Here is a 144,179-nt window from a genome sequence, read left to right on the forward strand (position 1 = left end):
AATACTTTACTTTGTACTTTTCATTGAGCACACTAAGGCCTCGTTAGTACACTCTGAAGTGAAAGTGAAAGTGAAAATGAATTACTTTCACTAGCGAAAGTAACCCAAAAATTGTTAGTGTGCACCGTAAGTGGCGAGTGGCACTAATTCTTGAGAAAAAACGAGGGAAAGTGAAACCACTCCTCCCTAAGGCTAGTCAATTAGCTTTCACCAGCGCACTAACTCACTCTTTCACTCTTCGTATGCTCATTCTGCCCTCTCACTTTTGCATTTGAAAATAATAAAATTAAATATTTATTTAAGTAATTAATTATTAATTTAAACAAGTTGAAATTTATCTTACGTTATAGATAGAATAGTTAAATAAAATTATATTATAAAAATTAAATCTAACAGAGTAATGTTAATATTTTTTGAAATTATTTATTTATTTAAAACGAGTTAGTTGTTTTTATTAATTTATAACTACTTAAATTTTATTTTATTTTAGCCAAATTTAGCTATCTAAAATAAATTTTAAATATATTAGATGATTTTATAAAATAAAAAAATTTATTTATATAAAATCCTTATTTTTACATTATATTTAATGACTATTTTAAGAGTGAGAATTTAGATTTTGTAAGGTAACAATTTGATTAACATTTGGATAATATAAAACTAAGGGATTGTTTAATCATTTTATATATACTTAATTAAATAAATTGTCTTAATTTATTTTTGATTATTTAATACTTTAAAATAAATTATATATATTAGAGTTTATTTAAATAAAAAATATAATAAAATTAAATTTGTAAAATTATTTTTTAATAATAAAATACCATATTTTTTATTTACATAAATTTATAAATTTTAATTTATATTTAATTAATATTTCAAGAGTGAGAATTTAGATATTAAAAAGTAACAATTTGATTAAGCATTTGGATATCATAAAAGTAAAATTTGTTAAGTATTTTATTGATATATATATATAAAATTAAATAAATAAATAAAGTTTAATTTTATTATTATTGATGAATTAAGAAGAGTTAAAATCTATCCTAACTTATTAATAGAAAAGTTAGATAAAAAATATCCTATAAAATTAAAATATATTAGAGTATTTTATTAATAAATCTCTTATGTACTTTCCACTAAACTTTCCATTGTGCATACTAACATAAAAAAATAATTCACTTTCACTTTAACTTTGAAAATGCACTTACCCCCCCTTGAAGTTTCTAGGAATGATTTCTAGGGAACCTATTCGTACGAAAGTAATTTTTTCTTTTAAGATGTGCAAATATCTAAAAAAAGAAAATTCCATATTGCCTTGTGACAAGAAAGGTGTATGAAAGGACCTGAAAATGTAAATAGCTAAAGTCCATTAGGCTCAAGAAATAAGCACTGAAAGGGAGGACCTATCCCTTCCCAAAACTGGTGGAGGATATCGTTGGATTTGGATTTCTAGAATTTTTTGGGAAGGGCTTTGAGATGGCCTAGAGCATTATCTATATCATTTTTAGGAAGTTTTAATTTAACTTACTCAACAATTCCTTAGGTTGAATGGTACCAAGACGGTGGTTTGGTGGACAAGAAGAGAAGAATTCCTTTGGTGAGTATTAGGAGGAAGTTTTGAAGGTTTCTAATACTATTCACTTAAATTGCATTTCTCATTGTATCGAAGTTGGCATTTGGATGGAAAGGACTGAATGAGAAATGGTATATGTTTGATCACACAACTTCAGATTGGACGTTTTGATGGTTTCAAATTCTGGTCACATAAATTGTATCTTCTCACTATATGGAAGTTGGAATTTGGATGAAAAGGATTGAATGAGAAATGGAATATGTAGCGCAATATCCATAAAGAGCAAGAGGTGAAAAAAAAATGACAAAAAACACTAACAAGACAAGTGTGAATAATAAACCATTCTCTTGCTCCTAAAACATCATTCTAATATCCAAATTTCAATAAGTACTTCATCACACAATATAATAAAACTTATTATGATACATTAACCATCCTTTTAGAACATCTACGAATTACACTTCCACATTCAACCATCACAACACTCATTTTTGAATGCTCAAATCAATGGTGTCAGATAAAAGAACTTTTAATGAATATAGTTGGAACACCGTGTTACGATATGTTAAAATGTATATTAAATGTAATTTATGTTCATAATTGTTGTATAATTTGGGATATGTACATAGGGTTATTTGATTAGGCTTAATGGGGGGTATTGTCTTGGGCCCATGGGCCATTTTGTAACAGGAAAACCTAAAGGTTAAATGCCTAATGAAAGGGGGAAAATCCCCAATGAAAACATTTTGATTAATCTTTCGTCTGCTTCATTTCGCCGTGAAACCAGAGAGCTACGCTCTCTCTTGTGGGTGTTTGGACTGTTCCGCCAGTCCCTTGATTTTTATTTGCCATGGTATCAGTGCTCTGAAGATTAACCGTCTAACACATTTTTGTCCGACGACCTATGTTGTTCGACGAGTTTTTTTTTGTTTTCGGCATTGATTTCGGGCGTCGTTAGAAAAACTTGTCGGGTGGTTCCGTTGCCGAAAAAGCTTTGGGGGTTCCGTTGCCAGGAAGAGGGTTCTAGCCGGATGGGGAAACGAAAGAAAGAGGGTTCTCGCCGGAAGGGGAAACGAAAGGGGTGGTTTTTGGGGGTTGTCGGAAAGCATTGTCCGAACTCGGGAAAGTTGTGGTTTCGTCGGTGAAAAAGCTCCATCGGTGGTTTCGTTGCCGGAGAAGCTACAACGGGAAGGGGGTTCTCGTCGGGAAACTCGCCAGAAGGGGGAACGAAGGTACGATTTTTTTTTCTCCCGCGCTTTCGATTGATTATTTGGCATAAGGTCGTTATGCAATTTGCGAACCTTTGGGGGCCAATTTGAAATTTCTGAAAGTTTTGGGGGCCATTCTGGAATTTCTGAAGGTGTGAGGGCATTTTTCGAATTTCTAATAGTTTGGGGGTCTAATTTGAATTTCTATTAACCTGGGGCAAATCTTGGATTTCTGCAAGTGTAGGGGTCTATTTGAAATTTCTTATCTTGTGGGGGTGCATTAGGAATTTTTCTAGATTCGATCTTATCATGTCAGCAGACCAGTCCGATTTCGCTCCTATTCGGTTCACGGGCAAGAACTACAGTACTTGGGAATTTCGGTTCCGGTTATTTGTTCAGGAAAGAGGTTTATGGGGTCATATTGATGGGAGTGATCTGGCACCTGGAGATGATAACGCATTGTCAAAATGGATCATCATGGATGCTAGAGTCATGACTTGGATACTTGGATCTCTTGAGCCTCACTAGACCCAAATCTGAGGCCCTACAAAACTGCCGCAGATATGTGGAATTACCTCCACAAGGTTTATCGTCAAACCAGCACGGCCCGTCGATTTTAAGTTGAATATGAACTTGGATGGAAAGGACTGAATGAGAAATGGAATTTGTTTGCTCACACAACTTCAGATTGGATGTTTTGATGGTTTCAAATTCTGGTCACATAAATTGTATTTTCTCACTGTATGAAAGTTGGAATTTGGATGAAAAGGATTGAATGAGAAATGGAATCTAAAGAGCAATATCCATAAAGAGCAAGAGGTAAAAAAAAAGAAGACAAAAAAAATCTAACAAGACAAGTGTGAATAATAAACCATTCTTGTGCTCCTAAAACATCATTCTAATATTCAAATTTCAATAAGTACTTCATCACACAATGTAATAAAAGTTATTACGATACATTAACCATCCTTTTAGAACATCTAAGAATTACACTCCCACATTCAATCATCACAACACACATTTCTGAATGCTTAAACCAATGGTGTCAGATTAAAAAACTTGTAACGGGTTTAGTTGGAACACCGAGCCTGCAACAAACTTGAGTCATAATGATAAGACGGTTCCATGAATAGATGTGATGTCCGCAATATGAAAGTCTGACAGTTATGGGTGGTTTCAAACCAAGCCGGCTCGAGCTCGGCTCCATTCTGGCACGGTTTAATTCAGTATACCTGGATCTTGAGCCGATTTTGAGATCCGGGATCGGTTCGTTTAAATTAACGAGCCGAGCTCGACTGAATCAAGGTTTGGCTCGAAAACTCATGAGCCAGCTCGTTAATTTAACAAGCGGTGCGGGATTCGGGGGAGTCGGGACTAGGGAGCGAGTGGGAGAGAGGGGAGAGAGAGCAACGGGGGAAAATTCTTCCTCCCTCGTCACCGCTGAACCCCTCCCCCCTCCCATCCGTTGTTGTGGCCACCTTTGTCGCTGTCGACAATTGCCTCACCGGCCGCCTTCTGCCTTTTCGTCACCACTGATTTTGTGGCCACCACTATATTTCTTCCCCCTAGTCTGCCTTCACATTTGTTTCCGTTGTCACCGCTTCAGTCGTCACAACCGTTATCACCGAAAAAAGTTCCTTGCCGACGCCGCTGGAAGCTTTTCCCTCCGCGTTGTTCCTCATCCATGGTGGAAACTAGAGGACCTAAGTTAGAAGGAAAAAAATAATCCCCCCTAGCGAGAAGACAATTTCCTCATCAATAGACGCCGCCGGTACCCCCCCCCCCCCGGACACTCTCGATGTGGACCAGGCACACCTCCGCTTCTCTCGTGTCAGGTTACCCTCCGCCGCGAAAAATCTGACCCTATACACTACTTCCGTCGAGTACCATCGCAGCAAGCTTCCATTTTTTCCCCGCTTTCGGCCATCGAAACGGTGTGACTCCTCCGTCAAGATCGTCGCCATTGCACAAGTTACTGGTGGAGATTTCCGAAGAGAAAGTCCTTATAATAGATGGAATTTTGGTGGACGAGCCGCCTGGTGCCGCTCGTGCTCGGTCATCGGCGTCGGAAATAGGCTTTTTCTCTCTCACAAACCCCAATTCTTACAAGACAAGGGTATGCCGCTCGTGGGAGGACTTGGGCCCGTGCACATGTGCGTCAAAATGCCTGGTGCTTACCTCTCGTTTCCGACGTCGTTCTGTACTGTTCACGCAAATATTTAATTGCTATTTCTATTGAATGTCGATTCTCACTTTGAAAACGGAAAAGAGCAGCTGCCATCAGTACGTCAGTTTCAAACGCCCTTGTTGAATTTCATATTTACTTGCCTTCTTGTTTCATTTTCAGTTCCTTTCTTTGCTTCTCTACGTAAGATGCTCTTTGATTTTAAGCATTTTCAAATTTAATAATGAAAAGGCCTAATACTATCCAGGAAAGTAATTTTTCTGTGTGAGTGAGCTGCAATTTCTATTGGTTTATGTTATCTATCTCATATGTTTCTAGAATGGATGAAGAGATTGTGGTTTTGTTTTTGATTTAATGTTGCAGGGAAAGCTGATATTTTCCTAGTTATGATTGGTTGATTCGACATAATGTCCAGGATAGCTAACTTTAAAAAGGTAAAAGTAAAAGTGGTTTTTTGGCTACATTTCCATGCTACACAAGTAAGCCTTTTGTTAAATATGACCTTCTGTTAGAGCTAAGTTTATTTCCATTCCAGAATGTGGCTTTTTCATTGCTCTTGAAATGGCTATTTGGATAGATATCTCAGCATTTAGTTTTCATCTGGCATTGTTTCAAGTTTCTTGAGCTAGAGCTACCACTGATTTGTGGAGTGGAATTGACCTATCATTTGGTAGCTAGTTGTATTGCCCTAATAATGATCTGAAAGATTTTTTATTTTTTTATTCTTGTTGATACGGGAAAGACAACAAAAACAAAAACAACCAAAGCCAATGTGGGGAATGAGAACTGCAAATGGTCGGATCCTATCTATGAGACTGCAATACTATTCCAAGATGCTAAAACTAAAATGTTTGAGGAGAAGCTCTACAACCTTGTGGTTGCAATGGTATCTGTCGTTCTTTTGAACTTCTCTCTCTCTCACTCACTTGGACCCTGTATCTCATCTCTTTCTTTTCTTATAGAAGCCTATTATTTTGTTATTGTGTTAAACTAATTTTGAGTTCTTTATCTTCAGTAGACATTTAGAAGGGATATTCTTCTGTTTTGTCAAAGATCATCTCGTTCCAGCATACTTGGTGAGGCCACCATAAATCTGGCGGACTTGCAGACGCATCAAAACCTTTATCTACTGCACTTCCTCTTCGGGGGGTGGCAATTCTTGTGTTGGATTAGTTTCCTTTGTGTGTTGTTGATGATGATCGTTTTTTCATGCCTTGGTAACCAGCAACTTGCAAGTATCTTCTTCTTTTTCTTCCAAACTACTAACTGCACTCACAACTTCTTGAATTTTGGAAAGAAGAAAATCAGACCTGTAGGTGATCTGAAAAGAAAAAAAAATTCTATCTTTTGCTACTAATTGGGCCTGCTTAGATTCAACTTCATTAAGTGAATACTTCAAACTCATGTGTTTTGTACTTCTCATAGTGTTTGCCTTGTGTCATGCAAAAGGTATAAAAAATGGTAATGTTGTGAATTTTATCTATATGGCAGGTTATAATCCAACTTCTCACATCTAAAACTGGCTTCAGCTGTTGCTTTAGTGATCCTACAAATTTGCATTGACTTCATTATTAACACTATAGTTTGAGACGTTGGATAAGGGTATTGATTCATCTAAGTGAAGCATGTTTTCCCAGAGCTAAGTGATTTGATGTGGAGAGAAGTTTTGTTGCATCGATCTTTGGGGTTTTCCTATCATCTTCTTGTGGCTTCGTCTCGATTTTCTAGAAGTTTTGAGTTTTAATTATTTTTGAAATCGTTAGTTGGTCTAAATTTTCATTGGATTGTCATAGAGAGTTTGAACAACAATGAGATGTCAGAGAGAGGAGATTTTAGATGCCCACTGGTCCAAGCGTTCATGATAAATCTGCCAAAAAAGTGTCATCTTTTGCAGAGGCGGCAAATGATCAAATTGACAAGGTTTAGAATTGTCATTTCTTGCTAGAGTTTAAACGTACATTAAACAAACAATGAGAAACATATTTAGGAACTTACTGGAAATGGAATGAATTAAATTACTAACATGCATATATGCATATTGTTCATATACATTGTTATGAACTCAATAGCAGGCCGAGTAATGCAAAGGCACAATGGTTGAGTCTTTTATTATTAAGTTAATTATTTTTCTTTCTATTTACTTTTACTTCATTTTTATTTTAATTGATGAGTTAGTATGCCATAGGGGCATTATTGTAATTCTTTCTCTTGAACCCTTGTTAGCGTAAACCCTACTTAAGGGGTGAAAGGAATGAGAAAAGACAAGTCTGATTTTAGTATAACCAGGGTTTTGAGTTCTCCTAAAGGAGCTCAGGGGTGTGCGTTCACCTTAATGAACCTAGGGTTTTCAAGCTTCCTTTCGACTTGATTCTTCTCTTATCTTCTTCCCTATGAATCACTGTGTTAGATCCGGGACAATAACAACTGGGTATTAGAGCAGGGTAACATGGGGTATTCCAGCATTGACGAGTTAAGAGATTTGGTTGTTAGAGTGCAGAATGTATGGGTAAAAAATGAGGTGAGGTTTGCTTATATCAGACAGCTGATGGAACAAATCCCAACTCTTTGACTCCAAATCGACAGACTTGAAAAGGAGGTACGAAGGGCAGCAATGTAGGCATAAGCTGAGGCATGAATGAAAAGAATCAACCAGCAACTCGATAGACTCAAAATAGAAATGTGTATAGCAGCAATGCCTGATGATATACGTCTGTCTTCCATTGAAAAGTCTCCATTCTAGAAGAAGACGGGGCAACCTTTGTCTCGGCAAATAATTTTGGCTGTTCCGAAGTCGATCGACCTCAAATTTCTTCGGAACAACCCGATTTGGGTTCGTAAGTTTTTGTCGAGCTCCTCTATACTCGGCAACCTAAACTGAAGCCCAGCCTCTAGAAATCCGAAATCAAGGAGACTGGAAATTTCCGAGCCTAGAGGCTCAATGATAAAGTTTGGCCAGATACCTCCTTCGTCAACATAGTGGCTGTTGTTCGCCATCGATAAAAATTTCCTAAGGTCATTCTTCTCGGCAACGACGGCACGGGGAAGATCTCGTTGACAAATCAACAGGTCGTGCTCGCAGATGCGAACAAGAAAGACCAAAAACCCAAAATCTTTGATTTCACAGTGGAAATTGTTGCCTTGGCGGAAAAAGAGAATTCATGCAGTAAAATTAAACAATTGTCTCCCCTTATCTCAATTTGTTTCCCACATGTTGTTCGTTACAATGGTAAACACTAGCCAGAAAATGGGCTACCAGAGAAATGGCGTCACAGTGGATTCTGGTGTGCCGTCTCTGCCTTACTATCCTGGTTGTGGTCTTGTTTCTGTGTAGGCAGTGGCCAATCTTTGAAGGAACCTTCATTGAGAAGATCAACTACTTCATCACCGTTGGTGCTTACAACTAATTCTTGCGAACCTTCAGAGGTCGTTTGTGGAACAAATCCTTTGGTTCACATGTATTCAGCCTGAGAAGATGTAGTGTCCGCTCGAACACTGTTCTATGAAATTATTCCACCAGGTCTGGTTTCTTGGAATTATATGGTGTACCGTTATGCAAAGTGTGGGGCTATGGCGTCTACCAGGGAGCTATTCGACTTAATGCCGAAACAAGACGTTGTAGTTGGTGGACCGCCACCTAGCCTCTATATGTCATTAGTGGCCGTGGGGATGAAACCATAAAATCAAAGAGCCCATAAAATCAATGGCGCACCTGTATCTTCTTCCCTAAAAATGCCTGGAACACAGTGCATATACAGGAAAACTTTTGGGTGTTTCCATAATTAGAGAGACAGTGAATTTATGGCTGGTCAGCTTTGAGCATTCGGATATGTAATGCGTGATAATCCAGAGGAGGCAGATCCTTGGTTCACTAATACGTGTACTGTGAAATCTCCTAGTCCATCAGCCAAGGAAACTTTAAATTCAAAATGCAAAAAGGATGGTATGTCCCTTGTAGTGGCTGGATGTGTGTCTCAAGGAAGTAGATACTTGAAGGAGCTTGGAGGGATTAGTATAACTGAAGTGCATACACTGTTCTGGAAAGCTCTTGGTGCTTGCCAGATATATGTTGAAATGCTAAGAGGTATTAAGACAGGAGCTGGGAGCATGGTTGAAATCATGCAAATTGATAGGGGAGGTGCTGCGGCAATTTTGCACTCTATATCAATAGGAAGGCTTCCACTTGCCGAGGCAATGAATGCCAATTTATCAGCTGCTGCTACAGCAATTCGCCAGAGAGCAGTAATTGGTCTTCGTGAGTCATCTCAGAAGAATTATAGCGACGTTGTTGCTGTCAAATCAGACCTAAACTATATTGGTCAGCGGATAGAGAAAATACTTCAACTGAAGAATTATATTGTTGTTAGTGAGCACATAATCAGGTATAGAATCTTTGTTAAAAAATTTATTGAGTCACCCGACGTGATAAAAATGTGTGTTCGGAAGTGTGACCCAAATATGGCAATAAGCCTCATGAATGTGAATGGCCACCATTAGACCTATACAATGCATATCTACAAGCGAAAGAAAATATTACATGTCCTTGCTGATCAGGTGACATATACCATACTCCTAAATGTCTATTGTCTGGCTGGGAGTGTAGAGAGGGCACAAGATATTTACGAGAAAGTAAGACATATGGCATCAGTTGGGGCTTGCAGATTACATCTCACCACCTACAACACAATTATAAAGGTTTTTGTAGATGCCAAAATGTGGCAATTGGCATGGAAAATAACAAAAGAGATGGTCTCAAATGGTGTTAGTCCTAATGTTGTCACCTGGTCATCATTGATTAGTGCCTTTGCTAAAGCAGATCTAATGGAGCGTGCAATTCACACATTTGATGAAATGCTCCTCTTTGGCTATGAACCTTCATTGAAGCGGCAACTTCTAATCTCCACCATTTTTATGACTGTTTGGATTGCAATTGTCAGCTACATTGCTCTGCCATCCAACTTCACCCTCTATGACTTTGGAGTTGCGAAACCAGTTAAGAATTGGCACTTCTTCTGTGTTGCTATTGAATTGTGGGTTGGACTCATTATTGGATACACAATGGAGTATTACACTAGCAATGCTTGCAGTCCTGTGCAGGATGTTGTTGCTTCTTGCAGAACAGGGGCAACAAAAAATATGATTTGTGGCCTCATACTGGGTTACAAGTTTTTCATAATTCTACTTAGGTTTCTGTCTTGCTGCCATATATAGACTTTTTGTGGCAGTTTTGGGAATGTTTAGCACAATTACAACCAGGCTTGCGCTTGACACCTATGGACTCAGGGGGAGGAAGATCATGTAGCTTGCGTGGTTGACCTACTTGGCCACAGTGGGTACCCTGCAGCAGCAACCAAAGTGATAGAGGATTACACTGGCCAGACTGGGTGCTGTCCCAGCATATCATCCACGGTTTTTACTGTTGCCTACAAACCAGTGATGCACATACCATCAATTCTAGATCAATTTACTGTAGTGGGTTTACTCACAGCTAGCGCGAATCTGGGTGCATTACATCAAGGGAAACTCTTGTAGGCTTACATCAAGAGAGATTTTAACTGCCCCCATTCACACTATACAGAAGCTGAGGTTCTCATTGAAATTTGTGCACGGCTATTGGTGGCTTACTTGCATGAATATGCATGTGAGGCTTATGTTGCTGCTCTCTATTATGGGATAAACAATACAGGAAGTGGAAAATAGATGCAAATGTTTTCAGGCCAACTATTTTAAGTGCCAATTGAACCTGATCTGGGTCCAAGCCTTGGAGTTGCTCGTGTCCCAGGAATTGGACTTATTTACACAGAATTAGTCAGAGCCTTAACCAGTACTATTGCGGCTGCGTGTGGATTTCACAAGGATATGTAGAGTGATCCAAGGACAGTAGTTTATGCCAAAAAAAAGAGATGTTACATTGACAGAAATTGGGCAGACAACAAGTCAATACATTTTAGTTCCCTATTTTGTTAACTTTTCGCATTAGTGGGTTCATTCTCACATGGGTTTCCGAAGATTATGGTGGAACATCTTGTTGGCCAGTCATGGTCTTGCCAAATTGGAGCAGGTGATAGTTTAGACTATTGTTTGGTTGCTTGACCATGTGGTGGGTTGCTGCAGCGAGTAATGCTGGAAGTGTTGGATTCTCACCCAAAAAAACAATTTTCTGGAGGAACATTCTGTCAACGGGGGAAACTAGTGGTGGATTTTGGATACCGCAATCTCTCCGTTCGAGGTGTTACATTGGAGCGCTTACACGGCTTGTGTCGCCCAATGGGTTGACACAGATGCCACAAATGTTACATGGGAAGATGTGGAGACGTTTCGGCACGCATACCCTACCTTCAAGCTTGAGGAAGCTCTTTCTCTACGGGGGGAGTGATGGTATGAACTCAATAGCAGGCCGAGTCAGGCAGAGGCGTAGTGGCTGAGTCATCTAGTATTAAGTTAATTGTTTTTCTTTCTATTTACTTTTACTTCATTTTTATTTCAATAGATGAGTTAGTATGCCGTAGGGGTATTATTGTAATTCTTTATCTTGAACCCTTGTTAGCATAAACCCTACTTAAGGGGTGAAAGGAATTAGAAAAGGCAAGCCTGATTTTAGTGTAAATAGGGTTTTGAGTTCTCCTAAACGAACTTAGGGGTGTGCGTTCTCCTTGACGAACCTAGGGTTTCAAAGCTTCCCTTTGGCTTGATTCTTCTCTTATCATCTTCTTCCCTACGAATCACTGTGTTAGATCCGGGACCGCAACATACACACACACGAGCACCCATGCACACCACCGCCCCCCCCCCCCCCCCCCCCACACACACACACACACACACACATATATACACTTTAGTTGATGATTTAAATAATTAAATTCTATTTTACAGTAAATTAAAGGTATAATTGATGTGACTGAAATTTAACCAACTTATTTGGAAAGATTCTATAAGATTTTCATTTGAACCTTTTATTTCTGGCAATATACGAATTTATGTTTGTTTGTTTTTTAGACCATGAGAAGGTAGAATTCATTGAGATATCACCTGACAATAAGTGTTCCTCGAGGATCCCTAGCTACAACAATTCCATTAGCCATCTAGAAACATGCGACCATGATATAGCCAAGGATTTGCAAATGTCCCATTTAATTGAGTAAATGTTTACTGTAACTTTTGGAAGTGTATGTATTATCTATTACTGACTTGCACAATAAATTTTTTTTATTGAAACGTATCTGCTGTGTGCATGAAGTTTCGTAAAGATTTACTGTAAAATTTAGGAAAACTTAAAAAGATTTTAAAAATTTTGGAAAAATATTACTTTGTTTTGCAAATGAATATTCCTGAAAATATGTTGCCTACATGGAGAAAGATTTCAGGTAGCCATGGATGTCTTCTTGCTTGCTGCCTTTTCATAGTTTCAACGGGACGCCTGACCCTTCTGATTTACTTGCTCTATTCTTACAGAAAATAAAAGTTGAATAATACTTCATTATGTTGCTATATCCTGATGTTTGTCATTGTGGTTTCTATTAAGGTTGCATGTTGCATGTGTGTGAATTTATATCTTTCTCTATTATCAAGTACTCTGCTACTTGCATGGTCATTTCTTATTTTTCATTACTATGACACAGTTAACATTGTCTTTGAAACTGGTTTATAAAATTCACTTTCAGGTCAATGTTTTGATCCATCTAATAGGCTACTGGTGAAAATTCCATTGAAATGACACACTAAATTCTTCAGGTCTTACTGTTGGTTTTTGAAATTTTATTTCACTTCATTTTTTTCATATTTAATCTTTTTTGGGATGGTGTTTCATGCTTAGTTCACTTTTAAAGTAGGTAAATTCAATAGTAAGATTCAAATCAGACTCTACGGAGCTGATTAAATGCTTATTATCCTCAAATGTTGATGGTGCATTGACCCATCCAGAGGACATTCTAAAGTCTAGATTGCATCGTCAAAAGTTAGATGTAGTTGAACCAAAAGACAAACTTTGGAATGAAGAGCCTGTTAAAAAGCTAATCGGTAGATCATTCCCATCACATGAAGAACTCTTGGTGGAGCAGAAAGCTGAACATTCTGTGGTGTATGTACAAAATGTACATTTTGGGAGTGTCTTCAGATATTTTAGAAGGGGCTTTGGATGAAATCAATGGTAAGATTAAACTTCTGAAACAAAAGATATAGATAGCCTTGAGCAGCAGTTAAAGCATGAAGACGATTCTAGAGGATTTTTGATTCTTAAACTTCAATCTGCGTTGCATGAGATTGAGGTATTGAGGGACTCTGAAGTTGAGTGCATATCTAGATGCAATGATTTGAAGTCATTAAATCATGTTCTGGAAGCAAAATTACAGAGTACCACAGCTGAGAACTCTCTCCTCACTCATAAACTTGCTGAATGTGAAGAAGTTATCTCAGAACGCAGAAGTTACGAATTGTAAGTGCAGGGGAAAGTGAAAGTACTTTACCTAGTGAAAGTGACAGTTAATTACTTGTTTGTGGTAGTGTGCGCAATGAAAAATGCAATATAAAGTACTTGTTTGTGTTAGTGTGCACTATGTAAAGTGGAGTGTATAGTACTTGTTTGTGTTGGTATGCACAATGGAAAGTGCGGTGTAAAGTATAAAGAGATTATTTATTAATAAAATATTTTTATATATTTGACTTTTAGATAATTAAATTAATATTAGTTAATTAATTAAATATAATAATTAAACAAATGCTTACTTTTATACTATTAAAATTTTAATCAAGGAAGGCCCACTTATCCAAATGTGTTGGAAGATGGGTCCAAGCCCATAAGATATGGACTCACCATGATCACACGAGCTAGTGGGACCCACCATGATCACATGTGGCATGATAAGTCCTACACAATAATAAGTATTACAGTATTAGATTTATTATGGACACAAGTCTCGTAGAAGAGTTTTAGTTTAAAGTTATTTGAGTCATGTTAGTCTTATTTTTATATTGGGTTATTTAATTATGCTAAGACTTATCAAGTGTTAGAGTTTGGGTGTAATTGGGATAAAGGTAGTTTAATTATAAATGGACTCTACTACCTTCCTCTATTAGAGGTTTATGCACTCTATTACAACAAGTTAATAAAGTATTTTTTTTTCCATAAATTCAACATGCTCTCAGAGCAGGTTCTGTGTGTTGACTCGGTCAACCCACAGAGATAATGTGATCATTTTTCTGATCTATTATCTCAAGCAGTTTAGCTTCGTATTTCTCTTTTTATAGTCCCTATACCTATTATTTTATTTACATTTTCACATCTATGCTGAGATTTTTATATTTTATATTATATATTGATGGAAAGATATTCGAGTCTATTTTCCATAGAAAAATGACTTTTTGAAATCGGAGTTATCTACAAAGAGAAATCAATATTTGAAGCAGCAAAGGTCAGATTACAAAAGAGGTTCATGCAGCAGTAGAAAGCTTCAACTTCCGAGCTATTTTATGCTATCAAGAACGAGACTTTATATGGAGAAATATATAAAAAGAAATATATACAAGTCTATTTTCTTAATTATTCAACCAATTCTATATCTGACTTTTTTATATGGAGATATTGATCTTGGAAGAGTCAATGGTCATGCTAGAAAAAGGGGAAAAAATACTTAGTTCGGCATATACCCAAATCTACCAAATTATATATCTCACTAGAAGTATATTTTATGAAAATAAATTATACTTGGATGAAAGGTATTTAAGTCTAGTTTTAGAAGGAGAAAATTTTATGTCAATCTGATCTATATTTAAGGATATATTCGCATTGGAAGAATTAAAGGTCATACTGGCATCCTGTGACTTTAAAAAATCCAAATTTAAGCCAATTGTTTTGCATCACTTTTAGAGTTGTTGTTATTGATCAAGTGTATTAAAAAAAATATCTCACTTACCCCTTTTTTTTTTACTACATCTATGTTATTTAGTTCAAGATAGGAACATTACCATTACCTCCCAGCTTCAGGGAAAGAAATACAAGAAAGAGGTATTTTATTCCATATATTGTGGAAAGTTTCATGTGACCAATATATTCAAGAAATGGGGAGCACAAAAGATGAAACTTTTGCATCTAAGAAGAAATTTTTTGCAGCAAAGAAAATTAAAGATAAAAAATCTTGACTTGCAGTAATAATTGTGGTAATTATTGGAGATACTTGATTCAGCTGGACTCGATTCTATTTCTTTGGCTGAATTATTATTTTGAGGTATTCACAACATATTCCTTGGTCAACATATTATTTGGTGCAGGTAATCGTATCAAATTATTTCATGGGTTTTTACAAGGATTTTATTATTGTGGTCCATGTTATATGCGCTTGGGCACATTTTAGCTGCAGTTATTGTGTCTCTTTGGATGAGACATTATTATTGAAGAAGTGGTGGCCTCAGCATCCTATCTTCCCCTTTACCCATTACTTATTGGTTATTTGACAACCTTACTCCTACCATCCTTTATTTGACTCTTACATACTTCTTTGGGCCAACCTCTTGTGTGTTGCTTTGTTTGGGAGTTTAAGTCCATTGAGACTTTGTATATATATATATATATCGTGGGTCTTTTATCACCGTCATATGAATGACGGACATTACCCACTTATCAGGTCTTTTATTGTCGTCTTGTGAATAACAAGCATTTATCACGTATCACGTCTTTTATTGTCGTCTTGTGAATAACAAACATTTATCACATATCAATGTCGGGGTTGGGTCACCGCGATGGAGGAGATTATTACTACATATATGTTACCCCCCATAAGTGGTAGTTATTACTCCTGCCACTTGAAAGTCGTTGTCCTATGGAGGGACACGGTGATGGAGGAGTTTTTTCTGCACTTCTGAGCTCTACGTATAAACCCACTACCTGCAAAAGATAGGAGTGCCACTACCTGAGAATGATAGGAGTAGGCCTTATATCCAGCATGGGTTATGACTGGAGTATGGAGTGATGTCATACGGCTTGGAGTGATTTTACTCTCACTTATCTTATGCCAGTTGGGCCTCATGAAAGAGAACACCAGCGTGAGGGGGAGTATTGGATGATATGGAGGACTGCCATTTTATACGACAAGATCCTATACATCATTTGCAGCAAGCTAGGAGTTCATAATGCTCTCTCATCCCCAATTTGAGGGGAAGTGTTGGAAGATGGACCCAAACCCATAAGACAAGGACCCACCATGATCACACGAGCTGGTGGGACCTACCATGATAACGTGAGGTGGCATGATGAGTCCTACACAATAAGAAGTCTTACAGAACCAAAATTATTATGGAAGCAGGTCTCGTAGAAGAGTTCCAGTTTAAAGGTGTTTTAGTCATGTTAGTTTTCTTTTTATATTGAGTTATTTAATTATGTTAGGACTTATCTTTAAGTGTTAGAGTTTGGGTGTAATTGGGACAAAGGTATAGTTTAATTGTAATTGGACTCTACTACCTTCCTATATTATAAATAGAGGTTCATGTACTCTGATTACAACAAATCAATGAAGTATTTATCTTTTCCATAAATTCAACAGTTATATAAAAAGGATATTATAAAATATTTTTTAGCTCAATATCTATTAGTAATATCAAAATAATATTAATTTATTAACTTAATATATAAAAATTAAAATATTCACACAAATACTTACTTTTATAATATAAAAAAACTTAATGCCATTATTATATTAAAAGTGTTTAAATTCTCACACTTAAACTAACGTATATTCGCAGTTATATTTGTTTAAATTCATTACCCATTGTACTATGCAAACAACGTAATAATAAAAATAAAAAATAACATTGGTGATTTTCAAGACTCCATGAATTTATCTCATGGAGAAAAAGGAAAAGAAACCCATTGGGAGAAAACTGGAGGAAGAAGGGTTATGGAATTGATGATCCTAACCCTCCCCCTGAATCTCTATTTATAGATTTATGAACCTACTGTATTACAATAATACCCCTGAACTTAGGGTTTAGGGTTTTAACACTAGAACTTTAACTTAATTACAATAATGCCATCTCTATGAAATGACTATTTATTTACAACCTGCCATCATTGTATGTGGGCCTATGGGCCTTTTCCTTGATCTGTGGGCCTTAAGCCCGTCTTCTATATCTCTTGGTTGCATGTCTTCCTTGGTCTTATGGGCTTGGGCCTTCCTTGGTCGTGTGGGCTTGGGCCCTATCTTCCAACACTCCCCCTCAAGCTGGTGGTGAGAGAACAATATGAATTCCCAGCTTGCTGCAAATGATGTATAATATCTTTGTATAAAATGGCGCATTTTCCAATATGCCTTCATCTTCCAACACTCTCCCTCATGTTGGTGCTCTCGTTCATGAGGCCCAGTTGGCATAATATCAGTGAGAGTAAATCACTCCTAACCACGAAGACATTACTCCATACTTCAGTCATAACTCATGTTGGATGTAGGACACACTCCGTCTTTTGTAGGTAGTGTGTCTATCGGAATTGCTCTGAAGTGTTCACCTCCACCACCGTGTCCCTCCACAGGACAACGAGTCTCAAGTGGTAGAGTAATATAAATATAATTATAAGTTCCTCCATCATGGACTTCCAACTTTAAATATTTTTTATATTTTTTACGGGAATGAAGTTCCTATAAAACAGAGTAACCTCAACCCAGGAACATCGTAACAACAATCAAGAAGATAGCCAACGCAGAACTTTATTTTAATACAAAGCTGATTTCGTCCCACCACATGCTCTTAGAAGTGCTTCAATGGCTTCTGGACTTACAGAAGAAGAAACTAAAAATGAAAACAAACAGGGAATAGGTATTACTCTGGATGCGATTTGTTGCTGAAGAACACCTCTATTTATAGGTGATTTGTAGCACTGAATCGAGGAAGACAGCTGGGAGACAGCTACGGAAATAAGATAAAGGAAGCTTCCTTTCTCTTCCGGCGCCGATGGATGCCTCTGTACCCTCTGTCCACTGCAACGGTCAGTATAGAGTCACCTCTATTTTTCGCTCCTTCCATTAATTCCCGTTCACACTTGAGTCCTTTTAATTTTTCGTTCATGCTTGGGTCTCCCCGTACCCCGCCGCCAAGGGGGCCAACCCCCTTGGACCCCCGTCGGGGCTGTCTCCCCGAACCCTGCCTTCATTTTACAGTTTCTTCACAAATAACCATTGCGGTCACAATTTGACCTCATCAACGTCAAAGCCAGAACTGCTAACTAATTTACTCACTCTCGACATCGGCGCTCCTCATAATTGGGGGCCAGTGAATACATTAGATTAGCAATAACTCGTGAGAGGTGGGCATTGACACACTAACAATTCCTCCATCATGGACTTCCAACCACAAATATTTTTTATCCTCTGTCATGGACTCCCCAACCACAATTCCTTTTAATTTTTCGTTCATGCTTGGGTCTCCCCGGACCCCGCCGCCAAGGGGGGCAGCCCCCTTGGACCCCCGTCGGGGTTGTCGCCCCGAACCCTGCCTTCGTTTTACAGTTTCTTCACAAATAACCATTGCGGTCACAATTTGACCTCATCAGCGTCAAAGCCAGAACTGCTAACTAATTTACTCACTCTCGACATTGGCGCTCCTCATAATTGGGGGCCAGTGAATACATTAGATTAGCAATAACTCGTGAGAGGTGGGCATTGACACACTAACAATTCCTTCATCATGGACTTCCAACCACAAATATTTTTTATCCTCTGTCATGGACTCCCAACCACAAATAATTTTGGTATTTTTTATTGGGATGAGGTTCCTCCGTCATAGACTCCCAACCACAAATAATTTTGATATTTTTGACGAGGATATAGTTCCTCCGTCATGGACTCTCAATCACAAATATTTTTTACAGGAACAAATAAATAATGGTATGAGGCTATCTCTTCTTCAATAATAATGTCTCATCAAAAGAGACACAATAGCAGCAAGTGAAATGGGCTCAAGCCCATTTAACATGACCCAAAATAATCCTTGTAAAATGATCCATGAAATAATCCTTGTAAAATGATCCATGAAATAATCCAATGCACATATCTTTTCTAAATAATATGCTGACCAAGGAATAATTTGTCAATGCTTCAAAAATAATAATCCAGTTAGAGAAAAAATTTACCGAGTCACGCTGAAATATTTATAAAACTTGGGCATGAATACCGAGGCAGAAATAGGTGGCCCGAGTTAGGTTGACCTAGACCCAAGTTGACCCAGACTGAGTTGGTTGGAACAGAAGTCACGCTCGGTTGGAAAGCTATTGGGTTAACTCGCCGGTCCGGGTTGCGAGATAGCTCATGCACTGAACCGCTGCTCAGATAAAATTTCTTAACTTAGGAACCTTTAATTGGGAAACAGTGCCTTCTTCCCCGACCGAACAGAGCGGCAAAAAACTTTCTTCGTCCAGAACCGGCAACAGAAGGACAGTGATGGTAGAGCAATGGCTGGAGATCCTTATGAATAGAGCAAGATCGAATCAAGATCGGAAATAATCTTTCCGGAATAAAATAGCAGAGAAGATGGACACAGAGAGATTTCCTCGATGTCTCAGGCTGTTTCGGCGGCAAAGAAAATAATCTAGCGAAGAACTTGTATAATCAACAAGACATGCTCTTTTTGGAACTTTTTTGAGTTGCCTTAAAGCAGGTAAAATCAAATCAAGAGCTTCCCGAAATATATGATTGGTAAGATGACTGATTCGAGCTTACTAGTGCTTTCCGAAAAAATATTTCCAACAGAGAACATGTTGGTTGGAAGTTAATAAGCAACAACAAAATAATTCTGGATGGTGACTGTTGATTTCAAGAATGATATTACGGTTGTTGGAATGACAGTGGTGGAGATATCTAGCAAGATTTTTCCATCTCTCCACGAGAAATGGAACATGTTAATGATAGTTCCCACATACATTAGTGAGTATAAAAATCTTGCATTTATTAGTTGGCAGAAGAGGTTTCCTACGTGGCTAGTCATTTTGGGATAGGGACTTCAACCCAATTTGATATGGTATCAGAGCAAGGTTCTCATATGTGGTCATCCACCCAAATTATCCACGTGCTACCATGTGAGAGCCTCTACCTAAATTATCCACATCCTACCATGTGAGGGGGAGTGTTAAGAATAGTCCCACATACATTAGTGAGTATAAAAATCTTGCATTTATTAGTTGGCGAAAGAGGTTTCCTAAGTGGCTAGTCATTTTGGGATAGGGCCTTCGACCCAATTTGACAAAACCAAACTCGTGTTCTCCGGTGAAGGCAATAAACAAAGCGCATAGTCGGCGCTCAGGAAGCTTAGCAACGCCAGTAGAGTGTTGTCAATGAAGGAAAAGGCAGACGAAGACAATGCTAGCACAGACCGTCAAAGAGCAGCAGTAACATCCGACAACAGCAACACACGGAACTATGGGACAGAGAGAAGACAAGCCTCGTCGAAAAGATACCGTGAAGCTTCCTCTGGCTCTTGAGCTTGCCGCATGACGAAAAGAAGCTATCTTCTTTTATAATATTTCCAATGAGAACAATAATGTGGCTAGTGCAATACTGAAGCCAACTGGATCCCTGCCTCTGAGGGGTCACTGGAGTTATTTGTAGAAGGATACTTTCCTGGTTGAGAGACGGATCGGGTTGACAGGACCAAGTTGCATTCATGCTAAAAAGCAAAGAAGAAACCCATATACTCCTGCATTCGATCGATTGTCGTGTTGGGCTCACGCTGTAAAGACGAGTCAACTCGGCTCAACATAGATACGAAAAAAAAGTGCGCGAGACAGAGAGAGAGAGAGTTGTGGTTGCCTCGAGCATACAGGCATGGTGGATGATACAATTTAACCAAAAAAAAAAAAAAAACTGTCTAAGAATTAAAAGAGAGAAAAAAAATTTCTAATCCTATATGAAGGAGAATTAAACCTGAAAAACCATAGTAGGAATCCTGAAAATCATAGGTCTGATACCATGTTGATTTTCAGGACTCCATGAATTTAGCTCATGAAGAAAAAGGGAAAGAAACCCATTGGGAGAAAACTAGATGAAGAAATCTTATGGAATTGATGATCCTAACCCTCCCCCCTGAAGCTTTATTTATAGATTAATAAAACTACTGTATTACAATAATACGCCTGAACTTAGGGTTTAGGGTTTTAACCCTGGAACTTTAACTTAATTACATCAATGTCATCTCTATGAGATGACTCTTTATTTACCATCCTAACATCATTGTATGTGGGCCTATGGGCCTTCTCCTTGATTTGTGGCCTTGAGCCCGTCTTCTATATCTCTTGGTTGCATGGATCTTCCTTGGTCTTATGGGTTTGGGCCCATCTTCTAACACACTTGGATATGTGGGCCTTCCTAGGTCGTGTGGGCTTGGGCCCTATCTTCCAACAAACACATATAACTCAATCACGTATTTAATATAAAAAAGCTACAACTGTACATACAAAATACAACCAAAAAAAATATTTAATGCCATTAAAACATAATAGTCAATAATTTTTCCACATTTGAATTGCTAATACATCTAAAAAATATGATGCTCTTGTAGATTGTATTGCAGACTCCCTCTGAGTACTTATTTGAGTGTCCACATCGTCCTTAAAATCATCACCACTATCACTGTCTTCATTTTTAATTATATTGTTATCTTCACAATGTTCTTCACCAAAATCATCACTTGAATCATGTTCTTCATCTTTAAATAAATCCATGTAATCCTCCATGGGTATATAATTATGCAATATACAACAAACAATCATAATTTTTACCTGGACATCAAAATCAAAAGGAGGAGCATCTTTTAATATCTTGAAATGAGCTTTTAAAGCCCCAAATATATGCTCGATAGTATTCCGTTAAGATGAGTGTCTTTGATTAAATACTTCTCTTTCATATGTAGGAGTATTATCTCCAAATTCTTGCAAGTGATAACGAGTCCTTCAATAGGGTGCCAAAAACCCTAAGCCCTCTCAATGTCCTTCCCAAAAAATGCTAGAAATCCAAATCTAGCGATACCCTCCACTAGTTTTGGGAAGGGACAGGTCCTCCCTTTCAGTGCTTATTTCTTGAGCCTAATGGACTAGCTATTTACATTTTCGGGTCCTTTCATACACCTTTCTTGTCACAAGGCAATATGGAATTTTATTTTTCAAATATTTGCACATCTTAAAAGAAAAGATTACCTCAATATGATTTCCTAGAAATCATTCCAAGAAACTTCAAGGGGGGGGGTTAGTGCATTTTCAAAGTGAAAGTGAAAGTGAACTATTTTTTTGTGTTTGTATGCACAATGCAAAATATAGTGGAAAGTACAAAAGAAAATTATTAATAAAATATTCTAATAGATTTAAATTTTATTGGATATTTTTTATCAAAGTTTTCTATTAATAAGTTAGGATAGATTTTAACTCTTCTTACTTACTCAATAATAATAATAATTAAACTTTAATTAATTAAATAATTATATATATATAAAATAATTAAATTTTTTTACTTTTATGATATCCAAATGCTTAATCAAATTGTTACTTTTTAATATCTAAATTCTCAGTCTCGAAATATTAATTAAATATAATATTCAAATTTATAAACTTAATTAAATAAAAAAGATGGTATTTTATTATTCAAAATTACTTCTACAAATTTAATTTTATAAGATTTTTTATTTAAATAAACAAAAATATTTAATTTATTTTAATTTATTAAATAACTAAAAATAAATTAATATTATTTATTTAATTAAAAATATATAAAAGGATTAAACAAATCCATACTTTTATATTATTCAAATTGTTAATTTAAAAAATCTAAATTCTCACTCTTAAAAAAGTCACTAAATATAATGTTAAAAATAAGGATTTAATATAAATAAAAAGTTTATTGTGTTTTATAAAATTATCTAATATATTTACCTTTTACTTTAGATAACTATATTTAACTAAAATAAAATAATTTTATGTTGTTTTAAATTAATAAAAAATTAAAATTTAATTTTTTAAATTAATAAGTAATTTTAAAAAATATTAACATGTTTTAAATTAATAAATTATTTTTAAAAATAATTATTTATTTAATTAAATAGATTAAAAATGATCTAACAAGTACTTACTTTTATGATATCCAAATTCTTAATGAAATTGTTACTTGTGTAAAATCTAAATTCTCACTCTTAAATTAGAAATCAAATATAATATTAAAATCAAGAATTTATATAAATAAAAAATAAGGTATTTTATTATATAAAACTATTCAGTTAGATTTAACTTTTATAATATAATTTTATTTAACTATTTTTTAATAAAGTAAGATAAATTTCAACTTGTTTAAATTAATAAATTAATTAAGCTTTTTAATTTACTTAAATGTAGTTAATTTTATTATATCCAAATGCAAAAGTGAGAGGGCAGAATGAGCATAACAAGAGTGAGAGAGTGAGTGAGCAGGCGAGTGAGAATGAATTCACTAGCCTTAGGAGTGATTTAACTTTCTCTCGTTTTTCTCAAGAATAAGTGTCACTTGACACTTATGGTGCACACTAACAGGTTTTGGGTTATTTTCACTAGTGAAATTAGTTTTATTTTCACTTTCACTTTGTACTAATGGGGCTTTAGTGTGCTCAATGAAAAGTGCAACGTAAAGTACTTTCTTGTGTTAGTGTACACAATGGAAAATATAATGGAAAGTAGAAGATGAGTTTATTAATAAAATATTGTGATAGATTTAACCTAATTAATATAGTTTTATTTAGAATTTTCAATTAACAAAATAAGATAAGTAACTTAAAAATTAAAAATAAAACTAGGTGGAAGGCTTTCATGGCCTTCATTCAAGAGCCCATGGGATATTTTCAATTTTGCCAATTCTATGAACTTCTAGAACGCTATCACCACGATCGCCACCATCTACCCAATTTTGATGGTATCCTAATTTCTTCCACCTATTGACCTAGTTAATAATTTGTTGTTTCTGTTCATCTCGTTTCTAACACCAAAATTGGAAACTGGAAGAGAGGCCAAGATATGGAACTGTCCATTCGAAAGGGCGGGGAAGGATGCAAGGTTACCCAGAGGGAGCATTTGCACTACTGTTCCGATAGGGGTACTCCCGACAACGTATCAATTGGAAAAAATTAGGTATGAATTGAAAGACCAATCTGTTGCGTTGAACTTGTGAGCGACTGTGGAGAGCATTCTAGAATCCCATAGAGTTGGCAAAATTGATAATATCGTCGAACTGATACACCGTCGGGAATGCCTCTATCGGAACAGTAGTGCAAATGCTCTCTCTAGGTAACTTTGTATCCTTCTCCACCCTTTCGAATGCACAGTTCCATATCTTGGCCTCCTTCCAATTTACAATTTTGGTGTTAGTAACGAGACAAAGAGAAACAACAAATTATATATTAGGTCAATAGGTGGAAGAAATTAGGATACCATCAATTGTAGTAACCCAAAATTGGGTAGATGGTGGCGATCGTGGTGAGAGCATTCTAGAAGTCCATAGAGTTGAAAAAATTGATAATATCCCATGGGCTCTTGAAGCCCATGAAAACCTTCCTCCTAGTTTATTTTTAATTTTTAAGTTTCTTATCTTATTTTGTTAATTGAAAAATCTAAATAAAGCTATCTTAATAAGTTCAAATCTATCATAGTATTTTATTAATAAACCCATCTTCTACTTTCCATTATATTTTCCATTGTGTACACTAACACAATAAAGTACTTTACTTTGTACTTTTCATCGAGCACACTAAGGCCTCGTTAGTACACTCTAAAGTGAAAGTGAAAGTGAAAATGAATTACTTTCACTAGCGAAAATAGCCCAAAACATGTTAGTGTGCACCGTAAATGGCGAGTGGCACTCATTCTTGAGAAAAAACGAGGGAAAGTGAAACCACTCCTCCCTAAGGCTAGTGAATTAACTTTCACCCGCGTGCTCACTCACTCTTTCACTCTTCTTATGCTCATTCTGCCCTCTCACTTTTGCATTTGAAAATAATAAAATTAAATATTTATTTAAGTATTTTATTTATATATTTAATGAAATTAAAAAATATTAATTTAATTAATTAATTATTAATTTAAACAAGTTGAAATTTATCTTACGTTATAAATAGAATAGTTAAATAAAATTATATTATAAAAATTAAATCTAACAGAGTAATGTTAATATTTTTTGAAATTATTTATATATTTAAAACGAGTTAGTTGTTTTTATTAGTTTATAACTACTTAAAATTTATTTTATTTTAGCCAAATATAGCTATCTAAAATAAAAGTTAAATCTATTAGATGATTTTATAAAAAAAAATTATTTATATAAAATCCTTATTTTTATCATTATATTTAATGACTATTTTAAAAGTGAGAATTTAGATTTTGTAAAGTAACAATTTGATTAACATTTGGATAATATAAAAGTAAGGGTTTATTTAATCATTTTATATATACTTAATTAAATAAATTTTCTTAATTTATTTTTAATTATTTAATACTTTAAAATAAATTATATATATTAGAGTTTATTTAAATAAAAATATAATAAAATTAAATTTGTAAAAGTATTTTTGAATAATAAATTACCATATTTTTTATTTACATAAATTTATAAATTTTAATATTATATTTCAAGAGTGAGAATTTAGATATTAAAAAGTAACAATTTGATTAAGCATTTGGATATCATAAAAGTAAAATCTGTTAAGTATTTTATTTATTTATATATATATATATAATTAATTAAATTTATAAAGTTTAATTATTATTATTATTATTGATGAATTAAGAAGAGTTAAAATCTATCCTAACTTATTAATAGAAAAGTTAGATAAAAAATATCCTATAAAATTTAAATATATTAGAGTATTTTATTAATAAATCTCTTATGTACTTTCCACTAAATTTCCATTGTGCATACTAACATAAAAAAAATAATTCACTTTCACTTTAACTTTGAAAATACACTTACCCCCCCTTGAAGTTTCTAGGAATGATTTCTAGGGAAACTATTCGTACGAAAGTAATCTTTTCTTTTAAGATGTGCAAATATCTGAAAAAAGAAAATTCCATATTGCCTTGTGACAAGAAAGGTGTATGAAAGGACCTGAAAATGTAAATAGCTAAAGTCCATTAGGCTCAAGAAATAAGCACTAAAAGGGTGGACCTACCCTATTCCCAAAACTGGTGGAGGATATCGCTGGATTTGGATTTCTAGAATTTTTTGGGAAGGGCATTGAGATGGCCTAGATCGTTATCTATATCATTTTTAGAAAGTTTTAATTTAACTTACTCAACAATTCCTTAGGTTGAATGGTACCAAGACGGTGGTTTGGTGGACAAGAAGAGAAGAATTCCTTTGGTGAGTATTAGGAGGAAGTTTTGAAGGTTTCTAATACTATTCACTTAAATTGCATTTCTCATTGTATCGAAGTTGGCATTTGGATGGAAATGACTGAATGAGAAATGGAATATGTTTGATCACACAACTTCAGATTGGACGTTTTGATGGTTTCAAATTCTGGTCACATAAATTGTATCTTCTCACTGTATGGAAGTTGGAATTTGGATGAAAAGGATTGAATGAGAAATGGAATGTGTAGCGCAATATCCATAAAGAGCAAGAGGTGAAAAAAAATGGCAAAAACCAAGACAAGTGTGAATGATAAACCATTCTTGTGCTCCTAAAACATCATTCTAATATCCAAATTTCAATAAGTACTTCGTCACACAATATAATAAAACTTATTATGACACATTAACCATCCTTTTAGAACATCTACGAATTACACTTCCACATTCAACCATCACAACACACATTTCTGAATGCTCAAATCAATGGTGTCAGATAAAAGAACTTGTAATGGATATAGTTGGAACACCGTGTTACGATATGTTAAAATGTATATTAAATATAATTTATGTTCATAATTGTTGTATAATTTGGGATATGTACATAGGGTTATTTGATTAGGCTTAATGGGGGGGGTATTGTCTTGGGCCCATGGGCTATTTTGTAATAGGAAAACCTAAAGGTTAAATACCTAATGAAAGGGGGAAAATCCCCAACGGAAACATTTTGATTAATCTTTCGTCTGCTTCGTTTCGCCGTGAAACCAGAGAGCTACGCTCTCTCTTGTGGGTGTTTGGACTGTTCCGTCAGTCCCTTGATTTTGATTTGTCATGGTATCAGAGCTCTGAAGATTAACCGTTCGACGGATTTTTGTCCGATGACCTATGTTGTTTGACGAGTTTTTTTTTGTTTTCGGCATTGATTTCGGGCGTTGTTAGAAAAACTTGTCGGGTGGTTCCGTTGCCGGAAAAGCTACGGGGGTTCCGTTGCCAGGAAGAGGGTTCTAGCCGGAAGGGGAAACGAAAGGAAGAGGGTTCTCGCCGGAAGGGGAAACGAAAGGGGTGGTTTTCGGGGGTTGTCGGAAAGCATTGTCCGAGCTCGGGAAAGTTGTGGTTCCGTCGTCGGGAAAGCTCCATCGGTGGTTTCGTTGTCAGAGAAGCTACAACGGGAAGGGGGTTCTCGTCGGAAAACTCGCCGGAAGGGGGAACGAAGGTACGATTTTTTTTTGTCCCGCGCATTCGATTGATTATTTTGCATAAGGTCATTATGCAATTTGCAAACCTTTGGGGGCCGATTTGAAATTTCTGAAAGTTTTGGGGGCAATTCTGGAATTTCTGAAGGTGTTGAGTGTGTTTTTCGAATTTCTAATAGTTTGGGGGTCTAATTCGAATTTCTGTTAACCTGGGGGCAAATCTTGGATTGCTGCAAGTGTAGGGGTCTACTTGAAATTTCTGAAAAGTGGGGTATGTTTTAAATTTCTTATCCTACAGGGGTGCATTAGGAATTTTGCTAGATTCGATCTTATCATGCTAGCAGACAAGTCCGATTTCGCTACTATTTGATTCACGGGAAAGAACTACGATACTTGGGAATTTTAGTTCCGGTTATTTGTTCAGGGAAGAGGTTTATGGGGTCATATTGATGGGAGTGATTTGGCACCTGGCGATGATAACGCATTGTCAAAATGGATCATCATGGATGCTAGAGTCATGACTTGGATACTTGGATCTCTTGAGCCTCACTAGTCCCAAATCTGAGGCCCTACAAAACTGTCGTAGATATGTGGAATTACCTCCACAAGGTTTATCGTCAAACCAGCACGGCCCATCGATTTTAAGTTGAATATGAACTTGAAAATTTCACCCAAGGCAGTCGTTCGATTGAAGAATATTTTTCGGGCTTCCAAAATCTATGGGTTGATTACATTGACATTGTTTACGAGGATGTCCATGTTGCTGCTCTCTCTGTTGTGCAAGCTGAACATGACACCAGTAAACGGGATCAATTCTTGATGAAGCTTCGTCCCGAGTTTGAGATTGCTTAATCACATCTGATGAATCGTCATCCAGTGCCGTCCCTGGATACCTGTTTGAGTGAACTTCTTTGGGAGGAGCAGCGCTTTACTACTCAGGCTGGCATGGAACCTCGCGTTCAGGCTGATCTCTCTGCTCTTGTAGCTTAAGTAGCACAAGGAAGACCTAAGGGTCGGGATACCAGTTCTGTTCAGTGCTTCCACTGCAAGGCTTATGGTCACTTTGTTCGGAACTGCCCTCAGGCTGATCTCTCGGCTCCTTTAGCTTATGTAGCACAAGGAAGACCTAAGGGTCAGGACACCAGTTCTGTTCAGTGCTTCCACTACAAGGCTTATGGTCACTTTGTTCGGAACTGCCCCAAGAGGTCGGTTCTGTTCTATAGCTATTGTAAAAAGCCGGGTCATCACATCACCGTTTGCCCTACACGACCTGAAAGGAGGAAGCCAACAGCTTATCATGTATCCACCGATACATCTAGTTCTGCCGCATTGCCGCCTGCCACTTCAGTCCCTATCATTCCTGTTCCACCAGCACCTACCAGTTCCACCACTCTCACTCCTGAAAAGGTACAACAGATGATCATTTCTGCCTTTTCTACTTTTGGTATCTCGGGTAAACAGAACCTTTCTACTCAACCATGGTATTTTGATTTTGGTGTCTCTAACCACATGACCAACAATGTGGTATCTCTTTCAAATGTCAGAAAGTATGATGGCAATATGTACATCAACACTGCTGATGGTAGTACTCTGCCTATCAGTGTTGTTGGTGATCTCTCTCCATCTTTAGTTGATGTCTTTGCGTCTCCTGACCTGTCGACAAACCTTTTGTATGGTTGTCAATTGGTTGATAAAAACTGTAATGTTCAGTTTTCTCGCTTTGGCTGTGTTGTGCAGGATCAAGCGTCGGGGAAGGTGATCGCGAAGGGGCCTAAAGTGGGCAGGCTATTTCCACTTAAAGTCTTTCTATCCACTGTTATTCCCCGTTCTCCTGTAATTTCTTTTGCTTGTAATGTTGTTGGATCTGGCCCTAAGTTGTGGCATAGACGTCTAGGCCACCCAAACTTGTCTGTACTTCGTACATTATTTAAATTGGGTTTATTAGGCAATCAAGATTGTACTTCTCATGATACGTCTTTTGACTGTTCATCATGTAAACTTGGCAAAAGTAAAACTCTATCATTTCTGCATCATTCCTCTCATGCCTCCCACTGATTTGACCTTATTCATAATGATGTTTGGGGAATTGCTCCCGTTATCTCGCATGAACAAATTAAGTACTTTGTCACCTTTATCGATGACTTTAGTCGATTTACCTTAGTCTACTTCCTACGGGCTAAGTCTAAAGTTTTTGTCGTTTTTAAGAGGTTTCTTGCACTCATTGAAACACAGTTCTCCGCTCTGACTCTGGAGGCGAGTACATGTCAGCAAAATTCCAAGAATTTCTTCAAAGCAAAGGCATTATCTCTCAACATTCTTGTCCCTCGACACCCCAACAAAATGGTGTTGCTAAGCGCAAAAATCGTCACCTTCTTGATATGGTCTACACCCTTCTCATTGAATCATCTATTCCTCCTAGGTTTTGGTGTGAAGCTCTCTCTACCTTCGTCCATTTAATTAACCCCCTGCCTTCGCCTGTCTTGCATCATGTCTCTCCCTTTGTTAAATTATTCGGTTATTCTCCGTCCTACACAGATCTTTGGACGTTCGGTTGTGTTTGTTTCGTGCATTTACCTGATCATGAACGATATAAACTTACAACCCAATCTGTTATGTGTGCATTTCTTGGGTATGCCGGTTCTCAAAAGGGCTATGTTTGCTATGATCCTCAGGCGTGTCGAGTCCTTGTTTCTCGGAATGTGGTCTTCTTTGAAAACCAATATTTCTTTCCCTCTCAAGTTACACTTCCGTCTACCTCTTTTTCTAGTTTGTCGAGCTTTGATGAGCTTCAACCCACTGCCTCGCTGCCCTCTCCTCCTTCTGACCTAGCTCTTGCTCCTGATCCTCCCTCTGCTCCTGCTCCCCTCAATCTTCACAGATCCACACGTAGTTCTCACCCTCCTGACCGGTATGGTTTTCCCTCCCCTGTATCTCTGGTAGCTACTTTGTCTTCTATTTCCATTCCTTCTGGCCATAAACAGGCTATAGCACATGAGTGTTGGAAAAAGGCCATGCAAAACTGAACTACAAGCGCTAGAGGAGAATCACACCTGGGACATTGTGGCTTGCCCTCCTACTATTCAGCCTCTTGGAAGTAAGTGGGTCTTCTCTGTCAAGCTGCGTTCAGATGGATCGTTGGATCGGTACAAAGCCCGTCTTGTGGCCCTGGGGAACAAGTAGGAATATGGGATTGATTATGAGGAAACTTTTGCCCCAGTTGCCAAGATGACCACAGTTCGTACTATCTTAGCCAGTGCGGCCTCTCAATCTTGGCCATTGCATCAGATGGATGTGAAGAATGCCTTTCTCCACGGTGATCTGCAGGAAGACGTCTATATAAAGCGTCCCTCGGGTATGTCTACATCCTCTCCTGATCATGTCTACAAGCTACAATGTCCTTTGTATGGGCTTAAACAAGTCCCCCGAGCTTGGTTTGAGAAATTTCGCGGCATACTTATCCTCCACCAGTTTACCCAGAGTCAGTATGATTCATCTCTCTTTAATCATAAGTCTATTGCGGGCAAGGTCATTCTCTTGGTTTATGTGGATGACATCATCATTACTAGCACTGATTCTGGACTGATTACCAAGCTTCAGAAGGTATTGCATGCCACTTTTCATATGAAGGATCTTGGACGCCTCACTTACTTCTTAGGGTTGGAGGTCCATCACACACTCAAAGGTATTTTCTTAAACCAACATAAGTATATTCAAGATCTTATCACACTCGCTGGGTTGGAGGACACATCTTCGGTGGCTACCCCTATGGAGGTCAATGTCACATATCGGAAAGATGAAGGGACTCTCCTTGATGATCCGACTATCTATCGACGACTAGTCGGGAGTCTCATCTACTTGACTACTACTCACCCGGACATTTCCCATGTTGTTCATAAGGTCAGTCAGTTTATGGCATCTCCTCGACAGCTTCATCTTGCGGCAGTTCAGCGCATCATCTGCTATCTGCGCAGCTCCCCTACTCATGGTTTATTCTTTCTTACCGGCTCCGCGCTACAACTGGTTGCCTACGGTGATGCTGATTGGGCAGGGTGCCCCGATACCCGTTGCTCTACTACAGGCTGGTGTATGTTTTTAGGCGATGCACTGATTTCTTGGAAATGTAAGAAACAAGATCGAGTGTCCAAGTCATCTACCGAGGCCGAGTATCGTGCTATGTCTACTGCGTGTTCGGAAGTTATTTGGCTCCGTGGTCTTCTTGCTGAGCTCCAGTTTCCTCAGCCCTCATCTACACCGCTTCATGCAGATAATACAAGTACTATACAGATTGCAGCCAATCCGATTTTTCATGAGTGTACCGAGCATATTGAGGTTGACTGTCACTCCATCCGCGAAACTTTGGAGCGCCGGGTAATATCTCTTTTGTACATTTCTTCGGATCTTCAAGTGGCCGATGTCTTCACCAAAGCATCGTCTCAATCCCCACATAATTTTTTGGTTGGCAAATTGTTGTTGGTTGACTCACCATCATCAATTTGAGGGGGGATGTTACGATATGTTAAAATGTATATTAAATGTAATTTATGTTCATAATTGTTGTGTAATTTGGAATATGTGCATAGGGTTATTTCATTAGGCATAATGGGACGGGGGGGGGGGGGGGGGGTGTCGTCTTGGGCCCATGGGCCAATTTGTAACAAGAAAACCTAAAGGTTAAATACCTAATGAAAGGGGGAAAATCCCCAGATTAATCTTTCGTCTGCTTCGTTTCGCCGTGAAACCAGAGAGCTACGCTCTCTCTTGTGGGTGTTTGGACTGTTCCGTCAGTCCCTTGATTTTGATTTGTCACACCGAGCCTGCAACAAACTTGAGTCATAATGACAGGGAGGTTCCAGGAATAGATGCGATGTCCACAATATGAAGGCCTGATAGTAGTTACTTTACTTTCAATTGGTTTAATTCAAAGACTGAATTTGCTTCAACCGTGATTCATGTTTGGAGTGTTTGTTTGAGTCAGTTGGTAGAAGAGTTTGTAATGAAAGGGACGGAGAGACAACAGTAAGGATTCCCTGCAAGAACAACAATGAATAATTCATATTCAAACAAGAGAGAGAGAGAGAGAGAGAGAGAGAGAGAGAGAGAACTTTTTCCTAAATGCTTTTGTCAGTGTGGTGCTTGCAATCAATTGAAAGAGGGGTACTAAATTTTTATTTAAAAGGAACATTTCATGCTTAACCTTGTAGATAATTATTCTATTTGAAATTTTACTTAGATGCAATAAACGATGTTGTCATAGTGGTTCCGTCCACTCTTGTTAGAGTTTGTGGTCTGAGTTAGGTACTTGGCTTTCCGCACATTAAACGGCTAGTCTTTTCGGGTTGTATTGGCTAGGTATCTGACTCAGAACTCCGAAGTTAAGCGAACTTGGGCAAGACTAATTCTAGGATGGGTGACCTCCTGGGAAGCACTCTTGCCTAAGACTTTGACATGGTATCAGAGCTAGGCACGCCACGGCCCGCGTTCGTATCCCATGAGAAGTGGCTCCAGAATGGGTGGGGGTGGGTGTCAGAGTGGTTCCGTCCGGTATCTGACTCAGAACTCCGAAGTTAAGCGAACTTGGGCAAGACTAATTCTAGGATGGGTGACCTCCTGGGAAGCACTCTTGCCTAAGACTTTGACATGGTATCAGAGCTAGGCACGCCACGGCCTGCGTTCGTATCCCATGAGAAGTGGCTCCAGAATGGGTGGGGGTGGGTGTCAGAGTGGTTCCGTCCACTCTTGTTAGAGTTTGTAGTCTGAGTTAGGTACTTCGCTTTCTACACCTTAAACGGCTAATCTTTTCGGGTTGTATTGGCTAGGTATCTGACTCAGAACTTCAAAGTTAAGCGAGATTGGGCAAGAGTAATTCTAGGAAGTACTCTTGCCTAAGACATTGACAGTTACAACAATCTTGTGTGCAAGTGTATATTTTTTCGCTTGTGCTCGATGACTACATACTGCTTCCACTTGGAATTATGAATTTGGTGGTACGACAACATGCTAAAAAATGAGAAACATAGTCCATGGTACAAGATATATCTGCCATGAGCTATGAAAGGTTATAAGAGAAAAAAAAGAAAAACTCACTCAATTCATATAAATCAACCTTTCTCTCATATTATTGAATAAGCATTCACATTTAAATCTCATCACATAGTACATCCCATTTTATGATACACTATTCATCCATTTACATAAGATATCTCATACATCAATTACATATTTTGGCATGCACAACCCCTTGCTACCAACACGATCTTCAATAGTATTACTGGGTTGCTTGGAACCACCGGATAGTGACATAATGAGAAGCTAAGGCCATGCGTTAGATCACTAACAAATTGAAACTTCATCTTTCTATGCTTTGATCTGACAAATTATTACCGAAACAAACTAGAGTGATGTCCAATAACACATCAAAAAGAAGAAAAACATAAAATTTAATGCACATACTTATCCACCATAGGCTAATAAACAAATTATTCTTTTCTATACATTGTTCAAATATTCAAATTTCAATCTCAGTCTTATAATTTGATATACATATTTACTGATACATTGCATTTACCTTCTTTTATTGTCTTCTATGAATTACACATTTCAACTTGTTTCAAACATGGTTACTGTTTGGGTGATTGGAGAATGATACCACATGCAGGATTGCTTGGAACCACACATTGCTAAAAAAAATTGAACTTGTAAATACCAAATGTGATTAAAAATTGGTAAACCGTGAGTTGCGATGGCCACGAAAATGTGAATTTTTTGCGAAGGGCATTGAGATGGCCTAGAGCATTATCTATATCATTTTTAGGAAGTTTTAATTTAACTTACTCAACAATTCAATTAGGTTGAATGGTACCAAGACGGTGGTTTGGTGGACAAGAAGAGAAGAATTCCTTTGGTGAGTATTAGGAGGAATTTTTGAAGGTTTCTAATACTATTCACTTAAATTGCATTTCTCATTGTATCGAAGTTGGCATTTGGACGGAAATGACTAAATGAGAAATGGAATTTGTTTGCTCACACAACTTTAGATTGGACATTTTGATGGTTTCAAATTCCGGTCACATAAATTGTATCTTCGCACTGTATGGAAGTTGGAATTTGGATGAAAAGGATTGAATGAGAAATGGAATCTGTAGCGCAATATCCATAAAGAGCAAGAGGTGAAAAAAAGAAGACAAAAAACTCAAATAATACAAGTGTGAATAATAAACCATTCTTGTGCTCCTAAAACATCATTCTAATATTCAAATTTCAATAAGTACTTCATCACACAATATAATAAAAGTTGTTATGATACAGTAACCATCCTTTTAGAACATCTAAGAATTACACTTCTACATTCAACCATCACAACACACATTTTTGAATGCTCAAATCAATGGTGTTAGATAAAAGAATTTGTAATGGGTTTAGTTGGAACACCGAATCTACAACAAACTTGAGTAATAATGATAGGGCGGTTCCAAGAATAGATGTGATGTCCACAATATGAAGGCCTAACAATAGTTACTTTTCTTTCAACTGGTTTAATTCAAAGACTGAGTTTGCTTTAACCATGATTCATTTTGGAGTGTTTGTTGGAGTCAATTGGTAAAAGGGTTTGTAATGAATGGTAGGGAGAGAGAGAGACAACAATAAGGATTCCCTACTAGAACAACAATGAATAATTCATATTCAAACAAGAGAGAGAGAGAGAGAGAGAGAGAGAATTGTTTCCTAAATGCTTTTATCAGTGTGCTTGCAATCAATTGAAAGAAGGGTATTAAATTTTTATTTAAAAAGAACATTTCATGCTTAACCTTTTAGATAATTAATCTGTTTGAAATTTTGCTTAGATGCAATAAACGCTGCTTCAACAATCCTGTGTGCAAGTGTATATTTTTTCGCTTGTGCTCGACGACTACAAACTGCTTCCACTTGGAATTAAGAATTTGGTGGTCTGACAACATGCTAAAAAAAAATGAGAAACAAAGTCCATGGAGCAAGATTTATCTGCCATGAGTTGTGAAAGGTTAAAACAAAAAAGAAAGAAAAACTCATTCAATTTGTATAAATCAACCTTTCTCTCTTAATATTGAATAAGCATTTACATTTAAATCTCATCACATAGTACATCCCATTTTATGATACACTATTTATCCATTTACATAAGATATCTCATCTATCAGTTACATACTTTGGCATGCACAACCCCCTGCTACCAACACGATCTTCGATAGTATTACTGAGTAGTCGGGAACCACCGGATAGTGATATAACAAGAAGCTAAGGCCATACTTTAGATCACTAACAAATTGAAACTTCATCTTGCTTTACTTTGATTTGACAAATTGTTACCGGGTGATGTCCAATAACACATCAAAAAGAAAAAAAACATAAAATGTAATGCACAAACTTTATCCACCATAGGCTCAAAAAGCGAATAAACAAACTATTCTTTTCTATACATTGTTCAAATATTCTAATTTCAATCTCGTCTTATAATTTGATATACATATTTACTGATAATTTCCATTTACCTTCTTTTACTGCCTTCTATGAATTACACATTTCAATTTGTTAATACCACATGCAGGATTGCTTGGAACCACACATTGCTAAAAAAAATTGAACTTGTAAACACAAAATGTGATTAAAAACTAGTAAACCGTGAGTTGCGATGGCCACGAAAATGCAAATTTGCATTTGTCACATTCGGGATAAAGAGAAGAAAACTCTTTCAATTGGCAAAACAGGTTCCATTAACTTAGAAACTTGCAAACGGTTTAGCAAAAAGACAGCTCGCGTGAAACGTATTCAAATTAGGGGTGATACCCGTAGTAATAAAATGGAGAATGAGAGGTTGTAATGCAAGAGAGCTAGAGAGGAAGATAAAGAAAAACTAATGCTCACAGCGGGCCTTAAAACTGCCCAGGGGAGGGGAGGGACGGCCTACAACAGGTACAAAAACAAAAGAATAGCCTTGTCTACTCGCATCTCCTCCCCGCCCAAAAGAACAAAAAAAACACCAGTTTTATTGATATTTGTTTGACTGGCCCGCAAGCGCACCTGCTAAGGCACAACTGCCCTGAAGCTTATTACAATTTACAGTCTAGATGTCCCCGATCACTCCTCAACAATTTACACCATGCATACCCCCAATCTGAGACCTAAGTACAAGAACCCCTTACTGCTTACTCATTCATAAGACCTAGAAATCATTCACCGTAGACCTCCTCTCATTCTCCTTGTCATGTGATATCTTCACGCCAAGAAACAAACCCAATCCAATTTAGAAGTGCAAAACTGAAAATGGCAAATCACAACTTGAGTATATCATTGTGGAAAATAAAATGATGGAAGAATTCATATATTAAACAATCTCAAAGAAAGTTAATTCATAAAGTTATTTTAGAAAGAGTTAAACGCATAAGCAGGAATTCAAGTTTGCAGCTAGTGGGTAATCAGATTATTACCTGAGAGAGAACGAACACAACCAGAAGGATAATAGAACTGAACAGGAATGGCCATAGAGAGCCGGAATCCTTGCCTCTGCTTGCAGCCCAGAATGTGTGCACCGTGAGACTTACGACCATGACCGCTTCCTGTTTTGCAAAACATTCAACAGAAGAAGACCAGTTAATGTGATGGCAGAGAGCAGAAACTGCATCGCAGCTAGTATTTCCCTTGATAAGATTTCTATGCGTCATTTTTTTATACAATTAAAACAGCAATGCAGCTAATTCAGAGCATCAACCACAGCAAGGCAAGGCCACTTTCAACGCATAAGATGGAACATGGAAACAGAGTATAGGATCTTTACCACTAATGATGTCGATCGTCGCCATACTGAAGGACTCTCTGTAAGGAGGATGAAGTTGATAGTAGAGATACAGGGAACGTGGAACTGCAAAAATAGACAACAAAAAACTGGAATCAGAAACTGTTGTACTTGAGAAAAAACAGAGAGCCACGGAAACAAAACCCAGATGAAACAACAAAACAGACAAAAAAAACAGAGAGCCACGGAAACTGTATCTGAATACAGTAATCTGTTTCCCACTCATTTACCGGGCGGAGGAGTTTCCAAGAAAAATAACAGAAAATGAAATATAACGGCTGCAATACAAAATGGAGGGCAGGGATACCGACAAGGAATAACGAGAAGAGAAAGAATTTGCGTTAATGCCACAATGAATCGAAGAGAGAACTAAAACCATAAAAAAAATAAACTAAAAAAATAAAATCTCCTAATGAATATGCAATCGCGGAACCATTTTCTGATAAATACAAACAGACAAAGAAAATGAAAAATAAAAATAAAATCACAAAGACGTCCAAACATTAACAGAAAAATCAAGATTATCGCAACTGCAATATAAAATGGCACGACGCAGGGATACCGTCGAAGAAGAAAGAAGAAGAGAAAGAATTTGTGTTACCACTACAATGTATCGAAGAGATAATTAAAACCATAAATATTTCCTAATGAATAATCAAATCCCGGGAAAGAAATCAAAGAAGCCGAAGAAGGCAAACAGAGAAACAAGGTTAAGGTTAGAGGGAAAGAACTAACATATTGTTGTTCAATCCGCAGACCACCGTCGTTGCGGATGACAGCGAGCTCCGACGAAGAAAGCCCATTGCCACCGTATTTGTCTCCACCGGTCCGACGCGCGCTTGAAGACTTGGAAACTCAGACCACCCCTGCCGTCTCTTCTTCTACATCGCTTTCGCGTGCCTTGGCGCCAGAAGACACCGCCGGACCGCCGCTGCCTGACGAGGACACGACTTAACAAGAACAGAAAGAGAGGCGGGAAAGGCGATTTTGAGGGAAGATGTGATGTGAGACAGGTTTATATACTAATTCCTACTTGGGTGGACCATGAAATGTGGCCCTCACTAGTCTGATTATGGCCCGTGGACTCTGGATCTTCCGTCAGTAGGAAGAAATTAAACTGATAAGAGAAAATTATTTTAAATTTTCCAAGTAGAAAATGTGAATTCGATTTTATCAAAAGAATTTAACATTTGAGACTGCTTACAAAATAATTAAAAAACTAATCCCAACTTTTAACATTAATGCTACTAACTTACAACAAATATGAAAATAAATTATTGAAAAAATATAAACTAATTAATTATTTTTATTTAATATTTATTGGAAAATAAATTAATTTTTTTATTTAATATTTTCATGGTTAATAACAAAAAACAGCATTTTTATTCTTTAATGTCATTTTTCCTTAGATGCAACTTATATCAATTGATTGTGGTAATATTTACATTTTCCAAGAACGGACGTCAAATAAGAAAAAAAACTAAGAACCATCACCAAGCAAAAATAAATAAATAGCCGTTAAACAAGTATAAAACACACAAATAAAAAGAGAAGAAGACTTGGAGGAAAAGAGAAAATTGGCTCTCAAAAGTTGAACTTTGGAAAACAGTGTAAACGAACTTTCGTATAAACAAAACAAAAAATGAATAACTAAACTATAACAGAAAACCCAATTTGCTACAAAGATGAATCATCATCAATCAATGGATTTCATTAGGAGAGGAAGGAGTTCAACCATCCACACCCCTCCCCCACCCCCCCACCCCCCCCCCCCCCCCCCCCCCTCGCCACCACGCGTGAAGACGATTTCACACGTGCGAGATCATAAGCAAGTGAAAAAAAAATTCATAAACTCCGGTTGTCCCTTTGTTGTTGCTCTTGAAGAAATTGAAAAGTCATTTTAGTAGAAATACATTTCTAGGGACTATTAGTGGTTTTTTCAAACAATGTTAAAAATACATTTTTAATAGAAATACGTTTCTAGGACCGCTAGTGCCTCATATTTTTTGGAAGTATTTTTCTAATTGAAAATTATTATTAAAAAATCATATAATTTTCTAAGTTAGATTTTCCTGCCAAGATGGGCTAAAAAACCGTATAGAATTTTTTTGAATAAGTATTTGACAATTGATGTTGTAATAATTTTAGCACGAGGCAATCTTCATAGCAATTTTGTGTTTGACATTTTATTTGATTAAAATTTTATCAATAAGTATAGTAATATATTAGATTAATTATTAATTTTTATTTATTTTCCTTTAAGAGGCAATAAGAGGTCCATTTAACTTTCCTAAGAAAATTTGAAAATATTTCTTATAATTTTCTAGTAAGTCACTAATAGTAATAGGATTCTATTTAAAAGACTTTTTGGAAATATGTATCATAGGAAAAACATTTCTAGTTTTTACTAGAATATAAATTTTCAACCAGGCTTGAACATAGGCAGGTTGAGGCTCGGCTCAGGTCGATGCCGATGACATGTCTAGATAAGGAGGTCGGAGTAGCTTCTCTTGAATTGTTGTTCCATTCCGACCTCGAAACGGTTAGGTAGTAGCTGGTCAAGGTTTGTCTGGAAGGTTTTGACATAGTTGAAGATGTAATCACATCTCCCACAAGTTCAACCCAACAAATTGGTTTTTCAATTCATACATAATTTCGTCCAATCGATTCACCGTCGGGAGTGCCTCTATTGGAAATGAGTGCAAATGCTCTCTCTGGGTAACTTTGCATCCTTCTCCGCTGAATGCACAATTCTATAACTTGTCCTCCCTTCCAATTTACAATTTTGGTGTTAGAAACGAGGTGAAGAGAAACAACAAATTATAAACTAGGTCAATAGATGGAAGAAATTAGGATACCATCAATTGTAGTAAGCCAAAATTGGGTAGATGGTGGCGATTGTGGTGAGAGCGTTCTAGAAATCCATAGAGTCAGCAAAATTGATAATATCCCATGGGATCTTGAAGCCCATGAAAACCTTCCACCTAGTTTTATTTTTAATTTTTAAGTTATCTTATTTTGTTATTTGAAAAATCTAAATAAAACTATCTTAATAAGGTCAAATCTATCACAGTATTTTATTAATAAACTCATCATCCACTTTACATTATATTTTCCATTATGTACACTAACACAAGAGAGTATTTTACGTTATACTTTCCATTGAGCACCCTAAGGCCTTATTAGTACACTCTGAAGTGAAAGTGAAAATGAAAGTACTTTCATTAGTGAAAATAGCCCAAAACCTGTTAGTGTGTACCATAACTGGCGAGTGACACTCATTCTTGAGAAAAAAAACGAGGGAAAGTGAAATCACTCCTCCCTGAGGTTAGTGAATTCACTTTCACTCGCACGCTCACTCGCTCTCTCACTCTTGTTATGCTCATTTTGCCCTCTCACTTTCGCATTTGGATATTATAAAATTAAATATTTGTTTAAGAATTTTATTTTATACATTTAATTAAATTCAAAAAGATTAATTTAATTAATTAATTATTAATTTAAACAAGTTGAAATTTATCTTACATTATTAAAAAAATAGTTAAAATAATTATATTATTAAAATTAAATCTAACTAAGCAATTTTAACTATTTTTATTTATAAAAATTCATGATTTTAATATTATATTTGATTTCTAATTTAAGAGTGACAATTTGGATTTTACACAAGTAACAATTTGATTAAGAATTTGGATATTATAAAAGAAAGTATTTGTTTGATCATATTTTTATATATTTAACTAAAAAATTAATTATTATTTTTTTATTTATTTTAGATAAGTTTTATTTTTTAAAATTATATTTTTATTTAAAACAAGTTAATTTTTAATTAATTTAAAACTTCTTAAAATTTATTTTATTTTAGCCAAATATAGCTATCTAAATTAAAATTTAAATCTATTAGATGAATTTTTAAAATAAAATAAACTTTTTTATTTATATAAAATTCTTTTTTTAACATTATATTTAATGACTATTTTAAGAGTGAGAATTAAGATTTTTTAAAGTAACTATTTGATTAACATTTGGATAATATAAAAGCAGGGATTTGTTTAATCAGTTTATAAATATTTAATTAAATAAATTGTCGTAATTTGTTTTAATTATTTAATACTTTAAAATTAATTAGATGTGTTTGAGTTTATTTAAATAAAAAATCTAATAAAATTAAAAATTTAAAAGTATTTTTGAATAATAAAATACCATCTTTTTATTTAAGATGTGCAAATATCTGAAAAAAAAAATTCCATATTGCCTTGTGACAAGAAAGGTGTATGAAAGGACCCGAAAATGTAAATAGCTAATGTCCATTAGGCTCAAGAAATAAGCATTGAAAGGGAAGACCTATCCCTTCCCAGAACTGGTGGAGGATATTGCTAGATTTGAATTTCTAGATTTTTTTGGGAAGGGCATTGAGATGGCCTTGAGCATTATCTATATCAATTTTAGGAAGTTTTAATTTAACTTACTCAACAATTCCTTAGGTTGAACAAGACCAAGACGGTGGTTTGGTGGACAAGAAGAGAAGAATTCCTTTGGTGAGTATTAGGAGGAAGTTTCGAAGGTTTCTAATACTATTCACTTAAATTGCATTTCTCATTGTATCGAAGTTGGCATTTGGATGGAAAGGACTGAATGAGAAATGGAATCTGTTTGCTCACACAACTTCAGATTGGACGTTTTGATGGTTTCAAAGTCTGGTCACATAAATTGTATTTTCTCACTGTATGAAAGTTGGAATTTGGATGAAAAGGATTGAATGAGAAATGGAATCTATAGAGCAATATTGTCTGGTTGGGAGTGTAGAGAGGGCACAAGATATTTACGAGAAAGAAAGACATATGGCATCAGTTGGGGCTTGCAGATTACATCTCACCACTTAAAACACAATTATAAAGGTTTTTGCAGATGCCAAAATGTGGCAATTGGCATGGAAAATAACAGAAGAGATGGTCTCATATGGTGTTAGTCCTAATGTTGTCACCTGGTCATCATTGATAAGTGCCTTTGCCAAAGCAGATCTAATGGAGCATGCAATTCAGACATTTGATGAAATGCTCCTCTCTGGCTATGAACCTTCATATAAGCGGCAACTTCTAATTTCCACCATTTTTATGACTATTTGGATTGCAATTGTCAGCTACATTGCTCTGCCATCCAACTTCACCCTCTATGATTTTGGAGTTGTGAAACCAGTTAAGAATTGGCACTTGTTCTTCTGTGTTGCTATTGGATTGTGGGCTGGACTCATTATTGGATACACAATGGAGTATTACACTAGCAATGCTTACAGTCCTGTGCAGGATGTTGCTGCTTCTTGCAGAACAGGGGCAGCAAAAAATGTAATCTGTGGCCTCACACTAGGTTACAAGTTTTTCATAATTCTACTTAGGTTTCAGTCTTGCTGCCATATATAGACTTTCTGTGGCAATTTTGGGAATGTTTAGCACAATTACAACCAGGCTTGCGCTTGACACCTATGGATTCAAGGGGGAGGAAGATCATGTAGCTTTTGTGGTTGACCTACTTGGCCACAGTGAGTACCCTGCAGCAGCAACCAAAGTGATAGAGGATTACACTGGCCAGACTGGGTGCTGGCCCAGCATATCATCCACGGTTTTTACTGTTGCCTAAAAACTAGTGATGCACATACCATCAATTCTAGATCAATTTACTGTAGTGGGTTTACTCATGGCTAGCGCGAATCTGGGTGCATTACATCAAGGGAAACTCTTGTAGGCTTTCATCAAGAGAGATTTTAACTGCCCCCATTCACACTACTTTACAGAAGCTGAGGTTCTCACTGAAATTTGTGCACGGCTATTGGTGGCTTACTTGCATGAATATGCATGTGAGGCTTATGTTGCTGCTCTCTATTATGGGATAAACAATACAGGAAGTGGAAAATAGATGCAAATGTTTTCAGGCAAACTATTTTCAGTGCCAATTGAACCTGATCTGGGTCCAAGCCTTGGAGTTGCTCGTGTCCCAGGAATTGGACTTATTTACACAGAATTAGTCAGAGCCTTAACCAGTATTGTTGCGGTTGCGTGTGGATTTCACAAGGATATGTAGAGTGATCCGAGGTCAGTAGTTTATGCCAAAAAAAAGAGATGGTACACTGACAAAACTTGGGTAGAGAACAAATCAATACATTTTAGTTCCCTATTTTGTTAACTTTTCGCATTGGTGGGTTCATTCTCACATTGGTTTCCGAAGATTATGGTGGAACATCTTGTTGGCCAGTCATGGTCTTGCCATATTGGAGCAGGTGATAGTTTAGACTATTGTTTGGTTGCTTGACCATGTGGTGGATTGCTGCAACGAGTAATGCTGGAAGTGTGGGATTCTCACCCAAAAAAACAATTTTCTGGAGTAACACTCTGTCAACGGGGGAAACTTGTGGTGGATTTCGGATACCGCAATCTCTCCGTCCGTGGTGTTACATTGGAGCGCTTACACCGCTTGTGTCGCCCAGTGGGTTGACACAGATGCCACAGATGTTACATGGGAAGATGTGGAGACGTTTCGGCACGCATACCTACTTCGAGCTTGAGGAAGCTCTTTCTCCACTGGGGGGAGTGATGTTATGAACTCAATAGTAGGCCGAGTCATGCAGAGGCATAGTGGATGACTGGATAAGTCATCTAGTATTAAGTTAATTGTTTTTCTTTCTATTTACTTTTACTTCATTTTTATTTCAATAGATGAGTTAGTATGCCGTAGGGGTATTATTGTAATTCTATATCTTGAACCCTTGTTAGCATAAACCCTACGTAAGGGGTGAAAGGAATTAGAAAAGGCAAGCCTGATTTTAGTCTAAACAGGGTTTTGAGTGCTCCTAAACGAACTTAGGGGTGTGTGTTCCCCTTGACGAACCTAGGGTTTTCAAGCTTCCCTTCGACTTGATTATTCTCTTATCTTCTTGTTCCCTACGTATCAATTGGACAAAATTAGGTATGAATTGAAAGACCAATCTGTTGCGTTGAACTTGTGAGCGACCGTGGAGAGCATTCTAGAAGCCCATAGAGTTGGCAAAATTGATAATATCGTCGAACTGATACACCGTCGGGAATGCCTCTATCGGAACAGTAGTGCAAATGCTCTCTCTAGGTAACTTTGTATCCTTCTCCACCCTTTCGAATGCACAATTCCATATCTTGGCCTCCCTTCCAATTTACAATTTTGGTGTTAGTAACGAAACAAAGAGAAACAACAAATTATATATTAGGTCAATAGGTGGAAGAAATTAGGATACCATCAATTGTAGTAAGTCAAAATTGGGTAGATGGTGCGCGTTCGATTGATTATTTGGCATAAGGTCGTTATGCAATTTGCGAACCTTTGTGGGGTGATTTGAAACTTCTGAAAGTTTTGGGGGCCATTCTGGAATTTCTGAAGGTGTGAGGGTGTTTTTCGAATTTCTAATAGTTTGGGGGTCTAATTCGAATTTCTGTTAACCTGGGGGCAAATCTTGGATTTCTGCAAGTGTAGGGGTCCACTTGAAATTTATGAAAAGTGGGGGTATGTTTTGAATTTCTTATCTTGCGGGGGTGCATTAGGAATTTTGCTAGATTCGATCTTATCATGCCAGCAGACAAGTTCGATTTCACTACTATTCGATTCACGGGCAAGTACAACGGTACTTGGGAATTTCAGTTCTAGTTATTTGTTCAGGGAAGAGGTTTATGGGGTCATATTGATGGGAGTGATCTGGCACCTGGCGATGCTAACGCATTGTCAAAATGGATCATCATGGATGCTAGAGTCATGACTTGGATACTTGCATCTCTTGAGCCTCACTAGTCCCAAATCTGAGGCCCTACAAAACTGCCGCAGATATGTGGAATTACCTCCACAAGGTTTATCGTCAAACCAACACGGCCCATCGATTTTAAGTTGAATATGAACTTGCAAATTTCACCCAAGGCAGTCGTTTGATTGAAGAATATTTTTCGGGCTTCCAAAATCTATGGGTTGATTACATTGACATTGTTTACGAGGATGTCCCTGCTGCTACTCTCTCTGTTGTGCAAGCTGTACATGACACCAGTAAACGGGATCAATTCTTGATGAAGCTTCGTCCCGAGTTTGAGATTGCTCAATCACATCTGATGAATCGTCATCCAGTGCCGTCCCTGGATACCTGTTTGAGTGAACTTCTCTGGGAGGAGCAGCGCTTTACTACTCAGGTTGGCATGGAACCTCGCGTTCAGGCTGATCTCTCGGCTCCTGTAGCTTATGTAGCACCAGGAAGACCTAAGGGTCGGGACACCAGTTCTGTTCAGTGCTTCCACTGCAAAGCTTATAGTCACTTTGTTCGAAACTCCCCCAAGGGGTCGGTTCTGTTCTATAGCTACTGTAAAAAGCCGGGTTATCACATCACCGTTTGCCCTACACAACCTGAAAGGAGGAAGCCAACAGCTTATCATGCATCCACCGATACATCTAGTTCTGCCACATTGCCACCTGCCGTTTCAGTCCCTATCATTCCTGTTCCACCAGCACCTGCCAGTTCCACCATTCTCACTCCTGAAATGGTACAACATATGATCATTTCTGCCTTTTCTACTTTTGGTATCTCAGGTAAACAGAACCTTTCTACTCAACCATGGTATTTTGATTATAGTGCCTCTAACCACATGACCAACAATGTGGTATGCCTTTCAAATGTCAGAAAGTATGATGGCAATATGCACATCAACACTGCTGATGGTAGTACTCTGCCTATCAGTGTTGTTGGTGACCTCTCTCCATCTTTAGTTGATGTCTTTGTGTCTCCTGACTTGTCGACAAACCTTTTGTATGTTGGTCAATTAGTTGATAAAAACTGTAATATTCAGTTTTCTCGCTTTGGTTGTGTTATGCAGGATCAAGCGTCGGGGAAGGTGATCGCGAAGGGGCCTAAAGTGGGCAGGCTATTTTCACTTAAAGTCTTTCTATCCACTGTTATTCCCCGTTCTCTTGTAATTTCTTTTGCTTGTAATGTTGTTGGATTTGGCCCTAAGTTGTGGCATAGACGTCTAGGTCACCCAAACTTGTTTGTACTTCGTACATTATTTAAATCGGGTTTATTAGGCAATCAAGATTGTACTTCTCGTGATACATCTTTTGACTGTTCATCATGTAAACTTGGCAAAAGTAAAACTCTATCATTTCTACAACATTCCTCGCATTCCTCCCACTGATTTGACCTTATTCATAGTGATGTTTGGGGAATTGCTCCCGTTATCTCGCATGAACAAATTAAGTACTTTGTCACCTTTATTGATGACTTTAGTCGATTTACCTTAGTCTACTTCCTACGGGCTAAGTCTAAAGTTTTAGTCATTTTTAAGAGGTTTCTTGCACTCATTGAAACACAGTTCTCCACTCTGACTCTAGAGGCGAGTACATGTCGGCAGAATTCCAAGAATTTCTTCAAAGCAAAGGCATTATCTCTCAACGTTCTTCTCCCTCGACACCCAACAAAATGGTGTTGCTAAGCGCAAAAATCGTCACCTTCTTGATATGGTCTGCACCCTTCTCATTGAATCATCCGTTCCTCCTAGGTTTTGGTGTGAAGCTCTCTCTACCTTCGTCCATTTAATTAACCCCCTGCCTTCGCCTGTCTTGCATCATGTCTCTCCCTTTGTTAAATTATTCGGTTATTCTCTGTCCTACATAGATCTTCGGACGTTCGGTTGTGTTTGTTTCGTGCATTTACCTGATCATGAACGATATAAACTTACAACCCAATTTGTTATGTGTGCATTTATTGGGTATGGCGGTTCTCAAAAGGGCTATGTTTGCTACGATCCTCAGACGTGTCGAGTCCTTGTTTCTCGGAATGTGGTCTTCTTTGAAAACCAATATTTCTTTCCCTCTCAAGTTACACTTCCGTCTACCTCTTTTTCTAGTTTGCCGAGCTTTGATGAGCCTCAACCCACTGCCTCGCTGCCCTCTCCTCCTTCTGACCTAGCGCTTGCTCCTGATCCTCCCTCTGCTCCTGCTCCCCTCAATCTTCACAGATCCACATGTAGTTCTCACCCTCCTGACTGGTATGGTTTTCCCTCCCCTGTATCTTTGGTAGCTACTTTGTCTTCTATTTCCATTCCTTCTAGCCATAAACAGGCTATAGCACATGAGTGTTGGAAAAAGGCCATGCAAAACTGAACTACAAGCGCTAGAGGAGAATCACACCTGGGACATTGTGGCTTGCCCTCCTACTATTCGACCTCTTGGAAGTAAGTGAATCTTCTCTGTCAAGCTGCGTTCAGATGGATCGTTGGATCGGTACAAAGCCCGTCTTGTGGCCCTGGGGAACAGGCAGGAATATGGGATTGATTATGAGGAAACTTTTGCCCCAATTGCCAAGATGACCACAGTTCGTACTATCTTAGCCAGTACGGCCTCTCAATCTTGGCCATTGCATCAGATGGATGTGAAGAATGCCTTTCTCCACGGTGATCTGCAGGAAGATGTCTATATAAAGCTTCCCTCGGGTATGTCTACATCCTCTCCTGATCATGTCTGCAAGCTCCGACGTCCTTTGTATGGGCTTAAAGAAGCTCCCCGAGCTTGGTTTGAGAAATTTTTTAGCACACTTATCCTCCACCGGTTTACCCAGAGTCAGTATGATTCATCTCTCTTTAATCATAAGTCTGTTGCGGGCATGGTCATTCTCTTGGTTTATGTGGATGACATCATCATTACTGGCACTGATTCTGGACTGATTACCAAGCTTCAGAAGGTGTTGCATGCCACTTTTCATATGAAGGATCTTGGACGCCTCACTTACTTCTTAGGGCTGGAGGTCCATCACACACTCAAAGGTATTTTCTTAAACCAACATAAGTATATTCAAGATCTTATCACACTCGCTGGGTTGGAGGACACATCTTCGGTGGCTACCCCTATGGAGGTTAATGTCAAATATCGGAAAGATGAAGGGACTCTCCTTGACGATCCGACTATCTATCGATGACTAGTCGGGAGTCTCATCTACTTGACTACTACTCGCCCGGACATTTCCTATGTTGTTCATAAGGTCAGTCAGTTTATGGCATCTCCTTGACACCTTCATCTTGCGGCAGTTCAGCGCATCATCTGCTATCTACGCGGCTCCCCTACTCGTGGTTTATTTTTTCCTACTGGCTCCACGCTACAACTGGTTGCCTATAGTGATGCTGATTGGGCAGGGTGCCCCGATACCCGTTGCTCTACTACAGGCTGGTGTATGTTTTTAGGCGTTGCACTGATTTCTTGGAAATGTAAGAAACAAGATCGAGTGTCCAAGTCATCTACTGAGGCCGAGTATCGTGCTATGTCTACTGCGTGTGCGGAAGTTATTTGGCTCCGTGGTCTTCTTGCTGAGCTCCAGTTTCCTCAGCCTTCATCTACACCGCTTCATGCAAATAATACAAGTGCTATACAGATTGCAGCCAATCCGGTTTTTCATGAGCGTACCAAGCATATTGAGGTTGACTGTCACTCCATCCATGACACTTTGGAGCGCCGGGTAATATCTCTTCTGTACATTTCTTCGGATCTTCAAGTGGCCGATGTCTTCACCAAAGCATCGTCTCAATCTCGACATAATTTTTTGGTTGGCAAATTGTTGCTGGTTGACTCACCATCATCAATTTGAGGGGGGATGTTACGATATGTTAAAATGTATATTAAATGTAATTTATGTTGATAATTGTGTTATAATTTGGGATATGTACATAGGGTTATTTCACTAGGCTTAATGGGACAAGAGGGAGGGGGGGGGGGGGGGGGGGGGGGGGGGGGTCGTCTTGGGCCCATGGGCCATTTTGTAACAGGAAAACCTAAAGGTTAAATACCTAATGAAAGGGGGAAAATCCCAACGAAAACATTTTGATTAATCTTTCGTCTGCTTCGTTTCTCCGTGAAACCAGTGAGCTACGCTCTCTCTTGTGGGTGTTTGGACTGTTCCGTCAGTCCCTTGGTTTTGATTTGTCACACCGAGCCTGCAACAAACTTGAGTCATAATGACAGAGAGGTTCCAGGAATAGATGCGATGTCCAAAATATGAAGGTCTGACAGTAGTTACTTTACTTTCAGTTGATTTAATTCAAAGACTGAATTTGCTTCAACGGTGATTCATGTTTGGAGTGTTTGTTGGAGTCAGTTGGTAGAAGAGTTTGTAATGAATGGAAGGGACGGGGAGACAACAGTAAGGATTCCCTGCAAGAACAACAATGAATAATTCATATTCAAACAAGAGAGAGAGAGAGAGAACTTTTTTCCTAAATGCTTTTGTCAGTGTGGTGCTTGCAATCAAATTGAAAGAGGGGTACTAAATTTTTATTTAAAAGGAACATTTCATGCTTAACCTTGTAGATAATTATTCTGTTTAAAATTTTCTTAGATGCAATATACATTGTTGTCAGAGTGGTTCCGTCCACTCTTGTTAGAGTTTGTGGTCTGAGTTAGGTACTTGGCTTTTCGCACATTAAACGGTTAGTCTTTTCTGGTTGTATTGGTTAGGTATCTGAGACTCAGAACTCCGAAGTTAAGCGAACTTGGGCAAGAGTAATTCTAGGATGGGTGACCTTCTAGGAAGCACTCTTGACTAAGACTTTGACATGGTATCAGAGCTAGGCACACCACGGCCCGCGTTCGTATCCCATGAGAAGCGGCTCCAGAATGGGCGGGGGTGGGTGTCAGAGTGGTTTCGTCCACTCTTGTTAGAGTTTGTGGTCTGAGTTAGGTACTTGGCTTTCTGCACCTTAAACGGCTAGTCTTTTCGAGTTGTATTGGCTAGGTATCTGACTCAGAACTTCGAAGTTAAGCGAGCTTGAGCAAGAGTAATTCTAGGAAGTACTCTTGCCTAAGACATTGACAGTTACAACAATCCTGTGTGCAAGTGTATATTTTTTCGCTTGTGCTCGATGACTACATACTGCTTCCACTTGGAATTATGAATTTGGTGGTACGACAACATGCTAAAAAATGAGAAACATAGTCCATGGTACAAGATATATCTGCCATGAGCTATGAAAGGTTATAAGAAAAAAGAAAGAAAAACTCACTCAATTCATATAAATCAACCTTTCTCTCATATTATTGAATAAGCATTCACATTTAAATCTCATCACATAGTCCATCCCATTTTATGATACACTATTCATCCATTTACATAAGATATCTCATACATCAATTACATATTTTGGCATGAACAACCCCTTGCTACCAACACGATCTTCAATAGTATTACTGGGTTGCTTGGAACCACCGGATAGTGACATAATGAGAAGCTAAGGCCATGCATTAGATCACTAAAAAATTGAAACTTCATCTTGCTATGCTTTGATCTGACAAATTGTTACCGAAACAAACACGAGTGATGTCCAATAACACATCAAAAAGAAGAAAAACATAAAATGTAATGCACATACTTATCCACCATAGGCTCAAAAAGCGAATAAACAAACTATTCTTTTCTATACATTGTTCAAATATTCAAATTTCAATCTCAATCTTATAATTTGATATACATATTTACTGATACATTGCATTTACCTTTAAAATATTTCTTATAATTTTCTAGTAAGTCACTAATAGTAATAGGATTTTATTTAAAAGACTTTTTGGAAATATGTATCATAGGAAAAACATTTCTAGTTTTTGCTAGAATATAAATTTTCAACCAGGCTCGAACATAGGCAGGTTCAGGCTCGGCTCAGGTCGATGCCACCCCTGCTTCCCACCAGTGACATGTCTAGATAAGGAAGTCGGAGTAGCTTCTCTTGAAATGTTGTTCCATTCGACCTCGAAACGGTTAGGTAGTAGTTTCTGGTCAAGGTTTGTCTAGAAGGTTTTGACATAGTTGAAGACGTAATCCCATCTCCCACAAGTTCAACCCATCAAATTGGTTGCTATCTAAATTAAAAGTAAAATCTATTAGATGATTTTGTAAAATAAAATAAAATTTTTTATTTATATAAAATTCTTATTTTTCACATTATATTTAATGACTATTTTAAGAGTGAGAATTTAGATTTTTTAAAGTAACTATTTGATTAACATTTGGATAATATAAAAGCATGGATTTGTTTAATCATTTTATAAATATTTAATTAAATAAATTGTCATAATTTTTTTAATTATTTAATACTTTAAAATTAATTAGATATGTTTGAGTTTATTTAAATAAAAAATCTAATAAATTTAAAATTTAAAAGTATTTTTGAATAATAAAATACCATCTTTTTATTTACCTAAATTTATAAATTTTAATATTATATTTAATTATTATTTTAGGAGTGAGAATTTAGATTTTAAAAAGTAACAATTTGATTAGGCATTTTGATATCATAAAAGTGAAAATTTTTAAGTTATTTATTTATATATAAGTAATTAATTAAATAAATAAAGTTTAATTATTATTATTATTGATGAATTAAGAAGAGTTAAAATCTATCCTAACTTATTAATAGAAAATTTAGATAAAAAATATCCTATAAAATTTAAATCTATTGGAGTATTTTATTAATAAATTTCTTATGTACTTTCCACTAAACTTTCCATTATGCATACTAACATAAAAAAATAATTCACTTTGACTTTCACTTTCAAAATGCACTAAACCCCCCTTGAAGTTTGTAGGAATGATTTCTTTGGAAAATATTCGCACGAAAGTAATCTTTCTTTTAAGATGTGCAAATATCTGGAAAAGAAAATTCCATATTGCCTTGTGACAAGAAAGGTGTATGAAAGGACCCGAAAATGTAAATAGCTAATGTCCATTAGGCTCAAGAAATAAGCACTTAAAGGGAAGACCTATCCCTTCCCAGAACTAGTGGAGGATATTTCTAGATTTGGATTTCTAAATTTTTTTGGGAAGGGCATTGAGATGGCCTTGAACATTATCTATATCAATTTTAGGAAGTTTTAATTTAACTTACTCAACAATTCCTTAGGTTGAATAGTACCAAGACGGTGGTTTGGTGGACAAGAAGAGAAGAATTCCTTTGGTGAGTATTAGGAGGAAGTTTCGAAGGTTTCTAATACTATTCACTTAAATTGCATTTCTCATTATATCGAAGTTGGCATTTGGATGGAAAGGACTGAATGCGAAATGGAATTTGTTTGCTCACACAACTTCAGATTGGACGTTTTGATGGTTTCAAATTCTGGTCACATAAATTGTATTTTCTCATTGTATGAAAGTTGGAATTTGGATGAAAATGATTGAATGAGAAATGGAATCTATAGAGCAATATCCATAAAGAGCAAGAGGTAAAAAAAAGAAGACAAAAAAAATCTAACAAGACAAGTGTGAATAATAAACCATTCTTGTGCTCCTAAAACATCATTCTAATATTCAAATTTCAATAAGTACTTCATCACACAATATAATAAAAGTTATTACGATACATTAACCATCCTTTTAGAACATCTAAGAATTACACTCCCACATTCAATCATCACAACACACATTTCTGAATGCTTAAACCAATGGTGTCAGATTAAAGAGCTTGTAACGGGTTTAGTTGGAACACCGAGCCTGCAACAAACTTGAGTCATAATGATAAGACGGTTCCAGGAATAGATGTGATGTCCGCAATATGAAAGTCTGACAGTTATGGGTGGTTTCAAACCAAGCTGGCTCGAGCTCGGCTCCGTTCTGGCACGGTTCAATTCAGTATACCTGGATCTTGAGCCGATTTTGAGATCCGGGATCGGCTCGTTTAAATTAACGAGCCGAGCTCAACTGAATCAAAGTTTGGCTCGAAAGCTCATGAGCCGGCTCGTTAATTTAACAAGCGGTGCAGGATTCGGGGGATTTGGGGGAGTCGGGACTAGGGAGCGGGACCAAGAGCTGGAGCGTCGAGCGGAGTGGGAGAGAGGGGAGAGAGAGCGAGGGGGGGGGGGGGGGGGGGGGGGAATTCTTCCTCCCCTCGTCACTGCTGAGCCCCTCCCATCCGTTGTTGTGGCCACCTTTGTCGTTGTCGACAATTGCCTCATCAGCCGCCTTCTGCCTTTTCGTCACCACTGATTTTGTGGCCACCGCTATATTTCTTCCCCCTAGTCTGCCTTCACCTTTGTTTCCGTCGTCACCGTTTCCGTCATCACAACCGTTATTGCCGAAAAAAGTTCCTTGCCGACGCCGCTGGAAACTTTTCCCTCCGCGTCGTTCCTCATCCTTGGTGGAAACCAGAGGACCTAAGTTAGAAGGAAAAAAATAATCCCCCCTAGCGAGAAGACAATTTCCTCATCAATAGACACCGCCGGTACCGCCCCCCCGGACACTCTCGATGTGGACCAGGCACACCTCCGCTTCTCTCATGTCAGGTTCCCTCCACCGCGAAAAATCTGACCCTATACACTACTTCCGTCGAGTACCGTCGCAGCTAGCTTCCATTTTTTCCCCACTCTCGCCCATTAGAACGGTGTGACTCCTCCGTCAAGATCGTCGCCATTGAACAAGTTACTGGTGGAGATTGCCGAAGAGAAAGTCCTTATAATCGATGGAATTCTGGTGGACGAGCCGCCTGGTGCCGCTCGTGCTTGGTCATCGGCGTCGGAAATAGGCTTTTTCTCTCTCACAAACCCAATTCTTACAAGACAAGGGTATGCCGCCCGTGGGAGGACTTGGGCCCGTGCGCATGTGCGTCAAAATGCCTGGTGCTTACCTCCTCGTTTCCGACGTCGTTCTGTACTGTTCACGCAGATATTTAATTGCTATTTCTATTGAATGTCGATTCTCAGTTTGCAAGCGGAAAAGAGCAGCTGCCATCAGCACGTCAGTTTCAAACGCCCTTGTTGAATTTCATATTTACTTGCCTTCTTGTTTCCTTTTCAGTTCCTTTCTTTGCTTCTCTACGTAAGATGCTCTTTGATTTTAAGCATTTTCAAATTTAATAATGAAAATGCCTAATACTATCCAGGAATGTAATTTTTCTGTATTTTTCCTGGTTATGTTTGGTTGATTCGACATAATGTCCAGGATAGCTAACTTTAGAAAGGCAAAAGTAAAAGTGGTTTTTTGGCTACATTTCCATGCTACACAAGTAAGCCTTTTGTTAAATATGACCTTATGTTAGAGCTAAGTTTATTTCCATTCCGGAATGTGGCTTTTTCATTGCTCTTGAAATGGCTATTTGGATAGATATCTCAGCATTTAGTTTTCATCTGACATTGTTTCAAGTTTCTTGAGCTAGAGCTACCACTGATTTGTGGAGTGGAATTGACCTATCATTTGGTTGCTCGTTGTATTGCCCTAATAATGATCTGATTTTTTTATTCTTGTTGATACTGGAAAGACAACAAAAACAAAAACAACCAAAGCCAATGTGGGGAATGAGAACTGCAAATGGTCGGATCCTATCTATGAGATTGCAATACTATTCCAAGATGCTAAAACTAAAATGTTTGAGGAGAAGCTCTACAACCTTGTGGTTGCAATGGTATCTGTCGTTCTTTTGAACTTCTCTCTCTCTCTCTCTCTCTCACTTGGACCCTATATCTCATCTCTTTCTTTTCTTATAGAAGCCTATTATTTTGTTATTGTGTTAAACTAATTTAGAGTTCTTTATCTTTAGTAGACATTTAGAAGGGATATTCTTCTGTTTTGTCAAGGATCATCTCGTTCTAGCATCCTTGGTGAGGCCACCATAAATCTGGCGGACTTGCAGACGCATCAAAACCTTTATCTGCTGCACTTCCTCTTCGGGGGGGCATTCTTGTGTTGGATTAGTTTCCTTTGTGTGCTGTTGATGGTGATCGTTTTTTCATGACTTGGTAACCATAAACTTGCTACTATTTTCTTCTTTTTCTTCCAAACTACTAATTGCACTCACAACTTCTTGAATTTTGGAAAGAAGAAAATCAGACTTGTAGGTGATCGGAAAAGAAAAAAAAATTCTATCTTTTGCTACTAATTGGGCCTGCTTAGATTCAACTTCATTAAGTGAATGCTTCAAACTCATGTGTTTTGTACTTCTCATAGTGTTTGCCTTGCGTCATGTAAAAGGTATAAAAAATGGTAATGTTGTGAATTTTATCTATATGGCAGGTTACAATCCAACTTCTCACATCTAAAACTGGCTACAGGTGTTGCTTCAGTGATCCTACAAATTTGCATTGACTTCATTATTAACACTATAGTTTGAGACGTTGGATAAGGGTATTGATTCATCTAAGTGAAGCATGTTTTCCCAGAGCTAAGTGATTTGATGTGGAGGGAAGTTTTGTTGCATCAATCGTTGGGATTTTCCTATCATCTTCTTGCGGCTTCGTCTCGATTTTCTTGAAGTTTTGAGTTTTAATTATTTGTGAAATCGGTAGTTGGTCTAAATTTTCATTGGATTGTCATAGAGAGTTTGAACAACGATGAGATGTCAGAGAGAGGAGATTTTAGATGCCCACTGGTCCAAGCGTTCATGATAAATCTGCCAAAAAAGTGTCATCTTTTGCAGAGGCGGCAAATGATCAGATTGACAAGGTTTAGAATTGTCATTTCTTGCTAGAGTTTAAACGTACATTAAACAAACAATGAGAAACATATTTAGGAACTTACCGGAAATGGAATGAATCAAATTACTAACATGCATATATGCATATTGTTCATATACATTGTTATGAACTCAATAGCAGGCCGGGTAATGCAAAGGCACAATGGTTGAGTCTTTTAGTATTAAGTTAATTATTTTTCTTTCTATTTACTTTTGCTTCATTTTTATTTTAATTGATGAGTTAGTATGCCATAGGGGCAATACTGTAATTCTTTCTCTTGAACCCTTGTTAGCGTAAACCCTACTTAAGGGGTGAAAGGAATGAGAAAAGACTAGTCTGATTTTAGTCTAACCAAGGTTTTGAGTTCTCCTAAACGAGCTCAGGGGTGTGCGTTCTCCTTAATGAACTTAGGGTTTTCAAGCTTCCCTTCGACTTTATTCTTCTCTTCTCTTTTTCTTCCCTACGAATCACTGTGTTAGATCCGGGACCATAACAACTGGGTATTAGAGCAGGGTAACATGGGGTATTCCAGCATTGACGAGTTAAGAGATTTGGTTGTTAGAGTGTAGAATGTATGGGTAAAAAATGAGGTGAGTTTTGCTTATATCAGACAGCTGTTGGAACAAATCCCAACTCTTTGACTCCAAATCGACAGACTTGAAAAGGAGGTACGAAGGGCAGCAATGCAGGCATAAGCTGAGGCATGAATGAAAAGAATCGACCAGCAACTCGACAGACTCAAAATGGAAATGTGTATAGCAGCAATGCCTGATGATATACGTCCGTCTTCCATTGAAATGTCGAAGAGATTGAAAAGTCGTTGTTCTAGAAGAAGACGGGGCAACCTTTGTCTCAACAAATAATTTTGGCTGTTCCGAAGTCGATCGACCTCAAATTTCTTTGGAACAACCCGATTTGGGCTCATAAGTTTTCGTCGAGCTCCTCTGTACTCGGCAACCTAAACTAAAGCCCTGCCTCTAGAAATCCGAAGTCAGGGAGACTGGAAATTTTCGAGCCTAGAGGCTCAATGATAAAGTTTGCCCAGATACCTCCTTAGTCAACATAGTGGCTGTTGTTCGCCGTTGATAAAAATTTCCTAAGGTCATTCTTCTCGGCAACGACGGTGCGGGGAAGATCTCGTTGATAAATCAATGGGTCGTGCTAGCAGATGCAAACAAGAAAGACCAAAAACCCAAAATCTTTGATTTCACAGTGGAAATTGTTGCCTTGGCGGAAAAAGAGAATTCCGGCAGTAAAATTAAACAATTGTTTCCCCTTATCTCAATTTGTTTCTCACATGTTGTTCGTTACAATGGTAAACACCAGCCAGAAAATGGGCTATCGGAGAAATGGTGTCACAGTGTATTCTGGTGTGCCGTCTCTGCTTTACTATCCTGGTTGTGGTCTTGTTTCTGTGCAGGCAGTGGCCAATCTTTGAAGGAACCTTCATTGAGAAGATCAACTACTTCATCACCGTTGGTGCTTACAACTAATTCTTGCGAACCTTCAGAGGTCGTTTGTGGAACAAATCCTTTGGTTAACATGTATTCAGCTTGCGAAGATGTAGTGTCCGCTCGAACACTGTTCTATGAAATTATTCTACTAGGTCTGGTTTCTTGGAATTATATGGTGTACAGTTATGCAAAGTGTGGGGCTAAGGCGTCTCTACCAGGTAGCTATTCGACTTAATGCCGGAACGCGACGTTGTAGTTGGTGGACCGCCACCTAGCCTCTATATGTCATTAGTGGCCGTGGGGATGAAACCATAAAATCAAAGTGCCCATAAAATCAATGGCGCACCTGTATCTTCTTCCCTACAAATGCCTGGAACACAGTGCATATACAGGAAAACTTTTGGGTGTTTCCATAATTAGAGTGACAGTGAATATATGGCTGGTCAGCTTTGAGCATTTGGACATGTAATGCGTGATAATCCAGAGGAGGTAGATCCTTGGTTCACTAATACGTGTACTGTGAAATCTTCTAGTCCATCAGCCAAGGAAACTTTAAATTCAAAATGCAAAAAGGATGGTATGTCCCTTGTAGTGGCTGGATGTGTGTCTCAAGGAAGTAGATACTTGAAGGAGCTTGGAGGGATTAGTATAACTGAAGTGCATACACTGTTCTGGAATGCTCTAGGTGCTTGCCAGATATATGTAGAAATGCTAAGAGGTATTAAGACAGGAGCTGGGAGCATGGTTGAAATCGTGCAAATTGATAGGGGAGGTGCAATGGCAATTTTGCACTCTATATCAATGGGAAGGCTTCCACTTGCCGAGGGAATGAACGCCAATTTATCTGCTGCTGCTACAACAATTCGCCAGAGAGCACTAATTGCTCTTTGTGAGTCATCTCAGAAGAATTATAGCGATGTTGTTGCTGCCAAATCAGACCTAAACTATATTGGTCAGCAGATAGAGAAAATACTTCAACTGAAGAATTATATTGTTGTTTGTGAGAACATAATCAGGTATAGAATCTTTGTTAAAAAAATTATTGAGTCACATGATGTGATAAAAATGTGTGTTCTGAAGTGTGACCCAAATTTGGCAATAAGTCTCATGAATGTGAATGGCCGTCATTAGACCTATACAATGCATATCTACAAGCAAAAGCAAATATTACATGTCCTTGCTGATCTGGTGACATATACCATACTCCTAAATGTCTATTGTCTGGCTGAGAGTGTAGAGAGGGCACAAGATATTTAAGAGAAAGTAAGACATATGGCATCAGTTGGGGCTTGCAGATTACATCTCACCACCTACAACATAATTATAAAGGTTTTTGCAAATGCCAAAATGTCGCAATTGGCATGGAAAATAACAGAAGAGATGGTCTCAGATGGTGTTAGTCCTAATGTTGTCACCTGGTCATCATTGATTAGCGCCTTTGCCAAAGCAGATCTAATGGAGCGTGCAATTCACACATTTGATGAAATGCTCCTCTCTGGCTATGAACCTTCATTGAAGCAGCAACTTCTAATCTCCATCATTTTTATGACTATTTGGATTGCAATTGTCAGCTACATTGCTCTGCCATCCAACTTCACCCTCTATGATTTTGGAGTTGCGAAACCAGTTAAGAATTGGCACTTCTTCTTCTGTGTTGCTATTGGATTGTGGGCTGGACTCATTATTGGATACACAATGGAGTATTACACTAGCAATGCTTACAGTCCTGTGCAGGATGTTGCTCCTTCTTGCAGAACAGGGGCAGCAAAAAATGTGATCTGTGGCCTCACACTGGGTTACAATTTTTTCATAATTCTACTTAGGTTTCAGTCTTGCTGCCATATATAGACTTTCTGTGGCAGTTTTGGGAATGTTTAACACAATTACAACCAGGCTTGCGCTTGACACCTATGGACTCAAGGGGGAGGAAGATCATGTAGCTTGCATGGTTGACCTACTTGGCCACAGTGGGTACCCTTTGATGTAAAATTTAGTTACATCGGCTTTAATACCTTGCAAGCGTACGAATCGTTCATGTAATCTAGCAGTAAGCGAGGGTCATATCCACATGGAGGATTGAATTTTGTGTATTCTTCAGTCAACTAGCCTAACCAAATATGATGAATTAATCTGAACTAAACACTAATTATATCCTACATTATCAAGCAATAATCTAATTAACTACTTGCACAACAGGAAACGTCAACTCTGGATTTTATCGTGATTCGTGCCTCTCTCGAGCGCCACGAAACCACGAATCCGGATTCTCAATCCTTGCATCTAGCCCCTCTCGGGCGCCTAGAGTGAAAGACAGAAATCGGATTAAAATACCAAAATCCAACCTCAATTATAATCCTACCCTAATTAGCTAATTTAATCAAATATCCAGAAAACAAATCTTAAATAAACATTAATTATCAAATCAGATTCAATTAACATTCAAAACCTAAGTTCAAACTATATAAAAAATTAAATTCAATAATGATGAATTACTCCCCTTCTTCTTCCTCTCGGTCGGGCAGCAACTCGTTCTCACGGGTGCTGCAATTTCCCGAAATTGGTGGCGTCGGGTGGCAATAGTGAGTGGCCGGAGGTAGAGACGACGCCGGCGACGAAGGTTGGAAGCCGACGGATGGAGGTAACGTCCGGCGAAGAACGAAACAGAGATGAAGTTCTCTAACCGGCTCTCTCGAGTCTCGGTCGGAGTCGGAATCGCTCCGAGAATGATCAAAAATACGTAACCGACGACGGAGGATGGTCGAAAAGCGAAGTTGGCACCGGAGAAGCCCTCTCGGATCACTTCTCGGCCTGGCAAGCGACGACTGTCGAACTCACCTCGACGGAGACTCTCTCGAGCTCTCCTCGGGTTTGTTCTCGGTTGCTGGACATCAATGGACGGCGGTGGACGATGGTGGCGCGGTGGAAGGTATTGGCCCGGCGAACGACGGCGGGGAACTCCTCTCGAGTCCTCCCCTGTTTCCGGTCAAAGTCCTCTGTTTTGGTCTCCGTCTCTGTTTTCTCTTCACGCTTCCCCCTCTCGGGTTTTCCCTCCTGGGTCTCTCCTCTTGGTCCCTCTCGTTCGATGCTCCCCTTCCTCTTTAAATATGATTTTTCTTATTTTAAAACTATTTGCCCTAGAAATTACCTCCATTTCACTAAGGGCATTTTGGTAAATATCTTCTTCTCCACCCAAATTCTCCTGAAATTCCATAATTGAATCTATAAAAAGCATTTCAGGAAGAAATAAAACTAAAAAATAATGAAATATAATTCAGGAGAGAGAAATATGCAATATAGACAGTGATTAATGCCAAATTCAATAAATGCTCATTTCATTTGAAAACCGATAAATAACCACCTATAACACAATTATAAAGGTTATTCTATTATAATTAACCTAGTTCTCATGTCAGAATATGGCATCTATCAGTACCCTGCAACAGCAACCAAAGTGATAGAGGATTACACTGGCCAGACTGGGTGTTGGCCCAACATATCATCCACAGTTTTTACTATTGCCGACAAACCAGTGATGTACATACCATCAATTCTAGATCAATTTATTGTAGTGGGTTTACTCACAGCTAGCGCGAATCTGGGTGCATTACATAAAGGGAAACTCTTGTAGGCTTACATCAAGAGAGATTTTAACTGCCCCCATTCACACTACTTTACAGAAGCTGAGGTTCTCACTAAAATTTGAGCACGGCTATTGGTGGCTTACTTGCATGAATATGCATGTGAGGCTTATGTTGCTGCTCTCTATTATGGGATAAACAATACAGGAAGTGGAAAATAGATACAAATGTTTTCAGGTCAACTATTTTTAGTGCCAATTGAACTTGATCTGGGTCCAAACCTTGAAATTGCTCGTGTTCCAAGAATTGGACTTATTTACACAGAATTAGTCAGAGCCTTAACCAGTACTGTTGCGGCTACGTGTGGATTTCACAAGGATATGTAGAGTGGTCTGAGGTCAGTAGTTTATGCCAAAAAAAAGAGATGGTACACTGACAGAACTTGGGTAGACAACAAGTCAATACATTATAGTTCCCTATTTTGTTAACTTTTCGCATTGGTGGGTTCCTTCTCACATGGGTTTCCGAAGATTATGGTGGAACATCTTGTTGGCCAGTCATGGTCTTGCCAAATTGGAGCAGGTGATAGTTTAGACTATTGTTTGGTTGCTTGACCATGTGGTGGGTTGCTGCAGCGAGTAATGCTGGAAGTGTTGGATTCTCACCCAAAAAAACAATTTTCTGGAGGAACATTCTGTCAACGGGGGAAACCAGTGGTGGATTTCGGATACCGCAATCTCTCCGTCCGAGGTGTTACATTGGAGCGCTTACACTGTTTGGGTCGCCTAGTGGGTTGACACAGATGCCACAGATGTTACATGGGAAGATGTGGAGACGTTTCAGCACGCATACCCTACCTTCATGCTTGAGGAAGCTCTTTCTCCACGAGGGGAGTGATGTTATGAACTCAATAGCAGGCCGAGTCATACAGAGGTGTAGTGGCTGAGTCATCTAGTATTAAGTTAATTGTTTTTCTTTCTATTTACTTTTACTTTATTTTTATTTCAATAGATGAGTTAGTATGCCGTAGGGGTATTATTGTAATTCTTTATCTTGAACCCTTGTTAGCATAAACCCTACTTAAGGGGTGAAAGGAATTAGAAAGGGCAAGCCTGATTTTAGTCTAAACAGGGTTTTGAGTTCTCCTAAATGAACTTAGGGTTGTGCGTTCTCCTTGACGAACCTAGGGTTTTCAAGCTTCCATTCGGCTTGATTCTTCTCTTATCTTCTTCTTCCCTACGAATCACTGTGTTAGATCCGGGACCGCAACATCCACACACACGAGCACCCACGCACAACCTTCCCCCCCCCCCCCCCCCCCCCCCCCCCCCACACACACACACACACACAAACACATACATATATACACTTTAGTTGATGATTTAAATAATTAAATTCTAATTGACAGTAAACTAAAGTTATAATTGATGTGACTGAAATTTAACCAACTTATTTGGAAAGATTCTATAAGATTTTCATTTGAACCTTTTATTTGTGGCAATATACGAATTTATGTTTTTTTTTTTTTAGACCATGAGAAGGTAGAATTCATTGAGAAACATGCGACCATGATATAACCAAGGATTTGCAAATGTCCCATTTAATTGAGTAAATGTTTACTGTAACTTTTGGAAGTGTATGTATTCTCTATTATTGACTTGCACAGTAAAATTTTTTTATTGAAACGTATTTGCTGTGTGCATGAAGTTTCGTAAAGATTTACTATAAAATTTAGGAAAACTTAAAAAGATTTTAAAAATTTTGGGAAAATATTACTTTGTTTTGCAAATGAATATTCCCAAAAATATGTTGCCTACATGGAGAAAGATTTCAGGTAGCCATGGATGTCTTCTTGCTTGCTGCCTTTTCATAGTTTCAACGGGACGCCTGACCCTTATGATTTACTTGCTCTATTCTTACAGAAAATAAAAGTTGAATAATACTTCATTATGTTGCTATATCCTGATGTTTGTCATTGTGGTTTCTATTAAGGTTGCATGTTGCATGTGTGTGAATTTATATCTTTCTCTATTATCAAGTACTCTGCTACTTGCATGGTCTTTTCTTATTTTTCATTACTATGACACAGTTAACTTTGTCTTTGAAACTGATTTATAAAATTCACTTTCAGGTCAATGTTTTGATCTATCTAATAGGCTACTGGTGAAAATTCCATTGAAATGACACACTAAATTCTTCAGGTCTTACTGTTGGTTTTTGAAATTTTATTTCACTTCATTTTTTTCATATTTAATCTTTTCTGGGATGGGGTTTCATGCTTATTTTCACTTTTAAAGCAGGTAAATTCAATAGTAAGATTCAAATCAGACTCTACAGAGCTAATTAAATGCTTATTATCCTCAAATGTTGATGGTGCATTGACCCATCCAGAGGACATTCTAAAGTCTAGATTGCATCGTCAAAAGTTAGATGTAGCTGAACCAAAAGACAAACTTTGGAATGAAGAGCCTGTTAAAAAGCTAATCGGTAGATCATTTCCATCACACTTCAACTCTTGGTGGAGCAGAAAGCTGAACTTTCTGGGGTGTATGTACAAAATGTACATATTGGGAGTGTCTTCAGATATTTTAGAAGGGGCTTTGGATGAAATCAATGGTAAGATTAAACTTCTGAAGCAAAAGATATAGATAGCTTGAGTAGCAGTTAAAGCATGAAGACGATTCTAGAGGATTTTTGACTCTTAAACTTCAATCTACGTTGCATGAGATCGAGATATTGAGGGACTCTGAAGTTGAGTGCATATCTAGATGCAATGATTTGAAGTCAGAAAATCATGTTCTGGAAGTAGAATTACAGAGTACCACAGCTGAGAACTCTCACCTCACTCATAAACTTGCTGAATGTGAAGAAGTTATCTCAGAACGCAGAAGTTACGAATTGTAAGTGCTGGGGAAAGTGAAAGTACTTTACCTAGTGAAAGTGACAATTAATTACTTGTTTGTGTTAGTGTGCGTAATGAAAAATGCAATATAAAGTACTTGTTTGTGTTAGTGTGCACTATGTAAAGTACAGTGTATAGTACTTGTTTGTGTTGGTATGCACAATGGAAAGTGCGGTGTAAAGTACAAAGAGATTATTTATTAATAAAATATTTTTATATATTTGACTTTTAGAAAATTAAATTAATATTAGTTAATTAATTAAATATAATAATTAAACAAATGCTTACTTTTATACTATTAAAATTTTAATCAAGGAAGGCCCACATATCCAAATGTGATGGAAGATGGGTCCAAGCCCATAAGATATGGACTCACCATGATCACACGAGCTAGTGGGACCCACCATGATCACATGAGGTGGCATGATAAGTCCTACACAATAATAAGTATTACAGTATTAGATTTATTATGGATACAAGTCTTGTAGAAGAGTTTTAGTTTAAAGTTATTTTAGTCATGTTAGTCTTCTTTTTATATTGGGTTATTTAATTATGCTAAGACTTATCAAGTGTTAAAGTTTGGGTGTAATTGGGATAAAGGTAGTTTAATTGTAAATGGACTCTACTACCTTCCTCTATTTGAGGTTCATGCACTCTATTACAACAAGTCAATAAAGTATTTTTTTTTTCCATAAATTCAACATGGTCTCAGAGCAGGTTCTGTGTGTTGACTCGGTCAACCCATAGAGATAATGTGATCATTTTTCTGATCTATTATCTCAAGCAGTTTAGCTTCGTATTTCTCATTTTTTAGTCCCTATACTCATTATTTTATTTACGTTTTCACATATATGCTGAGATTTTTATATTTCATATTATATATTGATGGAAAGATATTCGAGTCTATTTTCCATAGAAAAATGACTTTTTTCAATCGGAGTTATCTACAAAGAGAAATCAATATTTGAAGCAGCAAAGGTCAGATTACAAAAGAGGTTCATGCAGCAGTAGAAAGCTTCAACTTCCGAGCTATTTTATGCTATCAAGAACGAGACTTTTGTTGAAACCATTGGGCTAAAAGGCTCGAACCTATTAGGAAAGCAACCCCACGGATCTTATATAAGGACTGGCCCGGTTGATACAAATACAAATTCCAACACTCCCCCACACGGGAAAACCCGTGGACAAATTCACCAGAAAAACCCGGGACAAACTCCTGGAAAAACCCAGGACAAATTCAGCAGAAATACCTGGGACAAAATTCGGTGGGAGCGGGACTTGAACTCGGGACCAACCTGCTCTGATACCATGTTCTTCTTCTTCTCTTCTCCTTCTCTCTTCTTCTTCTTCTTCTTTCTTGTTGATCTAAAGTTCCTTTCATGAGATCCTAAATTCTACATGGTATCAGAGCAAGGAGTTTAGGATCTCTTCATGGATTTATTATGAAATCTGTTCAAGAAGTTGTAAAAGGAGTTCAGTCATAAAGAGATAAGTTCATTATCTTCTTATTTACATTTTTTTTTGTTCCTTTTTCTTATTTACGTACTCCTTTTTACTATTTTTCTTTACTTCTTGAATTTTGAGTCACATCAAGTCAAGATAAATCTTTATATGTTGTAAAGATTTAGTTCTATGACTAAATTGATGTTATAATCTTGACTCCTTGTAAATCAATTACAAGAGTGATCAAGATCATTTGTTGTTTGCATCTTATTAAGATTGATGGGTGAAATTCAATTACCTTTATGTAATTTGGATCTATCTCATTTGAGGTAGAATTCCAGCATATGTTGCTGTATCTTCTCCTACTTTAGGTTGCTCATGGGTTTGTGTTGTGTTGTTGGATGCCCATTACATGTTTGATGAAATGCCAACAGCCATTTACCCTTTGTAGTTCCGTTTTTTTTAACTTCAACAATTGAATTTTTTTCTTATGTTGAAGTCTCCCATGAGCTGAAGATAAATCTCTTCCAAGTGTCTTGGTTTGTCATTAAATCTTCTCTAAATTTTTGTCTATTGCTCGTTTGTGTTGGAGTTTGGATTAAGGCCTAATCGGTTGCATCTACTTTCTTCTCTTTGTTCTTATGAATACAAGAGAAGTTGAGTGATGGATGGATGTTATTATCACTTTCTAAAGGCACAATTTTTTTGATAATTTGGTTCTTGCCCTTGTGAAAGAAATTGGTTCTTGTTCTCTTTTGTTGGTGATTGATTTGGTCTACGGGTTCTTCAAATTACATAGAGTAATTGTTCTTTGAAGAAGGCCTTTTCCCTTGACCTCCATATTTTACCTGCCTCATCATGGAGATTGGATACAATAGTAATAAGAGTTATATACTCCGTATTACTACAATTCCACTTAGAGGTCTCTCCAATTACATGAGCTGGTCACAATCAGTTCGGAGGGTTCTTATTACTCGTGACCTCTTGAGCCACGTTGTTAACTTTCCTCCTCCGATTAATGATGAAGATGCGTCCTACCACAAGTGGGTTAAGGATGATAACATGGTGATAAGTTGGCTCATTAATAGCATGGAAGAGCAGGTGGCCAACAATGTGGTCCACTTGGAAACCACCAAGAACATATGGGACACTTGTGCCAAGCTTTACTCAAGCACTGTTTCATTACAAAAAATATATGATGTCTTACAAAACATGCTGCATACGAAACATGGAGATAATATTCATGAATTTTTGGCACGGTTTCGTGGTCTTCTTCAAGAATGGAAACTAGCTCAGCCATATTCCACTGATATTGCCGTTCAAGAACAACAAAGAGAAGCTTTGGCAGTAGCCATTTGCTTATCGAATATTAAACCATACCTTGAGGTGGCCAAAACTCAACTTCTAAGTTCTTCTGCTCTTCCATCATTCGATGATATTAGTGTTACATTACTTAGGATACCAGATCCATCCCCTCCTTCTCCTATTGATGCTCCATTGATGATGTTCTCTGGCAATCGGGGAATATCTTTCTCATCCAGAGGACGGGGCAGAAATATGAGAGGGGGTCGAACTATGAGAGGGGCTGAAAATAGAGGAGGTAGAATGGGTCAGAATTCTTTTCGTACTGAGCCTCAACTTTGCACTTATTGTGGCCGTCAAAACCACCTTGTGGCATCATGCTTGAAACTTCATGGCAATCCTGATTGGGCCACAGCTAACCCAGTCTCAGTTAACGTTGAGAAAAATGAAGATAAGGCTGAATCATCATCCGGAAATGTGACTCTTACAGCTGAGGACTATGCTACATTTCAGAAAGGAATCATCTATTCCCTCATCATCTACTACTGCCACAACTATTGCCTCAGGTATGCTTTCTTCCTCTTCTTCCTCTTCCTCTTGGATCATCGACTCCGGGGCCTCCGAACATCTATCAGGTAACAAATACTTGTTGCAGTCCTTATCTCCATGTTATCCTCATAAATTCGTTACTATTGCTGATGGTACCCAAACCAAGGTCCTTGGCAAAGGTTCCTCCTCTCTTACTTCATCTATTCCCCTTCAAGATGTTTTGTTTGTTCCTCAATTTCCTTTAAATTTGCTCTCGGTTAGCCAATTGACCAAACAATTAAATTGCTCTATCACCTTCTCACCGTCTTCTTGTGTCTTTCAGGATCTCACTACGAAGTGGGTGATTGGTGGCGGCCATGAAAAGGGGAGTTTGTACTACTTCACTCTTCCTCCATTAGCTGCATTATCGTCCACTACATCTGAGGCCCAACTTTGGTACAACCGACTTGGTCATCCATCTACCCCTTCACTTCGTTCTTTGGTTCCATCTTTAAAAGGACTTTCTAATATCAGTTGTGAGGTTTGTCAATTAAGTAAACATGTCAAGAGTACATATTCTCCTCGTCTTACAACTACAAGTACTTCTCCGTTTGAGCTAATACATTCTGATGTATGGGGCCCTTTATGTGTTTCAAATATTTCCCAAGTTAAATATTTTGTCATTTTTGTTGATGATTTTACTCGAGTGACTTGGTTATTTCTATTTAAAGAGCGTTCTGAAATTCTTCCTTTGTTTAAAAATTTTCATGCTATGGTCTTGACACAATTTGGGAAAAAAATTCAAACCCTTAGATCTGATAATGCTAAGGAATACATGTCTCATGACTTCAAATCATTTTGTGAGAGTAATGGGCTTATTCATCAAACATCATGTGCCTATACTCCTCAACAAAATGGTGTTGCTGAAAGGAAGAATCGTCATCTTCTTGAAGTTGCTTGGGGCCTCCTCTACTCCATGAAGGTACCCTATTTCTATTGGCCTCATGCTATACTTACAGCATGCTTTCTCATTAATAGGTTACCTTCATCAGCCCTTCATCATAAAACTCCTTACTCTGTGTTATTTAATGGTGAAGAGCCTTTTTCTCTTCCTTTGAAAGTGTTTGGATGTACGTGTTTTGTTCATGTTACATCTCCATATAAAAATAAACTTGATCCTCGGTCTATGAAGTGCATTTTTTTGGGATACTCTCGTTCCCAGAAAGGTTATGTCTGTTATAATCCTACCCTTCGGAGGATGTTTATCTCTAGGGATGTGACTTTCTTTGAGGACACTTCCTTCTACTCTTCCCATGATGCTCCTCCAGGATGGACTTGTCCTTCTACTACTCCTTGTCCGCTTGTGCCGTTCAATCTTGAAGTGGATCCATCCCCTGATGCACCAGCCGTACCTTCACCTGTGGAGTTTTCAGATCCACCTGAGGTAAGTCCTTCTCCTCCTATGTATGGGCCTGAATTTGATACTCGGCCTATTGCTTTAAGAAAAGAACGTCGCTCATGTACCACTTCGCATCCTATCTCAAATTTTATGTCTCACCATCGCTTGTCTTCCGAGTGTTTTCAGTTTCTTGTGTCCCTTTCTTCTTCTTCCGTTCCACAGTCGTATCAGGAGGCCCTGAGACATCCAGGATGGAAGGCGGCAATGGATGAAGAAATGCACGCTTTATATGAAAACCAAACCTGGTACTTAACATCACTCCCGAAAGGTAAAAGACCGGTTGGTTGTCGATGGGTTTTTTCGGTGAAACATAATCCGGATGGATCGGTTGCTCGTCTTAAAGCTCGATTGGTTGCTAAGGGCTATACGCAGTGCTATGGGATAGATTATGAGGAGACCTTCTCTCCTGTTGCAAAATTGAATTCGGTATGCATCATCTTATCTATTGCTGCTAACTCCTCATGGTCCGTCTATCACTTGGATGTTAAAAATGCTTTTTTAAATGGTGATATCAGTGAGGGAATTTATATGGTTCAACCACCTGGTTATGTGGTTGAGGGGGAGTCAGTATGTCGGTTAAAAAAGTCTTTATATGGGCTTAAGTAGTCCCCTCGGGCTTGGTTTGATAAATTTAGTCAAACACTCCTACGGTTTCGTTTTCATCGGTGCTCAGTTGATCATTCCGTATATTATAAAGATACGGTCAAAGGGAAAATATTATTGGCCGTATACGTGGATGATATTATCTTAACCGGTGATGATGCTTTGAGCATACAAGAAGTGAAACAGATGATATGTCAGGAATTCAAGACTAAAGACCTTGGTATGCTTAAATATTTTTTGGGTATAGAAGTTCTTCAATCCAAACATGGGATAATATTGTCTCAAAGGAAATATGTCTTGGATCTCCTTGAAGAAACAGGAATGAAGGGTTGTAGACCAGTTGACACACTTATGGATACAAATGTAAAATTATGTGCCACAAATGAAGAAGATATTGATATTGGCAAATATCAAAGACTCGTGGGAAAACTGATTTATCTCACGGTAACTAGGCCAGACATATCATATGTTGTAAGTGTGGTGAGTCAATTCATGCACAAACCACAAATTACCCACTGGCAGGCTTTAGAGAGAATATTACGTTATCTAAAAGGAGCTCCAGGAAGAGGATTGCTATATAAAAAACATGGGCACTTCAATATAGAAGGCTTCTCAGATGTAGATTGGGCTGGATCTGATGATAGAAAATCTACATCAGGATATTGTACTCTGGTTGGGGGAAATTTGGTTACATGGAAAAGTAAGAAGCAAAATGTGGTTGCAAGATCTAGCACCGAAGCAGAATACAGAGCTATGGCCCATACCGTTAGTGAACTTTTATGGATTAGGACCCTTCTTACCAAACTAGGTTTTTATAAAAAAGGTTCCATGAATCTGCATTGTGATAATCAAACAGCTATTCATATCACTTCAAATCCAAATTTTCATGAAAGAACTAAACATATTGAGGTGAATTGTCATTTTATACGGGAGAAGTTTCAAGCAGGAATAATCTCTCTCAAACATGTGTCATCTCAAGAGCAAATAGCTGATATTCTCACTAAACCCGTTACATCTAAAATCCTATCGTTTATATGTGGCAAGCTGGGTATTTATGATGTATTTTCTCCTCCAGCTTGAGGGGGAGTGTTGGAAGATGGGCTCAAGCCCACGAGCTCAAGACAAGAAGCACACACGTCAAAGGAGTGGCATATGTGTAAAATATGGTACTTTCCATATTTTACACATATGCCACTCCTTTGACGTGTGGGCTTCTTGTCTTGAGCTCGTGGGCTTGATCCCATCTTCCAACAACTTTATATGGAGAATTATATATAAAAATAAATATATAAAAGTCTATTTTCTTAATTATTCAACCAATTCTATATCTGACTTTTTTATATGGAGATATTGATCTTGGAAGAGTCAATGGTCATGCAAGAAAAAGGGGAAAAAATACTTAGTTCGGCATATACCCAAATATATCAGATTATATATCTCACTAGAAGTATATTTTATGAAAATAAATTATACTTTGATGAAAGGTATTTAAGTCTAGTTTTAGAAGGAGAAAATTTCATATCAATCTGATCTATATTTAAGGATATATTCGCATTGGAAGAATTAAAGGTCATACTGGCATCCTGTGACTTTACAAAATCCAAATTTAAGCCAATTGTTTTGCGTCACTTTTTGAGTTGTTGTTATTGACCAACTGTATCAAAAAAATATCTCACTTACCCCCTTTTTTGGTTACTACATCTATGTTATTTAGTTCAAGATAGGAATATTACCATTACCTCCTAGCTTTAGGGAGAGAAGTACAAGAAAGAGGTATTTTATTCCATATGTTGTGGTAAGTTTCATGTGACCAATATATTCAAGAAAGGGGGAGCACAAAAGATGAAAATTTTGCATCTAAGAAGAAATTTTTTGCAGCAAAGAAAATTAAAGATAAAAAATCTTGACTCGCAGTAATAATTGTGGTAATTATTGGAGATACTTGATTCAACTCGACTCGATTCTATTTCTCTGGCTGGATTATTATTTTGAGGTATTCACAACATATTCCTTGGTCAACATATTAATTGGTACAGGTAATCGTATCAGATTATTTCATGGGTTTTTGCAAGGATTTTATTATTTTGGTTCATGTTATATGGGCTCGGGCAAATTTTAGCTGCACTTATTGTGTCTCTTTTGATGAGACATTATTATTGAAAAAGTGGTGGCCTCAGCATCCTATCTTCCTCTTTACCCATTACTTATTGGTTATTTGACAACCTTACTCCTACCATCCTTTATTTGACTCTTACATACTTCTTTGGGCCAACCTCTTGTGTGTTGCTTTGGTTGGGAGTTTAAGTCCATTGAGACTTTATATATATATATATATATATATATATATATATATATATATATATATATATATATATATATATTGTGGGTATTTTATCACTGTCTTATGAATGACGGACATTACCCACTTATCAGGTCTTTTATTGTCGTCTTGTGAATAACAAGCATTTATCACGTATCAGTGCCCGGGTTGGGACACCGCGATGGAGGAGCTTATTACTACATATATGTTACCCCCCATAAGTGGTAGTTATTACTCCTGCCACTTGAAAGTCATTGTCCTAGGGAGGGACACGGTGATGGAGGAGTTTTTTCTGCACTTCTGAGCTCTACGTATAAACCCACTACCTACAAAAGATAGGAGTGCCACTACCTGAGAATGATAGGAGTAGGCCTTATATCCAGCATGGGTTATGACTGGAGTATGGAGTGATGTCATACGGCTTGGAGTGATTTTACTCTCACTTATCTTATGCCAGTTGGGCCTCATGAAAGAGAACACCAGTGTGAGGGGGAGTGTTGGATGATATGGAGGACTACCATTTTATACGACAAGATCCTATACATCATTTGCAGCAAGATAGGAGTTCATAATGCTCTCTCGTCCCCAGTTTGAGGGGAAGTGTTGGAAGATGGGTCCAAACCCATAAGACATGGACTCGCCATGATCACACGAGCTGGTGGGACCCACCATGATAACGTGAGGTGGCATGATGAGTCCTACACAATAAGAAGTCTTACAGAACCAAAATTATTATGGAAGCATGTCTCTTAGAAGAGTTTCAGTTTAAAGGTGTTTTAGTCATGTTAGTTTTCTTTTTATATTGAGTTATTTAATTATGTTAGGACTTATCTTTAAGTGTTAGAGCTTGGGTGTAATTGGGACAAAGGTATAGTTTAATTGTAATTGGACTCTACTACCTTCCTATATTATAAATAGAGGTTCATGTACTCTGATTACAACAAATCAATGAAGTATTTATCTTTTCCATAAATTCAACAGTTATATAAAAAGGATATTATAAAATATTTTTTATCTCAATATCTATTAGTAATATCAAAATAATATTAATTTATTAACTTAATATATAAAAATTAAAATATTCACACGAATACTTACTTTTATAATATAAAAAAACTTAATGCAATTATTATATTAAAAGTGTTTAAATTATCACACTTAAACTAACGTATATTCGCAGTTATATTTGTTTAAATTCATTACCCATTGTACTATGCTAACAACGTAATAATAAAAATAAAAAATAACATTGTTGATTTTCAGGACTCCATGAATTTATCTCATGGAGAAAAAGGAAAAGAAATCCATTGGGAGAAAACTTGAGGAAGAAGGGTTATGGAATTGATGATCCTAACCCTCCCCCTGAATCTCTATTTATAGATTTATGAACCTACTGTATTACAATAATACCCCTGAACTTAGGGTTTAGGGTTTTAACCCTAGAACTTTAACTTAATTACAATAATGCCAACTCTATGAAATGACTTTTTATTTACATCCTGCCATCATTGTATGTGGGCCTATGGGCCTTTTCCTTGATCTGTGGGCCTTAAGCCCGTCTTCTATATCTCTTGGTTGCATGTCTTCCTTGGTCTTATGGGCTTGGGCCTTCCTTGGTCGTGTGGGCTTGGGCCCTATCTTCCAACACTCCCCCTCAAGTTGGGGGTGAGCGAACAATATGAATTCCCAGCTTGCTGCAAATGATGTATAATATTTTTGTATAAAATGGCACATTTTCCAATATGCCTTCATCTTCCAACACTCTCCCTCATGCTGGTGCTCTCGTTCATGAGACCCAGTTGGCATAATATCAGTGAGAGTAAATCACTCCTAACCACTAAGACATTGCTCCATACTTCAGTCATAACTCATGTTGGATGTAGGACATACTCCGTCTTTTGTAGGTAGTGTGTCTATCGGAATTGCTCTGAAGTGTCCACCTCCACCACCGTGTCCCTCCACAGGACAACGAGTCTCAAGTGGTAGAGTAATATATGATATTAATGGGGGAAAGTAACATAAATATAATTATAATTTCCTCCATCATGGACTTCCAACTTCAAATATTTTTTATATTTTTTACGGGGATGAAGTTCCGATAAAACAGAGTAAGTTCAGCCCAGGAACATCGTAACAACAATCAAGAAGATAGCCAACGCAGAACTTTATTTTAATACAAAGCTGATTTCGTCCCACCACATACTCTTAGAAGAGCTTCAATGGCTTCTGGACTTACAGAAGAAGAAACTAAAAATGAAAACGAACAGGGAATAGGTATTACTCTGGATGCGATTTGTTGCTGAAGAACACCTCTATTTATAGGTGATTTGTAGCACTGAATCGAGGAAGACAGCAGGGAGACAGCTATGGAAATAAGATAAAGGAAGCTTCCTTTCTCTTCCGGCGCCGATGGATGCCTCTGTACCCTCTGTCCACTGGAACGGTCAGTACAGAGTCACCTCTATTTTTCGCTCCTTCCATTAATTCCCGTTTACAGTTGAGTCCTTTTAATTTTTCGTTCATGCTTGGGTCTCCCTGGACCCCGTTGCCAAGGGGGCCAGCCCCCTTGGACCCGCGTCGGGGCTGTCGCCCCGAACCCCGCGTTCATTTTACATTTTCTTCACAAATAACCATTGCGGTCACAATTTGACCTCATCAGCGTCAAAGCCAGAACTGTTAACTAATTTACTCACTCTCGACATTGGCGCTCCTCATAATTGGGGGCCAGTGAATACATTAGATTGGCAATAATTCGTGAGAGGTGGGCATTGACACACTAAAAATTCCTCCATCATGAACTTCCAACCAGAAAAATTTTGATCCTCTGTCATGGACTCCCAACCACAAATAATTTTGGTATTTTTTATTGGGATGAGGTTCCTCCGTCATAGACTCCCAACCACAAATAATTTTGATATTTTTGACGGGGATATAGTTCCTCCATCATGGACTCTCAATCACAAATATTTTTTACAGGAACAAATAAATAATGGTATGAGGTTGTCTCTTCTTCAATAATAATGTCTCATCAAAAGAGACACAATAGCAGCAGGTGAAATGGGCTCGAGCCCATTTAACATGACCCAGAACAGAAGTCACGCTCGGTTGGAAAGCTATTGGGTTAACTCGCCGGTCCGGGTTATGGGATAGCTCATGCACTGAACCAGTGCTCAGATAAAATTTCTTAACTGAGGAACCTTTAATTGGGAAACAGTGCCTTCTTCCCCAACCGAACAGAGCGGCAAAAAAACTTTCTTCGTCCAGAACCGGCAACAGCAAGATAGTGATGGCAGAGCAATGGCTGGAGATCCTTATGAATAGAGCAAGATCGAATCAAGATCAGAAATAATCTTTCCAGAATAAAATAGCAGAGAAGATGGACACATAGAGATTTCCTCGGTGTCTCAGGCTGTTTCAGTGGCAAAGAAAATAATCTAGCGAAGAACTTGTATAATCAACAAGACATGCTCTTTTTGGAACTTTTTTGAGTTGCCTTAAAGCAGGTAAAATCAAATCAAGATCTTCCCAAAATATATGATTGGTAAGATGACTGATTCGAGCTTACTGGTGCTTTCCGAAAAAATATTTCCAACAGAAAACATGTTGGCTGGAAGATAATAAGCAACAACAAAATAATTCTGGATGGTGACTATTGATTTCAAGAATGATATTACGGTTGTTGGAATGACAGTGGTGGAGATTTCTAGCAAGATTTTTCCATCTCTCCACGAGAAATGGAACCTGTTAATGATAGTTCCCACTTACATTAGTGAGTATAAAAATCTTGCATTTATTAGTTGGCAGAAGAGGTTTCCTACGTGGCTAGTCATTTTGGGATAGGGACTTCGACCCAATTTGATATGGTATCAGAGCAAGGTTCTCATATGTGGTCATCCACCCAAATTATCCACGTGCTACCATGTGAATCCAAATTATCCTCATGCTACCACGTGAGGGGGAGTGTTAACGATAGTCCTACATACATTAGTGAGTATAAAAATCTTGCATTTATTAGTTGGCGAAAGAGGTTTCCTAAGTGGCTAGTCATTTTAGGATAGGGCCTTCAACCCAATTTGACAAAACCAAACTCGCCTTCTCCAGTGAAGGCAATAAACAGAGCGCATAGCTGGCGCTCAGGAAGCTTAGCAGCGTCAGTAGAGTGTTGTCAATGAAGGAGAAGGCAGACGAAGACAATGCTAGCGTAGACCATCAAAAAGCAGTAGTAACATCCGACAGCAGCAACACACGGATCTATGGGACGGAGAGAAGACCGGCCTCGTCGAAGAGATACCATGAAGCTTCCTCTGGCTCTTGAGCTTGCCGCATGACGAAAAGAAGCTATCTTCTTTTATAATATTTCCAATGAGAACAATAATGTGGCTAGTGCAGTAACGAAGCCAACTGGATCCCTGCCTCTGATGGGTCGCCAGAGTTATTTGTAGAAGGATACTCTCCTGGTTGAGAGACGAATCGGGTTGACAGGACCAAGTTGCATTCATGCTAAAAAGCAAAGAAGTAACCCATATACTGCTGCCTTCGATCGATTATCATGTTGGGCTCATGCTATAAAGACGAGTCAACTCGGCTCAACATAGATACGAAAAAAAAGTGTGCAGAGAGAGAGAGAGAGAGAGTTGTGGTTGCCTCGAGCATACAGGCATGGTGGATGATACAATTTAACCAAAAAAAAAACAAACTGTCTAAGAATTAAAAGAGTGAAAAAAAATTTTAATCCGAAATGAAGGAGAATTAAACCTGAAAAATCATAGTAGGAATCCTGAAAATCATAGGTCTGATACCATGTTGATTTTCAGGACTCCATGAATTTAGCTCATGAAGAAAAAGGGAAAGAAACCCATTGGGAGAAAACTAGATGAAGAAATCTTATGGAATTGATGATCCTAACCCTCCCCCTGAAGCTTTATTTATAGATTAATAAAACTATTGTATTACAATAATACCCCTGAACTTAGGGTTTAGGGTTTTAACCCTGGAACTTTAACTTAATTACATCAATGCCATCTCTATGAGATGACTCTTTATTTACCATCTAACATCATTGTATGTGGGCCTATGGGCCTTCTCCTTCATTTGTGGGCCTTGAGCCCATCTTCTATATCTCTTGGTTGCATGGATCTTCCTTGGTCTTATGGGTTTGGGCCCATCTTCTAATACACTTTGATATGTGGGCCTTCCTAGGTCGTGTGGGCTTGGGCCCTATCTTCCAACAAACACATATAACTCAATCACCTATTTAATATAAAAAAGCTACAACTGTACATACAAAATACAACCAAAAAAATATTTAATGCCATTAAAACATAATAGTCAATAATTTTTCCACATTTGAATTGCTAATACATCTCAAAAATATGATGCTCTTGTAGATTGTATTGCAGACTCCCTCTGAGTACTTATTTGAGTGTCCACATCGTCCTTAAAATCATCACCACTATCACTGTCTTCATTTTTAATTATATTGTTATCTTCACAATGTTCTTCACCAAAATCATCACTTGAATCATGTTTTTCATCTTTAAATAAATCCATGTAATCCTCCATGGGTATATAATTATGCAATATACAACAAGCAATCATAATTTTTACCTGGACATCAAAATCAAAAGGAGGAGCATCTTTTAATATCTTGAAATGAGCTTTTAAAGCCCCAAATATATGCTCGATAGTATTCCGTTAAGATGAGTGTCTTTGATTAAATACTTCTCTTTCATCTGTAGGAGTATTATCTCCAAATTCTTGCAAGTGATAACGAGTCCTTCAATAGGGTGCCAAAAACCCTAAGCCCTCTCAATGCCCTTCCCAAAAAATGCTAGAAATCCATATCTAGCGATACCATCCACTAGTTTTGGGAAAGGACAGGTGCTCCCTTTCAGTGCTTATTTCTTGAGCCTAATGGACTAACTATTTACATTTTCGGGTCCTTTCATACACCTTTCTTGTCACAAGGCAATATGGAATTTTATTTTTCAAATATTTGCACATCTTAAAAGAAAAGATTACCTCAGTATGAATATTTTTCCTAGAAATCATTCCAAGAAACTTCAAGGGGGGGTTAGTGCATTTTCAAAGTGAAAGTGAAAGTGAACTATTTTTTTGTGTTTGTATGCACAATGCAAAATATAGAGGAAAGTACAAAAGAAAATTATTAATAAAATATTCTAATAGATTTAAATTTTATAGGATATTTTTTATCTAAGTTCTCTATTAATAAGTTAGGATAGATTTTAACTCTTCTTTCTTAATCAATAATAATAATAATAATAATTTAATTAATTAATTAATTAATTATATAAATAAAATAATTAAATTTTTTTACTTTTATGATATCCAAATGCATAATCAAATTGTTACTTTTTAATATCTAAATTCTCACTCTCGAAATATTAATTAAATATAATATTCAAATTTATAAACTTAATTAAATAAAAAAAGATGGTATTTTATTATTCAAAATTACTTCTAAAATTAAATTTTATAAGATTTTTTATTTAAATAGAAAAATATTTAATTTATTTTAAATGATTAAATAACTAAAAATAAATTAAGATTATTTATTTAATTAAATATATATAAAAGGATTAAACAAATCCATACTTTTATATTATTCAAATGTTAATCAAATTGTTAATTTAAAAACTCTAAATTCTCACTCTTAAATAAGTGATTAAATATAATGTTAAAAATAAGGATTTAATGTAAATAAAAAAGTTTATTGTGTTTTATAAAATCATCTAATATATTTACCTTTTACTTTAGATAACTATATTTAACTAAAATAAAATAATTTTAAGTTGTTTTAAATTAATAAAAAATTAAAAATTAACATTTTTAAATTAATAAGTAATTTTAAAAAATATTAACATGTTTTAAATTAATAAATGCTTTTTAAAAATAATTATTTATTTAATTAAATAGATTAAAAATGATCTAACAAATACTTACTTTTATAATATCCAAATTCTTAATGAAATTGTTACTTGTGTAAAATCTAAATTCTCACTCTTAAATTAGAAATCAAATATAATATTAAAATAAAGAATTTATATAAATAAAAAATACGGTATTTTATTATATAAAACTATTCAATTAGATTTAACTTTTATAATATACTTTTATTTACTATTTTTTAATAAAGAAAGATAAATTACAACTTGTTTAAATTAATAAATTAATTAAGCTTTTTAATTTACTTAAATGTAGTTAATTTTATTATATCCAAATGCAAAAGTGAGAGGGCAGAATGAGCATAACAAGAGTGAGAGAGCAAGTGAGCAGGCGAGTGAAAGTGAATTCACTAGCCTTAGGAGTGATTTAACTTTCTCTCGTTTTTCTCAAGAAAAATTGTCACTTGACACTTACGGTGCACACTAACAGGTTTTGGGTTATTTTCACTAGTGAAATTACTTTTATTTTGATTTTCACTTTGTACTAATGGGGCTTTAGTGTGCTCAATGAAAAGTGCAACGTAAAGTACTTTCTTAGGTTAGTGTACACAATGGAAAATATAATGGAAAGTAGAAGATGAGTTTATTAATAAAATATTGTGATAGATTTAACCTAATTAATATAGTTTTATTTAGAATTTTCAATTAACAAAATAAGATAAGTAACTTAAAAATTAAAAATAAAACTAGGTGGAAGGCTTTCATGGCCTTCATTCAAGAGCCCATGGGATATTTTCAATTTTGCCAACTCTATGAACTTCTAGAACGCTATCACCATGATCGCCACCATCTACCCAATTTTGATGGTATCCTAATTTCTTCCACCTATTGACCTAGTTAATAATTTGTTGTTTCTCTTCATCTCGTTTCTAACACCAAAATTGGAAACTGGAAGAGAGGACAAGATATGGAACTATCCATTCGAAAGAGCGGGGAAGGATGCAAGGTTACCCAGAGGGAGCATTTGCACTACTGTTCCGATAGGGGCACTCCCGACAACGTATCAATTGGAAAAAATTAGGTGTGAATTGAAAGACCAATCTGTTGCGTTGAACTTGTGAGCGACTGTGGAGAGCATTCTAGAAGCCCATAGAGTTGGCAAAATTGATAATATCGTCGAACTGATACACCGTCGGGAATGCCTCTATCGGAACAGTAGTGCAAATGCTCTCTCTAGGTAACTTTGTATCCTTCTCTACCCTTTTGAATGCACAGTTCCATATCTTAGCCTCCTTCCAATTTACAATTTTGGTGTTAGTAACGAGACAAAGAGAAACAACAAATTATATATTAGGTCAATAGGTGGAAGAAATTAGGATACCATCAATTGTAGTAACCCAAAATTGGGTAGATGGTGGCGATCGTGGTGAGAGCATTCTAGAAGTCCATAGAGTTGGAAAAATTGATAATATCCCATGGGCTCTTGAAGCCCATGAAAACCTTCCTCCTAGTTTATTTTTAATTTTTAAGTTTCTTATCTTATTTTTTTAATTGAAAAATCTAAATAAAACTATCTTAATAAGGTCAAATCTATCATAGTATTTTATTAATAAACCCATCTTCTACTTTCCATTATATTTTCCATTGTGTACACTAACACAGTAAAGTACTTTACTTTGTACTTTTCATTGAGCACACTAAGGCCTCGTTAGTACACTCTGAAGTGAAAGTGAAAGTGAAAATGAATTACTTTCACTAGCGAAAGTAACCCAAAACTTGTTAGTGTGCACCGTAAGTGGCGAGTGGCACTAATTCTTGAGAAAAAAACGAGGGAAAGTGAAACCACTCCTCCCTAAGGCTAGTCAGTTAGCTTTCACCAGCGCGCTAACTCACTCTTTCACTCTTCGTATGCTCATTCTGCCCTCTCACTTTTGCATTTGAAAATAATAAAATTAAATATTTATTTAAGTAATTAATTATTAATTTAAACAAGTTGAAATTTATCTTACGTTATAGATAGAATAGTTAAATAAAATTATATTATAAAATTAAATCTAACAGAGTAATGTTAATATTTTTTGAAATTATTTATTTATTTAAAACGAGTTAGTTGTTTTTATTAATGTATAACTACTTAAATTTTATTTTATTTTAGCCAAATTTAGCTATCTAAAATAAATTTTAAATATATTAGATGATTTTATAAAATAAAAAAATTTATTTATATAAAATCCTTATTTTTACATTATATTTAATGACTATTTTAAGAGTGAGAATTTAGATTTTGTAAGGTAACAATTTGATTAACATTTGGATAATATAAAACTAAGGGATTGTTTAATCATTTTATATATACTTAATTAAATAAATTGTCTTAATTTATTTTTGATTATTTAATACTTTAAAATAAATTATATATATTAGAGTTTATTTAAATAAAAAATATAATAAAATTAAATTTGTAAAATTATTTTTTAATAATAAAATACCATATTTTTTATTTACATAAATTTATAAATTTTAATTTTATATTTAATTAATATTTCAAGAGTGAGAATTTAGATATTAAAAAGTAACAATTTGATTAAGCATTTGGATATCATAAAAGTAAAATTTGTTAAGTATTTTATTTATATATATATATATATATATATATATAATTAAATAAATAAATAAAGTTTAATTTTATTATTATTGATGAATTAAGAAGAGTTAAAATCTATCCTAACTTATTAATAGAAAAGTTAGATAAAAATATCCTATAAAATTTAAATATATTAGAGTATTTTATTAATAAATCTCTTATGTACTTTCCACTAAACTTTCCATTGTGCATACTAACATAAAAAAATAATTCACTTTCACTTTAACTTTGAAAATGCACTTACCCCCCCTTGAAGTTTCTAGGAATGATTTCTAGGGAACCTATTCGTACGAAAGTAATTTTTTCTTTTAAGATGTGCAAATATCTAAAAAAAGAAAATTCCATATTGCCTTGTGACAAGAAAGGTGTATGAAAGGACCTGAAAATGTAAATAGCTAAAGTCCATTAGGCTCAAGAAATAAGCACTGAAAGGGAGGACCTATCCCTTCCCAAAACTGGTGGAGGATATCGTTGGATTTGGATTTCTAGAATTTTTTGGGAAGGGCTTTGAGATGGCCTAGAGCATTATCTATATCATTTTTAGGAAGTTTTAATTTAACTTACTCAACAATTCCTTAGGTTGAATGGTACCAAGACGGTGGTTTGGTGGACAAGAAGAGAAGAATTCCTTTGGTGAGTATTAGGAGGAAGTTTTGAAGGTTTCTAATACTATTCACTTAAATTGCATTTCTCATTGTATCGAAGTTGGCATTTGGATGGAAAGGACTGAATGAGAAATGGTATATGTTTGATCACACAACTTCAGATTGGACGTTTTGATGGTTTCAAATTCTGGTCACATAAATTGTATCTTCTCACTATATGGAAGTTGGAATTTGGATGAAAAGGATTGAATGAGAAATGGAATATGTAGCGCAATATCCATAAAGAGCAAGAGGTGAAAAAAAAATGACAAAAAACACTAACAAGACAAGTGTGAATAATAAACCATTCTTGTGCTCCTAAAACATCATTCTAATATCCAAATTTCAATAAGTACTTCATCACACAATATAATAAAACTTATTATGATACATTAACCATCCTTTTAGAACATCTACGAATTACACTTCCACATTCAACCATCACAACACACATTTTTGAATGGTCAAATCAATGGTGTCAGATAAAAGAACTTTTAATGAATATAGTTGGAACACCGTGTTATGATATGTTAAAATGTATATTAAATGTAATTTATGTTCATAATTGTTGTATAATTTGGGATATGTACATAGGGTTATTTGATTAGGCTTAATGGGGGGGGTATTGTCTTGGGCCCATGGGCCATTTTGTAACAGGAAAACCTAAAGGTTAAATGCCTAATGAAAGGGGGAAAATCCCCAATGAAAACATTTTGATTAATCTTTCGTCTGCTTCATTTCGCCGTGAAACCAGAGAGCTACGATCTCTCTTGTGGGTGTTTGGACTGTTCCGCCAGTCCCTTGATTTTTATTTGCCATGGTATCAGTGCTCTGAAGATTAACCGTCTGACACATTTTTGTTCGACGACCTATGTTGTTCGACGAGTTTTTTTTTGTTTTCGGCATTGATTTCGGGCGTCGTTAGAAAAACTTGTCGGGTGGTTCCGTTGCCGAAAAAGCTTTGGGGGTTCCGTTGCCAGGAAGAGGGTTCTAGCCAGATGGGGAAACGAAAGAAAGAGGGTTCTCGCCGGAAGGGGTGGTTTTTGGGGGTTGTCGGAAAGCATTGTCCGAACTCGGGAAAGTTGTGGTTTCGTCGGCAAAAAAGCTCCATCGGTGGTTTCGTTGCCGGAGAAGCTACAACGGGAAGGGGATTCTCGTCGGGAAACTCGCCGGAAGGTGGAACGAAGGTACGATTTTTTTTTCTCCCGCGCTTTCGATTGATTATTTGGCATAAGGTCGTTATGCAATTTGCGAACCTTTGGGGGCCAATTTGAAATTTCTGAAAGTTTTGGGGGCCATTCTGGAATTTCTGAAGGTGTGAGGGCATTTTTCGAATTTCTAATAGTTTGGGTGTCTAATTTGAATTTCTATTAACCTGGGGCAAATCTTGGATTTCTGCAAGTGTAGGGGTCTATTTAAAATTTCTTATCTTGTGGGGGTGCATTAGGAATTTTTCTAGATTCGATCTTATCATGTCAGCAGACCAGTCCGATTTCGCTCCTATTCGGTTCACGGGCAAGAACTACAGTACTTGGGAATTTCGGTTCCGGTTATTTGTTCAGGAAAGAGGTTTATGGGGTCATATTGATCGGAGTGATCTGGCACCTGGAGATGATAACGCATTGTCAAAATGGATCATCATGGATGCTAGAGTCATGACTTGGATACTTGGATCTCTTGAGCCTCACTAGACCCAAATCTGAGGCCCTACAAAACTGCCGCAGATATGTGGAATTACCTCCACAAGGTTTATCGTCAAACCAGCACGGCCCGTCGATTTTAAGTTGAATATGAACTTGGATGGAAAGGACTGAATGAGAAATGGAATTTGTTTGCTCACACAACTTCAGATTGGATGTTTTGATGGTTTCAAATTCTGGTCACATAAATTGTATTTTCTCACTGTATGAAAGTTGGAATTTGGATGAAAAGGATTGAATGAGAAATGGAATCTATAGAGCAATATCCATAAAGAGCAAGAGGTAAAAAAAAAGAAGACAAAAAAAATCTAACAAGACAAGTGTGAATAATAAACCATTCTTGTGCTCCTAAAACATCATTCTAATATTCAAATTTCAATAAGTACTTCATCACACAATGTAATAAAAGTTATTACGATACATTAACCATCCTTTTAGAACATCTAAGAATTACACTCCCACATTCAATCATCACAACACACATTTCTGAATGCTTAAACCAATGGTGTCAGATTAAAGAACTTGTAACGGGTTTAGTTGGAACACCGAGCCTGCAACAAACTTGAGTCATAATGATAAGATGGTTCCATGAATAGATGTGATGTCCGCAATATGAAAGTCTGACAGTTATGGGTGGTTTCAAACCAAGCCGGCTCGAGCTCGGCTCCATTCTGGCACGGTTTAATTCAGTATACCTGGATCTTGAGCCGATTTTGAGATCCGGGATCGGTTCGTTTAAATTAACGAGCCGAGCTCGACTGAATCAAGGTTTGGCTCGAAAACTCATGAGCCAGCTCATTAATTTAACAAGTAGTGCGGGATTCGGGGGAGTCGGGACTAGGGAGCGAGTGGGAGAGAGGGGAGAGAGAGCAACGGGGGAAAATTCTTCCTCCCTCGTCACCGCTGAACCCCTCCCCCCTCCCATCCGTTGTTGTGGCCACCTTTGTCGCTGTCGACAATTGCCTCACCGGCCGCCTTCTGCCTTTTCGTCACCACTGATTTTGTGGCCACCACTATATTTCTTCCCCCTAGTCTGCCTTCACATTTGTTTCCGTTGTCACCGCTTCAGTCGTCACAACCGTTATCGCCAAAAAAAGTTCCTTGCCGACGCCGCTGGAAGCTTTTCCCTCCGCGTTGTTCCTCATCCATGGTGGAAACTAGAGGACCTAAGTTAGAAGGAAAAAAATAATCCCCCCTAGCGAGAAGACAATTTCCTCATCAATAGACGCCGCCGGTACCCCGCCCCCCCCCCCCGGACACTCTCGATGTGGACCAGGCACACCTCCGCTTCTCTCGTGTCAGGTTACCCTCCGCCGCGAAAAATCTGACCCTATACACTACTTCCGTCGAGTACCATCGCAGCAAGCTTCCATTTTTTCCCCGCTTTCGGCCATCGAAACGCTGTGACTCCTCCGTCAAGATCGTTGCCATTGCACAAGTTACTGGTGGAGATTTCCGAAGAGAAAGTCCTTATAATAGATGGAATTTTGGTGGACGAGCCGCCTGGTGCCGCTCGTGCTCGGTCATCGGCGTCGGAAATAGGCTTTTTCTCTCTCACAAACCCCAATTCTTACAAGACAAGGGTATGCCGCTCGTGGGAGGACTTGGGCCCGTGCGCATGTGCGTCAAAATGCCTGGTGCTTACCTCTCGTTTCCAACGTCGTTCTGTACTGTTCACGCAAATATTTAATTGCTATTTCTATTGAATGTCGATTCTCACTTTGAAAACGGAAAAGAGCAGCTGCCATCAGTACGTCAGTTTCAAACGCCCTTGTTGAATTTCATATTTACTTGCCTTCTTGTTTCATTTTCAGTTCCTTTCTTTGCTTCTCTACGTAAGATGCTCTTTGATTTTAAGCATTTTCAAATTTAATAATGAAAAGGCCTAATACTATCCAGGAAAGTAATTTTTCTGTGTGAGTGAGCTGCAATTTCTATTGGTTTATGTTATCTATCTCATATGTTTCTAGAATGGATGAAGAGATTGTGGTTTTGTTTTTGATTTAATGTTGCAGGGAAAGCTGATATTTTCCTAGTTATGATTGGTTGATTCGACATAATGTCCAGGATAGCTAACTTTAAAAAGGTAAAAGTAAAAGTTGTTTTTTGGCTACATTTCCATGCTACACAAGCAAGCCTTTTGTTAAATATGACCTTCTGTTAGAGCTAAGTTTATTTCCATTCCAGAATGTGGCTTTTTCATTGCTCTTGAAATGGCTATTTGGATAGATATCTCAGCATTTAGTTTTCATCTGGCATTGTTTCAAGTTTCTTGAGCTAGAGCTACCACTGATTTGTGGAGTGGAATTGACCTATCATTTGGTTGCTAGTTGTATTGCCCTAATAATGATCTGAAAGATTTTTTATTTTTTTATTCTTGTTGATACGGGAAAGACAACAAAAACAAAAACAACCAAAGCCAATGTGGGGAATGAGAACTGCAAATGGTCGGATCCTATCTATGAGACTGCAATACTATTCCAAGATGCTAAAACTAAAATGTTTGAGGAGAAGCTCTACAACCTTGTGGTTGCAATGGTATATGTCGTTCTTTTGAACTTCTCTCTCTCTCTCTCTCTCTCTCTCTCTCTCTCTCTCTCTCACTCACTTGGACCCTGTATCTCATCTCTTTCTTTTCTTATAGAAGCCTATTATTTTGTTATTGTGTTAAACTAATTTTGAGTTCTTTATCTTCAGTAGACATTTAGAAGGGATATTCTTCTGTTTTGTCAAGGATCATCTCGTTCCAGCATACTTGGTGAGGCCACCATAAATCTGGCGGACTTGCAGACGCATCAAAACCTTTATCTACTGCACTTCCTCTTCGGGGGGGTGGCAATTCTTGTGTTGGATTAGTTTCCTTTGTAAAATTAAACAATTGTCTCCCCTTATCTCAATTTGTTTCCCACATGTTGTTCGTTACAATGGTAAACACTAGCCAGAAAATGGGCTACCAGAGAAATGGCGTCACAGTGGATTCTGGTGTGCCGTCTCTGCCTTACTATCCTGGTTGTGGTCTTGTTTCTGTGCAGGCAGTGGCCAATCTTTGAAGGAACCTTCATTGAGAAGATCAACTACTTCATCACCGTTGGTGCTTACAACTAATTCTTGCGAACCTTCAGAGGTCGTTTGTGGAACAAATCCTTTGGTTCACATGTATTCAGCCTGAGAAGATGTAGTGTCCGCTCGAACACTGTTCTATGAAATTATTCCACCAGGTCTGGTTTCTTGGAATTATATGGTGTACCGTTATGCAAAGTGTGGGGCTATGGCGTCTACCAGGGAGCTATTCGACTTAATGCCGAAACAAGACGTTGTAGTTGGTGGACCGCCACCTAGCCTCTATATGTCATTAGTGGCCGTGGGGATGAAACCATAAAACCAAAGAGCCCGTAAAATCAATGGCGCACCTGTATCTTCTTCCCTAAAAATGCCTGGAACACAGTGCATATACAGGAAAATTTTTGGGTGTTTCCATAATTAGAGTGACAGTGAATTTATGGCTGGTCAGCTTTGAGCAATCGGATATGTAATGCGTGATAATCCAGAGGAGGCAGATCCTTGGTTCACTAATACGTGTACTGTGAAATCTCCTAGTCCATCAGCCAAGGAAACTTTAAATTCAAAATGCAAAAAGGATGGTATGTCCCTTGTAGTGGCTGGATGTGTGTCTCAAGGAAGTAGATACTTGAAGGAGCTTGGAGGGATTAGTATAACTGAAGTGCATACACTGTTCTGGAAAGCTCTTGGTGCTTGCCAGATATATGTTGAAATGCTAAGAGGTATTAAGACAGGAGCTGGGAGCATGGTTGAAATCATGCAAATTGATAGGGGAGGTGCTGCGGCAATTTTGCACTCTATATCAATAGGAAGGCTTCCACTTGCCGAGGCAATGAATGCCAATTTATCAGCTGCTGCTATAGCAATTCGCCAGAGAGCAGTAATTGGTCTTCGTGAGTCATCTCAGAAGAATTATAGCGACGTTGTTGCTGTCAAATCAGACCTAAACTATATTGGTCAGCGGATAGAGAAAATACTTCAACTGAAGAATTATATTGTTGTTAGTGAGCACATAATCAGGTATAGAATCTTTGTTAAAAAATTTATTGAGTCACCCGACGTGATAAAAATGTGTGTTCGGAAGTGTGACCCAAATATGGCAATAAGCCTCATGAATGTGAATGGCCACCATTAGACCTATACAATGCATATCTACAAGCGAAAGAAAATATTACATGTCCTTGCTGATCAGGTGACATATACCATACTCCTAAATGTCTATTGTCTGGCTGGGAGTGTAGAGAGGGCACAAGATATTTACGAGAAAGTAAGATATATGGCATCAGTTGGGGCTTGCAGATTACATCTCACCACCTACAACACAATTATAAAGGTTTTTGTAGATGCCAAAATGTGGCAATTGGCATGGAAAATAACAAAAGAGATGGTCTCAAATGGTGTTAGTCCTAATGTTGTCACCTGGTCATCATTGATTAGTGCCTTTGCTAAAGCAGATCTAATGGAGCGTGCAATTCACACATTTGATGAAATGCTCCTCTTTGGCTATGAACCTTCATTGAAGCGGCAACTTCTAATCTCCACCATTTTTATGACTGTTTGGATTGCAATTGTCAGCTACATTGCTCTGCCATCCAACTTCACCCTCTATGACTTTGGAGTTGCGAAACCAGTTAAGAATTGGCACTTCTTCTGTGTTGCTATTGAATTGTGGGTTGGACTCATTATTGGATACACAATGGAGTATTACACTAGCAATGCTTACAGTCCTGTGCAGGATGTTGTTGCTTCTTGCAGAACAGGGGCAACAAAAAATATGATTTGTGGCCTCATACTGGGTTACAAGTTTTTCATAATTCTACTTAGGTTTCTGTCTTGCTGCCATATATAGACTTTTTGTGGCAGTTTTGGGAATGTTTAGCACAATTACAACCAGGCTTGCGCTTGACACCTATGGACTCAGGGGGAGGAAGATCATGTAGCTTGCGTGGTTGACCTACTTGGCCACAGTGGGTACCCTGCAGCAGCAACCAAAGTGATAGAGGATTACACTGGCCAGACTGGGTGCTGTCCCAGCATATCATCCACGGTTTTTAATGTTGCCTACAAACCAGTGATGCACATACCATCAATTCTAGATCAATTTACTGTAGTGGGTTTACTCACAGCTAGCGCGAATCTGGGTGCATTACATCAAGGGAAACTCTTGTAGGCTTACATCAAGAGAGATTTTAACTGCCCCCATTCACACTATACAGAAACTGAGGTTCTCATTGAAATTTGTGCACGGCTATTGGTGGCTTACTTGCATGAATATGCATGTGAGGCTTATGTTGCTGCTCTCTATTATGGGATAAACAATACAGGAAGTGGAAAATAGATGCAAATGTTTTCAGGCCAACTATTTTAAGTGCCAATTGAACCTGATCTGGGTCCAAGCCTTGGAGTTGCTCGTGTCCCAGGAATTGGACTTATTTACATAGAATTAGTCAGAGCCTTAACCAGTACTATTGCGGCTGCGTGTGGATTTCACAAGGATATGTAGAGTGATCCAAGGACAGTAGTTTATGCCAAAAAAAAGAGATGTTACACTGACAGAAATTGGGCAGACAACAAGTCAATACATTTTAGTTCCCTATTTTGTTAACTTTTCGCATTAGTGGGTTCATTCTCACATGGGTTTCCGAAGATTATGGTGGAACATCTTGTTGGCCAGTCATGGTCTTGCCAAATTGGAGCAGGTGATAGTTTAGACTATTGTTTGGTTGCTTGACCATGTGGTGGGTTGCTGCAGCGAGTAATGCTGGAAGTGTTGGATTCTCACCCAAAAAAAACAATTTTCTGGAGGAACATTCTGTCAACGGGGGAAACTAGTGGTGGATTTCGGATACCGCAATCTCTCCGTTCGAGGTGTTACATTGGAGCGCTTACACGGCTTGTGTCGCCCAATGGGTTGACACAGATGCCACAAATGTTACATGGGAAGATGTGGAGACGTTTCGGCACGCATACCCTACCTTCAAGCTTGAGGAAGCTCTTTCTCTACGGGGGGAGTGATGGTATGAACTCAATAGCAGGCCGAGTCATGCAGAGGCGTAGTGGCTGAGTCATCTAGTATTAAGTTAATTGTTTTTCTTTCTATTTACTTTTACTTCATTTTTATTTCAATAGATGAGTTAGTATGCCGTAGGGGTATTATTGTAATTCTTTATCTTGAACCCTTGTTAGCATAAACCCTACTTGAGGGGTGAAAGGAATTAGAAAAGGCAAGCCTGATTTTAGTGTAAATAGGGTTTTGAGTTCTCCTAAACGAACTTAGGGGTGTGCGTTCTCCTTGACGAACCTAGGGTTTCAAAGCTTCCCTTTGGCTTGATTCTTCTCTTATCATCTTCTTCCCTACGAATCACTGTGTTAGATCCGGGACCGCAACATACACACACACGAGCACCCATGCACACACCCCCACCCCCCCCCCCCCCCCCCCCCCCCCCCCCCCCCCCACACACACACACACACACACACATATATACACTTTAGTTGATGATTTAAATAATTAAATTCTATTTTACAGTAAACTAAAGGTATAATTGATGTGACTGAAATTTAACCAACTTATTTGGAAAGATTCTATAAGATTTTCATTTGAACCTTTTATTTCTGGCAATATATGAATTTATGTTTGTTTTTTTTTAGACCATGAGAAGGTAGAATTCATTGAGATATCACCTGACAATAAGTGTTCCTCGAGGATCCCTAGCTACAGCAATTCCATTAGCCATCTAGAAACATGCGACCATGATATAGCCAAGGATTTGCAAATGTCCCATTTAATTGAGTAAATGTTTACTGTAACTTTTGGAAGTGTATGTATTATCTATTACTGACTTGCACAATAAATTTTTTTTTATTGAAACGTATCTGCTGTGTGCATGAAGTTTCGTAAAGATTTACTGTAAAATTTAGGAAAACTTAAAAAGATTTTAAAAATTTTGGAAAAATATTACTTTGTTTTGCAAATGAATATTCCTGAAAATATGTTGCCTACATGGAGAAAGATTTCAGGTAGCCATAGATGTCTTCTTGCTTGTTGCCTTTTCATTGTTTCAACGGGACGCCTGACCCTTCTGATTTACTTGCTCTATTCTTACAGGAAATAAAAGTTGAATAATACTTCATTATGTTGCTATATCGTGATGTTCGTCATTGTGGTTTCTATTAAGGTTGCATGTTGCATGTGTGTGAATTTATATCTTTCTCTATTATCAAGTACTCTGCTAATTGCATGGTCATTTCTTATTTTTCATTACTATGACACAGTTAACATTGTCTTTGAAACTGGTTTATAAAATTCACTTTCAGGTCAATGTTTTGATCCATCTAATAGGCTACTGGTGAAAATTCCATTGAAATGACACACTAAATTCTTTAGGTCTTACTGTTGGTTTTTGAAATTTTATTTCACTTCATTTTTTTCATATTTAATCTTTTCTGGGATGGTGTTTCATGCTTAGTTCACTTTTAAAGTAGGTAAATTCAATAGTAAGATTCAAATCAGACTCTACGGAGCTGATTAAATGCTTATTATCCTCAAATGTTGATGGTGCATTGACCCATCCAGAGGACATTCTAAAGTCTAGATTGCATCGTCAAAAGTTAGATGTAGTTGAACCAAAAGACAAACTTTGGAATGAAGAGCCTGTTAAAAAGCTAATCGGTAGATCATTCCCATCACATGAAGAACTCTTGGTGGAGCAGAAAGCTGAACATTCTGTGGTGTATGTACAAAATGTACATTTTGGGAGTGTCTTCAGATATTTTAGAAGGGGCTTTGGATGAAATCAATGGTAAGATTAAACTTCTGAAACAAAAGATATAGATAGCCTTGAGCAGCAGTTAAAGCATGAAGACGATTCTAGAGGATTTTTGATTCTTAAACTTCAATCTGCGTTGCATGAGATTGAGGTATTGAGGGACTCTGAAGTTGAGTGCATATCTAGATGCAATGATTTGAAGTCATTAAATCATGTTCTGGAAGCAAAATTACAGAGTACCACAGCTGAGAACTCTCTCCTCACACATAAACTTGCTGAATGTGAAGAAGTTATCTCAGAACGCAGAAGTTACGAATTGTAAGTGCAGGGGAAAGTGAAAGTACTTTACCTAGTGAAAGTGACAGTTAATTACTTGTTTGTGGTAGTGTGCGCAATGAAAAATGCAATATAAAGTACTTGTTTGTGTTAGTGTGCACTATGTAAAGTGGAGTGTATAGTACTTGTTTGTGTTGGTATGCACAATGGAAAGTGCGGTGTAAAGTATAAAGAGATTATTTATTAATAAAATATTTTTATATATTTGACTTTTAGAAAATTAAATTAATATTAGTTAATTAATTAAATATAATAATTAAACAAATGCTTACTTTTATACTATTAAAATTTTAATCAAGGAAGGCCCACATATCCAAATGTGATGGAAGATGGGTCCAAGCCCATAAGATATGGACTCACCATGATCACACGAGCTAGTGGGACCCACCATGATCACATGTGGCATGATAAGTCCTACACAATAATAAGTATTACAGTATTAGATTTATTATGGACACAAGTCTCGTAGAAGAGTTTTAGTTTAAAGTTATTTGAGTCATGTTATTCTTCTTTTTATATTGGGTTATTTAATTATGCTAAGACTTATCAAGTGTTAGAGTTTGGGTGTAATTGGGATAAAGGTAGTTTAATTATAAATGGGCTCTACTACCTTCCTCTATTAGAGGTTTATGCACTCTATTACAACAAGTCAATAAAGTATTTTTTTTCCATAAATTCAACATGCTCTCAGAGCAGGTTCTGTGTGTTGACTCGGTCAACCCACAGAGATAATGTGATCATTTTTCTGATTTATTATCTCAAGCAGTTTTGCTTCGTATTTCTCTTTTTATAGTCCCTATACCTATTATTTTATTTACGTTTTCACATCTATGCTGAGATTTTTATATTTCATATTATATATTGATGGAAAGATATTCGAGTCTATTTTCCATAGAAAAATGACTTTTTGAAATCGGAGTTATCTACAAAGAGAAATCAATATTTGAAGCAGCAAAGGTCAGATTACAAAAGAGGTTCATGCAGCAGTAGAAAGCTTCAACTTCCGAGCTATTTTATGCTATCAAGAACGAGACTTTATATGGAGAAATATATAAAAAGAAATATATACAAGTCTATTTTCTTAATTATTCAACCAATTCTATATCTGACTTTTTTATATGGAGATATTGATCTTGGAAGAGTCAATGGTCATGCTAGAAAAAGGGGAAAAAATACTTAGTTCGGCATATACCCAAATCTACCAAATTATATATCTCACTAGAAGTATATTTTATGAAAATAAATTATACTTGGATGAAAGGTATTTAAGTCTAGTTTTAGAAGGAGAAAATTTTATGTCAATCTGATCTATATTTAAGGATATATTCGCATTGGAAGAATTAAAGGTCATACTGGCATCCTGTGACTTTAAAAAATCCAAATTTAAGCCAATTGTTTTGCGTCACTTTTAGAGTTGTTGTTATTGATCAAGTGTATTAAAAAAAATATCTCACTTACCCCTTTTTTTGTTACTACATCTATGTTATTTAGTTCAAGATAGGAACATTACCATTACCTCCCAGCTTCAGGGAAAGAAATACAAGAAAGAGGTATTTTATTCCATATATTGTGGAAAGTTTCATGTGACCAATATATTCAAGAAATGGGGAGCACAAAAGATGAAACTTTTGCATCTAAGAAGAAATTTTTTGCAGCAAAGAAAATTAAAGATAAAAAATCTTGACTTGCAGTAATAATTGTGGTAATTATTGGAGATACTTGATTTAGCTGGACTCGATTCTATTTCTTTGGCTGAATTATTATTTTGAGGTATTCACAACATATTCCTTGGTCAACATATTATTTGGTGCAGGTAATCGTATCAAATTATTTCATGGGTTTTTACAAGGATTTTATTATTGTGGTCCATGTTATATGCGCTTGGGCACATTTTAGCTGCAGTTATTGTGTCTCTTTGGATGAGACATTATTATTGAAGAAGTGGTGGCCTCAGCATCCTATCTTCCCCTTTACCCATTACTTATTGGTTATTTGACAACCTTACTCCTACCATCCTTTATTTGACTCTTACATACTTCTTTGGGCCAACCTCTTGTGTGTTGCTCTGTTTGGGAGTTTAAGTCCATTGAGACTTTATATATATATATATATATATATATATCGTGGGTCTTTTATCACCGTCTTATGAATGACGGACATTACCCACTTATCAGGTCTTTTATTGTCGTCTTGTGAATAACAAGCATTTATCACGTATCACGTCTTTTATTGTCGTCTTGTGAATAACAAACATTTATCACATATCAATGCCGGGGTTGGGTCACTGCGATGGAGGAGATTATTACTACATATATGTTACCCCCCATAAGTGGTAGTTATTACTCCTGCCACTTGAAAGTCGTTGTCCTGTGGAGGGACACGGTGATGGAGGAGTTTTTTCTGCACTTCTGACCTCTACGTATAAACCCACTACCTGCAAAAGATAGGAGTGCCACTACGTGAGAATGATAGGAGTAGGCCTTATATCCAGCATGGGTTATGACTGGAGTATGGAGTGATGTCATACGGCTTGGAGTGATTTTACTCTCACTTATCTTATGCCAGTTGGACCTCATGAAAGAGAACACCAGCGTGAGGGGGAGTATTGGATGATATGGAGGACTGCCATTTTATACGACAAGATCCTATACATCATTTGCAGCAAGCTAGGAGTTCATAATGCTCTCTCATCCCCAGTTTGAGGGGAAGTGTTGGAAGATGGACCCAAACCCATAAGACATGGACCCACCATGATCACACGAGCTGGTGGGACCTACCATGATAACGTGAGGTGGCATGATGAGTCCTACACAATAAGAAGTCTTACAGAACCAAAATTATTATGGAAGCAGGTCTCGTAGAAGAGTTCCAGTTTAAAGGTGTTTTAGTCATGTTAGTTTTCTTTTTATATTGAGTTATTTAATTATGTTAGGACTTATCTTTAAGTGTTAGAGTTTGGGTGTAATTGGGACAAAGGTATAGTTTAATTGTAATTGGACTCTACTACCTTCCTATATTATAAATAGAGGTTCATGTACTCTGATTACAACAAATCAATGAAGTATTTATCTTTTCCATAAATTCAACAGTTATATAAAAAGGATATTATAAAATATTTTTTAGCTCAATATCTATTAGTAATATCAAAATAATATTAATTTATTAACTTAATATATAAAAATTAAAATATTCACACAAATACTTACTTTTATAATATAAAAAAACTTAATGCCATTATTATATTAAAAGTGTTTAAATTCTCACACTTAAACTAACGTATATTCGCAGTTATATTTGTTTAAATTCATTACCCATTGTACTATGCAAACAACGTAATAATAAAAATAAAAAATAACATTCGTGATTTTCAAGACTCCATGAATTTATCTCATGGAGAAAAAGGAAAAGAAACCCATTGGGAGAAAACTGGAGGAAGAAGGGTTATGGAATTGATGATCCTAACCCTCCCCCTGAATCTCTATTTATAGATTTATGAACCTACTGTATTACAATAATACCCCTGAACTTAGGGTTTAGGGTTTTAACCCTAGAACTTTAACTTAATTACAATAATGCCATCTCTATGAAATGACTATTTATTTACAACCTGCCATCATTGTATGTGGGCCTATGGGCCTTTTCCTTGATCTGTGGGCCTTAAGCCCGTCTTCTATATCTCTTGGTTGCATGTCTTCCTTGGTCTTATGGGCTTGGGCTTTCCTTGGTCGTGTGGGCTTGGGCCCTATCTTCCAACACTCCCCCTCAAGCTGGTGGTGAGAGAACAATATGAATTCCCAGCTTGCTACAAATGATGTATAATATCTTTGTATAAAATGGCGCATTTTCCAATATGCCTTCATCTTCCAACACTCTCCCTCATGTTGGTGCTCTCGTTCATGAGGCCCAGTTGGCATAATATCAGTGAGAGTAAATCACTCCTAACCACTAAGACATTACTCCATACTTCAGTCATAACTCATGTTGGATGTAGGACACACTCCGTCTTTTGTAGGTAGTGTGTCTATCGGAATTGCTCTGAAGTGTCCACCTCCACCACCGTGTCCCTCCACAGGACAACGAGTCTCAAGTGGTAGAGTAATATATGATATTAATGGGGGAAAGTAACATAAATATAATTATAAGTTCCTCCATCATGGACTTCCAACTTTAAATATTTTTTATATTTTTTACGGGAATGAAGTTCCTATAAAACAGAGTAACCTCAACCCAGGAACATCGTAACAACAATCAAGAAGATAGCCAACGCAGAACTTTATTTTAATACAAAGCTGATTTCGTCCCACCACATGCTCTTAGAAGTGCTTCAATGGCTTATGGACTTACAGAAGAAGAAACTAAAAATGAAAACAAACAGGGAATAGGTATTACTCTAGATGCGATTTGTTGCTGAAGAACACCTCTATTTATAGGTGATTTGTAGCACTGAATCGAGGAAGACAGCTGGGAGACAGCTACGGAAATAAGATAAAGGAAGCTTCCTTTCTCTTCCGGCGCCGATGGATGCCTCTGTACCCTCTGTCCACTGCAACGGTCAGTACAGAGTCACCTCTATTTTTCGCTCCTTCCATTAATTCCCGTTCACACTTGAGTCCTTTTAATTTTTCGTTCATGCTTGGGTCTCCCCGTACCCCGCCGCCAAGGGGGCCAACCCCCTTGGACCCCCGTCGGGGCTGTCGCCCCGAACCCCACCTTCATTTTACAGTTTCTTCACAAATAACCATTGCGGTCACAATTTGACCTCATCAACGTCAAAGCCAGAACTGCTAACTAATTTACTCACTCTCGACATCGGCGCTCCTCATAATTGGGGGCCAGTGACTACATTAGATTAGCAATAACTCGTGAGAGGTGGGCATTGACACACTAACAATTCGTCCATCATGGACTTCCAACCACAAATATTTTTTATCCTCTGTCATGGACTCCCCAACCACAATTCCTTTTAATTTTTCGTTCATGCTTGGGTCTCCCCGGACCCCGCCGCCAAGGGGGCAGCCCCCTTGGACCCCCGTCGGGGTTGTCGCCCCGAACCCTGCCTTCGTTTTACAGTTTCTTCACAAATAACCATTGCGGTCACAATTTGACCTCATCAGCGTCAAAGCCAGAACTGCTAACTAATTTACTCACTCTCGACATTGGCGCTCCTCATAATTGGGGGCCAGTGAATACATTAGATTAGCAATAACTCGTGAGAGGTGGGCATTGACACACTAACAATTCCTTCATCATGGACTTCCAACCACAAATATTTTTTATCTTCTGTCATGGACTCCCAACCACAAATAATTTTGGTATTTTTTATTGGGATGAGGTTCCTCCGTCATAGACTCCCAACCACAAATAATTTTGATATTTTTGACGGGGATATAGTTCCTCCGTCATGGACTCTCAATCACAAATATTTTTTACAGGAACAAATAAATAATGGTATGAGGCTATCTCTTCTTCAATAATAATGTCTCATCAAAAGAGACACAATAGCAGCAGGTGAAATGGGCTCGAGCCCATTTAACATGACCCAAAATAATCCTTGTAAAATGATCCATGAAATAATCCAATGCACATATCTTTTCTAAATAATATGCTGACCAAGGAATAATTTGTCAATGCTTCAAAAATAATAATCCAGTTAGAGAAAAAATTTACCGAGTCACGCTGAAATATTTATAAAACTTGGGCATGAATACCGAGGCAGAAATAGGTGGCCCGAGTTAGGTTGACCTAGACCCAAGTTGACCCAGACTGAGTTGGTTGGAACAGAAGTCACGCTCGGTTGGAAAGCTATTGGGTTAACTCGACGGTCCGGGTTGCAAGATAGCTCATGCACTGAACCGCTGCTCAGATAAAATTTCTTAACTTAGGAACCTTTAATTGGGAAACAGTGCCTTCTTCCCCGACCGAACAGAGCGGCAAAAAACTTTCTTCGTCCAGAACCGGCAACAGAAGGACAGTGATGGCAGAGCAATGGCTGGAGATCCTTATGAATAGAGCAAGATCGAATCAAGATCGGAAATAATCTTTCCGGAATAAAATAGCATAGAAGATGGACACAGGCTGTTTCCTCGATGTCTCAGGCTGTTTCGGCGGCAAAGAAAATAATCTAGCGAAGAACTTGTATAATCAACAAGACATGCTCTTTTTGGAACTTTTTTGAGTTGCCTTAAAGCAGGTAAAATCAAATCAAGAGCTTCCCGAAATATATGATTGGTAAGATGACTGATTCGAGCTTACTGGTGCTTTCCGAAAAAATATTTCCAACAGAGAACATGTTGGTTGGAAGATAATAAGCAACAACAAAATAATTCTGGATGGTGACTGTTGATTTCAAGAATGATATTACGGTTGTTGGAATGACAGTGGTGGAGATATCTAGCAAGATTTTTCCATCTCTCCACGAGAAATGGAACCTGTTAATGATAGTTCCCACATACATTAGTGAGTATAAAAATCTTGCATTTATTAGTTGGCAGAAGAGGTTTCCTACGTGGCTAGTCATTTTGGGATAGGGACTTCGACCCAATTTGATATGGTATCAGAGCAAGGTTCTCATATGTGGTCATCCACCCAAATTATCCACGTGCTACCATGTGAGAGCCTCTACCTAAATTATCCACATCCTACCATGTGAGGGGGAGTGTTAAGGATAGTCCCACATACATTAGTGAGTATAAAAATCTTGCATTTATTAGTTGGCGAAAGAGGTTTCCTAAGTGGTTAGTCATTTTGGGATAGGGCCTTTGACCCAATTTGACAAAACCAAACTCGTCTTCTGCGGTGAAGGCAATAAACAAAGCGCATAGTCGGCGCTCAGGAAGCTTAGCAACGCCAGTAGAGTGTTGTCAATGAAGGAAAAGGCAGATGAAGACAATGCTAGCACAGACCGTCAAAGAGCAGCAGTAACATCCGACAACAGCAACACACGGAACTATGGGACAGAGAGAAGACCAGCCTCGTCGAAAAGATACCGTGAAGCTTCCTTTGGCTCTTGAGCTTGCCGCATGACGAAAAGAAGCTATCTTCTTTTATAATATTTCCAATGAGAACAATAATGTGGCTAGTGCAATACTGAAGCCAACTGGATCCCTGCCTCTGAGAGGTCGCCGGAGTTATTTGTAGAAGGATACTCTCCTGGTTGAGAGACGGATCGGGTTGACAGGACCAAGTTGCATTCATGCTAAAAAGCAAAGAAGAAACCCATATACTCCTGCATTCGATCGATTGTCGTGTTGGGCTCACACTATAAAGACGAGTCAACTCGGCTCAACATAGATACGAAAAAAAAGTGCGCGAGAGAGAGAGAGAGAGTTGTGGTTGCCTCGAGCATACAGGCATGGTGGATGATACAATTTAACCAAAAAAAAAAAAACTGTCTAAGAATTAAAAGAGAGAAAAAAAATTTCTAATCCTATATGAAGGAGAATTAAACCTGAAAAACCATAGTAGGAATCCTGAAAATCATAGGTCTGATACCATGTTGATTTTCAGGACTCCATGAATTTAGCTCATGAAGAAAAAGGGAAAGAAACCCATTGGGAGAAAACTAGATGAAGAAATCTTATGGAATTGATGATCCTAACCCTCCCCCCTGAAGCTTTATTTATAGATTAATAAAACTACTGTATTACAATAATATGCCTGAACTTAGGGTTTAGGGTTTTAACCCTGGAACTTTAACTTAATTACATCAATGTCATCTCTATGAGATGACTCTTTATTTACCATCCTAACATCATTGTATGTGGGCCTATGGGCCTTCTCCTTGATTTGTGGCCTTGAGCCCGTCTTCTATATCTCTTGGTTGCATGGATCTTCCTTGGTCTTATGGGTTTGGGCCCATCTTCTAACACACTTGGATATGTGGGCCTTCCTAGGTCGTGTGGGCTTGGGCCCTATCTTCCAACAAACACATATAACTCAATCACGTATTTAATATAAAAAAGCTACAACTGTACATACAAAATACAACCAAAAAAAATATTTAATGCCATTAAAACATAATAGTCAATAATTTTTCCACATTTGAATTGCTAATACATCTAAAAAATATGATGCTCTTGTAGATTGTATTGCAGACTCCCTCTGAGTACTTATTTGAGTGTCCACATCGTCCTTAAAATCATCACCACTATCACTGTCTTCATTTTTAATTATATTGTTATCTTCACAATGTTCTTCACCAAAATCATCACTTGAATCATGTTCTTCATCTTTAAATAAATCCATGTAATCCTCCATGGGTATATAATTATGCAATATACAACAAACAATCATAATTTTTACCTGGACATCAAAATCAAAAGGAGGAGCATCTTTTAATATCTTGAAATGAGCTTTTAAAGCCCCAAATATATGCTCGATAGTATTCCGTTAAGATGAGTGTCTTTGATTAAATACTTCTCTTTCATTTGTAGGAGTATTATCTCCAAATTCTTGCAAGTGATAACGAGTCCTTCAATAGGGTGCCAAAAACCCTAAGCCCTCTCAATGTCCTTCCCAAAAAATGCTAGAAATCCAAATCTAGCGATACCCTCCACTAGTTTTGGGAAGGGACTGGTCCTCCCTTTCAGTGCTTATTTCTTGAGCCTAATGGACTAGCTATTTACATTTTCGGGTCCTTTCATACACCTTTCTTGTCACAAGGCAATATGGAATTTTATTTTTCAAATATTTGCACATCTTAAAAGAAAAGATTACCTCAATATGATTTCCTAGAAATCATTCCAAGAAACTTCAAGGGGGGGGGGGTGCGGTTAGTGCATTTTCAAAGTGAAAGTGAAAGTGAACTATTTTTTTGTGTTTGTATGCACAATGCAAAATATAGTGGAAAGTACAAAAGAAAATTATTAATAAAATATTCTAATAGATTTAAATTTTATTGGATATTTTTTATCAAAGTTTTCTATTAATAAGTTAGGATAGATTTTAACTCTTCTTACTTACTCAATAATAATAATAATTAAAATTTAATTAATTAATTATATATATATATATATATATATATATATATATATATATATATATATATATATAATAATTAAATTTTTTTACTTTTATGATATCCAAATGCTTAATCAAATTGTTACTTTTTAATATCTAAATTCTCACTCTCGAAATATTAATTAAATATAATATTCAAATTTATAAACTTAATTAAATAAAAAAGATGGTATTTTATTATTCAAAATTACTTCTAAAAATTTAATTTTATAAGATTTTTTATTTAAATAAACAAAAATATTTAATTTATTTTAATTTATTAAATAACTAAAAATAAATTAATATTATTTATTTAATTAAAAATATATAAAAGGATTAAACAAATCCATACTTTTATATTATTCAAATGTTAATCAAATTGTTAATTTAAAAAATCTAAATTCTCACTCTTAAAAAAGTCACTAAATATAATGTTAAAAATAAGGATTTAATATAAATAAAAAGTTTATTGTGTTTTATAAAATTATCTAATATATTTACCTTTTACTTTAGATAACTATATTTAACTAAAATAAAATAATTTTATGTTGTTTTAAATTAATAAAAAAATTAAAATTTAATTTTTTAAATTAATAAGTAATTTTAAAAAATATTAACATGTTTTAAATTAATAAATTCTTTTTAAAAATAATTATTTATTTAATTAAATAGATTAAAAATGATCTAACAAGTACTTACTTTTATGATATCCAAATTCTTAATGAAATTGTTACTTGTGTAAAATCTAAATTCTCACTCTTAAATTAGAAATCAAATATAATATTAAAATCAAGAATTTATATAAATAAAAAATAAGGTATTTTATTATATAAAACTATTCAGTTAGATTTAACTTTTATAATATAATTTTATTTAACTATTTTTTAATAAAGTAAGATAAATTTCAACTTGTTTAAATTAATAAATTAATTAAGCTTTTTAATTTACTTAAATGTAGTTAATTTTATTATATCCAAATGCAAAAGTGAGAGGGCAGAATGAGCATAACAAGAGTGAGAGAGTGAGTGAGCAGGCGAGTGAAAGTGAATTCACTAGCCTTAGGAGTGATTTAACTTTCTCTCATTTTTCTCAAGAATAAGTGTCATTTGACACTTATGGTGCACACTAACAGGTTTTGGGTTATTTTCACTAGTGAAATTAGTTTTATTTTCACTTTCACTTTGTACTAATGGGGCTTTAGTGTGCTCAATGAAAAGTGCAACGTAAAGTACTTTCTTGTGTTAGTGTACACAATGGAAAATATAATGGAAAGTAGAAGATGAGTTTATTAATAAAATATTGTGATAGATTTAACCTAATTAATATAGTTTTATTTAGAATTTTCAATTAACAAAATAAGATAAGTAACTTAAAAATTAAAAATAAAACTAGGTGGAAGGCTTTCATGGCCTTCATTCAAGAGCCCATGGGATATTTTCAATTTTGCCAATTCTATGAACTTCTAGAACGCTATCACCATGATCGCCACCATCTACCCAATTTTGATGGTATCCTAATTTCTTCCACCTATTAGGTCAATAGGTGGAAGAAATTAGGATACCATCAATTGTAGTAACCCAAAATTGGGTAGATGGTGGCGATCGTGGTGAGAGCATTCTAGAAGTCCATAGAGTTGAAAAAATTGATAATATCCCATGGGCTCTTGAAGCCCATGAAAACCTTCCTCCTAGTTTATTTTTAAATTTTAAGTTTCTTATCTTATTTTGTTAATTGAAAAATCTAAATAAAGCTATCTTAATAAGTTCAAATCTATCATAGTATTTTATTAATAAACCCATCTTCTACTTTCCATTATATTTTCCATTGTGTACACTAACACAATAAAGTACTTTACTTTGTACTTTTCATCGAGCACACTAAGGCCTCGTTAGTACACTCTAAAGTGAAAGTGAAAGTGAAAATAAATTACTTTCACTAGCGAAAATAGCCCAAAACATGTTAGTGTGCACCGTAAATGGCGAGTGGCACTCATTCTTGAAAAAAAACGAGGGAAAGTGAAACCACTCCTCCCTAAGGCTAGTGAATTAACTTTCACCCGCGTGCTCACTCACTCTTTCACTCTTCTTATGCTCATTCTGCCCTCTCACTTTTGCATTTGAAAATAATAAAATTAAATATTTATTTAAGTATTTTATTTATATATTTAATGAAATTAAAAAATATTAATTTAATTAATTAATTATTAATTTAAACAAGTTGAAATTTATCTTACGTTATAAATAGAATAGTTAAATAAAATTATATTATAAAAATTAAATCTAACAGAGTAATGTTAATATTTTTTGAAATTATTTATATATTTAAAACGAGTTAGTTGTTTTTATTAGTTTATAACTACTTAAAATTTATTTTATTTTAGCCAAATATAGCTATCTAAAATAAAAGTTAAATCTATTAGATGATTTTATAAAAAAAAATTATTTATATAAAATCCTTATTTTTATCATTATATTTAATGACTATTTTAAGAGTGAGAATTTAGATTTTGTAAAGTAACAATTTGATTAACATTTGGATAATATAAAAGTAAGGGTTTATTTAATCATTTTATATATACTTAATTAAATAAATTTTCTTAATTTATTTTTAATTATTTAATACTTTAAAATAAATTATATATATTAGAGTTTATTTAAATAAAAATATAATAAAATTAAATTTGTAAAAGTATTTTTGAATAATAAATTACCATATTTTTTATTTACATAAATTTATAAATTTTAATATTATATTTCAAGAGTGAGAATTTAGATATTAAAAAGTAACAATTTGATTAAGCATTTGGATATCATAAAAGTAAAATTTGTTAAGTATTTTATTTATTTATATATATATATATATATATATATATATATATATATTTAATTAATTAAATTTATAAAGTTTAATTATTATTATTATTATTGATGAATTAAGAAGAGTTAAAATCTATCCTAACTTATTAATAGAAAAGTTAGATAAAAAATATCCTATAAAATTTAAATATATTAGAGTATTTTATTAATAAATCTCTTATGTACTTTCCACTAAAATTTCCATTGTGCATACTAACATAAAAAAAATAATTCACTTTCACTTTAACTTTGAAAATACACTTACCCCCCCTTGAAGTTTCTAGGAATGATTTCTAGGGAAACTATTCGTACGAAAGTAATCTTTTCTTTTAAGATGTGCAAATATCTGAAAAAAGAAAATTCCATATTGCCTTGTGACAAGAAAGGTGTATGAAAGGACCTGAAAATGTAAATAGCTAAAGTCCATTAGGCTCAAGAAATAAGCACTAAAAGGGTGGACCTACCCTATTCCCAAAACTGGTGGAGGATATCGCTGGATTTGGATTTCTAGAATTTTTTGGGAAGGGCATTGAGATGGCCTAGATCGTTATCTATATCATTTTTAGAAAGTTTTAATTTAACTTACTCAACAATTCCTTAGGTTGAATGGTACCAAGACGGTGGTTTGGTGGACAAGAAGAGAAGAATTCCTTCGGTGAGTATTAGGAGGAAGTTTTGAAGGTTTCTAATACTATTCACTTAAATTGCATTTCTCATTGTATCGAAGTTGGCATTTGGATGGAAATGACTGAATGAGAAATGGAATATGTTTGATCACACAACTTCAGATTGGACGTTTTGATGGTTTCAAATTCTGGTCACATAAATTGTATCTTCTCACTGTATGGAAGTTGGAATTTGGATGAAAAGGATTGAATGAGAAATGGAATGTGTAGCGCAATATCCATAAAGAGCAAGAGGTGAAAAAAAATGGCAAAAACCAAGACAAGTGTGAATGATAAACCATTCTTGTGCTCCTAAAACATCATTCTAATATCCAAATTTCAATAAGTACTTCATCACACAATATAATAAAACTTATTATGACACATTAACCATCCTTTTAGAACATCTACGAATTACACTTCCACATTCAACCATCACAACAGACATTTCTGAATGCTCAAATCAATGGTGTCAGATAAAAGAACTTGTAATGGATATAGTTGGAACACCGTGTTACGATATGTTAAAATGTATATTAAATATAATTTATGTTCATAATTGTTGTATAATTTGGGATATGTACATAGGGTTATTTGATTAGGCTTAATGGCGGGGTGGTATTGTCTTGGGCCCATGGGCCATTTTGTAATAGGAAAACCTAAAGGTTAAATACCTAATGAAAGGGGGAAAATCCCCAACGGAAACATTTTGATTAATCTTTCATCTGCTTCGTTTCGCCGTGAAACCAGAGAGCTACGCTCTCTCTTGTGGGTGTTTGGACTGTTCCGTCAGTCCCTTGATTTTGATTTGTCATGGTATCAGAGCTCTGAAGATTAACCGTTCGACGCATTTTTGTCTGATGACCTATGTTGTTTGACGAGTTTTTTTTTGTTTTCGGCATTGATTTCGGACGTTGTTAGAAAAACTTGTCGGGTGGTTCCGTTGCCGGAAAAGCTACGGGGGTTCCGTTGCCAGGAAGAGGGTTCTAGCCGGAAGGGGAAACGAAAGGAAGAGGGTTCTCGCCGGAAGGGGAAACGAAAGGGGTGGTTTTCGGGGGTTGTCGGAAAGCATTGTCCGAGCTCGGGAAAGTTGTGGTTCCGTCGTCGGGAAAGCTCCATCGGTGGTTTCATTGTCAGAGAAGCTACAACGGGAAGGGGGTTCTCGTCGGAAAACTCGCCGGAAGGGGGAACGAAGGTACGATTTTTTTTTGTCCCGCGCATTTGATTGATTATTTTGCATAAGGTCGTTATGCAATTTGCAAACCTTTGGGGGCCAATTTGAAATTTCTGAAAGTTTTGGGGGCCATTCTGGAATTTCTGAAGGTGTTGAGGGTGTTTTTCGAATTTCTAATAGTTTGGGGGTCTAATTCGAATTTCTGTTAACCTGGGGGCAAATCTTGGATTGCTGCAAGTGTAGGGGTCTACTTGAAATTTCTGAAAAGTGGGGTATGTTTTAAATTTCTTATCCTACAGGGGTGCATTAGGAATTTTGCTAGATTCGATCTTATCATGCCAGCAGACAAGCCCGATTTCGCTACTATTCGATTCACGGGAAAGAACTACGGTACTTGGGAATTTTAGTTCCGGTTATTTGTTCAGGGAAGGGGTTTATGGGGTCATATTGATGGGAGTGATCTGGCACCTGGCGATGATAACGCATTGTCAAAATGGATCATCATGGATGCTAGAGTCATGACTTGGATACTTGGATCTCTTGAGCCTCACTAGTCCCAAATCTGAGGCCCTACAAAACTGTCGTAGATATGTGGAATTACCTCCACAAGGTTTATCGTCAAACCAGCACGGCCCATCGATTTTAAGTTGAATATGAACTTGAAAATTTCACCCAAGGCAGTCGTTCGATTGAAGAATATTTTTCGGGCTTCCAAAATCTATGGGTTGATTACATTGACATTGTTTACGAGGATGTCCCTGTTGCTGCTCTCTCTGTTGTGCAAGCTGAACATGACACCAGTAAACGGGATCAATTCTTGATGAAGCTTCGTCCCGAGTTTGAGATTGCTTAATCACATCTGATGAATCGTCATCCAGTGCCGTCCCTGGATACCTGTTTGAGTGAACTTCTCTGGGAGGAGCAGCGCTTTACTACTCAGGCTGGCATGGAACCTCGCGTTCAGGCTGATCTCTCTGCTCCTGTAGCTTAAGTAGCACAAGGAAGACCTAAGGGTCGGGATACCAATTCTGTTCAGTGCTTCCACTGCAAGGCTTATGGTCACTTTGTTCGGAACTGCCCTCAGGCTGATCTCTCGGCTCCTTTAGCTTATGTAGCACAAGGAAGACCTAAGGGTCAGGACACCAGTTCTGTTCAGTGCTTCCACTACAAGGCTTATGGTCACTTTGTTCGGAACTGCCCCAAGAGGTCGGTTCTGTTCTATAGCTATTGTAAAAAGCCGGGTCATCACATCACCGTTTGCCCTACACGACCTGAAAGGAGGAAGCCAACAGCTTATCATGTATCCACCGATACATCTAGTTCTGCCGCATTGCCGCCTGCCACTTCAGTCCCTATCATTCCTGTTCCATCAGCACCTACCAGTTCCACCACTCTCACTCCTGAAATGGTACAACAAATGATCATTTCTGCCTTTTCTACTTTTGGTATCTCGGGTAAACAGAACCTTTCTACTCAACCATGGTATTTTGATTTTGGTGCCTCTAACCACATGACAACCAATGTGGTATCTCTTTCAAATGTCAGAAAGTATGATGGCAATATGTACATCAACACTGCTGATGGTAGTACTCTGCCTATCAGTGTTGTTGGTGATCTCTCTCCATCTTTAGTTGATGTCTTTGTGTCTCCTGACCTGTCGACAAACCTTTTGTATGGTTGTCAATTGGTTGATAAAAACTGTAATGTTCAGTTTTCTCGCTTTGGCTGTGTTGTGCAGGATCAAGCGTCGGGGAAGGTGATCGCGAAGGGGCCTAAAGTGGGCAGGCTATTTCCACTTAAAGTCTTTCTATCCACTGTTATTCCCCGTTCTCCTGTAATTTCTTTTGCTTGTAATGTTGTTGGATCTGGCCCTAAGTTGTGGCATAGACGTCTAGGCCACCCAAACTTGTCTGTACTTCGTACATTATTTAAATTTGGTTTATTAGGCAATCAAGATTGTACTTCTCATGATACGTCTTTTGACTGTTCATCATGTAAACTTGGCAAAAGTAAAACTCTATCATTTCTGCATCATTCCTCTCATGCCTCCCACTGATTTGACCTTATTCATAATGATGTTTGGGGAATTGCTCCCGTTATCTCGCATGAACAAATTAAGTACTTTGTCACCTTTATCGATGACTTTAGTCGATTTACCTTAGTCTACTTCCTACGGGCTAAGTCTAAAGTTTTTGTCGTTTTTAAGAGGTTTCTTGCACTCATTGAAACACAGTTCTCCGCTCTGACTCTGGAGGCGAGTACATGTCGACAGAATTCCAAGAATTTCTTCAAAGCAAAGGCATTATCTCTCAACATTCTTGTCCCTCAACACCCCAACAAAATGGTGTTGCTAAGCGCAAAAATCGTCACCTTCTCGATATGGTCTGCACCCTTCTCATTGAATCATCCATTCCCCCTAGGTTTTGGTGTGAAGCTCTCTCTACCTTCGTCCATTTAATTAACCCGCTGCCTTCGCCTGTCTTGCATCATGTCTCTCCCTTTGTTAAATTATTCGTGTTATTCTCCGTCCTACACAGATCTTCGGACGTTCGGTTGTGTTTGTTTCGTGCATTTACCTGATCATGAACGATATAAACTTACAACCCAATCTGTTATGTGTGCATTTCTTGGGTATGCCGGTTCTCAAAAGGGCTATGTTTGCTATGATCCTCAGGCGTGTTGAGTCCTTGTTTCTCGGAATGTGGTCTTCTTTGAAAACCAATATTTCTTTCCCTCTCAAGTTACATTTCCGTCTACCTCTTTTTCTAGTTTGCCGAGCTTTGATGAGCCTCAACCCACTGCCTCGCTGCCCTCTCCTCCTTCTGACCTAGCTCTTGCTCCTGATCCTCCCTCTGCTCCTGCTCCCCTCAATCTTCACAGATCCACACGTAGTTCTCACCCTCCTGACCGGTATGGTTTTCCCTCCCCTGTATCTCTGGTAGCTACTTTGTCTTCTATTTCCATTCCTTCTGGCCATAAACAGGCTATAGCACATGAGTGTTGGAAAAAGGCCATGCAAAACTGAACTACAAGCGCTAGAGGAGAATCACACCTGGGACATTGTGGCTTGCCCTCCTACTATTCAGCCTCTTGGAAGTAAGTGGGCTTCTCTGTCAAGCTGCGTTCAGATGGATCGTTGGATCGGTACAAAGCCCGTCTTGTGGCCCTGGGGAACAGGTAGGAATATGGGATTGATTATGAGGAAACTTTTGCCCCAGTTGCCAAGATGACCACAATTCGTACTATCTTAGCCAGTGCGGCCTCTCAATCTTGGCCATTGCATCAGATGGATGTGAAGAATGCCTTTCTCCACGGTGATCTGCAGGAAGACGTCTATATAAAGCGTCCCTCGGGTATGTCTACATCCTCTCCTGATCATGTCTACAAGCTACAATGTCCTTTGTATGGGCTTAAACAAGTCCCCCGAGCTTGGTTTGAGAAATTTCACAGCATACTTATCCTCCACCAGTTTACCCAGAGTCAGTATGATTCATCTCTCTTTAATCATAAGTCTATTGCGGGCAAGGTCATTCTCTTGGTTTATGTGGATGACATCATCATTACTAGCACTGATTCTGGACTGATTACCAAGCTTCAGAAGGTGTTGCATGCCACTTTTCATATGAAGGATCTTGGACGCCTCACTTACTTCTTAGGGCTGGAGGTCCATCACACACTCAAAGGTATTTTCTTAAACCAACATAAGTATATTCAAGATCTTATCACACTCGCTGGGTTGGAGGACACATCTTCGGTGGCTACCCCTATGGAGGTCAATGTCACATATCGGAAAGATGAAGGGACTCTCCTTGATGATCCGACTATCTATCGACGACTAGTCGGGAGTCTCATCTACTTGACTACTACTCACCCGGATATTTCCCATGTTGTTCATAAGGTCAGTCAGTTTATGGCATCTCCTCGACAGCTTCATCTTGCGGCAGTTCAGCGCATCATCTGCTATCTGCGCAGCTCCCCTACTCGTGGTTTATTCTTTCCTACCGGCTCTGCGCTACAACTGGTTGCCTACGGTGATGCTGATTGGGCAGGGTGCCCCGATACCCGTTGCTCTACTACAGGCTGGTGTATGTTTTTAGGCGATGCACTGATTTCTTGGAAATGTAAGAAACAAGATCGAGTGTCCAAGTCATCTACCGAGGCCGAGTATCGTGCTATGTCTACTGCGTGTTCGGAAGTTATTTGGCTCCGTGGTCTTCTTGCTGAGCTCCAGTTTCCTCAGCCCTCATCTACACCGCTTCATGCAGATAATACAAGTACCATACAGATTGCAGCCAATCCGATTTTTCATGAGTGTACCGAGCATATTGAGGTTGACTGTCACTCCATCCGCGACACTTTGAAGCGCCGGGATCTTCAAGTGGCCGATGTCTTCACCAAAGCATCGTCTCAATCCCGACATAATTTTTTGGTTGGCAAATTGTTGTTGGTTGACTCACCATCATCAATTTGAGGGGGGATGTTACGATATGTTAAAATATATATTAAATGTAATTTATGTTCATAATTGTTGTATAATTTGGAATATGTGCATAGGGTTATTTCATTAGGCTTAATGGGACGGGGGGGGGGGGGGGAAGGGTGGGGGTGTCGTCTTGGGCCCATGGGCCAATTTGTAACAAGAAAACCTAAAGGTTAAATACCTAATGAAAGGGGGAAAATCCCCAATGGAAACATTTTTGATTAATCTTTCGTCTGCTTCGTTTCGCCGTGAAACCAGAGAGCTACGCTCTCTCTTGTGGGTGTTTGGACTGTTCCGTCAGTCCCTTGATTTTGATTTGTCACACCGAGCCTGCAACAACTTGAGTCATAATGACAGGGAGGTTCCAGGAATAGATGCGATGTCCACAATATGAAGGCCTGATAGTAGTTACTTTACTTTCAATTGGTTTAATTCAAAGACTGAATTTGCTTCAACCGTGATTCATGTTTGGAGTGTTTGTTGGAGTCAGTTGGTAGAAGAGTTTGTAATGAAAGGGACGGAGAGACAACAGTAAGGATTCCCTGCAAGAACAACAATGAATAATTCATATTCAAACAAGAGAGAGAGAGAGAGAGAGAGAGAACTTTTTCCTAAATGCTTTTGTCAGTGTGGTGATTGCAATCAATTGAAAGAGGGGTACTAAATTTTTATTTAAAAGGAACATTTCATGCTTAACCTTGTAGATAATTATTCTGTTTGAAATTTTACTTAGATGCAATAAACGATGTTGTCAAAGTGGTTCCGTCCACTCTTGTTAGAGTTTGTGGTCTGAGTTAGGTACTTGGCTTTCCGCACATTAAACGGCTAGTCTTTTCGGGTTGTATTGGCTAGGTATCTGACTCAGAACTCCGAAGTTAAGCGAACTTGGGCAAGACTAATTCTAGGATGGGTGACCTCCTGGGAAGCACTCTTGCCTAAGACTTTGACATGGTATCAGAGCTAGGCACGCCACGGCCCGCGTTCGTATCCCATGAGAAGTGGCTCCAGAATGGGTGGGGGTGGGTGTCAGAGTGGTTCCGTCCGGTATCTGACTCAGAACTCCGAAGTTAAGCAAACTTGGGCAAGACTAATTCTAGGATGGGTGACCTCCTGGGAAGCACTCTTGCCTAAGACTTTGACATGGTATCAAAGCTAGGCATGCCACGGCCCGCGTTCGTATCCCATGAGAAGTGGCTCCAGAATGGGTGGGGGTGGGTGTCAGAGTGGTTCCGTCCACTCTTGTTAGAGTTTGTAGTCTGAGTTAGGTACTTCGCTTTCTACACCTTAAACGGCTAATCTTTTCGGGTTGTATTGGCTAGGTATCTGACTCAGAACTTCAAAGTTAAGCGAGATTGGGCAAGAGTAATTCTAGGAAGTACTCTTGCCTAAGACATTGACAGTTACAACAATCTTGTGTGCAAGTGTATATTTTTTCGCTTGTGCTCGATGACTACATACTGCTTCCACTTGGAATTATGAATTTGGTGGTACGACAACATGCTAAAAAATGAGAAACATAGTCCATGGTACAAGATATATCTGCCATGAGCTGTGAAAGGTTATAAGAAAAAAAAAAAGAAAAACTCACTCAATTCATATAAATCAACCTTTCTCTCATATTATTGAATAAGCATTCACACTTAAATCTCATCACATAGTACATCCCATTTTATGATACACTATTCATCCATTTACATAAGATATCTCATACATCAATTACATATTTTGGCATGCACAACCCCTTGCTACCAACACGATCTTCAATAGTATTACTGGGTTGCTTGGAACCACCGGATAGTGACATAATGAGAAGCTAAGGCCATGCGTTAGATCACTAACAAATTGAAACTTCATCTTGCTATGCTTTGATCTGACAAATTATTACCGGAACAAACTAGAGTGATGTCCAATAACACATCAAAAAGAAGAAAAACATAAAATTTAATGCACATACTTATCCACCATAGGCTAATAAACAAATTATTCTTTTCTATACATTTATTTATTTAAAACAAGTTAATTTTTTATTAATTTAAAACTTCTTAAAATTTATTTTATTTTAGCCAAATATAGCTATCTAAATTAAAATTTAAATCTATTAATAAATTTATAAAATAAAATAAACTTTTTTATTTATATAAAATTCTTATTTTGAAAATTATATTTAATGACTATTTTAAGAGTGAGAATTTAGATTTTTTAAAGTAACTAATTGATTAACATTTGGATAATATAAAAGCATGGATTTGTTTAATCATTTTATAAATATTTAATTAAATAAATTGTCGTAATTTTTTAATTATTTAATAATTTAAAATTAATTAGATAAGTTTGAGTTTATTTAAATAAAAAATTAATAAATTAATTTTTAAAAATTATTTTTGAATAATAAAATACCATCTTTTTATTTACCTAAATTTATAAATTTTAATATTATATTTAATTATTATTTTAGGAGTGAGAATTTAGATATTAAAAAGTAACAATTTGATTAGGCATTTTGATATCATAAAAATAAAGTTTTTTAAGTTATTTATTTATATATAAGTAATTAATTAAATAAATAAACTTTAATTTTTATTATTATTGATGAATTAAGAAGAGTTAAAATCTATCCTAACTTATTAATAGAAAATTTAGATAATCAATATCCTATAAAATTTAAATCTATTGGAGTATTTTTTTAATAAATCTCTTATGTAATTTCCACTAAACTTTCCATTGTGCATACTAACATAAAAAAATAATTCACTTTCACTTTCACTTTCAAAATGCACTAAACCCCCCTTGAAGTTTGTAGGAATGATTTCTATGGTAAATATTCGCACGAAAGTAATCTTTCTTTTAAGATGTGCAAATATCTGAAAAAGAAAATTCCATATTGCCTTGTGATAAGAAAGGTGTATGAAAGGACCCAAAAATGTAAATAGCTAATGTCCATTAGGCTCAAGAAATAAGCACTGAAAGGGAAGACCTATCCCTTCCCAGAACTAGTGGAGGATATTGCTAGATTTGAATTTCTAGATTTTTTTGGGAAGGGCATTGAGATGGCCTTGAGCATTATCTATATCAATTTTAGGAAATTTTAATTTAACTTACTCAACAATTCCTTAGGTTGAACAGTACCAAGACGGTGGTTTGGTGGACAGGAAGAGAAGAATTCCTTTGGTGAGTATTAGGAGGAAGTTTCGAAGGTTTCGAATACTATTCACTTAAATTGCATTTCTCATTGTATCGAAGTTGGCATTTGGATGGAAAGGACTGAATGAGAAATGGAATATGTTTGCTCACACAACTTCAGATTGGACGTTTTGATGGTTTCAAATTCTGGTCACATAAATTGTATTTTCTCACTGTATGAAAGTTGGAATTTGGATGAAAATGATTGAATGAGAAATGGAATCTATAGAGCAATATCCATAAAGAACAAGAGGTAAAAAAAAAGAAGACAAAAAAATCTAACAAGACAAGCGTGAATAATAAACCATTCTTGTGCTCCTAAAACATCAGTATAATATTCAAATTTCAATAAGTACTTCATCACACAATATAATAAAAGTTATTACGATACATTAACCATCCTTTTAGAACATCTAAGAATTACACTCCCACATTCAATCATCACAACACACATTTTTGAATGCTTAAACCAATGGTGTCAGATTAAAGAACTTGTAATGGGTTTAGTTGGAAAGCCGAGCTTGCAACAAACTTGAGTCATAATGATAAGACGGTTCCAGGAATAGATGTGATGTCCGCTATATGAAAGTCTGATAGTTATGGGTAATTTCAAACCAAGCCGGCTCGAGCTCGGCTCCGTTCTGGCACGGTTCAATTCAGTATACCTGGATCTTGAGCTGATTTTGAGATCCGGGATCGGCTCATTTAAATTAACGAGTCGGGCTCGACTGAATCAAGGTTTGGTTCGAAAGCTCATGAGCCAGCTCTTTAATTTAACAAGCGGTGTGGGATTCGGGGGATTTGGGGGAGTCGGGACTAGGGAGCGGGACCAAGAGCTGGAGCACCGAGCGGAGTGGGAGAGAGAGCGAGGGGGGAAAATTCTTCCTCCCCTCGTCACCGCTGAGCCCCTCCCAACCGTTGTTGTGGCCACCTTTGTCGCTGTCGATAACTGCCTCACCGGCCGCCTTCTGCCTTTTTGTCACCACTGATTTTGTGGCCACCGCTATATTTCTTCCCCCTAGTCTGCCTTCTCCTTTGTTTCCGTCGTCACCGCTTCCGTCGTCACAACCGTTATCGCCGAAAAAAGTTCCTTGCCGATGCCACTGGAAGCTTTTCCAACTGCGTCGTTCCTCATCCTTGGTGGAAACCAGAGGACCTAAGTTAGAAGGAAAAAAATAATCCCCCCTAGCGAGAAGACAATTTCGCACATGCGAGATTATAAACAAGTGAAAAAAATAATAATAAATTCTAGGGACTATTAGTGGTTTTGTTAATAAATGTTGAAAAAATATTTTTAGTAGAAATACGTTTCTAGGGACTAGTAGTGCCTCAAGTTTTTTTGCAATAATTTTCTAATTGGAAATTCTTAGTAAAAAAAATCATATAATTTTCTAAGTAAGATTTTTCTGCGAAAATCGTAGAGAAAAGTTTTGAATAAGTATTTAACAGTTGATGCTATAATACTTTTAGCATGAGGCAATTTTCATAGCAATTTTGTGTTTGACATTTTATTTGATTAAAAATTTATCTATAAGTATAGTAATATATTAGATTAATTATCAATTTTTTTATTTCCCTAGAAGAGGCAATTAGAGGTCCATTTAACTTTCCTAAGAAAATTTTAAAATATTTCTTGTAATTTTCTAGTAAGTCACTAATAGTAATAGAATTTTATTTAAAAGTTTCTTTTGGAAATATGCATCATAGGAAAAATATTTCTAGTTTTTCCTAGAATATAAATTTTCAACCAGGGGCACTAAGGAGGCCATAGTAAATTTACATGCATATTCAAAAATTAAAAAATAAGCTAGACAACATTTTGGGTAAAAAAGATTAATATTAGTGCGTTCTAATCTATTATCGAGATTCAATCCTGAACCTCCCCTACCATTCTTTTTATAAAATGTATGCATAATTTTATATATATTTTATTTAACATATATTTTATGTAGAGTATTAAACGTATGTTAAGCTTGAACTCGGTTAAAATTATTAGGCTCGAGCTAGAGCTCAAGCTTGAACTCGGTTAAAATTATTAGGCTTGAGCTCGATTACAATTTTAGGCTCAAGGCTAGGATCGACTCGAGCTCGAGTTTGAAATATTTAAATCAAGCTTGGCTCTAACATAAGAAGGTTTAGGCTCAACTCAATTCGATGTCACCCTTATGCCAAATTTTAAGTAGAGGTCATGCCCAATTTTATGTAAAATGTATGCATAATTTTATATATAATTAATTTATTATATATTTTTTGAAAAATTTTAAATGTATGTTGAGCTCGAACTGGAGCTCGAACTAGAGACATATAATTTTTGAAAAGTTTTAAATGAATGTTGAAGTTCGAGTTCGGATCGAACTTGGTTAAAATTATTGGGCTCGAGCTCGATAACAATTTTAGGCTCGAGGCTGGGCTCGGCTCGAGCTCGAGTTCGAAATATTTAAATCAAGCTCAGCTCGAACATCGGAAAGTTCGGGCACGACTCGACTCGATGCCACCCCTACTAACATTAGTTACTTTACTTTTAGTTGGTTTAATTCAAAGACTGAGTTTGCTTCAACCGTGATTCATGTTGGAGTGTTTGTTGGAGTTAGTTGGTAGAAGAGTTTGTAATGAATGGTAGGGAGATAGAGACAACAATAAGGATTCACTGCTAGAACAACAATGAATAATTCATATTCAAACAAGAGAGAGAGAGAGAGAGAGAGAATTATTTCTTAAATGCTTGTGTCAGTGTGCTTTCAATCGATTGAAAGAGGGTTATTAAAATTTTATTTAAAAAGAACATTTCATGCTTAACCATGCAAATAATTAATCTGTTTGAAATTTTGCTTAGATGCAATAAACGTTGCTTCAACAATCCTGTGTGCAAGTGTATATTTTTTCGCTTGTGCTCAACGACGACATATTGCTTCCATTGGGAATTAAGAATTTGGTACAACATGCTAAAAAACATGAGAAATAAAGTCCATCGTGTAAGATATATCTGCAATGAGCTGTGAAAGGTTATAAGAAAAAAAAAAGAAAAACTCACTCAATTCATATAAAACAACCTTTCTCTCATAATATTGAATAAGCATTCACATTTAAATCCCATCACACAGTACATCCCATTTTATCATACACTATTCATCTATTTACATAAGATATCTCATCTATCAATTACATACTTTGGCATGCCCAACCCCTGCTACCAACACGATCTTCGATAGTATTACTAGGTTGCTTGGAACCACCGGATAGTGATATAATGAGAAAGTAAGGCCATGCGTTAGATCACTGACAAATTGAAACTTCATCTTGCTTTGCTTTGATATGACAAATTGTTATCCAAACAAACACGGGTGATGTCCAAAAAAACTTTTAAAAGAAGAAAAACATAAACTGTAATGCACAAACTTATCCACCATAGGCTCAAAAAGCGAATAAACAAACCCTATCCAATTTAGAAGTGCAAAACTGAAAATGGCAAATCACAACTTGAGTATATCATTGTGGAAAATAAAATGATGGAAGAATTCATATATTAAACAATCTCAAAGAAAGTTATTTCATAAATTAAAATAACCAACCAAAATTAGCTGGGAACTCGTGAAACAGAGAAAAGAAAGAGAAGATAAAACATATGCAAGAGAAATAAATTGAAGACACGACAAACAATTTTCAGATAGATACAGAAAAGGAAAAGAAAAAGAAATTTTGTTTAGAAAGAGTTAAACGCATAAGCAGGAATTCAAGTTTGCAGCTAGTGGGTAATCAGATTATTACCTGAGAGAACGAACACAACCAGAAGGATAATAGAACTGAACAGGAATGGCCATAGAGAGCCGGAATCCTTGTGTGCACCGTGAGACTTACGACCATGACCGCTTCTTGTTTTGCAAAACATTCAACAGAAGAAGACCAGTTAATGTGATGGCAGAGAGCAGAAACTGCATCGCAACTAGTATTTCCCTTGATAAGATTTCTATGCGTCATTTTTTTATACAATTAAAACAGCAATGCAGCTAATTCAGAGCATCAACCACAGCAAGGCAAGGCCACTTTCAATGCATAAGATGGAAAATGGAAATAAAGTATTGGATCTTTACCACTAATGATGTCGATCGTCACCATACTGAAGGACTCTCTCTAAGGAGGATGAGGTTGATAGTAGAGATACAGGGGAAACTGGAATCAGAAACTATTGTACACTAGAAAAAACAGAGCCACGGAAACGAATCCATATGAAAATGTTTCCCACTCATTTTTTGATAAACACAAACAGACGAAGAAAATAAAAAAAATGAAATCACAAAGACTTTCCAAAGATTAACAAAAAATGAAATATAAATACCGCCACAATGAATCGAAAACAGAATTAAAACCATACAAATTTTTGCAATCCTGGAACCATTTTCTTGTAAACACAAAACAAATAAACGTTGAAAATGAAAAATAAAAATAAAATCACAAAGACGTCCTAACATTAACAGAAAATGAAATATAATGGCTGCAATACAAAATGGCGGTCTGGGAATAATGAGAAGAGAAAGAATTTTTGTTAATGCCACAATGAATCGAAAAGAGAACTAAAACCATAAAAAAAAAATCTCAAAATGAATATGCAATCGCGGAACCATTTTCTGATAAACACGAACAGACAAAGAAAATGAAAAAATAAAATAAAATCACAAAGACAACCAAACATTAATAGAAAATGGCACGACGCAGGGATACCGTCGAAGAAGAAAGAAGAAGAGAAAGAATTTGTGTTACTGCTACAACGAATCAAAAAGATAATTAAAACCATAAATATTTTCTAATAAATAATAAAATCTCGGGAAAGAAATCAAAGAAGTCGAAGAAGGCAAACAAAGAAACAAGGTTAAGGTTAGAGGGAAAGAACTAACATATTGTTGTTTCAATCCGCAGACCACCGTTGTTGCGGATGAGAGTGAGCTCCGACGAAGATATGGAGGACTGCCATTTTATACGATAAGATCCTATACATCATTTACAGCAAGCTAGGAGTTCATAATGCTCTCTCATCCCCAGTTTGAGGGGAAGTGTTGGAAGATGGGTCCAAACCCATAAGACATGGACCCACCATGATCACACGAGCTGGTGGGACCCACCATGATCACACGAGCTGGTGGGACCCACCATGATAACGTGAGGTGGCATGATGAGTCCTACACAATAAGAAGTCTTACAGAACCAAAATTATTATAGAAGCAGGTCTCATAGAAGAGTTTCAGTTTAAAGGTGTTTAAGTCATGTTAGTTTTCTTTTTATATTGAGTTATTTAATTATGTTAGGACTTATCTTTAAGTGTTAGAGTTCGGGTGTAATTGGGACAAAGGTATAGTTTAATTGTAATTGGACTCTACTACCTTCCTATATTATAAATAGAGGTTCATGTACTTTGATTACAACAAATCAATGAAGTATTTATCTTTTCCTTAAATTCAACAGTTATATAAAAAGGATATTATAAAATATTTTTCAGCTCAATATCTATTAGTAATATCAAAATAATATTAATTTATTAACTTAATATATAAAAATTAAAATATTCAAACAAATACTTACTTTTATAATATAAAAAACTTAATGCAATTATTATATTAAAAGAGTTTAAATTATCACACTTAAACTAACATATATTCGCAGTTATATTTGTTTAAATTCATTACCCATTGTACTATGCAAACAATGTACTAATAAAAATAAAAAATAACATTGTTGATTTTCAGGACTCCATGAATTTATCTCATGGAGAAAAAGGAAAAGAAACCCATTAGGAGAAAACTGGAGGAAGAAGGCTTATGGAATTGATGATCCTAACCCTCCCCTTGAAGCTCTATTTATAGATTTATGAACCTACTGTATTACAATAATACCCCTGAACTTAGGGTTTAGGGTTTAGGGTTTTAACCCTAGAACTTTAACTTAATTACAATAATGCCATCTCTATGAAATGACTCTTTATTTACATCCTGCCATCATTGTATATGGGCCTATGGGCCTTTTCCTTGATATGTGGGCCTTAAGCCCATCTTCTATATCTCTTGGTTGCATGTCTCCCTTGGTCTTATGGGCTTGGGCCTTCCTTGGTCGTGTGGGCTTGGGCCCTATCTTCCAACACTCCCCCTCAAGCTGGGGGTGAGAGAACAGTATGAATTCCCAGCTTGCTGCAAATGATGTATAATATCTTTGTATAAAATGGCACATTTTCCAATATGCCTTCATCTTCCAACACTCCCCCTCATGCTGGTTCTCTCGTTCATGAGGCCCAGTTGGCATAATATCAGTGAGAGTAAATCACTCCTAACCACTAAGACATTGCTCCATACTTCAGTCATAACTCATGTTGGCTGTAGGACACACTTCGTCTTTTGTAGGTAGTGTGTCTATCGGAATTGCTCTGAAGTGTCCACCTCCACCACCGTGTCCCTCCACGGGACAACAAGTCTCAAGTGGTAGAGTAATATATGATATTAATGGGGGAAAGTAACATAAATATAATTATAAGTTCCTCCATCATGGACTTCCTACTTCAAATATTTTTTATATTTTTTACGGGGATGAAGTTCCTATAAAACAGAGTAAGCTCAGCCCAGGAACATCGTAACAGCAATCAAGAAGATAACCAACGCTGGAAGAGCTTCAATGGTTTCTGGACTTACAGAAGAAGAAACTAAAAATGAAAACGAACAGGGAATAGGTATTACACTAGATGCGATTTGTTGCTGAAGAACACCTCTATTTATAGGTGATTTGTAGCACTGAATCGAGGAAGACAGCTGGGAGACAACTACGAAAATAATAGAAAGGAAGCTTCCTTTCTCTTCCGACGCCGATGGAAGCCTCTATACCCTCTGTCCACTGCAACGGTCAGTACAGAGTCACCTCTATTTTTCGCTCCTTCCATTAATTCCCATTCACACTTGAGTCCTTTTAATTTTTCTTTCATGCTTACCCCGCCGCCAAGGGGGGCAGTCCCCTTGGACCCCTGTCGGGGCTGTCGCCCCGAACCCCGCCTTCGTTTTACAGTTTCTTCACAAATAACCATTGCGGTCACAATTTGACCTCATCAGCGTCAAAGCCAGAACTGCTAACTAATTTACTCACTCTCGACATTGGCGCTCCTCATAATTGGGGCCCAGTGAATACATTAGATTAGCAATAACTCGTGAGAGGTGGGCATTGACACACTAACAATTCCTCCATCATGGACTTCCAACCACAAATATTTTTTATCCTCTGTCATGAACTCCCAACCACAAATAATTTTGGTATTTTTTATTGGGATGAGGTTCCTCCGTCATAGACTCCCAACCACAAATAATTTTGATATTTTTGACGGGGATATAGTTCCTCCGTCATGGACTCTCAATCAAAAATATTTTTTACGGGAACAAATAAATAATGGTATGAGGCTATCTCTTCTTCAATAATAAAGTCTCATCAAAAGAGACACAATAGCAGCAGGTGAAATGGGCTCGAGCCCATTTAACACAACCCAAAATAATCCTTGTAAAATGATCCATGAAATAATCCAATGCACATATCTGTTCTAAATAATATGCTGACCAAGGAATAATTTGTCAATGCTTCAAAAATAATAATCCAGTTAGAGAAAAAATTTACCGAGTCGCGCTGAAATATTTATAAAACTTGGGCATGTATACCGAGGCAGAAATAGGTGGCCCAAGTCAGGTTGACCTAGACCCAAGTTGACCCAAACTGAGTTGGTTTGAGATGACTCGGTTTGAAACAGAAGTCACGCTCGGTTGGAAAGCTATTGGGTTAACTCGCCGGTCCGGGTTGTGCGATAGCTCATGCACTGAACCGGTGCTCAAATAAAATTTCTTAACTTAAGAACCTTTAATCGGGAAACAGTGCCTTCTTCCCCAATCGAACAGAGCGGCCAAAAACTTTCTTCGTCCAAAACCGGCAACGCAAGACAGTGATGGCAGAGCAATGGCTGGATATCCTTATGAATAGAGCAATATCAAATCAAGATCGGAAATAATCTTTCCGGAATAAAATAGCAGAGAAGATGGACACACAGAGATTTCTTCGGTGTCTCTGGTTGTTTCTGCGGCGAAGAAAATAATCTAGCGAAGAACTTGTATAATCAACAAGATAGGCTCTTTTTGGAACTTTTTTGAGTTGTCTTCAAGCAGGTAAAATCAAATCAAGAGCTTCCCGAAATATATGATTGGTAAGATGATTGATTCGAGCTTACTGGTGCTTTCCGAAAAAATATTTCCAACAGAGAACCTGTTGGCTGGAAGATAATAAGCAACAACAAAATAATTCTGGATGGTGACTGTTGATTTCAAGAATGATATTACGGTTGCTGGAATGACAGTGGTGGAGATTTCTAGCAAGATTTTTCCATCTCTCGACGAGAAATGGAACCTGTTAATGATAGTTCTCACATACATTAGTGAGTATAAAAATCTTGCATTTATTAGTTGGCAGAAGAGGTTTCCTACATGGCTAGTCATTTTGGGATAGGGCCTTCGACCCACTTGGATATGGTATCAGAGCAAGGTTCTCATATGTGGTCATCCACCCAAATTATCCACGTGCTACCATGTGAGGGTCTCTACCCAAATTATCCACATGCTATCACGTGAGGGGGAGTGTTAAGGATAGTCCCACATACATTAGTGAGTATAAAAATCTTATATTTATTAGTTGGCAAAAGAGGTTTCCTAAGTGGCTAGTCATTTGGGATAGGGCCTTCGACCCAATTTGACAAAACCAAACTCGGCTTCTCCGGTGAAGGCAATAAAAAGAGAGCATAGCTGGCATTCAGGAGCCAGTAGAGTGTTGTCAATGAAGGAGAAGGCAGACGAAGACAATGCTAGCGCAGACCGTCAAAGAGCAGCAGTAACATCCGACAGCAGCATCACATGATCTATGGGACAGAGAGAAGACTGGCCTCATCAAAAAGATACCGTGAAGCTTCCTCTGGCTCTTGAGCTTGCCGCATGCCGAAAAGAAGCTATCTTCTTTTATAATATTTCCAATGAGAACAATAATGTGGCTAGTGCAATAACGAAGCCAACTGGATCCATGCCTCTGATGGGTCGCCGGAGTTATTTGTAGAAGGATACTCTCCTGGTTGAGAGATGGGTCGGGTTGACAGGACCAAGTTGCATTCATGTTAAAAAGCAAAGAAGGAACCCATATACTCCTGCCTTCGATCGATTGTCGTGTTGGGCTCTCGCTGTAAAGACGAGTCAACTCGGCTCAACATAGATACGAAAAAAAAGTGCGCAGAGAGAGAGAGAGAGAGTTGTGGTTGCCTCGAGCATACAAGCATGGTGGATGATACAATTTAACCATAAAAAATAAACTGTCTAAGAATTAAAAGAGAGAAAAAAAATTTCTAATCCTAAATGAAGGAGAATTAAACCTGAAAAACCATAGTAGGAATTCTGAAAATCATAGGTCTGATACCATGTTGATTTTCAAGACTCCATGAATTTAGCTCATGAAGAAAAAGGGAAAGAAACCCATTGGGAGAAAACTAGATGAAGAAATCTTATGGAATTGATGATCCTAACCCTCCCCCTGGAGCTTTATTTATAGATTAATAAAACTACTGTATTACAATAATACCCCTGAACTTAGGGTTTAGGGTTTTAATCCTGGAACTTTAACTTAATTACATCAATGCCATCTCTATGAGATGACTCTTTATTTACCATTTTAACATCATTGTATGTGGGCCATGGGCCTTCTCCTTGATTTGTGGGCCTTGAGTCCGTCTTCTATATCTCTTGGTTGTATGGATCTTCCTTGGTCTTATGGGTTTGGGTACATCTTCTAATACACTTGGATGTGTGGGCCTTCCTAGGTCGTGTGGGCTTGGGCCCTATCTTCCGACAAACACATATAACTCAATCACCTATTTAATATAAAAAAGCTATTACTGTACATACAAAATACAACCAAAAAAATATTTAATGCCATTAAAACATAATAGTCAATAATTTTTCCACATTTGAATTGCTAATACATTTCAAAAATATGATGCTCTTGTAGATTGTATTGCAGACTCCCTCTGAGTACTTATTTGAGTGTCCACATCATCCTTAAAATCATCACCACTGTCACTGTCTTCATTTTTAATTATATTGTTATCTTCACAATGTTCTTCACCAAAATCATCACTTGAATCATGTTCTTCATCTTTAAATAAATCCATGGAATCCTCCATGGGTATATAATTATGCAATATACAACAAGCAATCATAATTTTTACCTGGACATCAAAATCAAAAGGAGGAGCATCTTTTAATATCTTGAAATGAGCTTTTAAAGCCCCAAATATATGCTCGATAATATTCTAATAGATTTAAATTTTAACGGATATTTTTTATCTAAGTTTTCTAGTAATAAGTTAGGATAGATTTTAACTCTTCTTACTTAATCAATAATAATACTAATTAAACTTTAATTAATTAATTAATTAATAATATAAAAAAATAAAAAAAATTTACTTTTATGATATCCAAATGCTTAATCAAATTGTTATTTTTTATTTAAATAAACATAAATATTTAATTTATTTTAAATGATTAAATAACTAAAAATAAATTAAGATTATTTATTTAATTAAATATATATAAAAGGATTAAACAAATCCATACTTTTATATTATTCAAATGTTAATCAAATTGTTAATTTAAAAAATTTAAATTCTCACTCTTAAAATAGTCATTAATATAATGTTAAAAATAAGGATTTAATATAAATAAAAAAGTTTATTGTGTTTTATAAAATCATCTAATATATTTACCTTTTACTTTAGGTAACTATATTTAACTAAAATAAAATAATTTTAAGTTGTTTTAAATTAATAAAAAAATTAAAAATAAACTTTTTTAAATTAATAAGTAATTTTAAAAAATATTAACATGTTTTAAATTAATAAATGCTTTTTAAAAATAATTATTTATTTAATTAAATAGATTAAAAATGATCTAACAAATACTTACTTTTATAATATCCAAATTCTTAATGAAACTGTTACTTGTGTAAAATCTAAATTCTCACTCTTAAATTAGAAATCAAATATAATATTAAAATCAAGAATTTGTATAAATAAAAAATAGGGTATTTTATTATATAAAACTATTCAGTTAGATTTAACTTTTATAATATAATTTTATTTAACTATTTTTTTAATAAAGTAAGATAAATTTCAACTTGTTTAAATTAATAAATTAATTAAGCTTTTTAATTTACTTAAATGTAGTTAATTTTATTATATCCAAATGCAAAAGTGAGAGGGCAGAATGAGCATAACAAGAGTGAGAGAGCGAGTGAGTGATTTAACTTTCTCTCGTTTTTCTCAAGAATAAGTGTCACTTGACACTTACGGTGCATACTAACAAGTTTTGGGTTATTTTCACTAGTGAAATTACTTTTATTTTCACTTTCACTTTGTACTAATGGGGCCTTAGTGTGCTCAATGGAAAGTGCAACGTAAAGTACTTTCTTGTGTTAGTGTACACAATGGAAAATATAATGGAAAGTAGAAGATGAGTTTATTAATTGTGATAGATTTAACCTAATTAAGATAGTTTTATTTAGAATTTTCAATTAACAAAATAAGATAAGTAACTTAAAAATTAAAAATAAAACTAGGTGGAAGCCTTTCATGGGCTTCATTCAAGAGCCCATGGGATATTATCAATTTTGCCAACTCTATGAACTTCTAGAACGCTATCACCACGATCGCCACCATCTACCCAATTTTGATGGTATCCTAATTTCTTCCACCTATTGACCTAGTTAATAATTTGTTGTTTCTCTTCATCTCGTTTCTAACACCAAAATTGGAAACTGGAAGGGAGGCCAAGATATGGAACTGTCCATTCGAAAGGGCGGGGAAGGATGCAAGGTTACCCAGAGGGAGCATTTGCGCTACTGTTCCGATAGGGGCACTCCCGACAGCGTATCAATTGGACAAAATTAGGTATGAATTGAAAGACCAATCTGTTGCGTTGAACTTGTGAGCGATCTTGGAGAGCATTCTAGAAGCCCATGGAGTTGGCAAAATTGATAATATCGTCGAACTGATACACCGTCGGGAATGCCTCTATCGGAACAGTAGTGCAAATTCTCTCTCTAGGTAACTTTGTATCCTTCTCCACCCTTTCGAATGCACAGTTCCATATCTTGGCCTCCCTTCCAATTTACAATTTTGGTGTTAGTAACGAGACAAAGAGAAACAACAAATTATATTTTAGGTCAATAGGTGGAAGAAATTAGGATACCATCAATTGTAGTAAGCCAAAATTGGGTAGATGGTGGCGATTGTGGTGAGAGCATTCTAGAAATCCATAGAGTTGGAAAAATTGACCCACGGGCTCTTGAAGCCCATGAAAACCTTCCTCCTAGTTTATTTTTAATTTTTAAGTTTCTTATCTTATTTTGTTAATTGAAAAATCTAAATAAAACTATCTTAATAAGGTCAAATCTATCATAGTATTTTATTAATAAACCCATCTTCTACTTTCCATTATATTTTCCATTGTGTACACTAACACAATAAAGTACTTTACTTTGTACTTTTCATTGAGCACACTAAGACCTCGTTAGTACACTCTAAAGTGAAAGTGAAAGTGAAAATGAATTACTTTCACTAGCAAAAATAACCCAAAACATGTTAGTGTGCACTGTAAGTGGCGAGTGGCACTCATTCCTGAGAAAAAAAGGAGGGAAAGTGAAACCACTCCTCCCTAAGGCTAGTGAATTAACTTTCACCCGCGCGCTCACTCACTCTTTCACTCTTCTTATGCTCATTTTGCCCTCTCACTTTTGCATTTGAAAATAATAAAATTAAATATTTATTTAAGTATTTTATTTATACATTTAATGAAATTAAAAAAGATAAATTTAATTAATTTAATTATTAATTTAAACAAGTTGAAATTTATCTTACGTTATAAATAGAATAGTTAAATAAAATTATAATATAAAAATTAAATCTAACAAAGTAATGTTAATATTTTTTGAAATTATTTATTTATTTAAAGCGAGTTAGTTGTTTTTATTAATTTATAACTACTTAAAATTTATTTTATTTTAGCCAAATATAGCTATCTAAAATAAAAGTTAAATCTATTAGATGATTTTATAAAATAAAAAAAATTATTTAAATAAAATCTATATTTTTATCATTATATTTAATGACTATTTTAAGAGTGAGAATTTAGATTTTGCAAAGTAACAATTTGATTAAAATTTGGATAATATAAAAGTAAGGGTTTGTTTAATCATTTTATATATACTTAATTAAATAAATAGTATTAATTTATTTTTTAATTATTTAATACTTTAAAATAAATTATATATATTAGAGTTTATTTAAATAAAAAATATAATAAAATTAAATTTTTAAAAGTATTTTTGAATAATAAAATACCATATTTTTTATTTACATAAATTTATAAATTTTAATATTATATTTAATTAATATTTCAAGAGTGAGAATTTAGATATTAAAAAGTAACAATTTGATTAATCATTTGGATATCATAAAAGTAAAATTTGTTTAAGTATTTTATTTATATATATATAATTAATTAAATAAATAAAGTTTAATTACTATTATTATTGATGAATTAAGAAGAGTTAAAATCTATCCTAACTTATTAATAGAAAAGTTAGATAAAAAATATCCTATAAAATTTAAATATATTAGAGTATTTTATTAATAAATCTCTTAAGTACTTTCCACTAAACTTTGCATCGTGCATACTAACATAAAAAAATAATTCACTTTCACTTTAACTTTGAAAATGCACTTAGCCCCCCTTGAAGTTTCTAGGAATGATTTCTAGGGAAACTATTCGTACGAAAGTAATCTTTTCTTTTAAGATGTGCAAATATCTGAAAAAAGAAAATTCCATATTGCCTTGTGACAAGAAAGGTGTATGAAAGGACCTGAAAATGTAAATAGCTAAAGGCCATTAGGCTCAAGAAATAAGCACTAAAAGGGAGGACCTATCCCTTCCCAAAACTGGTGGAGGATATCGCTGGATTTGGATTTCTAGATTTTTTTGGGAAGGGCATTGAGATGGCCTAGAGCATTATCTATATCATTTTTAGGAAGTTTTAATTTAACTTACTCAACAATTCCTTAGGTTGAATGGTACCAAGACGGTGGTTTGGTGGACAAGAAGAGAAGAATTCCTTTGGTGAGTATTAGGAGGAAGTTTTGAAGGTTTCTAATACTATTCACTTAAATTGCATTTCTCATTGTATCGAAGTTGGCATTGGGATGGAAAGGACTGAATGAGAAATGGAATATGTTTGATCACACAACTTCAGATTGGACGTTTTGATGGTTTCAAATTCTGGTCACATAAATTGTATCTTCTCACTGTATGGAAGTTGGAATTTGGATGAAAAGGATTGAATGAGAAATGGAATATGTAGCGCAATATCCATAAAGAGCAAGAGGTGAAAAAAAAATGACAAAAAACACTAACAAGACAAGTGTGAATAATAAACCATTCTTGTGCTTCTAAAACATCATTCTAATATCCAAATTTCAATAAGTACTTCATCACACAATATAATAAAACTTATTATGATACATTAACCATCCTTTTAGAATGCTCAAATCATCGGTGTCAGATAAAAGAACTTCTAATGGATATAGTTGGAACACCGTGTTATGATATGTTAAAATGTATATTAAATGTAATTTATGTTCATAATTGATGTATAATTTGGGATATGTATATAGGGTTATTTGATTAGGCTTAATGGGGGGGGGGGGGGGGGGGGGGGGGGGGGGGTGTTGTCTTGGGTCCATGGGCCATTTTGTAACAGGAAAACATAAAGGTTAAATACCTAATGAAAGAGAGAAAATCCCCAATGGAAACATTTTGATTAATATTTCGTCTGCTTTGTTTCGTCGTGAAACCAGAGAGCTACGCTCTCTCTTGTGGGTGTTTGGACTATTCTGTCAGTCCCTTGATTTTGATTTGTCATGGTATCAGAGCTCTGAAGATTAACCGTCCGACGCATTTTTGTCCGACGACCTATGTTGTTCGACGAGTTTTTTTTTGTTTTAGGCATTGATTTAGGGCATCGTTAGAAAAACTTGTCAGGTGGTTCCGTTGCCGGAAAAGCTACAGGGGTTCCGTTGCCAGGAAGAGGGTTCTAGCCGGAAGAGGAAACGAAAGGAAGAGGGTTCTTGCCGGAAGGGGAAACAAAAGGAAGAGGGTTCTTGCCAGAAGGGGAAACGAAAGGGGTGGTTTTCGGGGGTTGTGGGAAAGCATTGTCCGAGCTCGGGAAAGTTGCGGTTCCGTCGTCGGAAAAGCTCCATTGATGGTTTCGTTGTCGGAGAAGCTACAACGGGAAGGGGGTTCTAGTCAGGAAACTCGCCGAAAGGGGGAACGAAGGTATGATTTTTTTTTCCCGCGCGTTCGATTCATTATTTGGCTTAAGGTCGTTATGCAATTTGCGAACCTTTGGGGGCCGATTTGAAATTTCTGAAAGTTTTGGGGGCCATTCTGGAATTTATGAAGGTGTGAGGGTGTTTTTCGAATTTCTAATAGTTTGGGGGTCTAATTCAAATTTCTGTTAACCTGGGGGCAAATCTTGGATTTATGCAAGTGTAGGGGTCTATTTGAAATTTCTGAAAAGTGGGGGTATGTTTTGAATTTCTTATCTTGCAGGGGTGCATTAGGAATTTTGCCAGATTCGATCTTATCATGTCAGCAGACAAGTCCGATTTCGCTCTATTCGGTTCACAGGCAAGAACTACGGTACTTGGGAATTTCAATTCCGGTTATTTGTTCAGGGAAGAGGTTTATGGGGTCATATTGATGGGAGTGATCTGGCACCTGGCGATGTTAACATATTGTCAAAATGGATCATCATGGATGCTAGAGTCATGACTTGGATACTTAGATCTCTTGAGCCTCCCTAATCCCAAATCTGAGGCCCTACAAAACTGCCGCAGATATGTGGAATTACCTCCACAAGGTTTATCGTCAAACCAGCATGGCCCGTCGATTTTAAGTTGAATATGAACTTGCAAATTTCACCCAAGGCAGTCGTTCGATTGAAGAATATTTTTCGGGCTTCCAAAATCTATGGGCTGATTACACCGACATTGTTTACGAGGATATCCATGCTGCTGCTCTCTCTGTTGTGCAAGCTGTACATGACACCAGTAAACGGGTTCAATTCTTGATGAAGCTTCGTCCCGAGTTTGAGATTGCTCAATCACATCTGATGAATCGTCATCCAGTGCCGTCCCTGGATACCTATTTGAGTGAACTTCTCTAGGAGGAGGAGCGCTTTACTACTCAGGCTGGCATGGAACCTCGTGTTCAGGCTGATCTCTCGGCTCCTGTAGCTTATGTAACACAAGGAAGACCTAAGGGTCGGGACACCAATTCTGTTCAGTGCTTCCACTACAAGGCTTATGGTCACTTTGTTCGGGACTGCCCCAAGAGGTCGGTTCTGTTCTGTAGCTACTGTAAGAAGTCGGGTCATCACATCACCGTTTGCCCTACACGACCTGAAAGGAGGAAGCCTATAACTTATCATGCATCCACCGATACATCTAGTTCTGCCACATTGCCGCCTGCCGTTTGAGTCCTTATCATTCCTGTTCCACCAGCACCTGCCAGTTCCACCACTCTCACTCCTGAAATGGCATAACAGATGATCATTTCTGCCTTTTCTACTTTTCGTATCTCAGGTAAACAGAACCTTTCTACTCAACCATGGTATTTTGATTCTAGTGCCTCTAACCACATGACCAACAATGTGGTATCTCTTTCAAATGTCAGAAAGTATGATGGCAATCTGCACATCAACACTGCTGATGACAGTACTCTACCTATCAGTGTTGTTGGTGATCTCTCTCCATCTTTAGCTGATGTCTTTGTATCTCCTGACCTGTCGACAAACCTTTTGTATGTTGGTCAATTGGTTGATAAAAATTATAATGTTCAGTTTTCTCGCTTTGGCTGTGTTGTTCAGGATCAAGCGTCGGGGAAGGTGATCGCGAAAGGGCCTAAAGTGGGCAGGCTATTTCCACTTAAAGTCTTTCTATCCACTGTTATTCCCGTTCTCTTGTAATTTCTTTTGCTTTTAATGTTGTTGGATCTGGCCCTAAGTTGTGGCATAGACGTCTAGGCCACCGAAACTCGTCTGTACTTCGTACATTATTTAAATCGGGTTTATTAGGCAATCAAGATTGTACTTCTCATGATACGTGTTTTGACTGTTCATCATGTAAACTTAGCAAAAGTAAAACTCTATCATTTCCGCATCATTCCTCGCATGCCTCCCACTGATTTGACCTTATTCATAGTGATGTTTGGGGAATTGCTCCCGTTATCTCGCATGCACAAATTAAGTACTTTGTCACCTTTATCGATGACTTTAGTCGATTTACCTTAGTCTACTTCCTACGGGCTAAGTCTAAAGTTTTTGTCGTTTTTAAGAGGTTTCTTTCACTCATTGAAACATAGTTCTCCGCTCTTACTCTGGAGGCGAGTACATGTCGGCAGAATTCCAAGAATTTCTTCAAAGCAAAGGCATTATCTCTCAACGTTCTTGTCCCTCGACACCCCAACAAAATGGTGTTGCTAAGCACAAAAATCGTCACCTTCTTGATATGGTCTGCACCCTTCTCATTGAATCATCTGCTCCTCCTAGGTTTTGGTGTGAAGCTCTCTCTATCGCCGTCCATTTAATTTACCCCACCTGCCCTCTCCTGTCTTGCATCATGTCTCTCCCTTTGTTAAATTATTCGGTTATTCTCCGTCCTACACAAATCTTCGGACGTTCGGTTGTGTTTGTTTCGTGCATTTACCTGATCATGAACGATATAAACTTACAACCCAATCTGTTATGTGCGCATTTCTTGGGTATGCCGGTTCTCAAAAGGGCTATATTTGTTATGATCCTCAGGCGTGTCGAGTCCTTGTTTCTCGGAATGTGGTCTTCTTTGAAAACCATTATTTCTTTCCCTCTCAAGTTACACTTCCGTCTACCTCTTTGTCTAGTTTGTCGAGCATTGATGAGCCTCAACTCACTGCCTCACTACCCTCTCCTCCTTCTGACCTAGCGCTTGCTCCTGATCCTCCCTCTGCTCTTGGTCCCCTCAATCATCAGAGATCCACACGTAGTTCTCACCCCCCTGACCGGTATGGTTTTCCCTCCCCTGTATCTCTGGTAGCTACTTTGTCTTCTATTTCCATTCCTTCTGGCCATAAACAGGCTATAGCACATGAGAGTTGGAAAAAGGCCATGCAAACTGAATTACAAGCGCTAGAGGAAAATCACACCTGGGACATTGTGGCTTGCCCTCCTACTATTCGGCCTCTTGGAAGAAAGTGGGTCTTCTCTGTCAAGCAGCGTTCAGATGGATCGTTGGATCGGTACAAAGCCCGTCTTGTGGCTCTGGGGAACAGGCAGGAATATGGGATTGATTATATGGAAACTTTTGCCTCAGTTGCCAAGATGACCACAGTTCGTACTATCTTAGCCATCGCAGCCTCTCAATCTTGGCCATTGCATCAGATGGATGTGAAGAATGCCTTTCTCCACGGTGATCTACAGGAAAACGTCTATATAAAGCTTCCCTCGGGTATGTCTACATCCTCTCCTGATCATGTCTACAAGCTACGACGTCCTTTGTATGGGCTTAGACAAGCCCCCCGAGCTTGGTTTGAGAAATTTCGCAGCACACTTATCCTCCACCGGTTTACCCAGAGTCAGTATGATTCATCTCTCTTTAATCATAAGTCTGTTGCGGGCATGGTCATTCTCTTGGTTTATGTGGATGACATCATCATTACTGGCACTGATTCTGGACTGATTACCAAGCTTCAGAAGGTGTTGCATGCCACTTTTCATATGAAGGATCTTGGACGCCTCACTTACTTCTTAGGGCTGGAGGTCCATCACACACTCAAAGGTATTTTCTTAAACCAACATAAGTATATTCAAGATCTTATCACACTCGTTGGGTTGGAGGACACATCTTCGGTGGCTACCCCTATGGAGGTCAATGTCAAATATCGGAAAGATGATGGGACTCTCCTTGATGATCCGACTATCTATCGACGATTAGTCGGGAGTCTCATCTACTTGACTACTACTCGCCCGGACATTTCCTAAGTTGTTCATAAGGTCAGTCAGTTTATGGCATCTCCTCGACACCTTCATCTTGCGGCAGTTCAGCGCATCATCTGCTATCTGCGCGGCTCCCCTGCCAGTGGTTTATTCTTTCCTACCAGCTCCGCGCTACAACTGGTTGCCTACAGTGATGCTGATTGGGCAGGGTGCCCCGATACCCGTCGCTCTACTACAGGCTGGTGTATGTTTTTAGGCGATGCACTGATTTCTTGGAAATGTAAGAAACAAGATCGAGTGTCCAAGTCATCTACCGAGGCCGAGCATATTGTAGCCAATCCTGTTTTTCATGAGCGTACCGAGCATATTGAGGTTGACTGTCACTCCATCCGTGACACTTTGGAGCATTGGATAATATCTCTTCTGTATATTTCTTCGGATCTTCAAGTGGCCGATGTCTTCACCAAAGCATTGTCTCAATCCCGACATAATTTTTTTGTTGGTAAATTGTTACTGGTTGACTCACCATCATCAATTTGAGGGGGGAGGTTACGATATGTTAAAATGTATATTAAATGTAATTTATGTTCATAATTGTTGTATAATTTGGGATATGTACATAGGGTTATTTCATTAGGCTTATTGGGACGGGGGGGGGTTGTCGTCTTGGGCCAATGGGGCATTTTGTAACAGGAAAACCTAAAGGTTAAATACCTAATGAAAGGGGGAAAATCCCCAACGAAAACATTTTGATTAATCTTTCGTCTGCTTCGTTTCACTGTGAAACCAGAGAGGTACGCTCTCTCTTGTGGGTGTTTGGACTGTTCCGTCAGTCCCTTGATTTTGATTTGTCACACCGAGCCTGCAACAAACTTGAGTCGTAATGATAAGGAGGTTCCAGGAATAGATGTGATGTCCACAATATGAAGGCCTGACAGTAGTTACTTTACTTTCAGTTGGTTTAATTCAAAGACAGAGTTTGCTTCAACCGTGATTCATGTTTGGAGTGTTTGTTGGAGTCAGTAGGTAGAAGAGTTTGTAATGAATGGTAGGGACGGAGAGACAACAGTAAGGATTCCCTGCAAGAACAACAATGAATAATTCATATTCAAACAAGAGAGAGAGAGAGAGAGAGAGAGAGAGACAGAGAGAGACAGAGAGAGAGAGAGAGAGAGAGAACTTTTTCCTAAATGCTTTTGTCAGCGTGGTGCTTGCAATCAATTGAAAGAGGGGTACTAAATTTTTTTTTAATAGGAACATTTCATGCTTAACCTTGTAGATAAGTATTCTGTTTGAAATTTTACTTAGATGCAATAAACGTTGTTGTCAGAGTGGTTTCGTCCACTTTTGTTAGAGTTTGTGGTCTGAGTTAGGTACTTGGCTTTCCGCACATTAAACGGCTAGTCTTTTCGGGTTGTATTAGTTAGGTATCTGACTCAGAACTCCGAAGTTAAGCCAACTTGGGCAAGAGTAATTCTAGGATGGGTGACCTCCTGGGAAGTACTCTTGCCTAAGACTTTGACATGGTATCAGAGCTAAGCACGCCACGGCCCGCGTTCGTATCCCGTGAGAAGCGGCTCCAGAATGGGCAGGGGTGGGTGTCAGAGTGGTTCCGTCCACTCTTGTTAGAGTTTGTAGTCTGAGTTAGGTACTTGGCTTTCTGCACCTTAAACGGCTAGTCTTTTTCGGGTTGTATTGGCTAGGTATCTGACTCAAAACTCCGAAGTTAAACGAGCTTGGGCAAAAGTAATTCTAGGATGGGTGACCTCCTGGGAAGTACTCTTGCCTAAGACATTGACAGATACAACAATCCTGTGTGCAAGTGTATATTTTTTCGTTTGTGCTCGATGACTACATACTGCTTCTACTTGGAATTATGAATTTGGTGGTACGACAACATGCTAAAAAATGAGAAACAAAGTCCATGGTACAAGATATATCTGCCATCAGCTGTGAAAGGTTATAAGAAAAAAGAAAGAAAAACTCACTCAATTCGTATAAATCAACCTTTCTCTCATATTATTGAATAAGCATTCACATTTAAATCTCATCACATAGTACATCCCATTTTATGATACACTATTCATCCATTTACATAAGATATCTCATACATCAATTATATATTTTGGCATGCACAACCCCCTGCTACCAACACGATCTTCAATAGTATTACTAGGTTGCTTGGAACCACCGGATAGTGACATAATTAGAAGCTAAGGCCATGTGTTAGATCACTAACAAATTGAAACTTCATCTTGCTATGCATTGATCTGACAAATTGTTACCGGAACAAACACGAGTGATGTCCAATAACACATCAAAAAGAAGAAAAACATAAAATGTAATGCACATACTTATCCACCATAGGCTCAAAAAGCGAATAAACAAACTATTCTTTTGCTATACATTGTTAAAATATTCAAATTTCAATCTCAGTCTTATAATTTGATATACATATTTACTGATACATTGCATTTACCTTCTTTTATTGTCTTCTATGAATTACACATTTCAACTTGTTTCAAACATGGTTACTGTTTGGGTGATTGGAGAATGATACCACATGCAGGATTGCTTGGAACCACACATTACTAAAAAAAATTGAACTTGTAAATACCAAATGTGATTAAAAATTGGTAAACCGTGAGTTGCGATGGCCACAAAAATGTGAATTTGCATTAGTCGCATTTGGGATAAAGAGAATTTTTTGCGAAGGGCATTGAGATGGCCTAGAGCATTATCTATATCATTTTTAGGAAGTTTTAATTTAACTTACTCAACAATTCAATTAGGTTGAATGGTACCAAGACGGTGGTTTGGTGGACAAGAAGAGAAGAATTCCTTTGGTGAGTATTTGGAGGAAGTTTTGAAGGTTTCTAATGCTATTCACTTAAATTGCATTTCTCATTGTATCGAAGTTGACATTTGGACGGAAATGACTGAATGAGAAATGGAATTTGTTTGCTCACACAACTTTAGATTGGACATTTTGATGGTTTCAAATTCCGGTCACATAAATTGTATCTTCGCACTGTATGGAAGTTGGAATTTGGATGAAAAGGATCGAATGAGAAATGGAATCTGTAGCGCAATATCCATAAAGAGCAAGAGGTGAAAAAAAGAAGACAAAAAACTCAAACAATACAAGTGTGAATAATAAACCATTCTTGTGCTCCTAAAACATCATTCTATTATTCAAATTTCAATAAGTACTTCATCACACAATATAATAAAAGTTGTTATGATATATTAACCATCCTTTCAGAACATCTAACAATTACACTTCCACATTCAACCATCACAACACACATTTCTGAATGCTCAAATCAATGGTGTTAGATAAAAGAATTTGTAATGGGTTTAGTTGGAACACTGAATCTACAACAAACTTGAGTCATAATGATAGGGCGGTTCCAAGAATAGATGTGATGTCCACAATATGAAGGCCTAACATTAGTTACTTTTCTTTCAACCGGTTTAATTCAAAGACTGAGTTTGCTTTAACCATGATTCATTTTGGAGTGTTTGTTGGAGTCAATTGGTAAAAGGGTTTGTAATGAATGGTAGGGAGAGAGAGAGACAACAATAAGGATTCCCTGCTAGAACAACAATGAATAATTCATATTCAAACAAGAGAGAGAGAGAGAGAGAGAATTGTTTCCTAAATGCTTTTATCAGTGTGCTTGCAATCAATTGAAAGAGGGGTACTAAATTTTTATTTAAAAAGAACATTTCATGCTTAACCTTGTCGATAATTAATCTGTTTGAAATTTTGCTTAGATGCAATAAACGCTGCTTCAACAATCCTGTGTGCAAGTGTATATTTTTTCGCTTGTGCTGGACGACTACAAACTGCTTCCATTTGGAATTAAGAATTTGGTGGTCTGACAACATGCTAAAAAAAATGAGAAACAAAGTCCATGGAGCAAGATTTATCTGCCATGAGTTGTGAAAGGTTAAAACAAAAAAGAAAGAAAAACTCATTCAATTTGTATAAATCAACCTCTCTCTTAATATTGAATAAGCATTTACATTTAAATCTCATCACATAGTACATCCCATTTTATGATACACTATTTATCCATTTACATAAGATATCTCGTCTATCAGTTACATACTTTGGCATGCACAACCCCCTGCTACCAACACGATCTTCGATAGTATTACTGAGTAGCCGGGAACCACCGGATAGTGATATAACAAGACGCTAAGGCCATACTTTAGATCACTAACAAATTGAAACTTCATCTTGCTTTGCTTTGATTTGACAAATTGTTAAAGGGTGATGTCCAATAACACATCAAAAAGAAAAAAAACATAAAATGTAATGCACAAACTTATCCACCATAGGCTCAAAAAGCTAATAAATAAACTATTCTTTTCTATACATTGTTCAAATATTCTAATTTCAATCTCGTCTTATAATTTGATATACATATTTACTGATAATTTGCATTTACCTTCTTTTACTGCCTTCTATGAATTACACATTTCAACTTGTTTCAAACATGGTTACTGTTAGGGTGATTGGAGAATAATACCACATGCAGGATTGCTTGGAACCACACATTGCTAAAAAAAATTGAACTTGTAAATACAAAATGTGATTAAAAACTGGTAAACCGTGAGTTGCGATGGCCACGAAAATGCAAATTTGCATTTGTCACATTCGGGATAAAGAGAAGAAAACTCTTTCAATTGGCAAAACAGTTCCATTAACTTAGAAACTTGCAAACGGTTTAACAAAAAGACAGAGCTCGCATTAAACGTATTCAAATTAGGGGTGATACCCGTAGTAATAAAATGGAGAATGAGAGGTTGTAATGCAAGAGAGCTAGAGAGGAAGATAAAGAAAAACTAATGCTCACAGCGGGCCTTAAAACTGCCCAGGGGAGGGGAGGGACGGGCTACAACAGGTACAAAAACAAAAGAATAGCCTTGTCTACTCCCATCTCCTCCCCGCCCAAAAGAACAAAAAAAAACACCAGTTTTATTGATATTTGTTTGACTGGCCCGCAAGCGCACCTGCTAAGGCACAACCGCCCTGAAGCTTATTACAATTTACAATCTAGATGTCCCCAATCACTCCTCAACAATTTACACCATGCATACCCCCAATCTGAGACCTAAGTACAAGAACCCCTTACTGCTTACTCATTCATAAGACCTAGAAATCATTCACCGTAGACCTCCTCTCATTCTCCTTGTCATGTGATATCTTCACGCCAAGAAACAAACCCAATCCAATTTAGAAGTGCAAAACTGAAAATGGCAAATCACAACTTGAGTATATCATTATGGAAAATAAAATGATGGAAGAATTCATATATTAAACAATCTCAAAGAAAGTTAATTCATAAAGTTATTTTAGAAAGAGTTAAACGCATAAGCAGGAATTCAAGTTTGCAGCTAGTGGGTAATCAGATTATTACCTGAGAGAGAACGAACACAACCAGAAGGATAATAGAACTGAACAGGAATGGCCATAGAGAGCCGGAATCCTTGCCTCTGCTTGCAGCCCAGAATGTGTGCACCGTGAGACTTACGACCATGACCGCTTCCTGTTTTGCAAAACATTCAACAGAAGAAGACCAGTTAATGTGATGGCAGAGAGCAGAAACTGCATCGCAGCTAGTATTTCCCTTGATAAGATTTCTATGCGTCATTTTTTTATACAATTAAAACAGCAATGCAGCTAATTCAGAGCATCAACCACAGCAAGGCAAGGCCACTTTCAACGCATAAGATGGAACATGGAAACAGAGTATAGGATCTTTACCACTAATGATGTCGATCGTCGCCATACTGAAGGACTCTCTGTAAGGAGGATGAAGTTGATAGTAGAGATACAGGGAACGTGGAACTGCAAAAATAGACAACAAAAAACTGGAATCAGAAACTGTTGTACGCGAGAAAAAACAGAGAGCCACGGAAACAAAACCCAGATGAAACAACAAAACAGACAAAAAAAACAGAGAGCCACGGAAACTGTATCTGAATACAGTAATCTGTTTCCCACTCATTTACCGGGCGGAGGAGTTTCCAAGAAAAATAACAGAAAATGAAATATAACGGCTGCAATACAAAATGGAGGGCAGGGATACCGACAAGGAATAACGAGAAGAGAAAGAATTTGCGTTAATGCCACAATGAATCGAAGAGAGAACTAAAACCATAAAAAAAATAAACTAAAAAAATAAAATCTCCTAATGAATATGCAATCGCGGAACCATTTTCTGATAAATACAAACAGACAAAGAAAATGAAAAATAAAAATAAAATCACAAAGACGTCCAAACATTAACAGAAAAATCAAGATTATCGCAACTGCAATATAAAATGGCACGACGCAGGGATACCGTCGAAGAAGAAAGAAGAAGAGAAAGAATTTGTGTTACCACTACAATGTATCGAAGAGATAATTAAAACCATAAATATTTCCTAATGAATAATCAAATCCCGGGAAAGAAATCAAAGAAGCCGAAGAAGGCAAACAGAGAAACAAGGTTAAGGTTAGAGGGAAAGAACTAACATATTGTTGTTCAATCCGCAGACCACCGTCGTTGCGGATGACAGCGAGCTCCGACGAAGAAAGCCCATTGCCACCGTATTTGTCTCCACCGGTCCGACGCGCGCTTGAAGACTTGGAAACTCAGACCACCCCTGCCGTCTCTTCTTCTACATCGCTTTCGCGTGCCTTGGCGCCAGAAGACACCGCCGGACCGCCGCTGCCTGACGAGGACACGACTTAACAAGAACAGAAAGAGAGGCGGGAAAGGCGATTTTGAGGGAAGATGTGATGTGAGACAGGTTTATATACTAATTCCTACTTGGGTGGACCATGAAATGTGGCCCTCACTAGTCTGATTATGGCCCGTGGACTCTGGATCTTCCGTCAGTAGGAAGAAATTAAACTGATAAGAGAAAATTATTTTAAATTTTCCAAGTAGAAAATGTGAATTCGATTTTATCAAAAGAATTTAACATTTGAGACTGCTTACAAAATAATTAAAAAACTAATCCCAACTTTTAACATTAATGCTACTAACTTACAACAAATATGAAAATAAATTATTGAAAAAATATAAACTAATTAATTATTTTTATTTAATATTTATTGTAAAATAAATTAATTTTTTTATTTAATATTTTCATGGTTAATAACAAAAAAATAGCATTTTTATTCTTTAATGTCATTTTTCCTTAGATGCAACTTATATCAATTGATTGTGGTAATATTTACATTTTCCAAGAACGGACTTCAAATAAGAAAAAAAACTAAGAACCATCACCAAGCAAAAATAAATAAATAGCCGTTAAACAAGTATAAAACACACAAATAAAAAGAGAAGAAGACTTGGAGGAAAAGAGAAAATTGGCTCTCAAAAGTTGAACTTTGGAAAACAGTGTAAACGAACTTTCGTATAAACAAAACAAAAAATGAATAACTAAACTATAACAAAAAACCCAATTTGCTACAAAGATGAATCATCATCAATCAATGGATTTCATTAGGAGAGGAAGGAGTTCAACCATCCACACCCCTCCCCCACCCCCCACCCCCCCCTCGCCACCACGCGTGAAGACGATTTCACACGTGCGAGATCATAAGCAAGTGAAAAAAAAATTCATAAACTCCGGTTGTCCCTATGTTGTTGCTCTTGAAGAAATTGAAAAGTCATTTTAGTAGAAATACATTTCTAGGGACTATTAGTGGTTTTTTCAAACAATGTTAAAAATACATTTTTAATAGAAATACGTTTCTAGGACCGCTAGTGCCTCATATTTTTTGGAAGTATTTTTCTAATTGAAAATTATTATTAAAAAATCATATAATTTTCTAAGTTAGATTTTCCTGCCAAGATGGGCTAAAAAACCGTATAGAATTTTTTTGAATAAGTATTTGACAATTGATGTTGTAATAATTTTAGCACGAGGCAATCTTCATAGCAATTTTGTGTTTGACATTTTATTTGATTAAAATTTTATCAATAAGTATAGTAATATATTAGATTAATTATTAATTTTTATTTATTTTCCTTTAAGAGGCAATAAGAGGTCCATTTAACTTTCCTAAGAAAATTTGAAAATATTTCTTATAATTTTCTAGTAAGTCACTAATAGTAATAGGATTCTATTTAAAAGACTTTTTGGAAATATGTATCATAGGAAAAACATTTCTAGTTTTTACTAGAATATAAATTTTCAACCAGGCTTGAACATAGGCAGGTTGAGGCTCGGCTCAGGTCGATGCCGATGACATGTCTAGATAAGGAGGTCGGAGTAGCTTCTCTTGAATTGTTGTTCCATTCCGACCTCGAAACGGTTAGGTAGTAGCTGGTCAAGGTTTGTCTGGAAGGTTTTGACATAGTTGAAGATGTAATCACATCTCCCACAAGTTCAACCCAACAAATTGGTCTTTCAATTCATACATAATTTCGTCCAATCGATTCACCGTCGGGAGTGCCTCTATCGGAATAGTAGTGCAAATGCTCTCTCTGGGTAACTTTGCATCCTTCTCCGCTGAATGCACAATTCTATATCTTGTCCTCCCTTCCAATTTACAATTTTGGTGTTAGAAACGAGGTGAAGAGAAACAACAAATTATAAACTAGGTCAATAGATGGAAGAAATTAGGATACCATCAATTGTAGTAAGCCAAAATTGGGTAGATGGTGGCGATTGTGGTGAGAGCGTTCTAGAAATCCATAGAGTCAGCAAAATTGATAATATCCCATGGGATCTTGAAGCCCCATGAAAACCTTCCACCTAGTTTTATTTTTAATTTTTAAGTTATCTTATTTTGTTATTTGAAAAATCTAAATAAAACTATCTTAATAAGGTCAAATCTATCACAGTATTTTATTAATAAACTCATCATCCACTTTACATTATATTTTCCATTATGTACACTAACACAAGAGAGTATTTTACGTTATACTTTCCATTGAGCACCCTAAGGCCTTATTAGTACACTCTGAAGTGAAAGTGAAAATGAAAGTACTTTCATTAGTGAAAATAGCCCAAAACCTGTTAGTGTGTACCATAACTGGCGAGTGACACTCATTCTTGAGAAAAAAAACGAGGGAAAGTGAAATCACTCCTCCCTGAGGTTAGTGAATTCACTTTCACTCGCACGCTCACTCGCTCTCTCACTCTTGTTATGCTCATTTTGCCCTCTCACTTTCGCATTTGGATATTATAAAATTAAATATTTGTTAAAGAATTTTATTTTATACATTTAATTAAATTCAAAAAGATTAATTTAATTAATTAATTATTAATTTAAACAAGTTGAAATTTATCTTACATTATTAAAAAAATATTTAAAATAATTATATTATTAAAATTAAATCTAACTAAGCAATTTTAACTATTTTTATTTATAAAAATTCATGATTTTAATATTATATTTGATTTCTAATTTAAGAGTGAGAATTTGGATTTTACACAAGTAACAATTTGATTAAGAATTTGGATATTATAAAAGAAAGTATTTGTTTGATCATATTTTTATATATTTAACTAAAAAATTAATTATTATTTTTTTATTTATTTTAGATAAGTTTTATTTTTTAAAATTATATTTTTATTTAAAACAAGTTAATTTTTAATTAATTTAAAACTTCTTAAAATTTATTTTATTTTAGCCAAATATAGCTATCTAAATTAAAATTTTAATCTATTAGATGAATTTTTAAAATAAAATAAACTTTTTTATTTATATAAAATTCTTATTTTTAACATTATATTTAATGACTATTTTAAGAGTGAGAATTAAGATTTTTTAAAGTAACTATTTGATTAACATTTGGATAATATAAAAGCAGGGATTTGTTTAATCATTTTATAAATATTTAATTAAATAAATTGTCGTAATTTGTTTTAATTATTTAATACTTTAAAATTAATTAGATGTGTTTGAGTTTATTTAAATAAAAAATCTAATAAAATTAAAATTTTAAAAGTATTTTTGAATAATAAAATACCATCTTTTTATTTAAGATGTGCAAATATCTGAAAAAAAAAATTCCATATTGCCTTGTGACAAGAAAGGTGTATGAAAGGACCCGAAAATGTAAATAGCTAATGTCCATTAGGCTCAAGAAATAAGCATTGAAAGGGAAGACCTATCCCTTCCCAGAACTGGTGGAGGATATTGCTAGATTTGAATTTCTAGATTTTTTTGGGAAGGGCATTGAGATGGCCTTGAGCATTATCTATATCAATTTTAGGAAGTTTTAATTTAACTTACTCAACAGTTCCTTAGGTTGAACAAGACCAAGACGGTGGTTTGGTGGACAAGAAGAGAAGAATTCCTTTGGTGAGTATTAGGAGGAAGTTTCGAAGGTTTCTAATACTATTCACTTAAATTGCATTTCTCATTGTATCGAAGTTGGCATTTGGATGGAAAGGACTGAATGAGAAATGGAATCTGTTTGCTCACACAACTTCAGATTGGACGTTTTGATGGTTTCAAAGTCTGGTCACATAAATTGTATTTTCTCACTGTATGAAAGTTGGAATTTGGATGAAAAGGATTGAATGAGAAATGGAATCTATAGAGCAATATTGTCTGGTTGGGAGTGTAGAGAGGGCACAAGATATTTATGAGAAAGAAAGACATATGGCATCAGTTGGGGCTTGCAGATTACATCTCACCACTTAAAACACAATTATAAAGGTTTTTGCAGATGCCAAAATGTGGCAATTGGCATGGAAAATAACAGAAGAGATGGTCTCATATGGTGTTAGTCCTAATGTTGTCACCTGGTCATCATTGATAAGTGCCTTTGCCAAAGCAGATCTAATGAAGCATGCAATTCAGACATTTGATGAAATGCTCCTCTCTGGCTATGAACCTTCATATAAGCGGCAACTTCTAATTTCCACCATTTTTATGACTATTTGGATTGCAATTGTCAGCTACATTGCTCTGCCATCCAACTTCACCCTCTATGAATTTGGAGTTGTGAAACCAGTTAAGAATTGGCACTTGTTCTTCTGTGTTGCTATTGGATTGTGGGCTGGACTCATTATTGGATACACAATGGAGTATTACACTAGCAATGCTTACAGTCCTGTGCAGGATGTTGCTGCTTCTTGCAGAACAGGGGCAGCAAAAAATGTAATCTGTGGCCTCACACTAGGTTACAAGTTTTTCATAATTCTACTTAGGTTTCAGTCTTGCTGCCATATATAGACTTACTGTGGCAATTTTGGGAATGTTTAGCACAATTACAACCAGGCTTGCGCTTGACACCTATGGATTCAAGGGGGAGGAAGATCATGTAGCTTTTGTGGTTGACCTACTTGGACACAGTGAGTACCCTGCAGCAGCAACCAAAGTGATAGAGGATTACACTGGCCAGACTGGGTGCTGGCCCAGCATATCATCCACGGTTTTTACTGTTGCCTAAAAACTAGTGATGCACATACCATCAATTCTAGATCAATTTACTGTAGTGGGTTTACTCATGGCTAGCGCGAATCTGGGTGCATTACATCAAGGGAAACTCTTGTAGGCTTTCATCAAGAGAGATTTTAACTGCCCCCATTCACACTACTTTACAGAAGCTGAGGTTCTCACTGAAATTTGTGCACGGCTATTGGTGGCTTACTTGCATGAATATGCATGTGAGGCTTATGTTGCTGCTCTCTATTATGGGATAAACAATACAGGAAGTGGAAAATAGATGCAAATGTTTTCAGGCAAACTATTTTCAGTGCCAATTGAACCTGATCTGGGTCCAAGCCTTGGAGTTGCTCGTGTCCCAGGAATTGGACTTATTTACACAGAATTAGTCAGAGCCTTAACCAGTACTGTTGCGGTTGCGTGTGGATTTCACAAGGATATGTAGAGTGATCCGAGGTCAGTAGTTTATGCCAAAAAAAAGAGATGGTACACTGACAAAACTTGGGTAGAGAACAAATCAATACATTTTAGTTCCCTATTTTGTTAACTTTTCGCATTGGTGGGTTCATTCTCACATTGGTTTCCGAAGATTATGGTGGAACATCTTGTTGGCCAGTCATGGTCTTGCCATATTGGAGCAGGTGATAGTTTAGACTATTGTTTGGTTGCTTGACCATGTGGTGGATTGCTGCAAAGAGTAATGCTGGAAGTGTGGGATTCTCACCCAAAAAAACAATTTTCTGGAGTAACACTCTGTCAACGGGGGAAACCAGTGGTGGATTTCGGATACCGCAATCTCTCCTCCGTGGTGTTACATTGGAGCACTTACACCACTTGTGTCGCCCAGTGGGTTGACACA

The sequence above is a fragment of the Aristolochia californica genome, unplaced genomic scaffold (assembly GCF_029961685.1).
Source record: "Aristolochia californica isolate CCGP_79_NKW_82.1479 unplaced genomic scaffold, dmAriCali1.0.hap1 SCAF_9, whole genome shotgun sequence".
Classification (NCBI taxonomy): Eukaryota; Viridiplantae; Streptophyta; class Magnoliopsida; order Piperales; family Aristolochiaceae; genus Aristolochia; species Aristolochia californica.